Source organism: Gorilla gorilla, chromosome 8 (assembly GCF_029281585.2).
Source record: "Gorilla gorilla gorilla isolate KB3781 chromosome 8, NHGRI_mGorGor1-v2.1_pri, whole genome shotgun sequence".
Classification (NCBI taxonomy): domain Eukaryota; kingdom Metazoa; phylum Chordata; class Mammalia; order Primates; family Hominidae; genus Gorilla; species Gorilla gorilla.
The window spans coordinates 92,065,240-92,209,418 of NC_073232.2; the positions used below are offsets into that span (position 1 = coordinate 92,065,240).

Here is a 144,179-nt window from a genome sequence, read left to right on the forward strand (position 1 = left end):
GTTAATTCATGGGCTAATGAATGTAGGAAATCAGATTCCAGAGACTTCTATTAACCATGAATACATTGCTGGTCTTAATAGCTATTTTTTACATTGTATTTTTGCATCTGTACTTACAGACGGGGTTGGCTGAGAGTTCCTTCCTTTTTTTCTGTCCTTGTGCATTCTGTGTTACATATTTGGCTAATCATTTTAGCTAAGTAGACACAAACCATTTCTAAAGCAGAGAAATTATCTCTTCTCTGAAGATTTGATACAACTCGCCACAAAACCATTTTGTTGATGGAGAAATGGTTGATAATTTTTGACTTCCATTTTAATATTTTATGTGATAAAATAATATATTTATTATTCTAACACTTCTAGGGCCAATGTGAGTAATTATAAACTTTCTTATAATATGTATTTTAACTAGTTTTCTAATGTATTGCTATAATATCTACTGTAGATGGTATAATTTTATAATGTTAGTACTATCTATTTTAGTATAATAATCTCTTTTCTTTCCTGATTTGTTAATTTCTTATACCTTTTCTATTAATCATTGATATTGTATCAGTCAGCTAACACAATAGTAAATCTCTCTCTCAGGGCTTACAACAATAAATGTTTTATTTTCTGCTCTGGATCTTCCAGTTTGTTGAGCTTTGGCTGATTTCAGCTGAGCGAGCCTGGACTCAGCAGCAGTCACCTGGACTCCAGACTTTCAGGTGAATTCATGTCTGTTCCATATCACTTTCCAGGGAAATATACTTCCCATGAGTGGGAAAGAAACACAAAAGCCATATCAAACCTGTAAGCACACGTAAAGCTGTGGCTCCCTTCATCTTAGCTCATGGTCACATGGCCACACCAAACAGCAAAGGGACTGGAGTGTTTACTCCTCACACTCTAGTGGGAGCCTTTGTGAAGTCCTATGGCAAAGGGCCTGAGATGTAATTTTACAACAAGGAGGAAACAACCCAAACTACCATGGCCATATTTGCTAAGTTTATGTCTCTTACAAAGAACCAGTATTCCATTTTATTAGCTCTATAGTATTTTTAATTCTAGTTTATTAACTTAATTATATAATTTTCATTCATTCCTTTATTATACCCTCTTTTGAGGGTATAATTTAATTATAAACATAAATAAATAAATAATTATAAATAAATTATAAATTGTAAATATTAATTTATCTGTCATGTAGGGTCCACACTCCTTGTAGGGCTATTTCTGAGGCTTGTCATTTCTATCAGCTCTCACTCTGCTTGTCCGCTGCTGTATTTGGTAATTGTCCCATGGTGAACTCAAATTGCCTGTCCTCCATCTGAGACACCACTGAGGTGCCTGAGCTATAGGTGTGGTTCTCCACTGTGTTTATGTTTCCACAATGCAGGAGATCATGCTGCTCTGAGACACTGGAAATGCAGTTTTTCATTTTGGCATAAATAGCAAAATTCAGTAATAGTCATAAGAGCAGCATAAATTCACCTCCGAGTCTATGAGAGGACAGACCTATGGGTACACATCCTTGGGGAAGAAACTCGTCCCCTCCAGAATCCAGGTTTCTTTGCTCCTAGGTGTATTTACCTCCTGCCTGCCCTCTGCCCACTCAAAACCACCCTTTCTCTAAGTCTGTGGCACAGTTAGGATCCTGGTTTAATGCAAATCTGTCAGTTTCACATTCCCACCTTCCTGGGAGATCTGCCTATTTGCTGTGTGAACTGAAAGTCCTTTGTCTTCTGGGTCTATGGGCCCTTCAATATTGTGTCAATGGCATCAGGAAACCCAGCCCTGAGAGTGATCTTCTTTACCTCGAGGGCCCCTCTTGGTGCCTGGCAGGCGCCCTGAATGGGAACCAGGAGGACTGCTGGATGGGGCCTGATGACATGAGTACACAGGGTGAGGACACTTGAGAAACCAAAATGTCCATCACAAGGCAGAGTCACAGGGAAGTGACCCACCCCACTCCCCACCTGCGAAAAACAAACCTCTGAAGTTATTTGATGACATGAAGTGTTTCAAAGAATGAGTGTGAGTTTGGAGGAAGGCAAGCATTAAAGGTCACATCCGGGATCTGAACGGCTTGACCAGGCTCTGGTGACAAGAACTGGACACTTCCAGAAATTCAGGCCTGGATGAGCACAGATGGTCTGGTGTCTGCTCGAGGTCTCTGCCTCTCTCTTCATCCTTGTACCCAATCCTCCTCTGTGCCCAGCCCTGGATTGCACCCTGGGAACAGAGATGTGAACTGAGTACAGCTCCTGCCCTAGAAAAGTGAGATCACTGGTAAAGGGGGCACAGATGGTAGCTCCCGTCAGAGAGAAGAGGGCTGATTTGAGGACACGCTGCTGGAGGATTCATTTGTTCCATAAATGTTTATTGAGCATTGACTCTGTTTCCAGGCACTCTTCTCGGTGGAGAAACAAAAGCTAGAGAACAAGACCCCTGTTCTCATGAGCTTCTCGTTCTACAGGGATGGGGGGTGGTTGATGGTCAATCAATATGAAACCAAATAAGCAAAGATACAGGGAGATGTCTGGAGAGAGGGAGCAGCAGGTGCCAACATCCACATTCAGCTTTGGATTGAAGTCAGCTGCAAATACCCCTTCCCCTTGTGCCTGGCCCTGTGAGGTGCCCAAAGAAGGCATTTGACAAACATTCTAAATGAGAAAAGAGGAAGGAGGTGACTCAGTGCTAGGGGTATTTAGTCTCTCCACCCCAGTCCTGCAATAAACAAAACACAAATGGAAGTAGTCCGATCAACTGATACAAAGATGTGTACACATGTGCGTGTTTGTGTGCGTGTGTTTGTATGTGTGTGTGTGTGTGCATGCGTTTGTCTGGCGGAAAATCTATGCATTCTTCTGAAAATAAATATCTGAAGAAAACTACCCTGGGAACCTGTGACTCTGGAAGCTCAGAGGCGCTGAGTCATAGAGATGGATGCCTGAGAGGGGGTAGTAGAGGAGGGGGTTAGGGCACTAATGTAGACAGCCACCCAGTGCTGTGCTGGAGACCCTGCCAGCAGCCCTGGAGAGCTGCCCAGGACACAGTAGTTCTAAGGATGGTTGATTATTAATCTGGGGTTGAAGGCCAATCCAGTGCTGTCCCTGGTCATCACACTGATTGGATTGGACATCGCTGAGGCACCTGCCAGAGGCCTAGGCTGGAGAGCCAGCTTCCCCGTCACTAACTCCAGGCTCTGAAGAAGCCCTAGCAAGTCATTTCTGGAGGAAAGAGGTGGGGGCCTGGGCCAAGAGACTGGCCTCTTGACTGGATCCTGGTGAGGTCCAGGTAGGGGTTTAGGGGGGTCATCAGGTCCACCTGGGGCCTCTCTTTCTTTCTGGCCCAAGCAACTGGGAACTTCCTGTATCTACTTGGCCATCAGCAAACTAAAGTATGGTCTTTGCCAAAGTGAAGAATAGAAGTGGCATGTGCACGCTAGCGACAGGTACAAGCCTTGACTGTGGCATCCAGTGCCAATTCAGCGTCAACAGGAGAGGTTTAAAAGAGACAAAAATGATAGAAAGAGGAAAGTTGGAGAAGGACATGACCATAAAAGTTTCCTTCCAACTGGGCATCTCTCACTGCATCTTGGAGGAAGGGAAGAGTTAAGGGACTGCGGCTGGGATAGCAAGGGCAGACACAGTGTTGGACGGCAAGAGCCGGGACATTAGGATTCGAGGCTGGAGCAGAGCAGAGGGAGAGTCCTGTGGGGTCCCAGCTGCCAAGTGTCCTGGAGGACAGGCCAGCCTGGACAAAAGCTGGAAGGGACTCTGATGGCTGGGTAGGGGCACAGAGCTGGGGGGCATCTGGGCAGCCTCCAGGAGGGGGAGTAGGAGCTGAATCCCTCCAGACTCAGGCAGAGCAGAAATTTCAGAGCCTGGTTGGTGAAACGGCCTCTCAGTGGAAGATCTCAAACCAAGAGAAGTCTCATCTGGACAGGATCAATCACCAAAAAAGGTCCCATTTTGAGGGTCAGAATCCTGCCTCAGGGCACTCTAGGTCCCAATCCTACAGCAAGTGCCTGTCACAAAATAGACATTATGCAAGATGGTCAAGAAGCAGCTGGGGAAACAGGTGCTGCTCTGAGGACAGAGCCCCACCATGTCAATCAGGGAGCTTTATAGGAAATGAGAGAGTGGATATCATCAACCAAAGAGGACATGTGCCATCTACCTGGGCTCAGTGGGGATTTCCCAATGGATTCTTTGTAAATAGGTGTTGCACATATTTGTTTTTTTTTTTTAAGCTTTCCTTTATAACTTCCAGACCTACTTCTGATGGTGGTGAATTTCTTTCAAAACCTAACCCTACATATGGGGTCAGCTTTAGGCAAAATTAAGAGTTGCTAGCTAACAAAAGTAGCTAATATTTTAATGAAATGTCTTATTATTAAGCAAAATGCCCTCACACTGTTAAACTTGTGCTTCTCTCACCTCTTCCTTCTGTCTCTCTTTTTAATACCTTGATGCAGCAGCAACGGATGGTGGGATGCTCTCAAGGCAGTCAGAGTTCCACTTGAGTTCATGTAGCATCTGTTATAACAAGGTTAAAATTACAGAAAGTATACGATTTTATTCCCTTTAGCTAAAGGACAAAAAAGGTGGATTTTCATGTTTCCTTGTAAAATGCTGCTTCAGAGAAAGCACATTTTGGTATCCACTAATCCCAAGTAAAGTGACTTGGTTCCTAATGTTGATTTTGCCATTAGCCTGGTGGTTTTGTTAGGTTATTTATTCTTTAAGCCCATCAACCCTTCAGTTAGTCTTCATTCTGCCTATTTGTTGTTGAAATTTAAAAGGCCTCCTAGTAGCTCCAATAGTTATAGTATAATAGAAGCAAGCAAATACTCCTTTAAAAAAAATTCTATGAGGGTAAAAACACTTGGATTCAAAAGTGAGTTTGAACAATATCTACCAAGCGGTAATTAGATAGACTTTTAAACTAAAAATACACCACAAGACTATTGCACACTTCTACTAAGGTCTCAAGGATTATTGAAAAGTAAAAAGAAAAAAATAGTGGGAACTTCTTTTAGTTAAAATGCACATCTTATCAGGATTACCATAATAATAGTAATTGTGACCTTTAGTTTGAATTTCTTTTCTGGAAATATAAAGTCTTAGGGAATTGTCATATAAATCCCAAGGCTAAAATAGGTGTCCACTTATCATTCTGATTTTTATTTGATAATAGTCTTCCTAAATAGACTATTATAAAATGGAAGGAGCAAGTTGGAAAACTTAACTCTGAAGAGCGGGCATTTCTAATTAGGAAGCTCTAGGAGAAAAGGCTTATGACTATCCAAAGCACTTAGGCATCTGATATATTATATGGAATGTCTTTCTCTTTTCCCTTAGTTATCAAAGAGAGAACAAGTTGAATGATATTAAAACAAGAAAAAATAGTCTTAGTTGGATTAAATAGGACTTCAAGGGGCTCTCTGACAGATACACTCATGAAATTATGACATAACTCTGCAAACTTAATGTGTGAAATAAAAAACATGTAGAAGACACAAGATTCTAAGGGAAACTCAAGGATTTTCTAAGATTGTTTTACATAACTGCCTCTTTTTTCCAAACTTTACCTTCTGTATCAACAAGCCATGATATAACAGCATCAAGGGCTAGACAGTCCAATGGCAAGAATGCTGACAAAGGTAGTTGTATAAGAATGAGTCGCCGGGTGTGGTGGCTCATGCCTGTAATCCCAGCACTTTGGGAGGCCGAGGCGGGTGGATCTCGAGGTCAGGAGATCGAGACCATCCTGGCTAACATGGTGAAACCCCGTCTCTACTAAAAATACAAAAAAAAAAAAAAAAAAAAATTAGCCGGGCATCGTGGAGGACATGTGTAGTCCCAGCTACTTGGGAGGCTGAGGCGGGAGAACGGCATGAACCCGGGAGGTGGAGGTTGCAGTGAGCTGAGATTGTGCACTGCACTCCAGCCTGGGTGACTGAGCAAGACTCCATCTCAAAAAAAAAAAAAAAGAATGAGTCATATTTTGAATGACAAATGGTTAATACCTTCTTTCTTGCTTTTTTATATTGGCAATTTTTTCTATGTTTTAGAGGAATTGAGGATTAGAAGGTTATTTATGAGAGTATGACTTGTAAGAGTATAGGCAAATTTAACTCAATTCATTAAATAGTTATTGAATCTGCAAAACATTTTGGAGGATATAGAAAATTGTTACAGTATGAATCTTATCCTCAAGGAGCATAATCTTCTCCCAATATGAAGTTTAAGAGACTACCAAAAAACAATCTTCTTGTTAGAACAGATTATAATGGATTTTGCTCCTAAATCCAATGTAATAATGACACATTTAGAAACTGAGATAAAAATGTGAAATAAGACTTAGAACTTATTTGATATAAAACTTTACTGGGCAAATCTATTGATAGCAGATATTATATAGAATTTAAATTCCCCTACCTCAACTGGAAAGTAATAAGGTCTCATTATTATCTTATGCTCATGCAATCCAGTGCGTTTTCAGTTAACCCTTGAACAACACAGTGGTTAGGGTGCTGACCTCTATGAAGTCAAAAATCACTGTATCACTTTTGACTTTAACTGCTGGTAATATAATAATAGCCTACCGTTGATCAGAAGCCTTTCCAATAACATAAACAATTAATTAACATATGTCATGCATGTTATATGTATTATACACTGCATTCTCACAATAAAGTGAGAGAAAATGTTATTAAGAGAATTATAGGATCTTCACTATTCACTGAGCGGAAATGGATCATCATAAAGGTCTTCATCCTCATGGTCTTCATGTTGAGTAGGCTGAGGCACAAGAAGAGGAGGGATTGATCTTGCTGTCTCAGGGATGGCAGAGGCAGAAGAAAATCTATGTATCTGTGAACCCATGCAGTTCAAACCTATATGGTTCAAAGGTAAACTGTATATGGAAATTATAGAGGGGGAATACAATTAAATTAACTAACTTAATATTTAAGTAAATAATTTAGAGACACAAAACCAAGAAGAGGGCAATACACAAATCTACACAAATGAATTGTTTAGAGTGTGGGGTGTGTGTGTGTGTATGTGTGTGTCCGTGTGTGACAGAGAGGAAGAAAGAAAGAGATTACATGTAAATGGAAATGTGGATCTTTTCATAGTAATAGAGGGGTGAAAATGTCCAAAAATAAATTTGCTAACTCCTGAGTAAACTGAAATGCACATATGAAAGCTTTGTAATTCATCCATGAACTTATAAGCACACATATACATACACTCCCCCACACACACCACACACACATTTATGCACTTGTAGAGATGTAGATAAATAGGCAGATACATATAGACCACTTCTGTAGTAGTTAAAATCATTACCAATAGTAAAATATGAAAAAATTGTATGGTGAGAATAAGAAGATATTTAATTAAATTAATTATTATTAGAAATATATAGAGAGAAGCAGTAATGAGAGCATGTAACTACCAGAATAAAAGTTGCTTCAGTTTCTAAATTTTCAAATCCCAAACCCTATGTTTCCCAGAAGGCTAACCCTTGAGTGCCAAAAAGTGTCATCTTAGAAATGACATACCATCACTACTGGCATATTCTACTGGTCATATAGATGAACCGTGGTACACTGATGGGGGAAACTACACCAGTGCATGAATACCAGGAGGTAATGTTCATTGGGGTCCTTCTTAGAGGCCAGTTACTGTAGACTGCTCTCTGGCTCCAAGTAATGCACACACCTCACTAATTGTATCCTAAGTCTACCAAAGCTTCATCTCATCACAGCATTAGTTTGAAGTCTAGAATCTTGTCATTTAAATCAGGTCTCACTGCAAATACAACTCCTTGAGTACAGTTTGTCTTGATTTGAAGTCCTCTGAAACTAAAGAAACAACTTACCTATCTTTCACACATCCATCATAAAATGATGAGACAGGCATAGAATAATCATCACAGGCACTCTGACTTAATAGAATAAAAAAGGAGACATACAGAAGTCAGCAGTCAATGAGAGTTCTGAAATCTAGCTGGGAAAATGTTAATTTTTTCTTTTTTTTTTTTGATGAGGATTTAATCCTACTCCTACCCATTAATGGCTATTTCTTGATTCCACTGTCTGGCCTCAGTTCTATCCTTCGAAATAGCCCTCCTTTTTCATAAAAGTTAGAACATATTTAAGTCGAGTAGTTTACTCAGCCTGCTATCTGCTTAAAGAAATTTGGGTGGCCCACTTTAAAATGACTCTGGCTTATTCAGTTTAAATTATCAATATTTTTACATATGTAATTTACCTTCAAATTTTTGTAGATTTGCTGTGAATCTTACTGAGATTCACTAATATACAAAGGTTAACTCAGTAACCTTTTCATAAATATGCTCTTCTCGTTCTTGAACTTTTGTTGAGGAGGCTGTAGAGCAATGCTGCGAGCTTCCTGCAGGTTCTATTGTTCAATTGAGTTATCTGTATATCATATACTTTATATTTTAGAGGACCTTTTGTCTAGCTAAATGGCATTCCAAAGCACAACCTTTGATCTTTCTGCAACATATGGAAAATTTTACAGTTATGTTTTTGGCTACAATTTTGGACCATACTTTCCTGGCAGTGCCCTGGATTCTATCTTTGCTTTAAAGCCATTTATTGATTTCAGCACCATTTGCCATCTGGTGAATCTCAGAATTTTCAAAGCCATTACATCCATTATTTTTAAGTTAATATTATTTATTTATTTATAAAAACAAAGGGAACATATATGCAAAAATAGAACCTTTTGAACTCTACAGAATGTTTTAATCAAAACTATGTTAACAAGTAATTATTGAACATCACTTTTATGTTATGCAATCTATTCTGTGATGTAAAAAGAGATACAAAGTTTTGCTAGATAAAGAATTCTCAGTAAGCAGTTGTTACTGTTTTTGGTCTTTCTTTCAGGACTAAAACATGTTTGTCCACTATCTTCTCACTACCATCATTTATAATGAGAAAATAGCTCTTAATCTTATTGAGAATCCCTTGTACATAATAAATTGATTTTCCCTAGCTACTTGCAAAATCGTCTGTTTGTCTTTAGCTTTCAATAATTTGACAACTGTATATCTCAGTGTGGATCTCTTTATCTTACCTTATGTTTATTCATGTTTCTTGAATTTGTATATTTATATCTTTCATCAAATATGGAAAGTTTTCAGCCATGATTTCTTCAAATATTTGTCCTGCCTTTTCTGTCTGTCGTCTTTTTCTGGGATTCTCCTCCATACGTTGGTCCCCTTGATGGCATCTCACAAACCCCGTAGATGTCATTTACTTTTCTTTATTTTTTTTTTCTACTTCTAAGACTTGATAGATAGAATAGATAATTTCTATCACCCTGTTGTGAATCTCCTGATTTTGCCTTTTGGCTGATAAAATTTGTGTTGAATTTCTCTATTTAATTTTTTTATTTCAGTTTTTATACTTTAAAGCTCCAGAATTTTTGGCTACTTTTATAGTTTTTCTTTATTGATATTTTTATTTTGTTCACTTATTATTTTTCTGATTTTTCTTCTTTGGTTGTTCAGGTTTTCCTTCAATTATTTAAGCATGTTTAAGATAATTTTTAAAAATAATCTTTTTGCCAGTAATTACAATATCTAGGCATTTTTAGGGATGGTAGTTGTTAATTTATTTTATTCTATTAAATAAGTCTTATTTCCTGTTTTTTTGTATGCCTTGTGATATTTTTGTTAAAAAAATGGACACTTGAATATTACAATGTGATTCTGGAAATCTAATGTTCCTGCTTCTCAGGGTTTGCTCTTTTGTAATTATTGAAGGCTGTAGTAAACTCTTGGTATAATGACTCCTCTCTACTGTTTTTCAGCAAATATATTTGTTGCATATATTGTGAATAAAGTTTTTGTTCTTTAGCTTTTGTTCAGCTAGTGTTTGACAGAGTTTTTTTGAACACCAGGAACTAAAAAAAACAACAACAAACCAAACAACCTTTGTCTGTCTTTACTGTTTGGCTCTGTCTGAGTACCTCTTTAAACACTTAGCCAGACTTGCATTAAAGTTAGGGATATGTAGACTAAATAAAGAATATGTGGTACATATATACCATGGAATATTATGTAGCCATAAAAAGGAACAAGATTATGTCATTTGCAGGGACATGGATGGAGTTGGAAGCCATTATTCTCAGCAAACTAATGCAGAAACAGAAAACCAAACACTGCGTGGTCTCACTTATAAGTGGGAGCCGAACCGTGAGAACACATGAACACATGGGGGAAACAACACACACTGAGGCCTGTTAAGCGTGGTAGGGGGTGGCAGGAGTGAAAGCATCAGGAAGAATAGCTAATGGATGCTGGGCTTAATAACTAGATGATGAGTCGATCTGTGCAGCAAACTACCATAGCACACATTTACCTACGTAACAAACCTGCACATCTGCACATGTACCCTGGAACTTAAAATAAAGGTTGAAAAAATAAAAGTTTAGGGAACAGTATCAGACAAAACAAAGCTCCAAAACCCTATAAAACTTAAGGACTTCTTAGGTATTTTTTGAACATGCACTGTATAATTGGCATGTATGAGGCTTTTCAAATCTCTCCTAACTCATGGGTGTTTTATATTACCCTAATTTTCCAAGGAAAATCTCTGTTCTTATTGTGTTTCCAGGCCTTGGATGTTTGTTTATATATCTTAAATGTCTTTTGCCTCAAGCTTAGGTTTCTTAGGAGTCCAACAATATATTTAAGCAACTCCCACCACTTTTACCGCTTGGATATGCTGTGCAATAGACAAAACAGATGAAAGCACCTTACATCATTCCTCCAGGTAGCCCCCATATAGGTTAAAACGGGCCAAAATAATTTGCAAATGAAGTTGTCTCTTCTACCTCTGGAAACAGGGACTATTCTCTCACACTGGGAACGTGGGCTGCTGTCTGCAAGACTGCTCTTCAACTGGGGAGTGGTTATAGAAAGGGAAAGTAAAACTGCCACAATTATTTTTTATTATTTTTACCTTGACTTTTTATTGCTTTAGTGTTCACTGTGTTGCTATAAACCTGTCTGTTTTCCAATGTTCTGACAATGTTGATTCTGATGGCTTCTGCTCATTTTTCAATATTTCTATGGAGGGACAGAAGCTTGGAGTTGCCAAGTGCAACATCTTGCTTATGTCACTCCCTCCTATCTGTTTTAGTAAACTTTTTTTTGTGTGTGTGATAATACAACCATTTAAATTTATTTACATATACTCGTGGCTGCTGTTTTGCTACAGTGAGTTGAGTTCAACCAAGATTATATACCCTACAAAACACTAAAGCACTTATTATCTGGCCAATTGAAAAAAAACATTTTCTGACCTCTGCTCTAGACTGGTAAAGTCCAGATTTCACAAATTTCAAATAGATAACTTCCTTTATAGCCACTTTGTTTTTATATTCTACCTTCACATTTAATAAGTCTACAATTTATTACTTAGTACTTTGTATATACCAAAATTTTTTTATCTCTTTCCTGAAATTTTACATCTATTTTAGAGTTAAAAAATAACTGGAACTCAGAGCATCTCAGAAATATTCAGTCTCGGCAAGCTAGTGAATGTTGGAACAGATTCACATGCTTTACTGATTCCAGAGCCAAAATGCTAATAAGTTTAAACATATATTTTGGATAAAATTGATCTGCCTCCATAACAAAGGCACTGGCCTTACAGTTAACCTGTAAATCAGTTGTGGATGTAAAGCCATTATTGCCAATTCAATTTGGTTGAGATGAGCTTTAGTATTCAATCCTATTATTCTGAGTGTCAATTAGAGCCAAGAGTGAGCCTACAATGTTATCGATTCTCCTCCAGCTGAGAACAAAGTTCTAGAACGGCCAGCTCATTTTTCTGGTCTTTATTATTTTATTATTATTAACCTAGGCAGCCTACACCTGCATTTATATTTAATCATCATAATAAGCTTCTTTTTAAAATAGTATCACAGAGGGGGATCAGAGTGTTTGTTCATTAAATCTCTAATGAAACATTGTATGTAGCATAAATGTATTATTCTGGATTATATTACATCACATCAAAGTACAGAATTTAACAGAATGTATCCCAAAGTCCATATTAGTTTGGCCAGATAGAGAAACAATTTCCTACATCCCTACTAAGAGCAGACTGAGTTGTGGAATTCCCAAACAAAGCTTTCATTGAAATGGATGGGACTTCTAAGATCAGTAGTAGCATTTATATGATGTTATTCTTCAATTGTAAGCCATTAATTTGATTAGTTATCTATTTGAATTTTTACTTGTTATACTGATTTCATTGCAAACTGGAGAAAAAAATAAAGGAAAAACAAGCAAGAAGATTTAACTTTACAAATGTTTCATTTCCACTAATTTCTACTATTTTAAAAAGAAATGTAAATTGAAGCAGCATAACTTATGCAAAAAGCATTGGATTCATATTTGGAGTCCTGGATTCTACTCACAACTCTGATAATAATTAGCTGCTGCTGCTTTTTTTATTTTTATTTTTTATTTTTTTTTTTATTTTTTGAGACGGTATCTCACTCTGTTGCCAGGCTGGAGTAGTACAGTGGCACAATCTCTCCTCACTGCAACTCCGCCTCCCAGGTTTAAGTGATTCTCCTGCCTCAGCCTTGCAAGTAGCTGGGACTACAGGTGCGTGCCACCATGCCCGGCTAATTTTTTTTTTTTTTTTTTTTGTATTTTAGTAGAGATGGGGTTTCGCCATGTTGGCCAGGATGGTCTCGATCTCCTGCCTCGTGATCTGCCCGCCTCAGCCTCCCAAAGTGCTGGGATTACAGGTGTGAGCCACCATGCCCTGCCTGATAATTAGCTTCTTAAGCTTGGGCAAGTAATGACCATTGTGTTTCACTTTAAAATTAATGATAAAATTAATCATTTTATCAGTGATACAATTAATCATTTTATCAGCGATAAAATTAATGTGTAAGAAGGTATTGTCTCTGCTTCAGAAAAATATGTGCAGTATGTTATTGTTTTCATTGGGAAAGAATTGGCAAATTCCATAATTTATATTAAGCTCCTCAAATTTTATGTTCCTTATTGTGGGTTCATTCTATACTTAACCTTGTCTTATAAGACTTGCTATTGTGGATGCCAAGGCCCTTGTCCCACTGTGGTTTTACTAAAAATCTAGTTGCAAAAGGCAGATTAGGAGGAAAAAAAAGACTTAGACATTCATTTAATGAATACACACGGCAGCCTTCCAAATGCAGACCCTAAGATACAGGGGAAATTAACAAAGTACGGACAGCTGTGTAGAAATACTATTGCAAGAAAGGTATATGACCTAATAATGCTAATAGACTGGGTGGGGAAACCCAGCAAGGCCTGTCAGTCCAGATTTTTCTTGACATTTCTAAGCATGTGTTTTTTTCTTCTTCTGGTTATGGGGCAGCAGCATCTTTGGAATGGGGGTCTTAAGATGTTCAGTCAAACGATGTGAGTCAGATAATTTCTTTATGTCCAGTTTTCACACAGATAAGGTGGGGGAAAAATTAGAGTAATATATTTAGGTTTTATGGTTGGCTTTGAAGAAAATGGGTTCTAGGGGTTCTGTCTACTATGACCCTCTGTTGTGGAAGAGAGATTCTAGTTTCCATGGCCAGCCTTATGGGAGAATAGAACTGAGAGACAAGAGGATGGGAGAAGGTCAGAGAAAAACGTTTGTTTCTGAGGCTGCTGCTGAGGCTTTCATTTGGGGGTTTTGTTTTCTGATCCCCAGAACTATCCTACACTGTAATTGCCTATTTACTTGTCTGAGTTCCCTAGTTAGACGCTGTGCTCTTTGAAGGCAGTGAGTAGTTTTTAAATACTATTTTACTCAATTGCAATTGCTTAATATCTGGCACACAGCAGGCCCTCTACAAATATCTATGCATGAAAGAATATAATTTTCATCACTCATTCCATTCTGAAATGCACACACACACATACACACAGTGATGAATCAATCAATGGATAAACAGACAGATAACAGCTAATAGAAAATAATGACTGCAGGTTGTATAACACAATCAAAGTGTTTGTTGTTGTTTATTTTCTTTGAAATTAACTGGCATGCTGGATCTCATTGACACTAGCATCAAAATACCTGATATTATTAGCCGTGACATGTGTTAACTAGTGGTTTCTATGACTGCTTCCCATCACTACTCCCCACCTCAGTGATCCTTAGTGATCCATTTGCTCATCAAATCAAAACTAATTTCCCCAAAGCAAGGCTATTATGAATTTGAAAAAGTTGATTATTTCCCAGCAGATAACTTTAAATGTCATAGGAGCCTATTTAAAGACAGCTTTATATGACAAACCTTATGTTCAAGCCTTAATGTATAACCAAATGGACCAAATGAGGAAAACAGAATCAGGCTTCCAAATATAATCATAATTCTAGATTAGCTCTCAAAATAAGATTGCAGTTCACATATTCTACAAAGTATGTTTTGACATTAAATGTAATATACTGAGGATTATTTTTCTGATTTATACTTGCTTTGGTTTCTACCTTTGGGTAGGTGGCTCTGACTATGAAAAAGTCGCTGTGAGCCTGCCAGGCTACATCTCCCTCCCAGCAGTGAAGTCATGCCCTATCCTCCTCCACATTGCCTTTTCCTTCAGATTCTTATTTACAGATGAATGTTTCACAATTTTTTTTTCTCTTCCTTCTAAAACTAAGCAGAAATATTTCCTCTACCTAGTGTTATTCATTGTGAGGAGAGGCATTTTTTCTTGCAGGTGGGAGAGTATAGATAAGGGTAATAAAGTTCCCATAGTTTTTTGTTTTTGTTTTTGTTTTTCTGGGCATGAACTAATAGTATTTATTTTCTTTTAAATCACAAAGTATGATTGCTGCAGCACTTCTCAGTTCTATTTTCTTTTTTAAAAAACAGCTATAAATTCAATTGTACAGGCAGTTTCAAGTACTCAAAACGTAATAGATTAATCTTGACATCTGTGGTTTGTGGATTCAAGTCCCTACATTCTCTAGCTTGTAGTGTTTATGAGGTAGTGGATGTGAAGAGTTCATAAGTCAAATTCACATGTAATTTGTACTGGTTTCATCATTCATCATAAAATATGCTACTGAACAATAGTGAGTACGCTGTCGATATGTAAATACACAAATACAAATGCACACAACATATAACAAAGCAGTTTTTATGATGTACCTTTTGCATTACAATACTCTTATGTAGCTATAAAACTACTACAAGAGATAAAGTAAATTTAAAAGCTATTTTCTTCAGTTGCATGTACATAGATGTATCCTAGAGAAATGCTATTGTCTCTCAGAAATAGTATTTGTAAACGAATTTTTTTTAGACAAACCCAAAGTACTATACTATGGAATAAGTTTGTCTTATTTTGTTTTTAATCAGTGAATATAGATGACTAGTTCATTCACTTAGTCTTTCAGAAGAGTATTAATATCAAAATTATCATATGGTCTGATTTTTTTTAAAGCCCAGTTTCTACAAAACAATAAATGGTGAGGTTCTGACAATTATGAGGGAAACTTAGTACCAAATACATATGCTATTTCTCCACTTGCGCAAGAGAGCTAATTTGTAGAAAACAGAAGTCTAAAAGTTGGTAAATCAAATGTGTTTTATAATCACATCTGTGAGAGAAGAATCCTCTTATGACTTCTGGAAATATCAAAATTTGAAATGACTAAATAACTGACTTGCCAAGGAATTTGTATTCTCTTGTACTTTTACACACTAGGGGAGAAAATAGTAAAAACTAGCATAATCGTGTGGCAAAATATCCATGAAATAATATTTTGAACGTTAAAATATGGATTTAAAATAAGACAAATGGATGTGTTTTTTAGATGTGTATGCCTAAAAGATGGATACTGTGGATATCTGATGGCTTTCTTGATTAAGCCACAACCAGTGGACTGCACAAATGTCAAATATGTTATTCCAAAATGTCAGTTGTTTAGACTCATTTCTCAGCTTGTTATTGATGAGTTCCCTTTCACATTTGGAGGCATCCTGTTGGGGAAACTGAAGAACAGATGTTAAGTGTGAAGTGTCTCCCTCCTTAGTTCATATTCATATCACATTGTTTGAGCTGCCACATGTAAACAATATAGACACTAAGCCAACTGGTCCTCGGCCTACTGCTGACGTGGCAGAAAATACCTAGGAGGTAGTCAGAGGGGCATATGTATACCTGTTAAGTGGCCTGGTTCTCCAATAGTCATGCAAATATTGCTAAATTTGTTTCACTCCTGGGAATTCAAGCTTCTATTTCAGATTCCTAATCCACGGCAATTAATTATCTTCTTTGAATACCCAAAGCAATTTATGTTGCTTAACATATAATAAAGTTAAGTCCATTATTATTCCCTGTTTTATAATTGAGGAGACTAGAGTCCGGATTATTTAAGCAACCAAAATCACCAATCAGTCATGACAGAGCCCATGATTAAAATTCTGTCTGTCCCCAGATTTGTGCTCTTCAGGTAATGACATTTCTGCACAGTTATTAATCTGAGTAAATAGAGTCCATAGTGAATTATTAGCTGATTCGAGGAGATTCCATGCAAATAAAAGTCTTTCTGTCATTTCAGGCTCTGCTAGTCTACATTAATACAAATCACAACAACAAGGCAGTTTATTTAAAAATATTAAAATAGAAGATTGAATGGAAGGATGAATGGATGGATTGATTAAGACAGATAATAGATAAATTGATGAGAGAGAGAAACACACAGAGAGAAAGATAAAATAAAATTAAACACACTAACAAAAGTATGATTTGATATATAACAGAAAAAGTTCTTTAGTTTGTGTGTGTGTGTGTGTGTGTGTGTGTGTGTGTAGGTATTCTGTCATAAAAACACAACTATCTAAAACATGAAGTCTCAATCTTTTTCTTAAGAAATATTTTTAATTTAGGCTGGTTACAACTGTGAATTAAATTTTATTTTTATTTTTTATTGTATTTTATTTTGATTTTTTTTTTTTTAAGATGGAGCATCGCTCTGTTGCCCAGGCTGGAGTATGGTGGCGCGATCTGGGCTCACTGAAACCTCTGTCTCCCGGGTTCAAGCGACTCTCCTACCTCAGCCTCCCGAGTAGTAATTTTTGTATTTTTAGTAGAGACGGGGTTTCACCATGTTGCCCAGGCTGGTCTTGAACTCCTAACCTCAGGTGATCCGCCTGCCTTGGGCTCCCAAAGTGCTCGGACTATAGGTGTGAGGCACCATGCCCTGCCCAACTGTGAATTAAATTTATATCTAGAAAAGGTGAGAAATATTATTAATGAAAACATTTCTTTCTTTTTATGATACTTAAGTTATACATGTGTAGAAGATGCAGGCTTGTTACATAGGTATTCATGTGCCATGATGGTTTGCTGCCCATCAACCTGTCATCTGCATTACGTATTTCTCTTAATGCTATTCCTCCCCTTGCCCCCCACCCCGCAACAGGCCCCAGTATGTGATGTTTCCCTCCATGTGCCCACATGTCATTGTTCAACTCCCACTTCTGAGTGAGAACATGTGGTGTTTGGTTTTCTGTTCCTGTGTTAGTTTGCTGATAATGATGGTTTCCAGCTTCATCCACATCCCTGCAAAGAACATGAACTCATTCTTTTTTATGGCTGCATAGTATTCCACGGTGTATGTGTGCCACATTTTCTTTATCCAGTCTATCATTAATGGGCATTTGGGTTGGTTCCAAGTCTTTGCTATTGTGAATAGTGCTGCAATAAACATACGTGTGCATATGTCTTTATAGAAGAATGATTTATAATCCTTTGGGTATATACCCAGTAATGGGATTACTGGGTCAAATGGTATTTCTAGTTCAAATCCTTGAGGAATCACCACACTGTCTTCCACAATGGCTGAACTAATTTACACTCCCACCAACAGTGTAAAAGTGTTCCTGTTTCTTCACATCCTCTCCGGCATCTGTTGTTTCCTGACTTTTTAATGATTGCCATTCTAACTGGCCTGAGGTGGTATCTCATTGTGGTTTTGATTTGCATTTCTGTAATGACCACTTCTGTAATGATGAGCTTTTTTTCACATGTTTTTGGCCACATAAATGCCTTCTTTTGAAAAGTGTCTGTTCATTTCCTTCACACACTTTTTGATGGGGTTGTTTTTCTCTTGTGAATTTGTTTAAATTCTTTGTAAACTCTGGATATTAGTCCTTTGTCAGGTGGATAGATTGCAAAATTTTTCTCCCATTCTGTAGGTTGCCTGTTCACTCTGACGATAGTTTCTTTTGCTGTGCAGAAGCTCTTTAGTTTAATTAGATCCCATTTGTCAAGACATTTCTAACCAGCAACAGGTCCAATATCGGAGTGAGTATGTTCTGATGCACAGGGCAGCAGTGTTTAAGGATATATTCTCTTCATGGAGTAACATCCAACTCAAACTTTAATGGTAACGCTTTAAATCTTTCCAAGCTCTGAAAGCAATTTCTTCTGCTTAATTGCTTTTTGGGGACTGTAATACATGTGGGCATTCTTAGTCTAAATAGAATTCTCTGCATTTATGTTCAACATTTCTTTTATGGCCACTTAAGTGACTTTTCTCTGGTTATTTATGCAATATAGGTGACAATCTTATTTGGTTTTCTATTTGAATATTCTGTAAAAGCTGAATAACAACTCCAAAATACGACACAAACATGCAGATACATATACAAACACTTACTGTATTTTATTCAATTAGTAAGTGTGTTCACTTAAATTCAGGTATTTAAATGTTTATTTTGGTTATAAAGGTCCATGAAAATGCTTAAAATTGGCTTATTTGATCTAAAAAGTTAATATGCAATTTTTATTTTTAACGTATCATTTTTCCCATTTATTCTTTTCTAAATAACACTTTCATCCTAAGTAGATGACTGAAGAAACAAAATGCTGTTTTCTTTATGAACTTGTAATACATTTCACTAATAATTAGGATGCTGTTCAAGGTGTTGAAGTGTACAATATAACAAATTGCATTTGCAGTTGAATAGTAGCAGAGTAGAAGCTGAAAAAATAAATCACGTATAAAAGTAGCTTAAAACAGATGATAGCAGAGCAAAGAGTTTCCTGCCAACACCCTCTAAAAATCGGTCCTTTTAGGCTTTTGTGCTGGTATTAGGTTTCAGTTATAGACAAGACATATATATCTGACCTTTTCCTTTCCTTTTCTACACCCTGGGGTCAAAGTCTCCTATAAAAGGACATTTGCAGCAAGTACTTTCAGCTGGAGTAGGAGGAAAGGGCAGGAGTAGGAGAGCAGTATGATCACCTCTTGCCAATGCAATTTCACTTGATTTGCAACTGGTGTTTAGTAAAGAATTTTGCTATGCAAAAATAGTGTCTTAATTGGATTATTGTAAGACAAAGTATGCATTTTTCATGTCGTATTAGTATTTTATTAATAAGGCTAGGGAAACCCACTAAATCCCTATACTAAAGTGAATTTGATTCTCCCATAGAAACTTAAATCCTCAGTGTGACACAACTCAGTCCTTCTACTGCAGCAGCTCTTTTATAAATGCCTCCCAAAGCTCCAAGAAGGAACAAAGAATGTGACCCAGTAAGCTCACACCATAAGTCTATATTGCAGAAACCTTTGTTCAACAAAACTGCAGATGCTCTGTTGAATCCACTGGAGATCGTCCTGATACTAAGGACAAGTATGTAAGTTAATGATTTTATTAATTTTAACATTTTAAAATGTTTTCCTTTGGGGAATTCTAATTTATATATCAATATTCAGGTAATATTTGCTGAAAACACAAACTGAGAGTCAAAATGATCTGCATTCACATTCTCATTTTCTATTATAACATAGAGACAACTACTTTATTTTCTTTTTAGAAACTTTTGCAACTACTTTAGTTTCTTCCTAATTTTATAAATTAATCTATCTCAAAAAACTTTGCCCAAAAGAGTTAGTAATAGCTATCAACTTCAGAAAAACTAAAACTTTAAAGATAACTTTTAGAAGGAAAATGAAATACAGAAATAATATATCTCATTTACACTTAATTAAAAATAATATGAATTGTCACTATTTCCTATGAAAACATCTCATGCCAATTTCTTTTATTAAGCTAGGATTTAAAAGATAATTTAGTTGAAACTGGTAGAATCTTAGTAAAATTATAACAATAAGAAATTTTTATATTATATATATAATATAGAATAATCACATTTAATTCCACTTGTTAGTCTATTCTGATTCTTTAGCAGGTTGATTCATAATTTGCCAGCTTGGGTCAGAAATATTTTCTATTCTTAGCTTTTGCTGTCAGCAGAGATAATAATAATAATATAGAACCTGAACAACAAAGGATTGTGTATTGTTTCAATTTAATTAAAGTTGATTCCCTGCTTTAAGAGAGACTCACATTTTATATATTTTTTTTATTAAAAAGAGAATGTAGATATTTGCTTTTCCAAATTTCCCATAAGATAAGGAAAACATATTTTTTCTTAATTACACCCTTGCTAAGTCACGTTAGCTGCCTGATCTTGGACAAAATTCTTAACCTCTTTGTGTCTCATTTTCAATAACTGTGAATTAAAGATGATTATTGTAGTATATTTCTCAAGGGATTGTTGTGGGAATTAAATAAAATAATCCTCTAAAATGCTTAGTACAGATTCTGGAACATAATAAGCAGAAAAAATTAATAACTTATTTTTATTTACTATATTATATGACATACTTTTTCTTTATGATCTTCAGGGGAATTTCTACTCATCTTAAAAACATATATAGATATTGATCTGCGGAGAAATATATCTCTGTTATTTCAAGGTCTGTGGATTACATAATGGTCAACTCTGATTGATTTACTGATTGATTCAAAAAATTTTAAAGCAAAACTAAAAATATTGCAGCTATGTTGGTTTTAACCATTCTAAACTCTGATGAAATTTGCTTTCTGTTTGGTTTGTGACTAGGAAGCTAAACATTATTTATTAGTAATGAAAATTTCTGGTGTCTAAAAAAATTCAAGAGGAAAACCATTAGATTCTATTACAATTAAATCTGTTAAGATTTAATTGCAAATATGTAGATAGTGCAAATATGTCTTAGGGTACAATTTTTGTTCTCATTAAGTTACCCATTTTACATTTTGAGAACACTAGTAGATGAAATACTTGTCAAAGAGAAGATCTAAGACGGTTTAAAGAAAATATTAAATGAAATCAAACTTACTTGTCAAGCTCCATAGCACAACTTACAAGTCATAAATCACACTCTGTATGACAGCTACAGGAGGGATCTGGGTAGTAAAACAAAATGATGGATTTTATCTTTCCTGTTTTTGAGTTATTAAGAACTAGTTGAACTATAGAATGACATGAAAGACTCACATCAGGGATGGGAGGTTATTTGCAGAAACTCTTGTTTTCTTTATCACATTAATGTCAATATTTGACATTTCCATATGACTGACTGTTGAACTAATTTTTGATTTCTTATGCCAACTGTTAATAATCCTCTTTTCATCTAGAAAACAATCACTTTTTGTCTATCTGTAAATTGACATTTGTTATGTTAATTTGTTTTTGCTTATTACAAGGATTACCTTTTATTTACAACAAAGCATTCACAGATTGCCCTGACAGATTTGTCTTCAATCAAATTTCATAAACATTAATTGAATTATTGAAAGGAATTTGTAAATTATTGTGTTTTTTCTAAAATAGTAACATCAGCGTGTATATTACGTTAATTTTGTTTACAGTTTTTTGCTTCACATTAACTATATTTAACTGATTTTAACAGCCTTAGATAACTCCAAAACATCAATTACTTTACTTGGATTTATTAATTCATTCAAATATATATATATATATAATGAGAATCTATTATTTGCCAGGCACTGGGCTAGGCAAAGGTAAGAGTGAATGGCAAAATCATGTTCTCCCTGTTTTCCTGTAATATATTGTCTGGCTAAAGGCTGTGAAGGAAGAGTAATGTGAAGGAAGAGTATTCGAAGGATATAAGAAAAGGGATCACACAATTAACTGTATGTAGGCTGTTCTTAGGGAAGATTTCTTCTAGAGGTGGTACTTGGCCTTCAGTCAGAAGCATGATTTGATATTTGATGTTAACCAGGTAATTGAGAGGATAAGGTGCTTTCTCAGCAGAAAAGACATAGTAGGCAAAGTCTTTAAGATAAAAGCATAGTGAAAGCTCAAAACTAAAAGGAGGCTTGGGTGTCTGGACTCCAGAGACAGGAAGAGAGTTTAGAGAGTCTAGCAGAGATAGCAGAGAAGACTTTATCTTTTTTTTCTTTTTTTTTTTCTGTAGCAACCATCTTTCCTGTGAAAAATTCCCTCTCCTAGTACTTTAGTTCTGTGGATCCAAAATTTATAGCATTCTTCTACCACCACAGGGGTGAGTATATAATTAAAAATGTCAGTTATTCGAGCATGTAAGAAACTTGGAAGTCATCACTCCCATCCTTACAACAAGAAAAATCCTGTACAGACTATCAACAACTCATTTTAGATCCGTTAGAGGACTGAGGTCACAGAAAAACTGCTGCCCCCACCCTAAATCCCCACTAAATTAGAGAGATGGGAAAATGCAAAGAATTATAGCCTAGTGGAGCAAAAGCCCAGGAGCCCCCACAGGAGTTAGTAATGGAGTAGAAAACTTTAATATGCAGTTGATTAATTTCTGGAAGCACATTGTGGACAAGCTTGAGAGTTAACTTTGAAAAATATATAACATGATAATACTAATTAAAAGAAAGCTGGATTAATATATTAATTTCCAACAAAAAGACTTCAGAGAAAGAACAATTATAGGGGGATACAAAGGGGTATTACATAGTAACAAAGGATTTAATTTTCCAAGAAAACGTAACAATCCTTAATGTGTTTGCATGTAACAGGCTGTCAAAACACATGAGGTGAAAATAGATAGAACTGCAAGAACAGACAGATAAATCCACTATAATAATTGGAGGTGTTAACACCTCTCTATCAATAATGAATAGAACCAGCAGGTGAAAAATCAATAAGGGCATAGTTCAACTGAATAGCACCAAAATCAGTGAGTCCCAGTCTCTCTTCCCGGAAGTTGATTCTTGAGCAGGGATGTCAGGAGTAGAGTGATGTCCAGGCCATATTTAATAACAAATAAATCAGAGTCTGGACATGATATGTAGGCATTCGTTTCTTTAAAAAAAAATTGCCCCAGGTGATTCCATTGTGAATCTAATGTTGAGAAGAAATATGCGCAGTCGTTTTCTTTGAATTCATTCTGCCTGAGATATCTAGAGTTGTTTTGGTTGTTGACATTGTTCTGTTTAGCAATTCATTCATTCAATTTTGTGAATTAGCTTTCAAGAAATGCCTTTTCCTTGTTATAAAATTATTTTGTTTTATGTTATTATAATTTTTAAATTGTGATAAAAGTTGCTATCTCAATGTTGGTCAAAGGAAACAAAATTTCAGTTGACAGGAGAAATAAGTTTCAGAGATCTATTGTACATTATGTAATAGATCTATAGTGATTGTAGTTATAGTGACTGTGGAAATAGTGACTATAGTTAATAACAATAGTATATAATTTAAAATAACTTAAAAATTATTGAGAGTAGATTTTAACTATTCTACATATTATTTTCTTTGTGATATGTGCATCTTCTGTCATCTTCCATGTGAAATTTGACATTGCAACCTCACCTGAGGCCATCACTTTTTCCTTGATGCTACGAACCATCCTGTCATGTGTTTGTACCATATCAGTAGTGAAACTGACAGTGCTCTGATAGGGGTATACTCTTTTATCCCAATCTATATCCCAATACCCAATAGCCCAGTATTCTTAGAATCCAGTTGTATTCATACTCTCCTGGATCATTTCTGTTCCTTTGTAATATAGTCCCTTTCTTCCCTTATAGGCTCATATGACATTAACAGACAAGACACTTTTCAGAAAGACAGGTAAGTCATTTGTTAAAATCTCACTACTGTTGTTTAACAGAAACATATATATGCATGTATATGTGTGTACTGTACGGAAAAACTGGAATTAGAGTTTATCTAGAAAAGAAAAAATTACCTCATCTAAGTGCAGAAATGAATAATACTTAAACCACACCATACAATTGTCTCTATCATATTTCCACAGATAAGTCAAAAATTTTAAAAATCTTATTGTTCATGCATAAATGCAGAAAACAATACCTCTAGTATATGTTTGTGTTCTATTGTACTTTCACAGAAGGTGTTTGATACTTAATACTATGTTTATTAAGAAAAATCTTTGCAATGGGTATGGAATTAAAATTTCATGTAAAAATGATTATGTAGATCAAGAAAAGTTGCAATTTTCTGGATTCCTGATATTTTAAATAAAAGTAGTTTCCAAAGGTGATTTTTTTATTATTTTAATTTTTAATGGAAATTTTCACAATATAACCATCCTATATAATTTTATTTTTCAGCTATTATTTTGTCAACTCATTATTTATTAAGAACCAATGACTTTTAGATACTAATTTATAATTCTTATAATTAAAAATCAGAGTTCATTGAATAAAATATCTGATTTATGACTCCCTAAGTCAACATTAAATTATTTTATTGCTATATCATGTTTTTTGATGGTCATAACTCTAGGTTTATATAGTAATTTCACTCCACTTTCTTTTTTTTTTCTTTTTTTGAGACGGAGTCTCCCTCGGTCGCCCCGGCTGGAGTGCAGTGGTGCGATCTCGGGCTCACTGCAAGCTCCGCCTCCTGGGTTCACGCCATTCTCCTGCCTCAGCCTCCCGAGTACCTGGGACTACAGGCGCCCGCCACCGTGCCCGGCTAATTTTTTGTATTTTTAGTAGAGATGGGGTTTCACCGTGTTAGCCAGTATGGTCTCGATTTCCTGACCTTGTGATCCGCCCGCCTCGGCCTCCCAAAGTGCTGGGATTACAGGCGTGAGCCACCGCACCCGGCCAATTTCACTCCACTTTCACTGGGGGGAGATTTGCAGTTAATTCCAATTTGAATAATATCTTTGTAACTAAATTTATCACGAAGCTCAACATGACAATTTAGTATAGTTAATCTCCATTTCGTTTTACTTTTGCACAACTTTTCCAGTGAAGTGATCCTCTGAGATTAGGACTAGTTGAAATCGTAGGGCAAATATATAAATTGTTTAGAAGGAAGCCTTAAGATGCTTTAACTCATGCAATGAATTTGAACATTGAAATGAGAGGAAAGCTTGGATAATTTTATAATGAAAGGCTAAGCATGTTTTCCCCTCAAGAGGAAAAATTTAAATTTCAAACTGAATATTACTCAAACGTTAATCATTTAACTGTATAGCATGGGACATTTTGGGCATGGGAAATTCTAATGGAGGAGACTGCTAGAAATTCTCAGCCACACAGAAATCTGACTGCTTAATTTTGAAAGCTGCAGAGCTGTTAGAGCTGCAGAGCTGCTTCAGTCTTTAAGGGAACTGTGGAAGTAAACCGGGGTGACATGGATTATCAAATATTGTGGATCAGGTGAGCTCTAGGCTTCTCAATGCAAGGTAATTACCCTGCACTTTCATCTATTTTATAATATTGCCTTTATTTTTTTCCATGAAAGAGTTAGGTTTGGAAAAACAAGAAAAACACAGTTAAAATTATTTCTCTAGTGAATTGGTTGTGTTTACAAATCTTTAGCTTAGCTTGAGTCCCCCTTTGTGAAATGTATAAATCCTTTTGATACATTAACAAACACTTGGAAAATGACTTAACTTATTAAGTTGAATTCTCTAATATAAGGGTTATAAGTGAAGGCTTAATTATTCAGCATTACTGAATTCAATATATCTGCCCTTTCAGTTTGCCTAGGGTGACAAATACATTTCCCATTACAGCTTGCCAATGTAACACAGCCTTATTTCATTCTTGTTGTAAATAGAATCACATTCTAATATGTTTTGGCTGAAAACAGCAAAGTATATATTCAACTACTTCCCAATAGGGAAAATTTAAAAAAAAAAGTTATTTCTTTAGCCCAGAACTTTATTTTCCTTTTACATAACAGAAAAATACTTGGTGTGAAATAAAACCTTCTTACACGTAATGAGCCCCCATAGAATTTTAATGAAAGACAACTGAAGACCCATTTTTAAATAAGCCATTGGGAAGAATTAATATAATTCAGAATGGAAAAAACTAGATAAAAATACAAGAACAACCTAGGAACATTTCTATATTTCTTCCTCATTTTCTGGAGTTTTAAAAGATGTTGAAACATTTTGACAGCTATAGAAAATGATCTAGGGACAAATATACTCTCTGTTCCTGACATAAAATGATATGCTTATTGTGTTTCTCATAAAACTCAGCATAAAACTATATACCTAATAGTTATTTAAAAGGAGTTCCTAAAAATAAATATATTCATTATTAATATGTGACGACTGAGTTACTTTTGAAAAACTACAAATTATTCAACATACTTTAACATAGGATTTAGTATCAATATGGTATCCATTTCTTGATTCTGTTTTTCATAGTGCACTTAAATATATATGTTAATACTTTTGAATAAGTGCATTATGCTATGAAATGTTTTAAAGAGAAAAATGAATCTATACAAAGCAACTTCATTTATATTTTGTTCCTGTCATGTTACATTGCTGAAATTTTGTATTATACTAGACATGACTCATTTTTAAATACATAATTGTATATGAAGTTCTCAATGTTAATGTCTGGAGGATACAGAATCAAAACAGAAGAAAAGTTAAAAAATTAAGAGTAAACTATATTTTGCATATGAATGAGAATATTACAAATACCATATTTATATACTATGTTTATATATCTTTACACTATGCCAAAAGGTATATATGGCAGATATAGAGAAATAATATCTCTGCATAAACATAAAATCAAGATACATAATTTTTAAAATGTTTTTCATTGAAGTGTGATTGACATAAACTGAACATATCCAGTGTATTTTTAAAGTTTTGGCATATTGGTACACGAGAAAACACCATGGCAATCAAGATCATGAACATATTCACTTCCCTAAAGTTATTTTGTGTCTTTAGTAATCGCTTCTTCCCCTCTTCCCTACTCAATCTCCATGCAACTACTAATCTATTTCTGATGCTACAGAATGGTTTACACTTGGTAGAATTTTATGTAAATGGAGACACACAAAATCTATTCTTTTTTGTCTGTCTTTTGCACTCAACATAACTACTCTGACTTTCGCCTATGTTGATACTGGTAACAATAGTTCATTTTTTTTTAATTAATAGATTTTATTTTTAGAACAATTTTAGGTTTATAGTAGAAACTAACAAAGCAGAGAGAATTTCCATACACTTTCTTCTACTCTCCATATTCTTTATGATTAATATCTTGAATTAGTGTGGTACATTCGTTATAATTGATGCATCAATATTGACATATTATTATAAATGAAAGTCCATACATTAGTTTTATATTAGGGTTCACTCTTGACATTATACATTTCATGCGTTTGGACAAATACATATGTCATGTATCCACTACTACAATATTATAAGAATAGTTTTACTTTCTTAAAAATTTCTGTGCTTGATTTATTCATCCCTTCCCTTGGAGACTACTGGAAATTCTGATCTTTTTACAGTTTTTCCCTTTTTAAGAATGTTGTATCATTGGAATTATACAGTATACAGCCTTTTCAGATTAGCTTCTTTCACTAAGTTGTATGCATTTTAGGTTCTTGCATGTTTTATATGGTTTGATAGCTTATTTTTTAATCACTGAATATCCCATTTTATAGGTATGCCAGTTTATTGAACCATTACTCACCTGTTGGGGGCATCTGGTAGCTACCAAGTTTTGTTATGAGAAAAGCTGTTTTAAGGAGTCATGTGACTCATTTGGATAGGAGCGAAGTTTTTTTGACTTATTTGGATAGGAGTGAAATATTTTTGACTCATTTGGATAGGAGTGAAGTTACTGGTCCATGTGGTAAGACTACATTTAACTTTGTAAGAAACTGCAAAGCTATCTTCTAACGTGGCTGTGCCATTTTGCATTCCCACAAGCAATAAATGAGAGTTTCCCTTGCTCTTTATCTTCAACACAATTTAGTGTTTTCAGTGTTCTGGATTTTAGCCATTTTAGTAGGCATGCGGTGGTATCTCGTTCGAATGAGCGATTCTCTAATAATACATGATGTTGAGCATATTTCATTCGCTTATTTGCCATCAATATATTTTCCTCGGTGAAATGTCTGTTCAGATCTCCTGCCCATTTTTTAACTGGATTATTTATCTTTTTTTTTTTCTTTTTGAGTTTTAAGAGTTCTGTGGAGTGCTCATACCAGTTCTTTATTGGATACATGTTTTGTAAATATTGTCTCCCAGTCTTGGCTTGTTTTTTAAATATTAACTATGACTTTCTTAGAGCAGAAGTTTTAATTTTTATTAAATTCAACTTATAACATTCTTCTATAGTCTCACATTTTTATATTTAAATCTATTATCCATTCTTGTACATTGTGTAAACACAGTGTCTAGATTCTTTTTTTTTGGATGTGGATGTCCAATTGTTCCAGCACCGTTTGTTGAAAATATGGTTTTGTGTGTGTGTGTGTGTGTGTGTGTGTGTGTGTGTGTGGTTATATCTCACATTATGAGTATACCGTGTTTGGTTTATTTATTCACCCATTGATAAACTTTGGGTTGTTTACAGTTTAGTGTTATTATAAATAAGTTTGTCATGGCCACTTGCAAACACATTCTTGTATGTATATATGCTATACTGTTTTCTGCTTAAAGAGCAACAGTAGAATAAGTAGATAAAATGATGGGGGTCTATTTAACTTTGTAAGAAACAGTCCATTTTTTTTTCCCAGAGTGGCTGTATCATTTTACTTTCCTACCATCAGTATTTGAGAATTACAGTTGTTCTAAATCATCACCAACACACAAGATGATGAGTATTTTTAATTGTATTTATTCTAGTAGATGTGGAATGGCATCTCATTTAATTTGTATTTCTCTAGTGGCTAAAGATATTGAACATCTTTTGATGTGATTATTTGCTGTCTCTGAATTTCCTCTGGCAAAGTATGTGTTCAAGTATATTCTTTTCCTTATTGTTTATTATTGGTCTGTAATTTTCCTTATAATTGAGTTTACATATTTTGGATACACATTCTTTATCAGATATAATTTGGAAATGTCTATTCCTAGTTTGAGGCATATAGGGTAGAAATATAGAATTTTTTGTTTTTATGAAGTCATATCTATTGTAACTGTTGTTGTAACTGTTTTTTTTTGTTTGTTCTCTAGGTTGTTCTTTTGGGCCACATCTAAGAAATCTTTGTCTAGCCAAAAGCCACAAATAATTTCTCATTTTTTGGCTTCTGGAAGATGTACAGTTAAATGTTATATTTGGGACTGTTATCTAATTTGATTAAATTGCACTCTACAATATGATATTTGAATTGATGAAAAATTAGTAAATGTTAATATTTTTTAAAGTAGCCAAATCTTGCAATTTATATATAATAGAGAAGACTAGAAAATCCCCCATATTTATTTCCTCTTACTTCGTACTACTAAAATTTGTATTTAGGCATTTGGTTTCTCAGATAAACATTACATTCCCAGTATATGGTTCTATCTGGCTTGGTGACGACATGATGAACATTAAGATGTGAGCAGAAGTAATACGTACACACTCTTTTTAATGTCTTTAATTGAATGGGGTATTGGCCCATTTTTTCTTCCAGTTTATTACACTGAATATTGACATGTTATTTTCCAATATTGAGACAATCAATGACAAGACTTGAAGAGTAACAATGTAAAAATTATAGAAGTTGTCTGAGTTTATCAACAATCCCCTGGATTAGAACCCCCTACCAGTTCTAGGTCATCTAATATATAGACATTGTGTTCAGTAGAAATAAATATATATATTTTTTATTATGCTTTAAGTTCTAGGATACATGTGCACAACATGCAGGTTTGTTACATTGGTATACACGTGCCATGTTGGTTTGCTGCACCCATTAACTCATCATTTACATTAGGTATTTCTCCTAATGCTATCCCTCCCCCTGCCCCCCACCCCCCGACAGGCCCTGGGGTGTGATGTTCCCCACCCTGTGTCCAAGTGTTCTCATTGCTCAATTCCCACCTATGGGAATACGTTTTTAAATCATTTTTAAAGGTATTATTACATTCCGATTGAACATTTTCAGAAAGAATAAATAATTTAATACAAGAAGTGGGCCACTTCATGTAACAAAACAAACCACCACTACAGCAACAACAACAAAAAACACTAATGAATGTGACTTTAGCTTTGCAACATCATGACAGACTAGCAAGTTAATGACATTTGTTATGCCATAGAAAATATTTGTTGAATTGCCACTCTAATGACTTTATATCAGCCAACTCATTATCAACACTAGAAAAGATGATTAAAAAATACTTCATTACGTTCACGTGTTGGCTTGTTAACATTTTTAAGAGTCTATAAGAGAAAAATGCATCCAATCTCGACAAAAATATTTTTCAAGTATCTTGTAGGTACGTACAACTAACTACCTTGTGAACAAAAGTCACTATATAATTATATAATTTCTGACACTTAAAAAAGTTTATTGTGCAAAAGAGGATATATGTTCTAATACCAAATCCACATATAAAATAATTGACTTATTTAAATAATTTAAGATGCTCTTTTATATATTTATATTAAAAACTTTACAGAAAATAAAAAAAGCATTATACAGGCTACTTATGGTTTTTGATGTTTGGATATACAATACATGTATCAAAGATTGTGGAAATAAATCAAGCAATATATTCAATTGGACTTAATTGCATTATTACATGCCAAGTGTCGTATACCATCTGTTTGCACATAACACTTTTTAATTTAGGTAAAATTATTATCATAAAGCTATATGAATTTATTTTATTCCATGTTATTATTTATGTATTGTTAGGAACATTTGCTTAAAAATCATATTTGGACATAGTATCTGATACTTTACATCCTTTGAATCAGTTATTTTATAACAGTATATACTAAACATCATTACTCCTTTTCAAACATAAATAACGCAATACAAATTGGACAAAAAATTCAGGAAAGATCTGGGATCAAAAAGGAGGTATTGAAACATCACATGTACTCCATAATTATATACAAATATTTTGTACCCATAATATTTAAAATACAGAAAATTAAAAGGTACATTTTCCTCAAAGTGCATGCTTCTTTTGCTATGCAAAACTGCAGGATATGGAAAGAAGTGTATTAAAACACTAAATCACTTTATGTGGAAGATAAATGGGATGGTACCAAATGTACGACTTCATGTAGTGCACTGATACATTCAATACAAATCATGTATTAACTTCAAGATAACATGAGAAAGTTAAAATTATCTAACTTATTTCAAACTAGGGGATAGTATGTTCTCATTATTAGAAGCCAGAATTCTGCTTATCCATTTCTATTATTAGAAAAAAACATGATTTTTATTCTTGTCTTAAAAATAGACACCATGATATAATTCTCTGTAAATGTAGCATGATAGTCTGTTTACAGAGTTTATATCATCCCAAGACTGCACTTCTAAAGTGAGAAAATATTAAAGGATATAAACTCACTCCTCTCTACAAAATTCCTTATTTTTTATGCAATGGCTTTAAAATGTATGGAAAGGGAGTTATGGAAACAATCCATACCTGGAAAGCATTCTATCCATGCCTTTGAAATGGTTATCTAGTACTGGATTCTTATCAGTGCCTAGCTATGTAATGTGTGTAGCTTAAGATTTTTAAGAAAGAAGGATAAAATGCTCAATATAAATTTAAAAAGCACTTTTATTGGAATATTGAGTCATGTATTTGCTTTCTGTAAGTCCTTTTATCTATAAAATAATAGTTGAGAAAGGCAAATAGAATATGTGGAGGAATTAAAAATTCAATTGTAGGGTGGTAAATGAAAACCAAATTTTTCATTCACCACATTAAATGTAAATGGCTATTATACTCAATTTAAGCAGCAAAGTTGCTTTTTTTTTTTTTTTTTTTTTTCGCCCGGGCTGGAGTACAATGTTGCCATCTCGCTTCACTGCAACCCCCACCTGCTGGGTTCAAGCCATTCTCCTGCTGCAGCCTCCCGTGTAGCTTCTTAAGATGTGAAGATTTTTAAATTAAGATGACTCTTGGGATGAACCATCTTGTGTTGGTTAAAGACTTTTACTGACATATTTTTAATAATTTTTTTAACTTTTATTTTCAGGTCAATGGCACATGCGTAGGTTTGTTATGTAGGTAAACTAGTGTCACAGGGATTTGTTGTGCAGATTATTTCACCACCCAGCTATTAAGCCCAGTACCCATTAATTGTTTTTCCTGATCTTCTGCTTCCTCCCACCATCCACCCTCCCAGAGGCCCCAGTGTCTGTTGTTTCCCTCTATGTGTTCATGTGTTCTCATAATTTAGCTCCCATTTGTAAATGAGAACATGCAGTATTTGGTTTTCTGTTCCTGCATTAGTTTGCTAAGGATAAAGACCTCCGTCCAGCTCCATCCATGTTCCTGCAAAGGACTTGATCTCACTCTCTTTTATGGCTGCCTAACATTCCATGGTGTATACGAACCACAAAATAAAGATGGTTCTTAACTTTTAAATTAAGATTTTTAAATTAAGATGAATCTTGATTTTTAAATTAGTATGGTTTTAAGATAGTTTTACAGATAGATTAGATAATCTATCTAGAGATAGATAGGGAGAGATATCAATACATATCTCTATCTAGATATAGATAGATGGTTTTCTATATAGACCTATCTATATATGTATACATCTATATATGTCTACACATCTCTATACACATATATATATTTATATCTACATCTGTATTTCTACATGTATATAGGTATGTATATATCTACATGTATATATGTATATAGATACATATATACATAGGTATCTGTATATATGCATATACATGCCTATCTTAATCTACATGTATATAGATATATACACACATAGATATATATATATCGGCATGTAGATATTTACGTAGATATACATATATAGATATCTGCATGTATACATTTGTATATAGATATAGACATAGATATAGATATAAATGTTAATATATCTATATATGTATATAAATACATATACATATCTGTATCTGTAGAAGATATCTACTATCTTCTATCTATATATCTTCTATCTATAGAACCATCTTAATTTAAAAACCTTTCATATATGCATATAAAAGGTAATCAAACACAAGCCAAATGAAAATTTGTTTAGCTATGTTAATATCAGACAAAAGAGATTTTAAGGCAGAAATTATTACTTGAAAGGAAGATGTATCCATCATCCATATAAAAGAATCAACTATTGAGGAAGTTGTCAAACTTGTGTATGTATATTCACTCACACACAGGTAACACACATTTACAATTTTTATAGAACTAAAAGGAGCAATAGCCGCATCTTCAATCATAAAGACTTTAATATACCTTTTTCAATAACTGATAGCAAAAAGGATACAAAATATCAATAATAATACAAAAATTTAAAGCAGTAGGATTAAATACTTTGATATAAAAACTGCACCCAAAAATAGCAAAACACACAATTTATTATAATGTATTTGGAACGTGTTTCAAAATTTACCATAGCTATCTATAGATATCTCTGTCTATCTAGGTAGATAGATGATAGACAGATAGATAGGTAGGTAGAGAGATAGATAGGTAGGTAGAGAGATAGATAGATAGATAGATAGATAGATAGATAGATAGATAGATAGGTTAGATAGACAGATATAGGCTGAGGTTAGGCCCAAAACAAGAATCAATAAATACCAAAAATTTGAAATCCTTGACAGTGTTTTTTGTACAACAATGTTATTAAGCTGCAAATCTATAGCAAGACTTTGAAAGTGACCAAATGTTTAGAAATTAAGCATCATATTTCTAAGTTATTCATGGATCGAAAAAGTAATTACAGTGAATATTAAAATATATTTTGAATTTAATAAAAACGAAAGTAAAAATACTGCTTGTTAAAAGATGGGAGGCTTAGGCAAACCTCAGCTTGGAGATAAATGCATATGCTTATATAAATATGTTTAAAAAATTAAAGCTTGAAAATTAATAATCTAATTGTCAATTTCAAAAATTTAAAATGTGATGTCAAATTAAATCTAAAGAATTAGAAAAGAGAAGATACATAAGAAGCATGAGAAAAGGAAACAATCATAAAATAAATGAAATCAGCAAAAGCCAAAGTTACTTTGAAAAGACTGATAAAAATATACCATGATTATGCATGAAATTTAAAAAAAAGAGTATCCACAAATTCTAAATATCATGAATAATAACAAGGAAATCATTATAGATTCTATAGTCATGGGAGAGAAAAAGAGAATGTAATAAGTAACTTTAAGTCAAAAATTTTGAAATAATTTGATGAAATAGATACATTTCTAGAAAATCATTAATAGTGACACAAGAATAGCAAATCCGAATAGCTCTATATCTATTAAAAATAAAATTACAATTAAAGCTTTCCAAATGTAGTGAGTCTAAATCAAATAAAATATTAAAAATCTGAAATGTTTCCAGGAAGAAACATTGAATTCCTAATATAAAATGTAACATATCATATGCAATCCCTTTAGTGAAAATTGTGAAATTTTACTGAGAGAAATTAAAGATATTCAACAGAAATAAAGGTGTACTGTGTTCCTATGTCATTCCTGGTATTAGAAGAAAGATTCAGTATTTTAAATAAATCTACATTTGTAATACACTGAAAATCACAATACTGTGATTAGTAATAGCGTAATTTGTCTGCATTATATTTGGTGGCAACTGAAAAACTGACTATAAAATGCAAATAAAAATGCAGTGTATAGATAACTTTGAAGAAAAAATATAATGTGAAGACTTACACTATTAGATATAAAGTTTTTATAAATGTATATTAATTATGACATTATGGAAAAGGTGCAAGTATAGATATTTCAATGAAACAGAATAGAGAGCTCATAAAGAGAACCACACAATATATTTAGCTGATTTGTGAAAAAAATAGTGCTTCAGTACAATGAGGAAAAGATTCATTTTCAATAAATTGTGCTGTCTTTCGTACATCGGTACAGATAAAAATGAATATTAACATCCAACCTCACAACATACACAAAAATTATTTCATATAGAAGCCAATGTGTAACATAAAACAGTACAGTTTTTAAAAAGTAATACAGAGGACACTTCTATGACCTTAAGATTTAAAAAAGACTCAAAAAGTAACGATTGAAGGCTAATAAATAACATAAATAGGTTAATAAATAGTAATAAAATAATATAAAAAATAAGGATTTGTAATCATAAAATAACTCACTGAGAGTGAAAAGGCAAGCAACAGAATGGGAAATGAAATTTGCAAACATAAATACAATAAGAACTCTTGATCAAAAGATACTTCTTAAACTCTACAAACGAATTTTTTGAAAAAAAAAATATGGCCAGGTACAGTGGCTCACGCCATTAATCCCAGCACTTTGGGAGGAACACTTGAGCCCAAGAATTTGAGACTTGTCTGGGCAACACAACGAGAGACCTCTGCCTCTACAAAAAATTTAAAAGATTAGCCAGGCATGGTGGCCGTGGCCTGTAGTCCTAGCTACTCCTAAGTAGCTAGGCTCTTTTGAGTCTGGGAGGTCAAGGATGCAGTGAGCTCTGAGCAACTGCTGCACTCCAGCCTGGGTGACAGAGTCAGAACCATCTCCAAAAAAAATTGAAGTAGAAGAACTTCTAAGAAGTGAGAGTGGAGACAGAGGCCAAAGATGCTGCTCTAGGTTGCTCCGTGAATTCCAGGACTTCTGAGAAGCACCCTCTGGACAGTGTCTTTACTGCCCTCCAGGACTCAGCTGGTCAGCAATGGCCAGCCAGACTCCATCCCCAGCGTGGAGAGGAGGTAGCTGATCCCAGAGGCGCTCCTAGCAGGCATGTGGAACCCGAGAACAGCTCGCCCTGCCAAGGCAATGGAGAGCAGGCCGGCAAGGCAGGAGCTCGGGCTCTGTGTGGCCAGGCAAGGAGGAGCCCCGCAACCATGCCACCACCCCTTACTACAAGAAGCCTCTGTATGGCATCTCACACGAGGTCGTGGAGAAGAAGAACCCTCCCTCGGGGGACCCGCTAAACACGTATGAGCTCTTCCAGAAGGCAAATTCCAGCAACAGCCCCTCGCTGCTTAAGCTCCTGAATGAGCCATAGAAGTGGGACTGCGGCAGCACTGGGGCAGCCACCAACAGTGACCCTAACATCTACTTCCTGATCCAGGAGATGTTCTACATGCTCAACACCCTCATGTCCAACAGGTCCCAGCTACACAGCAAAGTGGACCTGCTCTCCCTGAAGGTGAACCCCACTGAGATGGTGGCCAAATTCCAGCCGAACCCCACCACCCCACAGCAGCTCACGGGCATGGAGCTTAAGCAGATCTTAGACCAGAGCCTGTCAGGCGGGGTCCTGGCCTGCTGCCCGCTGGTGCAGCTCTTCCCCAAGCTCTTCAGCCACAGTCAACTTCTCCCGAGGCTGCAGTGCCTATAGCTTTGAGGCCAAGCTTAAGCTGGAGTCACTGCACCTGCAGCTCATCCACAACTACATGGAGGTCTACTACCCCTCAGTGAAGGAGAGGGCTGTGTGACAGACCGAGTGCTTGCCCCAGCTGAGTAAGTTCTTCAGCCGCTTCTGGGCCCAGCGGGCGATGGAGAACAGCCAGCCCGGTGGCCAGGCTGCCAGCTTGAGGCTGAGCAGTGGACCCCGGCCACTTCTTGGACCACAAAGACGAGGAGGAGGGCCTGTCTCTGGACCGGAGCAGCACCATCGCCTCAGACCACGTGGTGGACATGTAGGCCCTCACTTAGTTCCTGCATGAAGCCTCTTCACTGGCGAGTTTGCCATCTTCCTCCTCCACTGGCTCTTCCCTGAGCTCTTCCACTACCACAAGCTGGGAGAGCAGGACAGCTGCTACGGGGACGGCGGCAAGCAGGAGCTGGACCCGCAGAGGCTGCAGATCATCCGCAACTTCAAGGAGGTCTACTTCCCCCACATGCAGGAGGAGGAGGCCTGGCTGCAGCGGTGTGCCCAGTGCATCAACGACAAGCTCCAGGGCCTGGGGCTGGACGCGGGCAGCGAAGGCGAGCCCCCCACACGACAACTGCTACAACTCCTCCAGCCTGCCCGATGACATCTCAGTAATCAGGGTGGAGGATAGCTTCAAGGGCGAGTGGTGCCGCTCCAAGAAGATCTGACTGGTACCTATTGACTTGGACAAATTGGAGATCCCCAGCCCAACTTGGAGGTGCCCGGCGCCGACGGCCTGCTCAGCAACGAGCATCTTCGCAGTATCTACGAGAGCAGCCTGTCCGTCGGCAACTTCACCTCGCGCCTGCTGGTGCCCCTGTTCCCCAAGCTCTTCACCCATGATAACCTGCACAAGCAGCACAGCTGCAGCGACTCCCTGGGCAAGAAGCAGCTGGACCCGTCCTGCATCAAGCTCATTCGCCACTAAGTGCACGTGCTCTACCTCCGCACCAAAAACAATCGCGTCTGGACCCTTGAGTTCATGGGCAACCTGCACTGGAACACGAACAGAGGAGCTCCTACCAGCAGCAGTGCAAGGTCCACGTGCTGGCCCCGAGTGTAGAGACATGAGGGGCTATGCAATCAATCCTGAGAGGTTCAGAGAGGAGTTTGAGGGTCCCCCGCTGCCCCCGAGAGGAGCAGCAAGGACTTCTGCAAGATCCCCTTCGATGAGGTGGTGGTCCCTCACCGAGCTTCCCGGTGCGCTCTCCCTACCTGCTGTCCCACAAGGAGGTGCGCGAGATCGTGCAGCAGAGCCTCTCCGTGGGCAACTTTGCCGCGGGGCTCCTCCACCGCCGAGAACCTCCGGCTGCAGTACAACCATTTCCGGGCTTGCAACAAGAAGCAGCTGGACCCTACGCAGCTGCGGCTCATCTGCCACTAGATGGAAGCCGTCTACCCCGTGGAGAAGGTGGAGGAGTTGTGGCACTGCGAATGTATCCCCAGCAACGACAAGCAGTGCCACTGCCCTAACAGGAAAAAATGCGACATCCTCAAGAAAGCCAAGAAAGTGGAGAAGTGAAGGCCCGTGGCCTGCCCAGAGACTCGGGGTCACCAGAGACTGAGCTTAGGAGCATGCCTATGGCATCCACAGACAGGCACGTTATGTCTGTGGGGTGTGGCTTACTACACTTGCACATGTAAACACCCAACCAACCACAAGAAAGAAGACTTGAGTTTGGTCTCTTGTCCTCTAGACTTCTGTCCTGTGTTCCCTGGTGGTGCAGCCTGAGTGTGGGGAGCGCAAGCTGTGAGAGCAGAGACTAGTGGGTAGGGGTCCTCTCTACCTGGTCGTGTCCTCCCCAGCCCCTCACAATTTCAAATGCAAACTCAGCAGCTCTCTTGCTCTACTTCCCATATTTTACAGCTTTCATTTTTATCCAGTTTTTTAAAAATTAAAAATAAACCCTTAAAAAAATCATTGGGCTCTTTGGGGGCCATTTTACTTAGAAAAAAAATCTTTTTAAAAGTGCCATCTTCAGGCCAGGTGCGGTGGCTCATGCCTGTAATCCCAGCACTTTGGGAGGCCAAGGCAGGTGGATTACCTGAGGTCAGGAGTTCAGGACCAGCCTGGCCAACAGTGAAACCCCATCTCTACTTAAAAAAAAAGAAGCAAAAATTAGCCAGGCATGGTGGTGGGTGCCTGTAATCCCAGCTAGTCAGGAGGCCGACAGGAGAATCACTTGAACTCGGAAGGCAGAGGTTTCAGTGAGCCAACACAGCGCCGCTGCGCTCCAGCCTGGGCGACAAGAGCAAAACTCCGTCTCAAAATAAATAATAAATAAATAAGTAAATAAAAGTGCCATGTTCGTGTACAATGCCTAATCATAGCTTCAGGTGGCATGGATACTGATTTTACTGACCTTGTCTTTTACATCTGATTCTGGAAGAGTCAAGAGGCCTCTTGGATGGCAGTAGAGGGGATGGAACAGTGTGAAGTCCTTTGCGACCATGTGCAAGTTTTCCCTTCTGCTCCAGTGCCTCAGAAGGCTTCCATTCAGCTTGGCCTGTCCATCAGGCACGTGGGTAAAATGTTGTGCTCACTGTGTAGAGGAGAACACTCGATGGTGATGAAGAATGTAGAAAGCCATGGAAACATGTCCGCAGTGTCTTCATTTGAGCTGTGTCCTTCCACTGTCCCCATTCCCTCTCCACACATGGTTGCTTGTCACAGATTCTGGGTTCTGGGAGCTGTGTGGTGACTTCCCCAAACCTCAGTGTTAGCTCCTCCAGGCAGCACCACATCCTCGTTCCCCAGGGCGGTCCATGTCTGGGCCCCTCTTGGGGATACCAGGCATTGGAAGGACACAGGTCATCTCAGATGGGGCACCCATGTCCCTTCCCAGGGTCCACTCAGAACTTTCCCCTTGGACCCCCTAGAAAGTCCTGCTGTCCTCCACCTGGCTACCTCTTGGCTTTGGGAGACACATGTCTTCTCTCCCCACTGACTGAGAATGTCAGACTCCTGCCGGCCAGCTGCATGCTTTCCAGGAGCACCAACCAGGAAATTCCCTGACAGGTAAAATCTTTAAAAATGACACTTTTACCTACCTGACTTTGGGGGCCAAATGCCTAAGAGGGAAAGGAAACAGTCTAACCAGAGTCCAGGAAAATTAATTGAATCCCATGGGGTAGACATAAAACCCCTGTGGGAATATTACAGGTTCAATAACCTAATGGCTTAGTATTTTGCTACTTTAAAATGCAGAGATAACAGAAACAATCTGAATATTTTTCACATAGCTGGTAAGGACTTCAGTTCCAGTGGCCATATGACATAATTTTGCCTGTACCCAGAGGCATTTTTAAAAATATAACATCAGATTTTAAGCAATGTAAAGTTGCTAATCTAACTTGTAAATTTGCTCGTGTCATTTACAGATTATTTCTCATATGGACTTAAGAAATAGACTGTGACTTGCATCAGCCAATCAGAAATAAACAAGCTTGTATCCCTCATTTGCAGAGTGAACCAGATCGGGAATCTGAGAACGAATTTCTCTGTAAAAGATAATACCTCTCTTTGTTCTTTCAGAGTGTATCTTTGTTTTGCACTGAAGGCTGGGACTCCTTGATTTGCAAACAGCTCAGTGGAATCAAATTTCTATTTTTTTCTTTTGTTGTTTTTTTAAGAAAATCCTTTTCAGTAGATTTGTTAACAGTACATAATGAAAATCCTATAGGCTCAAAAAAAAAATCACAACGTATACAACACTTGTGTCATGCATCACCCAGAAAAAGAATCACATACAATCCCACAGCTCTAAAATACAGGAATCCATGATTCTTGAATCCAAACACAACCTACACAGCCTCTCTGTTTCCAAATACATGCACTGAGCCTCCCACATCTCCCAGAATACAAAACACGGAAGCCACATAAACTGAAACACACACAGAACCACAAACTATTTTTATCAAATACATATAAGTCCACCTCACGAACTCTGAGAACACACATACAAGTGGCAACACCAAATTCTGCGAGTATTACATTTCACAACAGACACAGAGGACCACTAAGTCTTAATATACCCAAAACCCCTCATATACACACTCACAAACTACCCATGAATACACACCTCACCCTCCCAGATAAAACCCATACAATACAAAAAAAAACCACAAAAACACCAATAATACTCTAATATACGCACACAACTTTCATATACCCATGGGCACATACAAACTCACACAAATATCCCCAATCTCTGAGTGTATAAATCCCCCGAAACACTATCCAATCAATATGCTACATCTCCGGAATACCACCTCCTCACCTCATCCCCTAAACATGCCCAAACACATGTACCAACATCCTAGCATTCTCCAAAGAAATACACTTTAAATACTAACAATCCCGTATTCTATAAACAGACTTAGATAATTCATCTATATGCTGATAAATATACACACAAACCAGTATACACACCCAAGATGCACAGAAATATCTCCAGCATATCATTTATAAATACCCATAAAAACAGTTCCCAATCCCAAATTATCCCAATCTAGTATGAACCAGCTCCCACATTGCCAAGTACTAACCAATAACCATATCACATACCTCTAATACATATAAATTCAACTCTCCCACTCTCCTGTATAAAAAGAGAACCTCATCTCTCTATCAGACACACACATACTAAATTCCCAGAATATATAACCCTAATAACCACTTACTGAAAAACACAAGCACATAGCTCCACAAAACCTTCATCTAAACTGCCACGCCCTTGAACACACCCACAGACTCAATACTCATGTAGTTGTCTACATGCCCTAAATATACCCGTGATTAACTAACACGCCACAAATATGCAAACATGCCACCTCATATCCCCAAATACACATACAGTTCCACAATACCTGCACATATGTAATCACACTTCCAAATGCTCACACAGAAATAACTCCTCCATCTTCCAAGACACAGAATCATATAAACTCCACCTCATAACTGCACACGTTCATCCTACCAGTCTCCCAGTAGACATGGATCTGCCCTCACACATTGAAATAGCCATACACACCCCCTGAAAATCATGAAAAGAAGCACGCATCACCCTGCAACATGCCCTGAATATACAAAAGGTCTTCCTATATTTCCCAAATACGTAAACCAAACAGAGCGTACATCCACAAAATAGACACAAGCACTTTCTCTGTTATTGCCCATGTGCACAAGATAATTCTTCCAAATCTGCCAAACATTAGACAAATACAAATCGCCAACATTCATCTGAGAAAACACATGGAAAATACATCTTCACAACCCAAATCACAAATATATAACCCCAATTCTTCTGGTATACATATCTTACATCTCATATTCTCCAAATATAAACTCTCACTCCTACACACTCTCACAAAAACAGTTATGACCTTCTTTTTTAGGGGGCGGGGAACGGAGTCTCGCTCTGTGGCCCAGGCTGGAGTGCAGTGGCACGATCTGGGCTCATTGCAACCTCCGCCTCTTGGGTTCAAGTGATTCTTCTGCCTCAGCCTCCCGAGTAGCTGGGACTTCAGGCATGCACCACCACACCCAGCTAATTTTTGTATTTTTAGTAGAGACGGGGTTTCACCATGTTGGTCAGGCTGGTCTCAAACTCCTGACCTCAGGTGATCCACCTGCCTCGGCCTCCCAAAGTGCTGGGATTATAGGTGTGAGCCACCGTGCCCGGCCCAGTTATGACATTCTTTAATCTGCAGTCTCCACACAGACACCACCAACCCACACATGTGAATACATATTAGATTCTTACCAATTAAATACACATCAAATTCCAAACTAAGAATTCATATAAACATATTTTCACATACACAAAACCACCCGCACAAATCTCACACCCCCAAAATCCAAAATAAATCTTCCTGACATTCTCAAGTACACACTAACCCAACCACCCAAGATAACACACGTGTGTGCAGTAAACTTTAGATACATGTGTAGCCTACAATTTACAAATAATATACCACTACTTTTTATTTGTAAATCCCACATAAGTAAGCGATTCTCACGGAAGCTTTTCTTGACTTTGGCCACACTCTTACATCCACAACCAACTTGTGCTACCAAGTGAACAAACTATGACTAAAGGCCTGTTCTTCCACTTTGCAGCTGCTCCTATCAGTGACAAATCAGCGTATTAGAACAGGCATGCTGGCTGATCATTCTGATCAAGTCAACAAGCTTCACAACTTACTCAATGAGGTTGTCCGTGAGAACTTCACTGTTTTACGAGGACAGGAGCTACTTCTTTGCTGAACTGCATCACGGTTTCAACTGCTGAGGTTTTCTTCAAGCTTTTGCATTGTTTGGAATGTGAAAGGCATGGCCGAGACAAACTTTGAGGTTCCCACTGCATTGTTACACCTCCCCCCTCACTTCAGGGCCAGGTGAGCAAGGGAAAGGAGCACGGCCTGGGCGTCCCGCAGGGCCCCCGCTAGGAAAGCTATGAACGCTCCCGCCTTGAGCGCAGCCACAGGCCTGCTCTAGTCACAATGTGGGGTCGCCCCGCGGACACTGGTGACCAGTGGGAGCATGACCAGGAGGTGATTACCTTCTGATCACCCTTGGCTTTATTTTTAGGTAACACCAAGAAGGACGCCATGAGAGCGAAGGCCGCTGGGTAACCGCCCTTTGCCCTCGCGCTGCGCGTCTCCCTGCCATGAACCGCCGCAACCAGCGCTGGGAGCGGTTGAGGGCGGCCGGCCTCGCGCTGGAACCTCACCCGCCTCAAGGCTCGTGCGGCGGCGCATGGGGCAGGCCAGGAGCCCGCCCTAGGAGGGCCCTGTTGGAGATGTGGAAATGGAGGGACGTGGCACCTGGGCGCTTCCTGGGGCCAGACAACCCCCCCTCATTGGAACCGCCATGACCGTGCCTCTGAGAAACCAGCGCGTCCGCAACGATCACTCCTAATTTTCGGTAATACAAACCTGCAGTCCATGCACTTAGGTAACACCCTTGCTGAAAGGTTTACCTTTGGAGGGTTTATCCTAAAGCAAAGTATCCTCCAATTGCATGTCTTGCATTCCCTTTGGATGGCATTGATTTCATTCCTGCTCATGCCTTTCAAAAAATAGTATGCCCTGTTTTCCTACTCAGTCTGGAGGTTCCATTAAAGAGTATTTCTGGCAAAGATTTTTAGACCTGAAAACACACTCCAAAATATACTTTCTTCTGACTCCATTCCCAGAGTTTTTCCTACCGCATTCAAATGATTTCTAGAAATGTTTTTGTTGTAGCCTTGATCAATTTCAGTCGATAAAGCAGCAGATAGTAAGGGAACAATTCCACGCTCCCCACCCCTGACTCTGCAACACAGTGCAGAATTCCAGTTGGCAATAAAAAACTAGTAGAGAAGCAACTCACTGACTTGAGTTTGTAATAGCTTCAGAAGAAACTTTAATCGTCACATCCTTTCTGCTCATTTGCAGGATTCCTATCGTCTGTCTCCACGTGATAACACTGAAGAGCCTTCACGTTGATGCAGGCCCAGGGCCTCAAGTGCAGAGACTGAGAGCTCTGCAGGACACAGCATGGAGCCGCCATTCCTCTACTGGGTGGAACAGCATGTGTCCTCTGAACAGGGGATCCAAGCCCTGAGATGTTCTTTCTCAGCTGTCAGTGCGGCCCGGGACTTTCTGTGGGGATGTCTGGATCGGCTGAGACCATCCTGATTTCAAACACCCAGTCCCCTTGCCTTCCTAAGAACCCCTGTGTTTCTCAGACTGAAAATGTGTTTTGAATTTTGTTCACGAAGTGAGGCCGCTCTTGAAATTCGTCAAGACTGGGAAAGAGCCAAAGTGGGAAGGAGCATGGGTTGATTGGCACAAAAGTAGGTCTGTTGATAAAGAATGGAAGTAAAGGGGCCATCAGGTAGAAGCTTTTGCTGTGAGTCAGAAGGACAATTTAAAAGTTGCCTAAAGAGGCACACGCCATCTCTGCTGCTGCCTTCCAGTTGGAAGGGAAACTCAGGTTCTTGCCTAATGGCCGAAGCCCTTCACAGAATGTTCCCCACCCCTACCAGCTGCCCACTGCCCCTCCCCCTCTGCAGAATGTCTGGGGTCCTATGTTCCAGAAACCTGTTGACTTTCAAATTTTAACTGCGTCAGTTGGACTCAGGAGCATCTGCTGAGCCAGGTCACTCTCTGGGTCTTACCCTTGGCTTTTCACATTGTGGAAACTGCCAGACAGCGGTGGTCAGTGCCCAGCCTGAGGGGATGGCTTCAAATGGAGGTAAGCCTGTAGGGATGGGGGCATTATCTGAGTCTGCCATGCCTCAACTCCTTAGGAATTCAAATTTGACAGTTGATAGGGCTGATGTTGAGGAGGGAGGGAAGACTGGATGTCCCCAAGGACATCACACCTGGGGATGGCCATGGCACCCTGAGTCTGTGTTTAGGGAGGACAGCCCCTTAGAGGTGGAACAAGATGCCTGGGGGAATACACCGTGTAGGAGAAAGGACAGAGTGGATGGATTGATCCTTTCTAGAAGGAGACAGGTCACGTCATTGTGTGTTTGTAGGGAGTGGTGGGATCATGTTGTGCTGGTGGCCCCGGGAGGATGATAGGCAAGCCTGAAAGCTGTGCCATATCTTCAGGCACCTGGAAGGTGCCCTTCCATAGTGTTCAGAGAGATTTGGACTGGAGTTTTCTCGATCTTAGGGAGGAGTGGGGAGAAGTGGTCTCAGCCAGAAAACTGTTGGGTGGGTTGGCTGTGACAGAGCATGTAGTGACAGCCCCTGGGTGGGCGAGGCTGGGGGCTACTGTAACTGCCACAGCCCAGAGGCCCTCAGCTCTCTCCCTAGAGATGGCTTCTCCGTCAGTTCAGGTAGCTGTTGGCTTTAACAGGGGTGGGGGCAGATGAGGAAGTTCAGGCAACACAGGGCCTGGGTTTCCTGAGTTGTTCTGAATTGTTTGCCCTTTTGTGGAAGCTCAGGTCTTCAGACCCACTTCCTCTTGTCTGCTACCTCATGGCCTGTCCTCTGCACTGTGTTACTGTGGAGATGAAGAATTTGCTCCTATTCCATTTATACTACCTCATGAACGGGGGGCAGGTGTGGATTCTTCCTGGTTCTCAGTGGAAGGGTCTGGAAAGGCTGGTTTCCTTTTCAGTAGAGGAAGGAGAGTAGCGCACGAATAGGAAGATGGTTCTCTTATTATTATTATTCAAGTTAGGATATGTGTCCTGAATGATGAGGTGCATGTGCTGTATCCCTTATTCCCCTTGACTAGAGACTGCATGAGGTCCTATTGAACAGGGATGAGTTCCAGACAACTTTGCCTCACCCGGCCCATGGCCCGAGAACCCCTGGTTTTCGGTTGGTCACTATGTTCAGTTATTGGGAGCTCAAAGGAGAAGGGCCAGGGATGGGCTCCTTGTCCCACTATCTATTGTAACATGACCAGCAGCTGTGAAAATCCCTAGACACCTCCCCTGATAGCCCTGCTGCTCGCCATTTGCTGGCTGTGTTCTAATCGTGTGTGGCTTTTGCTGGCTATGCAGTGACACTGTCTCAGGGGACTCCACCACTGCCTCTCAGACCTGCTCCCTGGGAACAGAGCTTCCCGAGTGGCAGCCAGGACCATTGTGTACTGCGGAAAGGGTGGCCCGAATCTGACCCCTATTTAGCACTTGCTGTGGGTGGTGCCAGGACAATCACTTGCATGCTGGGCATGACGAGTTATGGATTATCTTCAGGGTTCCTAGGGCGCTGGCTTGGGAAAGATTTCCATCCAGTGGTTTTGTTTTGTTATGTCCGAGCTGGGAAAGAAAGGGGTTTACAAGAGCGTCAGGAAAAGGAAGATTGAAGAGGAGATGGGGCCATAATATTCGGAAGCTTCTGGCTTCCTGTCGGCCTTCTGAGTGCCGAGCACTGCCCTGGGGTAGGCCCCTCACCTGTTGCTGAGCACGCTGAGGACCACCAAGCCGCTGAGAGACTCATCCCTGACCCATGGCTTGGGAGATGCCTGTGAGGCTGACAGGGTCTGCCAGGGACACCCGAGGGAGACCCTCGGGCAGCGAAGGCTTGGCTGTTACTTCTTGGGAGACAGGGGTCAGGGAGTCTTGGTGACCGGGGCCAGGCTCTCTAGTGGAGCGACTCTCCGTGGAGGAACAGAGCATCCGATGCACACTCAGGGACATTTGCAAGCTGCAGTTTCCCTGTCATACGCCCTTAGCTGTTGGGACTCCCCTCTGATTCCCCAGTGACTAGTGTGGACCTGGAGACCCCAGCTCATTCACCTCTTTCCTTTGTCTCCACAGCATACCCAGTGCTGGGACCGGGCGTGACTGTGAACCCTGGCACCTCCCTGTCTGTGTTCACCGCTCTGCCCTTCACCACACCGGCTCCCGGCCCAGCACATGGGCCGCTCCTTGTGACTGCAGGGGTTCCTCCAGGCGGCCCTCTGGTGCTGTCTACCTTCCCCAGCACACCTCTGGTGGCAGAACAGGATGGCTGCGGCCCGAGTGGGGCCGGGGCTTCCAACGTCTTTGTCCAGATGAGGACAGAGGTGGGGCCTGTGAAGGCCGCTCAGGCGCAGACCTTGGTCCTACCTCAGGCCCCCCTCGTCTGGCAGGCTCCAGGCGCCCTCTGTGGAGGTGTTGTGTGTCCACCTCCCCTACTCCTGGCAGCTGCTCCTGTGGTGCCTGTTATGGCTACCCAGGTGGTTGGGGGCACCCAGGCCTGTGAGGGAGGCTGGTCCCAGGGCCTTCCTCTTCCACCACCACCACCACCACCGGCTGCCCAGTTGCCCCCCATTGTGTCCCAAGGGAATGCTGGGCCATGGCCACAAGGGGCTCATGGAGAGGGCAGCCTGGCTTCCTCCCAGGCCAAGGCCCCGCCAGATGACTCCTGTAACCCCAGGAGTGTCTATGAGAACTTCCGACTCTGGCAGCACTACAAGCCCCTGGCCCGGAGGCACCTTCCCCAGAGTCCTGACACCGAAGCGCTTTCGTGCTTCCTCATGTGAGTGTCCTCGGGGCATTGGAGCTGGTCCTGCAGCTCACACGTAAAGAGGCTGCTGGATGGACGGGAGGTCACGCTGTTCAGGGGAGCTTGCAGGGCGGTTGTGAGGGTGATGGGCTGCACTATGGGAAGGTACATTTTCAACAGTATTAATCTGGCTGCGGCTCAGGACAGACTGTCAGGGGCCTCATCTCAACTGCCCGTCACTGTCCCGTGAGTCCAGCCAATCCTTACTTTCAATAATTTTCACAACAATGTTTACAGAAGACCCAGGTCAGAGAGGGTTCCTGGTGTGACGTGAGCTACGGTTTGGGTTTAGGTCTTTGAGTACACACCCCAGTGCCTCCACTTTAACTCAGTATTGATGGCCAGGAGCACCTCACATGGGGCCGGGGGGAGGAGCTGCAGGGCCCAGCAGGAACCTGGCACATACCTGCAGTTCCGCTGAGGTCCAGTTAGCACAGCGGTGGTGGAGCCTGCACAGGGGGATGGTCTTGGGCCCTGCACTGGGGCCGATGCCGGGCAGGTATTTGCATCTTCACCCTCAATCCCGCCTAGAAAAAGGGACAATGATGCTTCATTCAGAGGATGGTGAAGAGATAACTTGAGCTCACATATGACATGCATAGCACAGTGCCTGGCACATGCTATGACACATTACATGACAGCAGTTATGATTACTGTCCCCATTACTATCATTATCAAGACTAGGCCATCTAGGAGAGCACTCCCCAAAGCCACGGGCTCCAGTGACAGCTCTGAGTGCACCATGAGTCCAGCAGCCCAGGGCCGTGGACTGTGGTGACTGTGAGGCAGCAACGTCAGCATCTGGGAGAGTTTGTGGTTTCATTCCCAGTCCCTGCCTCTCTCCACCCTGCGGTGCCTCTGTGACCCTGTGTTTCCCGCTGATGAGCAAACGGGAGCTTGAGCACATCCACCGTGCAACACACTGGCCGTTCCCCTAGGGAAGTTCCCTGCCTGGGGTGTAGGTGGAAGGTGGCCCCATCTTCATCCCCAAAAATCTCGCTGTTCCCGCACCCTGGAACTGGTTGCATTCCTCCTTGGAGCGGAGTCCCGGTGCACTGGGGACCCTGATTCTTCGGGTGGAGCTGCCCCAGGCTCACAGGCCTTTGCCATGGCTCCTGTGGGAATGTGGGATCTGGACCTGCTGCTTGCAGTGGCGTGGACACCGCTCTGCTTTGGTTCTGGACGTGTGCTCCTGCTCCTCATGCTCCAGGGCCCTGAGGCTACGTCCCCAGGGGCTGCCTTGCGCCAGAGTCCCCAGGAAGCGGGTTAAATGCTCAGTCTTGGGGCCCTGGAATCTGCACTTTAACCCTCACCCCCAGGTCATTCTGTGTGCACACTGTCTCAGTCAGCTCAGGCTCTGCCGTAACGAATGCCATAGACTGGATGCTTTATCAAGACACATTCGTGTCTCCCAGTTCCAGAGGCCAGAAGTCCCAGATCAAGGTGACAGCAGATTGGGTGTCTGGTGAGGGCCCTCCTCCTGGCTGGAGAGAGCTGTCTCTGGCTATGTCTCCTCATGGCTGAGAGGAAGAGCCCTGGCGTCTCCTTCTGCTCTTATCAGGGCTTGGATTCCATGATTGGGACCCACGCTCATGACCTGCTTTAACCCTGATTGCCTCCAAATACTGACACACTGGTGCTGAGGGCTTCAGCACAGGAATGTTGGAGACACACATGTTCCACCCATAGTACTGAGTCCACTTCTCAACACTGAGGACTCGAGGGGCAGTCGGAGAGGCCACTTGGTAGCTTGTGTTGATGTTTGATCTTGGGGGTGTGTCCTGGGGCCTGAGGAGCCCACATGGGGGAGAACAGGACAGGGACAGATGGCAGGACAGGTGTGGGGAGGACAGGGGGCAGGTGTTGGGACCAGGTGGGCTTGGGATGAAGGCTGGGCTTATAGACTGAGACTGACTGCACTGGTTTACAGCCCAGTTCTCCGATCCCTGGCCCGGCGGAAGCCCACCATGACCCTGGAGGAGGGACTGTGGCGGGCCATGCGGGAATGGCAGCACACGAGCAACTTTGACCGGATGATCTTCTACGAGATGGCGGAAAAGTGAGTCTGGGGTCCTGGGAGCAGGGCCCGCGTGGCAGGGTGAGAGTGAACGACAGAGGCCCGGTGGCCGCGGTGGCTTCTCAACGTGGAGGATGAGGAGGGTGTGGAGAAACCCAGGACACTCTGGGCCCCTGGCTCCCTCAGGAAGCTGCTCCTGCCACCTAGAGTGTTCTGGGGTCTCTGTCCTGGCCTATTGGGAAGCACCCCATGCCTGGCCTAGGGCCATCCCTGCCTTGACACTGGAGGTCATGGCAGGAGCAGCCAGCATCACAGCCCAAAGTGGGTCACCTCCAGCTGTGGGGATGGGGAGAAGGGGCGCTAGTGACTATGGACAAGAGTAGGGTGCAGGCTCCTCACAGCAGTGGCCAGAAGTCGGTTTTCTCCCATCCCAGCCTGGCCAGGGAGTTGGGTTGGGGAGATCTGCACCTGGGACACCATGGGACCCATCTCTGGCCTGACTGCCTTTGCTCCTGGGCAGTCCCCTCCATGAAGGCAGACAGATAGACAGCAGCCTCAGGGGAAAGGGGCCCTGTCCTCTGAGCTCAGCTTTTGCTCCCTCCTGACCAGGGGTCTCCCAGGCCTCGTGCCCCTGGGTTATCTTTCAGGGGCCTACAGTCCTAGCCTCAGGACTCCTGCATCTGGGCATCATCCCTGATGCCTTCTGCCATAAACCCCACCCCTGGCCAGCTGAAACCTGGAGGAGGGGTCCCCCGAGACCCTCCTGGACCTCGTGGCCCTGAGTTGAGTCAGGAAGCCCCGTTGATGCCATGGGCTCTGCAGGGGCCAGGTGAGGGAGGGTGAGCCCAGAACTCTGGGAGCAGCTTTCTCCTGGGACTGGGGGATGGGACACAGTGAGGGCCTGGACAGCCCACCCGAGGCACTCCGTCCTATCCCTGCCCTCGGCCGCTGCCTGGTCCTGGGGGGAGGGGGCCTGGACCCTCTCAGCACAGCCTGGGCCTCCTTCACCGCCAGGTTCCTGGAGTTTGAGGCTGAGGAGGAGATGCAGATTCAGAAATCGCAATGGATGAAGGGGCCCCAGTGCCTGCCTCCTCCAGCCACACCGAGGCTTGAACCTCGAGGACCCCCGGCCCCTGAGGTGGTCAAGCAGCCAGGTATGGCTTCCCATATTCCCACAGGAGCCATGGCAAAGGCCAAAGGGGCCAAGGGAGGCCACTGTCCCCACACCCCATGCTTCCCTTCGAGAGGGGGATTTGCTCCCTCCAACAGGACAGTTTCCAGGAGCATATGTTCGGTATTGACCTGGTCAAGTTTCCTAGCTACTCTCTCCCCTCGCCTGTCCAAAACTCCACATATGCTCTGCCCAGGAAGCAGGGATGAGTGGGGAGAGTACACGGCATATTGGTGGCTCCAAACTTCCTCCCAAGTGATGCTGTCTCAGATGTGCCCTTCCTGCCTCCTCCAGGGGCGCTGTGCTTCAGGTGGTCCTGACCCAGCTGGGACCCACTTCACATCCCCAAGCCCTGCCCTCCCCTGTGTGGTGCAAGCAGGAGGAGTGGCCCTCACCACGCCCGTCCTCCTCCCTCTCTGCCTCAGTGTACCTTCCCAGCAAGGCCGGCCCCAAGGCCCCGACTGCCTGCCTGCCACCACCCAGGCCCCAGAGGCCAGTGACCGAGGCCCGCCGGCCACCACCCCGGCCCCACCGGCGAGCAGAGACCAAGGCCCGCCTGCCACCACCCAGGCCCCAGAGACCAGCAGAGACCAAGGTCCCTGAGGAGATCCCCCCAGAAGTGGTGCAGGAGTATGTGGACATCATGGAGGAGCTGCTGGGGCCTTCCCTCGGGGCCACGGGGGAGCCTGAGAAACAACGGGAAGAGGGCAAAGTGAAGCAGCCACAGGAAGAGGACTGGACGCCCCCAGACCCGGGCCTCCTGAGCTACATTGACAAGCTGTGTTCCCAGAAAGACTTCGTCACCAAGGTGGGCTGGCCTGGAGTGCTGGGGTCGGCTGGATTCCAGGGGGTGGCACTCCCAGGTCCTTGGAATTAAGCTCTGTTCCTTAGCTACTCAGCAGTGTGTGTATTTCCATGGATTTGAGTGTCTGTGTATGTGATTGTGTGTGTCTGTGTGTTGCTGTGTGTTTGTGTCTGTGGTTTGTTACTGTGTGTCTTTGTGTGTCTGTGTGGGTGTGAGTGTGGAGTGTGTACGTTACCTGTGTCTGTGTCTTTTCCTGTGTCATATGTGGGTCTGTTTGTGTGTCTGTGTGTGGTTTGTGTGTCTCTGTCTGTGTGTGTGTAGCTACCAGGTCTGTGGTCTGTGTCTGTAGCTGGTGGTCACCATGATATGAGACAGCCCCAGGAGGGTGGGGACGGGGCGCTCGCTGCTTTCTGCATCTCCTCCAGGTGTTCTTGGCTCCAGGTTACTCCCTGCCCAGGAAGCTCACGCCTTCTTCCTTCTGTTTCCAGGTGGAGGCCGTCATTCATCCCCAATTCCTGGAAGAATTGCTTTCCCCAGATCCACAGATGGATTTCTTGGCCCTAAGCCAGGAGCTGGAGCAGGAGGAAGGACTTACCCTTGCCCAGGTACCCCAGGGGCAGGAGGGACCTGGCACACAAAGCCCACCTGATTGTCTAATCCCCCCCGCTGGGGATGCTCGGCTTCTTGGGGAGCCACTCTGGAGTGGGAAGATGCAGGTTCAGAGGGAGTAGGATGGACAGGAGCCAGGGAGGGGAGTCAGCATGCAAGCTGTGGTGAGGCCCAACGGGAGGCCCGGCAGAGCCACACCCTCTCTGACATAAAGCCCAGCTGCCTCAGGCTTCCCTACCTGCCGCCTAAGTGCCCTGGTCTCCACCACCCTGGGCCCTGCTCACACCTGGGGCAGTGCCAGTAAGTGCCCCCTTTCCTCCCGCAGCTAGTGGAGAAGCGCCTCCTACCCTTGAAGGAGAAACAGCATGCGAGGGCAGCCCCTAGTCATGGCACAGCCCGGTTGGACTCAAGTTCTTCTAAGTTTGCAGCTGGCCAAGGAGCAGAGAGAGACGTCCCTGACCCCCAACAAGGGGTTGGCATGGAAACCTGCCCACCCCAGACGACTGCCCGGGACTCTCAGGGACGAGGCAGAGCACACACTGGCATGGCCAGGTCCAAAGACTCTGTTGTGCTTTTGGGATGTCAGGATTCCCCTGGGCTGAGGGCTGCCCGGCCAACCTCTCCTCCCCAGGACCACAGACCCGCCTGCCCTGGCGTGGGTACCAAGGATGCCTTGGATCTCCCTGGAGGGTCTCCTGTCAGGGAGTCACATGGGCTGGCTCAGGGGTCAAGTGAGGAGGAGGAACTCCCTAGCCTGGCCTTCCTCTTGGGTTCCCAGCACAAGCTTCTGCCCTGGTGGCTACCCCAGAGCCCTGTCCCTGCCTCGGGCCTTCTCAGCCCAGAAAAGTGGGGACCCCAGGGAACTCATCAGTCCCCATCTGCTAAGAGAAGAGGCCTCAACCTAGCACCTCCTCCTGCCAACAAGGCCAAGAAGCGACCTCTCTTTGGAAGCCTGTCCCCTGCTGAAAAGATACCCCACCCAGGGCCTGGGCTCAGGGTCTCTGGGGAGCAATCCCTGACTTGGGGGCTGGGTGGCCCCTCACAGTCTCAAAAGAGAAAGGGTGACCCCTTGGTCTCCAGGAAGGAGAAGCAGCAGCATTGTAGCCAGTAGGGGCTTCTGAGCAGGCTCTCTGGGGCCAATCCCCAAGGATGGGGCTCTAGCATCCGATGCCCCAAAGCGGTCAAAAGCTTCTTCTCCCCCAGTGCTGATCTTGCTGGGCCTTAGCTTTGGAGGGTAGGGGAGGGAGAGGGTGGCTGAATGGGGAGGGCAGGAAGGGAGGGTCTGGGGGGAAGGGGCTGGGGAGTGGGGGTGGGAAGCAGTGCGTTCGGGGCCTCGTGTGTAAGTGTGAATAAATGTAGTTGTCTTGGAAAATGCTCTTGGGGCTGCTGCCTCTGTCCTCGGTGCTGTGCTGCTCCGTGGAGGGTGTCTGTGAGGGAGGGCAGAGGAACTGGCAGATGCCAGGCTCTGGGAACCCACAGGGGCTGGCCCCACTCTTTCCTCCTGACGTAGGGAGCCCCTTCAGATGCTCCAGGGACTGACAGATGCTGAGGAAGCCCTGATCCCTCCCACCACCCACTCACAAGGCCCTGCCTGCTTTAGGGAGGCTTCTTGGGGCCCCCCATCGTTATCAGCATCCCTGGAAAATCCTGGGATTGGAGAGAGCTGGCTGGCTCTTGTTCTGCTCGGTGGGAGCTGAGGAGAAGGCAGCCGCCTGCAACATGGACATGGGGAGAGGAGGCTGCTCCTGCTTAACCCTCATCAGGAAGAGCGCGGGCACTGGGCTGAGGGGAGACGTTGAGGTCACCATCCACACAGGTGTGTTTGGGATACGATGATGGGTGGGGAGCAGGGGAAGTCCTTCTGCCTGTTTCTGGGCAGGAGAGAGTCTTGTCCAACAGCTAAAGCAGATGCTCCTTGCTGTGGCCACAGGGACTGGCCTCGGGACCCTCAAGGTCCTGCATGGAGCCCCCCACAGCTATGATTCCCTTCCCATATGATGACTGAACTCATGTGGAATTGATGTAGACACAGATTTACACTGATTTCTAAAACAGTTCCCTCCCAACACACCATCACCAATGGGAACAAGCATGTCCAGTCCATCAGGCGCAGGGTGGGTGTTTCTGATGGTTCCAGGGCCCGGAGGAGCTGGGGCCCAGGCTAAGAGGGGCCGAGGGTCAGCCGCCCTTCTGCCAGGCACAGACCCCAAGGGCAGAGCAGGGGCTGCCTGGGATGTGGCATTGGCTGTCTGGGAAGTGCCCTGGGAGTTGGGGGCTAGGTGTTCGCCAAAGGGAGACTTCCAGAGTCTATGAGTGAGATGAGGACTGCATCAGGAGAGGGACCGAGGCTGGGGAGGATGCTCTGCTCTTTCCCAGGTTGTCCTGTCCTCCCAATCTCTGCTGAACTGCCCTCACCCCATGGACCAACTTCTGCCCCCCTTACCCCTAACCCACCTCTTAGAATCTCAGATCCCAGCATGGACAGGACCCGGCACCCACCCTGGTTCCCTCCTGGCCAACACCTTCTCCTCCACGGTCTGAGTTCTGATTCCTCCCCCAGGGCGCTTATTGGCTCAGGACCCCTGTGACTGCCAGGGCACTGGTCCCAGCACTGCCTGCGTGCAGAGCTGTGGTCACGGCGCTGGGGGCTGGCCCAGCAGCAGAGGCTGGTGGGGCAAAGCTGTCTGGTACACGGTGGCCTGGCCCCTCGGCCAAGTGACAAAGGGAGCCATGTTTGGGTCCTCTCTGGCCCCATCTGCCCACAGAACACAGCAGTCAGCCTGACAGATGCCCCTCTGCCCCGTCCCTTCTGCTCGATGTGGGCAGTGTCGGAGGCCTGCTGTCTTCTGTGGCCTTTGGAAAGGAGAGTTTATCTTGGCAGGGCTTCCCCAGCTCAGTGCACATCAGGCCCTCGGGGAAAATGTGGGGAGCCAAGAGTCACTGGTGGGTGATGTGGGCAGCTCCCGTGACTCCTCTACATTCAGGGCCATCCTCAGGAGATAAGGTAGCACTGCCCCTTTGCAGGGTTTAGGAATGTTAAGTGAGCCGTGTTTGAAGGGAACATGGTCCATACTCTGGTGTGTGTGGGTGCCCAGCCAACTTCCTCACCTAAGGGTGAAAGTGACACCTTGGGGCTCCTGCTGGTTACCCCACTGGCTGTTGTCTATCCCACTGTCCCTGTCCTTGTCTTGGCTGAGCCATTCCTAGGAAGCAGAACTTGTGCTTCCTCCACCTCTGTGTCCCACCTGAGCCCTACAATCTGCCCCTAAATGGGCACAGTGGGGCTGACTGGGGGGCTCTGGTAGACTGAACATACGTCCCCCGCCCAGTTCCTGTGCTGAAGCCCTAACCCCCAACGTGATGGCATTTGGAAATGGGGCCTTTGGGAGTTATTCGGGGTTAGAAGAGACCATGAGGGTGGGGCCCTAATGATGGGATTAGGGCCCTGGTAAGAAGCAGAGACCCCAGAGCTCTCTCTCTCCCTGACACGAGGACACAGTGAGAAGGCAGCCATCTGCAAGCCAGAGAGAGAGCCCTCACCAGAACCTTGCCCACTGGGATGCTAACCTCGGACTTCCAGCCTCCAGACTGTGACAAATACATTTCTTTTTTTAATATGTGCCACCACCCCCAAGTCTATGGCACTTTGTCCTAGCAGCCGTATGTGACTAGGACAAAGTCCATAATCTCAAGAACTTCCTTCATGACTGGTATCTGGAAATCGTGCATCAGAGCCACAGGAAAGAAAGGCTCGGCCCTTTACAACTGTCAGCACACCTCCACCCCAAGTGCAGTGTATCACACATGAACCAGGAGAGCCTGGGACGCAGCGAGTTGTGCTTCAGTTAATGTAGAGATCTTCACTGAACCGCACATAACCAGTGAAGTAACCTGCTGTTTACAGTCTCTATCATGCTCTGCCAAGACAGTTATTTTACAGTGACAAAACTTCTCTTCTGGTGCCCTGACACATCCTAGGACTTTGATGTTGGTAATTCTTTCCCCCCAGCAAATGTTGGTTCTAAATCCACAGAACTACTTGAGAAACTAGATGCAAAATTGTAGTAGGTTTAAATTATCAATACTTTTTTTTTTTTTTTTTTTTTTGAGACAGAGTCTCTCGCTCTGTCACCCAGGCTGGAGTGCAGTGGCGCGATCTCGGCTCACTGCAAGCTCCACCTCCCGGATCCATGCCATTTTCCTGCCTCAGCCTCCCGAGTAGCTGGGACTACAAGTGCCCACCACCACGCCCGGCTAATTTTTTGTATTTTTTAGCAGAGACGGGGTTTCACCGTGTTAGCCATGATGGTCTCGATCTCCTGACCTCTTGATCCGCCCGCCTCGGCCTCCCAAAGTGCTGGGATTACAGGTGTGAGCCACCGCACCCGGCCTTTCAATATTCTTTATATGTTTTGCTATTCCCATTTAAAAGAGGGAAACTGTAGCTATACACTTTCTACTCATGTTCTTTGGTGATTTTCCTGCAGAAACCAACATTGTTGTTCAGAAATATAATTTCCCCTAGAATTACCCTCCATCCAAAACATAGTGTTATTCTATCACAGAGATAAATAATGGCTTTCCAAATCCTGGTTAAAAAAACCAAACACTCTCTTCTTCTCTGTATTTTTCCAGAACAGGCATAGATGATGGCAATTGTGTTTTACCATCTTTTTTTTTTTTTCTGAGATGTTAGTTTTCTAGGATATGGAAATCTTAGGATTCATAAAAAATGAAACAACTTTTTGAAATGTTAGTTTTCCAAAATTGGACAATCTTTTTGAGCCATTCTATTTTTGGGACTATTGGTTAGCTGACTTTAGAGCCTTTAATGTTTCCTTATTATTTCAAACAATAGAGAACTTTCTTCCCCCGCACGTTTTGAGACAGGGTCTGGCTCTGTCACGCAGGAGGCTGTCTGTAGTGCAGCAGCACAGTCTCAGCTCACTGCAACCTCCGCCTCTTGGGCTTAAGTGATCCTTCCACCTCAGCCTCCTGAGTAGCTGGGACTGTAGGTGCAGGCCACCACATCTGGCTAATTGTAAACAATAGAGAACTTCCAAAACAAAAGTTCTTTATTAATTCTTCAAGAAATCTGTTTTTTACTTAGTCGATTAATGTCCATTTCATGTTGCCTCAATAGCCCATGTATGAATCACTCTTCTTGCAGATTTTGTTCAGTTTTGTTGTATGTAGACCCATCTTTCTTTGATTGAGTTGGTTTCTTTGATTGAGTTGATCTGTCTGTATTATATATCAGTCAGTATTAAAACCCAAACAATACCTAAGCCAAAAAAGCAATGTAGGCACCTGTGAACTCACACACTTGGTTGCAATTGCTTCAGTAAAAAGGACAGTTTACACTCAAATTGAAGCAACCATTATGTTTCCACAAACAACATTCCTTATTATCCCACCTCACCTTTTCATTCTTCCTATGCTGTCTAATCTGAGTCGGTACAAGAAATAAGGCAGGTACTGCTAAATGATAACTTAGATGCAGGGGCCATCACGAAAATATTCATCCCATATCTTACATTAAGCAAACTACTAGCAACTGTTTGTTGAAAAGTATAAATGAATAAATGAAAATAGGACAGATAGGCAGTGTGGGAAGCTAAAATATGGAAGTGTTATTGCTTTGCTTTATGTGGTATAATGATCTGATTTTATCTTCCCAGCTCTCCCAGGAAGTATGCAGAATAATATTTATCTCATATTGTGGGTGTGGCAATCAAGACAGAGAGGCTAGATGCTTTACCTAAAGTCATCCAACAAATATTTGGTAGAACCAGTGCTAGAATGCAATAAATGGAAACAGAGTTTATTTCGGTGTTTCTTTTCCTGATACTTGCCCTATTCCTGACAAATGAATAATGGCTTCAGAAGGTGTCACTTGTTGCTAGGGCTAAAAAGATAAATTTTACCTGTAATACCGTAGCACTTACTATTAGTTAACGACCCAGTATTTATTCTTTTTTTCTTTGGAATCTTTGGAATGTGTAAATATTTGCCTCCCAGGAAGCTCACTTTATCCTCTCCTCAGGAACAAATCCTGATTTGGTCTGAACCAATCTTGGTAACTATCTTTCTTGCCAGTTTTGTTTTAGGAATGGGCATGCAACTCAGTTCTAGCCAATGAGATATGAGGAGCAGTCTACTGGGGAGTTTCTGGGAAAGTTTGTTTTTCTTGTCCTAATAAACAAACAAATAATGGGGTCACTGGATTGGAGATCCTATTGAGTCAAAGGAATATTGAATTTGACACAGTAAAATAGTCTGGAAGGAAAGGAAATGATATTCAGTAAATGAAATGCTGAAAATTGATATTATGAAGGTGGCGCAGTAGTTGTTATTGATTAAATGAAACAGTTGAGATTAAGAAAGTTTAGTCGGGACAAATTATATAGCACAAATCATTTCAGGTAAGGAAGTTAAAAAAAAACCCTGAGAGGCTAGGAAGTCCTGGCTCCAAACTCCTGCTCCTGCTGGACTTGAGCCCCACTAGCTTCTCATCTTCCACTAATCTATGTACCCCTCCTTTCCCACTCCTCAAAAGCTGAGCTCACTCAACAACTTTAATTTTATTCAAATAAATTATTTACACAGACATTTTGTTTTTAGTAGATGTTATTAGTGATTAGGAAAAATGAAAGAGATTGACATCTTTCAATTGACAGAGATGCCAATAATTTTAAGTATAATTTTTTAAACACTTTGTTCTTAAAATGAGAAAGAAATGCAAGGAAGGGATCACTACCCTGGGCGTTAGCATGTCCGAATATGATAACTAAACCTGCTGCAATTATCTTGCAACCAGGGAGGAGCTAGCTTGAAAATAAAGCCAACACAGATGACAAGCAGAAAGTGGAAAGAACCTAAGTCGTTGATGATGCTATTGAGCTGATGAATTAAACCTGGAGTGAATGTTCCATGGGCTTCTGTAAGGAATTAAAATATTTTTACTGTTTAAACCAGTGTTTCATTGTTTTCTGCAGAAATCCTAATTGGCATAAAGAAACTATTGACCGACTAACCCCACTGCAACCTCACCTGACCCGTTAGGATGTCCTTTCATGATTTTCTTGATTTTGTTGAAGTTACGTATTGAGAATAATGGAAAATCACAGAAGGTGATTTTCTGATCCCAACTCCTTAGCTATGACCTTGTGTCTCTAGCTCATGATCATGGTTTATGAAGCACGGGAAGGACTAGGAAAAGTAGAAAGTAGGTAGGTAAGATGAGATGTCTGATGATGGAGGTTATTGGGGTCAGGACAGGTGGGTAGGCAAGGTGAAGTGTGTAAGCTAAGCAGGAAATGCAAATGAAAATCAGAGAGAAGGTACCCCTTCAGAACAGATTCTTAGAAAGCCATTATTAGGAACATATGGGCCACATCTTTGAGAAGAGTTGTGGAATTCACATTACAGTAATGGCATCACTTAGATTCATGCTCTTCTCTCAGGGAGAGAAATCAATATTTATAGGATATCAAAGGGTCTTCATCATGTGTCTCAGTCTGTTTTTATTGCTATAAACAAATACCTGAGGCTGGGTAATATATAACGAAAAGAGGTTTATTTGGCTCACACAATTCTGCAGGCTGTACAAGAAGCATGGCGCCAGCATCTGCTTCTGTTGAGGGCCTCAGGAAGCCTCCATCGTGGTGGAAGGCAAAGGGGAACCCGTGCGTCACATGATCAGGGAGGAAGAGAGCAAGAGAGGGGAGGAAGGTATCAGATTCTTTGTAACAATAAGATCTCATGGGAAGTAGGAGTGAGAACTTAATCCCATGAAGACAGCACCAAGCCATTCATGAGGGATCTGCCCCCGTAACCAAAACACCTCCCAGTGCGCCCCACCTCCAACATTGGGGATCAAATGTCAGCATGAGATTTGGAGGAGACAAACATTCAAACTTTATCATCGTGCTTGTTTTCTTCAGAAATAGACCGAATTGATGTTTCATGATGACATTATGATCTAAAAATGAGAGTTTATTTCAGTTTGTCCTGTATACACCCAAGAGGTCCAGGATATTATTCTGTCTGTCTACCACAAGGCCTGCAAACTAGAAGATGGCCTTAACAGTCAATCTAGGGTGGTTCTGCCCAATGACCTTTTGTCTTTCCTCAGTGTCTTCCAAAGCACATAGTAATATTCTATCATGAATTATATGAAAGCTGTTTACATGGATTAAACAGTAAATCTGACAAACAGGCTGCTTTTTGATGACTCTAGACATATTTCTTCTTACATTTTAGACATTTGAGAAAAAAGTCAAATTTCTTAATACTTTATGTTCAATTGAGTTTGAAGCCATAAAGAGGAAGGAAATAATGATTAGAGCACAAATAAATGAAATAGAGAATAGAAAAACAATAGAATCAATGAAACAAAAAATTAGTTCTTTGAAGAGATCAACAAAGTTGACAAAGCTTTAACTAGATTAAGGAAAAAGAATACTCAACTACTAAAATCAGAAATGAAAGACACTACTACTGATTTATAGGAATAAAAAGGATTGTAAGAGAATTCGTATAAGAGCTATATGTCAAAAAATTGGATAACCTAGATGAAATAGACAAATTCCTAGAAACATACAAACCAACAAAGTTGACTCAAGAAGAAAGAATAAATCTGAATAGATCTATAAAAAGTAATGATATTCAATTTTGATTGAATCAGCAACCAAAACTCTCCTAACAAAGAAAAGCCCAGGAACTGATGACTTCGCTGGTGAATTCTACCAAACGTTTAGAAACGAATTAACACTAATCCTTCTCGAACTCCTCCAAAAAGTTGAGAAACAGAACCCTTTCTGAGTCATTCTATGAAGCCAACATTACCCTGATACCAAAGCTAGACAGACAATACAAGAAAACTATAGCCAAATGTCCCCTATGAATGCATTATAGATACAAAAATCCCCAACAAAATACTAGGAAATTAAATTCAGCAGCCCTTAAAAGAATTTTACACTATGACCAACTGAGATATATCCCAGAAATTTAAGAGTGGTTTAACGTATGAAAATCAGTCGATGTAATACACCAAGTAATAGAATGAAGGAGTGAAAAACTCATGATCATCTCAATTGATATAGAAGAACATTTGAGAAAATCCATTCCTCCTTTATGATAGAACTGTTCAACAAACCAGGAATAGAAAGGAACTGTCTCAACATGATAAAGACCATGTATTAAAAACTCACGACTAACATCATTCTCAATGGGGAAAAATTTCAAGCTTTTCCACTAAAATCAGAAGCCATGGATGCCTGTGTTTGCCACTTCTATTCAACATAGTATTGGCAGTTCTAGCCAGACCCATCAGGCAAGAAAAAGAAATAAAATAAATCCAAATTAGAAAGGAAGAAGTAAAACTATCTCTATTTGCAAGTGATATAAGTGTAGAAAGCCCTAAAGAATACCAAAAATAGCCTCTTAAAGCTAATAAACAAATTTAGCAAGGCTTCAGAATACAAAATCAACACACAAAAATCAGTCGTGTTTCTACACACTAGCAGTAAAAAATCTGAAAAGGAAATTAAGAATTTTTTATTTACAGTAGTACCCAAAAGAATAAAATATTTAGAAATCAACTTAACCAGGAAGGCAGAAGACTTGTACACTGAAAACTACAAAGCATTCTGGAAAGAAATTAAAGTAGACTTAAATAAATGGAAAGAGATCCTGTGTTCATAAGTTGGAAGACTTAATATTGTTAAAATGACAACGCTACTCAAAATGATATGTAGAGTCAATGTAATCACGCTATTAAAATCCCAACAGCGCTTTTGGCAGAAATAGAAAAACCTATTCTAAAATTCATATAAAATTTCAAGGAACCCAAAATAGCCAAAATAATCTGAAGAGGAACAAAGTTGTAGGACTCACATTTTCTGATATTAAAATTTACTACATAGCTATAGTAATTGAAATAGCATGGACTTGGCACAGAGATAGACAATATAGACCAATGGAATAGAATTGAGAGGCCAGAACTAACACTCACATCTATGGGTAATTAATTTTCAGCAAGGGTTCCAGGATCACTCAATGGGGAAAAGGACAATCTCTTCAACAAATGGTGTTGGGGAAACTAGATATCCACAAGCAAAAGAATGAAGTTGGACCTATACTTTTACACAATGTACAAAAATTAACTCAAAATGGATCAAAGACCAAAATTTAATGCTATAAAACACTTAAATATTAAATGCTATAAAACTCTTAGAGGAAAACATACTGAAAAATCTTCATGACCTTCAGTTTGACAATGGTTTCTTAAATATAACATCAAAAGTACAAGTGATGAAACAACTGATAAATTGGACTTCATCAAAATTGTGTATCAAGTGACACTATAAAGAGAGTGAAAAGATAACACAAAAAATTGGAGAAAATGTTTGCAAATCATATATCTGACAAAAAAACTAATATACTCAGGCATTTCTTTATGGCAATGCAAGAATGGCCTAATAAAATACCCAAAAGAATTGAACGCATAAAGAATCCTACAACTCAACAAATAAAAGATAAATAACTCAATTTTTTAATGGACAAAAGACTTAGACACTTCTCTAAAAAAAAGACATGTAAATGGTCAATAAGCAACTCAAAAGATGCTAAAACCACAATGAGATACCACTTTGTACCTACTAGAATGGCTATAATTAGAAGAAAAAATAACTAGTGTTGTTGAACATGTGGAGAAATTGGAAACCTAGTATACTGCTGGTGGGAATGTAAATGGTTTAACTGCTGAGGAAGATAGTTTGGCAATTCCTCAAAACGTAAAACAGAATTATCACCCAGTAATTCTACTCTTAAGTATATACCGGATATAGTTTGACTGTTTGTTCCTATGCAAATCTCATGTTGAAATGTAATTAATCTCCGGTGTTAGAGTTGGGGCCTGGTGGGAGGTGATTGGATCATGGGAGTGGTTTCTCATGAGTGGCTTCACCATCTCTAGCTGTCATCAAGATTGTGAGTTCTCACAAGATTTGATTGTTTAAAAGTGTGCAGCACCTCCCCACTTCCTCTCTTGCTCTGGCTTTTGCCATGTGACATGCCTGCACCCACTTTGCCTTCCATCATGATTGGAAGCTTCCTGAAGCCTCCCTGGAAGCAGATGCTGCTATGCTTCCTGTACAGACTGCAGAAATGTGAGCCAACTAAACCCTTTTTTCTTTGGCACTTACCCAGTGTCAGGTATTTCTTTATATCAATGCAAGAATGGCCTAATACAATACCCAAAAGAATTGAAAACAACAACTTAAACAGTGACTTGTACACTAATGTTGATAGCAGCATTATTCACAATAGACAAAAGGTAGAAACAACCAAAATGTCTATCAAAAGATAAACGGATAGGCCAGGCACGATGGCTCACGCCTGTAATCCCAGTACTTTGTGAGGCCAAGGTGGGCGGATCACCTGAGTTCAGGAGTTCGAGACTAGCTTGGCCAACATGGTAAAACCCTGTCTTTAAAAAACAAACAAACAAAAAGATAAATGGATAAACAAGATGCAGAATATACATACAATTATTATTCAGCCATAGAAAAGAAGAATGGAATACTGATACATGCTATAAGATGGATGAACCTTGAAAACATTATGCTAAGTGAAATAAGCTAGACACAAAAGGACAGTGTATGATACCATTATGTGAAATATTTACAATAGGCAAATTCATAGAGACAGGAGGTAGATTAGAGGTTACCAGAGGTTACCAGGGGCTGGAAAGAGAGGAAAATGGGAGTTTTTGCTGAATAAACACAGTTTCTATTTGGGGTGATGAAAGGGCTTTGGTAATAGATGGTGGTAACGGTTGCACAACATTGTAAATATAATTAATACCACCAAATTGTACAGTTAAAAATGATTAAAATGGCAAATTGCATATGTCTTTCTCTGTTTGTGTTATTATAAAGGAATACCCAAGGCTGGGTAATTTATAAAGAAAAGAGGTGCATTTAGCTTATGATTCTGCAGATTGTACAAGAAGCATGGCACTGGCATCCACATCTGGTGAGGGCCTCAGGCTGCTTCCGCTCATGTCAGAAAGGGAAGGCAAGCCAATGTGTGTGGAGATCACATGGTGAGAGAGGAAACAAGAAAGAGGGGGGTACTGCTAGGCTCTTTTAACAACTAGCTCTTGGCCAGGTGAGGTGGCTCATGCTTGTAATCTCAACACTTTGGGAGGCTGAGGTGGGAGAATCTCTTCAGCCCAAGAGTTCAAGACCAGCCTAAAAAAAAAAAAAAAATCCCATAAAACCTAGCTCTCACAGGAACTAAGAGACCAAAAACTCACTCACCTGCAACCCAGGGAGAACATTAATCTATTCATGAAGGATCTGCCCCATGACCCAAATACCTTCCATTAGGCCCCACCTCCAACACTGGGTATCCAATTTCAACATCAGATTTGGAGGGTCAAATACCTGGGCTACATACCCTTGTCTCTAGAAAAAATATATAAAATTTAGATGGGTGTGGTGACACATACCTGTAGTCTCAGCTACTTTGGAGGCTGAGGCAGGAGGATCATTTCAGCCCAGAATTTCGAGGCTACAGTGAGCTATAATCAGGCCACTGTACGACAGCCTGCAAGACAGAATGAGACCCTGTCTTTAAAAAAATAAAAATAAAAATAAATTAATTACTTTTAAAAAGACCTTGTATTGCAAGTTGGTAAACATAAGTACATTTGTTGGGACTATGAAATAATTCACCCACAGGATCAATGTTACAAATTGTTATTTGCATCTCAATTTAGTTTGTTCAACCCAGAATTCACATTTGCCATAAAACTGTAGTCAATGATTCAATTAAACTACTGATAACCAAAGGGGAAAGCAACATATTGAATCAGAAATAGTTTTATCAACTGGTGTCACCAAAGAAAAGCAGGTTTCACTAGTGTTGAGAAAATAGAAAGTTTTCTATTGATTATGGAGAAATTTCAGTTCAGTTTCTAGAAGGTTAAATGCCCCAATTTCTTTTTTTTTAATGACTGTGTTAAACTAAATAATGGCCTCCATTATTTCCATATGCAAATCCTCAGAACCTATCACTGTTACGTTATATGGCAAAAGGGAATTTGCAAATGTGATTAAGTTAAGCATCTTGAAATTGGGAGATTATCCTGGGTTATCTGATGTCCCCAATGTACTCACAAGGATCTTTATAAAAAAGGAAATGTGAGACAAAGGGAGAGAAGGTGATGTGATGAAGTAGAGGTCAGAGTGATGTGGGGCCTAGATCCAAGGAATGTGGGCAGCCTCTAGAAGCTGAGACAGACAGGGAAATGGATTCTCCTCCTAGAGCCTCCAGAAGGAAAGCAGCCTTGCCAACCCATTTGAAACTTCTGACCTCCAGATCTATACAATAATACATCTGTGTTGTTTTTTTTATTTTTATTTTTTTAGGGACAGGTCTTGCTCTGTTGCTCAGGCTAGAGTGCAGTGGCATGGTCTGGGCTCACTACAGCCTCAACCTCCCAGGCTCAAACGATCCTCCTGCCTCAGCCTCCTGAGTAGGTGGAGCTACAGACATGTGCCACCACACCTGGCTAATTTTGTTTTTTATTTTTTGTAGAGATGGGGTCTCACTATGTTGCCCACCCTGGTCTCCCAACTCCTGGGCTCAAGCAATCCTCCTGCCTCAGCCTCCCAAAGTGCTGGGCTTATAAGTGTGAGAGTCACAGTTCCTGGCCAATCTGTGTTATTTTAATGTTTAAGTTTGTCATAATCTGTTACAGCAGCAATAAAAAACTAACAAAATGACTAATTTTACTTCCAAACCCATTGTCTCCCTCCCTTAAAATAATTTTATCACAATAACTATTTTTATATTACAGTCACACACCACATAATGACCTTTTGGTCAATGACAAACTTCATATACAGTGGTAGTTCCTTAAGATTACAGTGGAGCTGAAAAATTTTTATTGCCCAGATATGTCAGAGCTGATCATGGTACAACACATTACTTACATATTTGTGATGATGCTGGTGTAAACGAACCTACTGTGCTGCCAGTCCTATAAAAGTATAGTACATACAATATGTACAGTACATGGTACTTGATAATGATAACAGACGACTGCATTATTGGTTTATGTACTTGCTATATTATACTTGTCTTATTATTTTAGAGTGTCTTTTTTATACTTAAAAAAAAGTTAACTGCAAAACAGTCCTTCAGGAGGTATTCCAGATAAGGCATAGTTACCATAGGAGATGCTCCATGCATGTTACTGCTCCTGAAGACCTTCCAATGGGAGAAGATAAGGAGGTGAAAGACAGTGATATTGAAGACCCTGGCCCTGTGTAGGCCTAGTCTCATGTGTAATGTGTGTTTATGTCTTTTTGTTTTTTGTTTTTTTTTTTTGAGACTAGGCCTCACTATGTTGGCCCACGCTGGAGCGCAGTGGCTGTTCACAGGTGCAATCATATTGCACTGCAGCCTCGAACTCCTGGCCTTGGACAATCCTCCCACCTCAGCCTTCTGAGTAGCTGGGATTATAGGCTTGCACCATAGCACCTGGCTATGTCTTCATTTTTAAACAAAAAAGTTTGAAAGTAAAAAATAAATAAATAAAAATTTTTAAATAGAAGAAAGCTTATAGGCTGTGTGCAGTGGCTCATACCTGTAATCCCAGCAATTAGGGAGGCTGAGGCAGGCAGATCACTTGAGGCTAGGAGTTTGAGACCAGTCTGGCCCACATGGTGAAACTGTCTCTATTAAAAATGCAAAAATTAGCCAGGCATGGTGGCACACTCCTGTGTCCTAAGCTGCTCGAGAGGCTGAGGCATGAGAACTGCTTGAACTTGGGAGGCAGAGGTTGCAGTGAGCCAAGATCATGCCACTGCACTCCAGCCTGGACAACAGAGTGAGACTCTGTCTTAAAAAAAAAAAAAAAGAAAGAAAGAAAATGAAAAAGAAAAAACCTCACTGTAGTCTCCACCTCCTGGGCTCAAGCAATCCTTGCACTTCAGCCTCCTAAGTAGCTGGGACCACAGGCACACACCACCACACCCAGCTAATTTTTGTATTTTTTTTTTTTTTTGGTACAGACAGGGTTTCATCATGTTGCCCAGGCTGGTCTTGAACTCCTGGGCTCAAGAGATCCTCCTGCCTCTGCCTCCCAAATTGCTAGGATTACAGGCATGAGCCACTGTGCCTGGCCTAAGTGTACCACTTTATATCTTCTATAGTTTACTTTTACTGTACCTTTTCTACATTTAGGTACACAAATATTGACCATTATGTTACAACTGCTTACAGTATTCAGTACAATAATAGGCTGTCCAGGTTTGCAGCCTAGGAACAATAGACAATATAGCCTAGATGTGTTGCAGACTATACCATCTATGTTTGTGTAAGTGCACTGTATGATGTTTGCACAACGATGGAATCACCTCACGATGAATTTTTCAGACTATATCCTCTGTGCAATTCCTTATGTTGGTTGGTTCAGCAGAGCTTTGCCATTGTTCAGATGGAGTTTAGGCAAGCAAAAGACGACCAGCCATTGCTGGGTATTTGAACATCAGATGTTCATAAGGCTTAGGTATTCTTAAAAGAAAAATTCATTCTCTTAAAAATTCTGAAAAAAAGTTATCTGTATTAAAATTTCATAATGAACATTGCCACATTGTATATTAGGCACAGATATTATTTGTTGGAGTTTTTGGTAATTGTTATTTTTGTAACTGGAATATTTAATATATGTTTTATATATATTTATTTTATTTATTTATTTTTTGAGATGGAGTCTCACTCTGTCACCCAGGCTGCAGTGAAGTGGCGCGATCTTGGCTCACTGCAACCTTTGCCTCCCAGGTTCAAGTGATTCTCCTGCCTCAGCCGCCTGAGTAGCTGGGACTACAGGCATGTGCCACCACGCCCAGCTAATTTTTTGTATTTTTAGTAGAGACGGGGTTTCACTGTGTTAGCCAGGATGGCTTCAACCTCCTGACCTCGTGATCCACCCACCTTGGCCTCCCAAAGTGTTGGGATTACAGGCGTGAGCCACCGCTATATATTTTGCAAACAATAGCAAATCTAGAGGAAATTCTTTGAAGTAAGAAGCAGTGGTACTTAAAACTGGCTACTTGTATTTATCATCTCTGTTTCAGTTTTTTAAGAAATTCAAAATTTTTACAGAGAGTTGATCAAAACATTTGATGATTTGGGGTGCAGATGAAGGATGGCTGGTATTTGAAAAATAAATAAATAAAGGCCTTCCTTGATTCTTAATGTTTAGACTGAAGGCTTCAGTGGAGTTTCTTCCTCAGCCTGAATTCCAGTGATAATGTGTCTGTTCTTGACATGAGCAATAACCGGAGTACTTAGGATTAAACAAAATATTAGATGTGCCGGGCCAGAGGAGGTGAGGAAAGTCTAAAGTGATAAGGTGCTAGTCAGCTCAGAGTGGCTGTTTTAGATAGTGTAATACAGCAGACTAGAAACTTGTCGGAAAGGAAAGGTACCAGGCAGGAGATAAATGTACACCCACCTTAGCTAATGTAAGGAGCTGAAAACTCTATTTTGAATTTTTATCCTAAACATGGAAATAACATCCTTATGAGAAATTGAACACTAAATAGACATATTAAACCAATTTTGCTTATTGAGACATCTGTTCATTCATTTATTCAACAGCTATTTACTGAGTGGATACTTGGTAGTTTTTAGGCCTTAGAATTAACCCAAGACAAACTTGCGAGGGGAAGTTGCATTTCAGTCATCTCACTACTTTGCTCTTTCTTGAGACTTCAGCCTTCCCTTTCCTCCCTCAGGTTTTGGAGCTTAGAAATTAATAATATTAAAGCTTCAATGACAAGACTGTTTAAAATAAAAAATGGTTGGGCTGGGCACGGTGGCTCATGCCTGTAATCCCAGCACTTTGGGAGGCTGAGGCGCACAGATCACGAGGTCAGGAGATCGAGACCATCCTCGCTAACACGGTGAAACTCCATCTCTACTAAAAATACAAAAAACTAGCTGGGCGTGGTGGCAGGCACCTGCAGTCCCAGCTACTTGGGAGGCTGAGGCAGGAGAATGGCATGAACCCGGGAGGTGGAGCTTGCAGTGAGCTGAGATGGCGCCACTGCACTCCAGCCTGGGTAACAAAGCGAGACTCCGTCTCAAAAAAAATAAAATAAAATAAAAAGTAAAATAAAAAAATAAAAAAAATTGTTGTGTTCAGTGGGAGATAATGTGTTAAGGAAAGAAAGATGTTAAGTTCTACTACTTGTAGGTAGGTGGAATTATTGTGTCCTTTGTATTGTTTTTGCTTTCCTGTCATAAGATATTCCTTGGTTTAATACCATAATAAATACATAAAAATACACATAAGAAACTAAACAATAAAAATAATGTGTTAAATAATTTTTTTTGCCATTTCAGGTTTTTTTTCTTTCTAATTCAGTTAATCAGTCCTGCTTTGCTTGTTTGTCAAGGTTCTTCAACTTGCTTAAAAACTTTTTCAAATTGGTCAAAAATTAATCTTTCAAATTACTACAGGCTTACAAAACTTTTACGCACCATGCAAACATCATGAGATGTAGTATGGGAGGTAAGGAATATTTAACCTGCTTCAAACTTTAAGTATTGGACATTTGGATTGTTTTCCACTTTACCCCATTACCGACAAAGTGGAGCAGATATAACTGATTAATATTTTTAACCAAATATTTTGACTTAAGTATCGAATTCCTTTGGGGTCTTGAAGGATATAATATACTACGAAAGAAAAGTAGAAGGTGCTGATGATACAACGAATTAGGAGGACCTATTTTGTCGTGGGAACTTTAGAGAAGACTTTTTGAAGAAGAGTCACATGTCCTACCTCAATCAGTCTACAAGCACAAGGAAACAACTTAGAGTTCAACAAAGTCATATTTATAGATTCATTGCAGTGAGGGAGATCACACACAGAACTGTGAGGCATCTCACTCACCAAACAAGGACAAGATAATCATTATAGGATTTGGGGGAAGAGTAGAGTTCGGGTGAGATTTAAATGAAACCATTTAAGTGGCTTTTGATGAACTCAAAGCAAATCAGGACTCAACATCAGGTCTGGGCAGGATCCAGGGTTCTGCTTCCTTGAAAACTAGAAAGTTAAGACAGATGGATTATTGTGTCCAGAAGCCCTTTTCTTAAGCTCTGTGGCTGGAATGGAAATGGAGGCTGATTCTCTGTGTCAAAGTGTTTTAGAGTCTCCAAGACACTATGATGTTTTATGTTATAATAATATAATTTCAAATGACAAAGTTTCTTTTCTAATAGCATATAATTTTAAAGAACAAAGTTTCTTAGCAAGTAAGAAAACAGTAATCACTCAAAGAATGGGGTTGTTATGAAGCTTTATCACATGTCTTTGGGATAACTAGTTTCCCATAAACTTTGCAGCTAGTTTTATCAGTGTTTATTAATCCAGCTTGATGAGTGATGGAACAGATTTTTACTAAGTCCCAGCAAAAGCTTCCCCTAAAAGAGAGAACCAACCAAGAGACAGGGGAAAATAACTTTCTGGAAAGAACAAAAAAACAAGCATGAAGGTTGTGAGCTGGTTCTGGACACATTTAAGACCCTAAAAACCAATAGGACAATAACACAGGCAACAAATGATTTGAAATGATGGAGAGATAGGGGCAGATCTTTCAGGAAGCTGCTAGCCTTAGTTAGGATTTTGCATTTGATCAAAGAGTAGAGGGAAGTCACTAAAGGATTCTAATCAGGGGAATTACCGAATCTTCATCTTCTAAGATAGAGAATGCATTGTCATAGGCAATAGTGGAAGGTAGATGACCATCTGGAAAGTTGTTGCAAGAGAGGATGATAGTTTATACTAGGGTGGCAGCAGTAAAGAAGGCAGAAATGGAGAGATTCAAGACAAAATTTTAGGTAGAACCAAATGGTCTTAGTGAGAGTTTGAATGTGTAACAGGAGGGAGATGGAGTCAGGGATAATATCCAGGTTCTGGCTTGAATATCCGAGTAGAAGGTGGCATCATTAGGATGTGGAAGACTGGAGGTGAGGCAGGATTGATGGAAAAGAACAAGTACAGCTGTAGACATCTTACATTTGTGCGGCATTTAAGTAAGAATGCCTTGAAAGCATTTGGGTATTTGGATCTGAGGTTGAGAAGAGAGGATTGAGTTGGTGCTAAATATGGAGTCATAAGTATATATTCAAAGCCATGGAAAAAAAAGTAACATGAGAAGAGAAAAAGGATCAGGACCAAGTCTAAAGGAACTACCAAATCCAGAGGTGAACAGGAGGACAGGAGCCAGCAAGGAAGCCCAGGCACCATGAAGATGGCTGAATTCACTTATGAAAAGCTTGGTTTGATGCTTTGATGTTAACTCAGTTGTACCTGTCATCAATTTCTTAGAGAATCGAGAGCTGAAACATATTCTGAACTGCCTTCTATTTTTATTCACTGCTTTGTATTATCTGTAGTCATCTAGTTAGACAATTCCTTTCCTGAAATGCCTGTGATGGAAGCCAGGAAGCATTTATTTCTTTGTGAAGCATTTGGAAAATATAAACATGGCCGGGCGCGGTGGCTCATGCCTGTAATCTCAGAACTTTGGGAGGCCGAGGTGGGCGGATCACGAGTTCAGGGGATGGAGACCATCCTGGCTAACACGGTGAAACCCCGTCTCTACTAAAAAAATACAAAAAAATTAGCTGGGCATGGTGGTGGGCGCCTGTAGTCCCAGCTACTCGGGAGCCTGAGGCAGGAGAATGGCGTGAACCTGGGAGGCGGAGTTTGCAGTGAGCCGAGATCGCGCCACTGCACTCCAGCCTGGGCGACAGAGCGAGACTCTGTCTCAAAAAAAAAAAAAAAAAAAGAAAAATATAAACATGCAAATGACATCTTATCACAGCACTGAACAGATGTTTTAAATTGTATTTATTTATTTATTTATTTAGACGAAGTCTCGCTCTGTTGCCCAGGCTGGAGTGCAGTGGCGCGATCTCGGCTCACCGAAACCTCCACCTCCTAGGTTCAAGCGATTCTTCTGCCTCAGCCTCCCGAGTAGCTGGGACTACAGGCACGTGCCACCATGCCCGGCTAATTTTTGTATTTTTAGTAGAGACAGGGTTTCACCATATTGGCCACCGTGTTGGCCAGGCTGGTCTCGAACTCCTGACCTTGTGATCTGCCCACCTCGGCCTCCCAAAGTTCTGGAGGCGTGAGCCACCGCGCCAGGCCATTTTTAATTTTATTTTAAGCCTGTGTTCTAACCACATCATTTACCTGCAGGTCCTTGGATACAATATGTACTTTTGAGTCTGAGTCTGTGCTCACGTTGTTCCTTCTGCTTAGAATGGTCTCTCTTTCCCCTTCTCTACCTAATCAAGTCCTACTTAACTTTTAAAACCCAGCTCTAGTGGCATGCTCCTCTCTGAGCCTTTTGTTGTTCTAATAAGGCACAACTAATCACTCCTCCTAAATACACTCACAGTATCCAGCTCATTCCATTAGTACAGATCTTTTCATGTTTTACTTCGCTAAGGTATAGACAAATATATCTGTTTCTACCATTGGACTATAAGGTTCTTAAGTGACCATGAGTTATTCAACTTTACGTCCCTTATACAGAGAACAAATCTTGTTGAATTTACTTGCATGTAATTGGAGATGACATGGCAAAGAATAATGTGGATATACCCTGCTCAGCTTCAGATAAACGCTATGACATATGTAAACAAAATATTCAGCTGACTTTTAAACTTTACATCCAATTTTGACTTATATGGGATGTAAACTACATACATGTACATATGCTTCAGACCTTTGAACATGCTGCTTTCTGCTTGGCATATGCCCCTATCTTCTCTCTCCCACAAGTCCATCCATCTCTCAATTTTAGTTTATAGGCTTTTTTTTTTTTTTTTTTTTTGAGACAGATTCTTGCTCTGTTGCCCAGACTAGAGTGCAGTGGTACGATCTCGGCTCACTGCAACAACCACCTCCCAGATTCAAACGATTCTCGTGCCTCAGCCTCCCGAATAGTTGGGATTACAAGTGCGTGCCACCACGCCCATCTAATTTTTTCTATTTTTAGTAGAGATGAAGTTTCACTGTGCTGGTCAGGCTGATCTTGAACTCCTGGGCTCAAGTGATCCACCTGCCTCGGCCTCCCAAAGTAAGCCCGGCCATTTTTTTTTTTAAGAGATAATATCTCAGTCTGTGACAGACTGGAGTACAATGGCGCTATCAATTTTAGTTCTAACTAAACTGTCAACAAAATCTTTGACTACCTTCTCTCTCTACCTCAAGATAGCTTGCTCAATTGCAATGTCACCCTGCACTCTCATTTTACAACACACATCATCTTTTAGTTTCTCAGTAAGTGTTGCTTTCTCTCTGAAACTGAAAGCTCCAGGAGGCAGGGACAAAACCTGTAGTTTTTCTTTTCTTTTTTTCTTTTTTCAGCAAAGGGAGGGCTGATTTTTTAACTTTTTGAAAATAGATGAGAGTAAACAATAAAATAATAAAACCTCACATACCATCGCTCAGCCTCAGTAACCATCAACCCATGGCCAATCCTGTCCCTACTGCAACCCTGCCCATTCCCTACACTCAAACATTATTTTGAAGTAAGTCCCAGACAACATATGATTTTATTTGTAAATATTTCAGTCTGTTTCTGAAATGACTCCTTTTTGTAACATAACCACAATGTCATTATTACACCTAAGAATGAATAATACCTCTTTAATATCATCAACTATCCAGGCAGAATTCAGATTTTTAATTATCTCTTTCAGATAATCTTTTTAATGTCTTTTCTTGAATCAGGATACAAACAAGGTTCACACATTGAGATTGGCTGGTAGTCTATTGTCTCTTTTTACCTACCGATTCACCTTCTATTTTTTCTTTTTGTTTCATCATTTATAAATATAAATACTATTTTTTTAATAGCTATGTCTCCAGTTCCTCACCCAGTCTTGGTCATAGCAGGTTTTAGATAAATATTGTATTTGATGAATAAATGAATGAATACAAGTAATGCATAATTGAGAAATCTCAGGAGATACCAAAAGAAATGTAATTTAATAATAATCTTTGATTTCTCTGATCTCATATTTCTTCAATGTTCTCTAAATTTAAAATTTTATTTGATACATAATAAATGCATACTTTTGAGGCAGAAAGTATTATTCTCTGAAACATTTCTAAGAAATTAATTTACCCTGGAATTGTCATAATTAGTTAATTTTAACTACTTCCCCTATATAAAATTGGTGACTTGGGCAGCAAGACAAAAAAGGTTTCTATTGTTAAGTAAGACTTATTTTTCTTCCTCAAGAAATCATCACTAGTAAGCATTGCAACCTTTACTTTGCTATTGTTAGATGTGGCAACAACTCGTGCTGGACTCGAGAAAATTGTGCAAGCTTGAATCAAATAATTGCTTTTAAATTTGCTTATAAGGAAGTTTATTGTCTTACCAGGGACTAACACTACAAATATGGAAATGGAGTCAAGCAATGACTCAATGTAGATAACATAATTGGAAACTAGGAGAAAGAATGTTCATTCAACAATAGAGAAAAACTAAAATAAAAGTTAAACTTTACTTCATCAATGCTGGGTCCAAATTAATTAATGAAAACAGAAATAAAACTATGCTTCCTAGGATAATATTGACAGTATTTTTAAAAGTTTATTATTTTTTAAAAAGATTATTATATGAAGAGTAAAAGTCTTTCTATCTCTCTAGCCTCCCTTATTCAGATTTTCAGAGGTAAAAGCATTGTTTCTTATATATCCAGGCATTTTCCTATCAGAATGTCCAACATATGTATATTTATATATAGTCATGCACCTCATCATTACATTTAGGTCAATGGCAAGCCACATATATGATAGTGGGTGGTCCCATAAGATTATAATTGAACTGAAAATTTCCTATCATGTAGTGACATGGTAGCTTTCATAACCTGGTAACACAGCGTATTGCTCACAGGATTATAGTGATGCAATGCAGACAAACCTACTGCACTGTCAGCTATGTAAAAGTATAGCACATACAGTTATGTACAGTACATAATAATGATAATAAGTGACTATGTTACTGGTTTATGTATTTACTATACTATACTTTTGATCATTATTCTAGAGTGTACTCCTTCTACTTATTAAAAAAAAGTTAACTGTAAAACAACCCCATGAAGAGTAATATATTCTAGATACACTTCTGTACTTGCCTTTCACACAGTTGATCATGTTGTTCAAATTGTCCAGATTTGGGCATTAGTAGCTCCTTTAAGTTGGCTCCGATGTCTTGTAGACTTGGCCCCCATTATTTTGTGAACATGTCTTTACTTTCTGGCACTTTAAATGGTCTAAGCTCATCTTGCATTCCTCCTGCTCTAGTCTGGACTCAGTCATTTCCCCAAGGAGCTCTGGTTCCTTTCATCGAGAATGGTATTTAGAAACCAAGATCTGGAAACTAGTTGTGCTCATTGCTACTGGGATCTCACTGCATGTATATCCATGAGTTCACACTGATATTCCTGCTCTGATTTCAATCTGGAGTTTGTGCTACTTCACAATTTCTCTATTTTAACTCTTATCTGACAGAAAACTGGCTCTCAATATCCACAGTGTATTTCTTAATTACTCAATCCTAGTATATACATAAAGTAGTTTCAGAAATACTAACCCATACCCTATGAAAAACAAATTTACTGAAGTACAATATTTTTATACAATTCTTTCTGTTTTTAGCCTTCTAGTATATGGTTAAAATAATGTTCTCCAGGTTATGTTAGATAATTCTTTTATTTTTCATCCCATTTAGTATAATTATGTCATTTATTTGTAATACAGTTGGGCTTATTTGTTACTGCTTATATTCCATTTTGGGTCTTCCCTTCCCCAACATCCTGGTTAATTTTAATTATTTATTTTTTGGGGGGGTGAAACATTACCATATTTATAGGAATTAGAGCTATGCATATAGGAATACTCTGAGTGTGTCACATCTCTCTAATCATTTCTACCCATTTTTATTCCCCAATTTTTCCACACTGATCCTACTTAACCTCTGTAGGTGACGAATCTCATTTGTTTCTAGTTTAACTTTCCAGTATGTTTTTCCTCATATATGTGTATATATGTATATTTTCTTATATATACTTCTTTCTTACATGAAGAGTAGTATACTCTAGATATTCTTCTGTACTTTGCTTTCCACATAAAAATATACCTTGGAAATCTCTGAATATGAATCCATAGAGCTCTTCCTCATTTATTTTATAGCCGCATAGTGCTCTCTTGTGTGAATTATTAGTTTATTTAAAAACCACTGTTCTATATATGAGTATTTAATTTGTTTCTTAAATTTAGCAATTATATATAATCTTACAATGAATAAACTTGTACATATGTTTTTCATATTGTTGGATATGTATCTTCAGGGTAGATTTTATAAGTGAGATTATAGGGCTCCTTATGTAGTTATATTAGGTATTGCCAAGTTTCCCTTGAGAAGGGTTGTAGCAGTTTGTATTCCTTAACAGCAATGAAAAGAGTGATTATTTTCCTAAGATCTGGCTAACAAAATGTGTTGTCATATTTTAATTTATTACATTTTATTAGTTAAAATTTTATTTTAATTTTTACCCATCTGATAGGTGAGAAATAATAGCTTAGCATTTTTTTAATCTGCATTTTTCTAGTTATGAATTTGCACTTTACAGGTATATATATGTATTTTTCTTTTTAAAAAATTGTATTTTAAGTTCTGGGGTACATGTGCAGGACATGCAGGTTTATTACATAGGTAAATGTGTGCCACGGTGGTTTGCTGCACCTACTAACCCGTCACCTAGGTATCAAGCCCTGCATGCATTAGCTATTTATCCTGATGCTCTCCCTCTTCCCAACCCGCTGACAGGCCCGAGTGTGTGTTATTTCCCTCCCTGTGTCCATGTGTTCTCAATGTTCAGCTCACAGTTATGAGTGAGAAACATGAGGTGCTTGGTTTTCTGTTCCTGTGTTAGTTTGCTGAGGATGATGGCTTCCAGCTTCATCTGTGTCCCTGCAAAGGACGTGATCTCATTCCTTTTTATGGTTGCATAATATTCCATGGTGTATATGTACCACATTTTCTTTATCCAGTCTACCATTGATGGACATTTGGGTTGATTCCATGTCCTTGCTCCTGTGAACAGTGCTGCAGTAAACATACACATGCATGTATCTTTATAATAGAATGATTTATATTCCTTTTGGTATATACACAGTAATGGGATTGCTGGGTCAAATGGTATTTCTGGTTCTAGATCCTTGGGGAATCACCACACTGTCTTCCACAATGGTTGTACTAATTTACATTCCCACCAACAGTGTAAAAGCATTCCTTTTTCTCCACAGCCTCGCCAGCATCTATTGTTTCTTGACTTTGAAAAGTGATTATATGTATATTTACGGATCACTTTTTCAACAGCCTTGTTAAGGTTGTGGAGACAAAAACCACCCCATCTTGGATGCTAATCCACCATGTTGACTTCTGATTAGACCCAGTCCCATGAATAACTTCTGGTTTCTACTTTATTTACTGTCCCTAGTATAAGATCAAAACAACCCTGATGTTATCACACAAATTATAGGCTAGGACACACATAGCATTTTCGCCTGTTCTGGAGGGTTGCCTTTAATCGTTTTGCTGGAGCATGTGTACCCTTTCCATATGGTACACAAACCTTGGGTCTGGGAAATAACAGTGTGGAGATCTACCTGTCTTGCAGTCATCCAAGATCACACTTCTGTCCATAAGTTCCTCAATAAATCACCCATTACTGACGAACTGGATTTGTTCACTTCCTTCTTTGGTTTCTGGGCTTCTTCAGCATTTGGGAATAGCTTTGTGTGCACAGCCTTTTCACAGAACAAAGATATGACCTACTTTCTGTTTCTATAGAGTTGTTAAAGCCATTTGTGTGTCTCTGTGTGTGTGTGTGTGTGTGTGTGAATTGTCTATTGATGCCCTTTTCCCATTTTTTCTAATGGGTGCTTGGTGCTTGATCTCTTAATTTCTAACAATTATTTACATATTAGGAATATTAGCCCTTTTCCTGTAATATATGTTGAAAGCATATTTTTAACCTGGTTGTCAGTTGTCTTTTGACTTTGTTTATGATATTTATCATGCAGTTTATTTTTATGTTACTAGATTCATCAGTCTTTTATAAATGGCTTTTAGATTTAGATTTGTAACCACTGCCAACTGCTGGCTCCTCCAGAAACCACCAAAATGGTTTACTGATGAACAAAAACCAAGTTTATTGCTCACTGCAGTAAGGAAGATGACTGTCTTCACATAATCTTAGTAGCCTCAGAAAAGGGAGTCAAGGGTGGGATATTTGTAAGGTTTGGGGAGTCTGGTTCTAAGGTATGTCTTTCAATATGAGGTGTGCAGTCCTGACTGGGATAGGGTAAAGTTTGGATTGCTGGATACAGTGAGGCAAGACCTATAAAGCCAGCCTTGAAAGGTAAACAGTCACTTGAAAACCCAGTTGAGTGATCTACTGTTCTGAAAAGAAGGCTGTTTAGCCCGATGAGGCTGTGTGAGTACAGATACATAGATCGGAAAGTTTCCAAGACAAAAAAGTAATTTGCAACTTTACTTTCTTAGGCAAGGATTTCTTGGAATAGTAAAGTCATCTTAGTGCAGACAGTTCCTAATCTTTTTATTTTTTATTTTTAGAGACATAGTCTCTCTCCATCCATTAGGTTGGAATTCAGTGTTGTGATCATAACTCACTGAAATCATAAGCTGGAATGCCTGGGCCCAAGTGATCCTTCCACCTCAGCCTCCCAAGTAGCTAGGGCTACAAGCACATGCCACCATGCCCAGCTAATTTTTAATCTTCTTATATAGAGACAGATTCTTGTTATGTTGGCAAGACTGGTTTTGAACTCCTGGTCTCAAGTAATCTTCCTGCCTTGGCCTCCCAAAGTGCTAGGATTACAGGTATGAGCCACCATGCCCAACCAAACAGTTCCTAATCTTTTTAAGCTGTGTGGCTTCAGGTTGCTTTTGTTCTCAACATATCCTCTATAAGATTCCTACCATTGGCTGCGCGTGGAGGCTCACACCTGTAATCCCAGCTTTTTGGGAGGCCAAAGCGGGTGGATCACCTGAGGTCAGGAGTTCAAGACCAGCCTGGTCAACATGGTGAAACCCCGTCTCTACTAAAAATACAAAAAATTAGCCAGGCATGGTGGCAGATGCCTGTAATCCCAGCTACTTGAGAGGCTGAGGCAGGAGAATTGCTTGAACCCGGGAGGCAGAGGTTGCAGTGAGCCATAAGCCAAGATCCCACCATTGCACTCAAGCCTGGGTGACACAGCGAGACTCTGCCTCAAAAAAAAAAAAAAAAAAAAATCCTATCATCTCTTTTATCTTCAGGTCATCTTTTTCTATTTTTATGTGTAAATTCTAGTTCTATGTTCTTTTAGTTTTCTGCAAAAGAGTACATGGGGATATATTTATAAATGCATGCATATTCAAAAATTTTCTTCTGCCCTTACATGTAAATGATAATGTGAATTTCATTTAGGATTTTTGAATCATATTTTTGTACAATATTTTCATACAGTTCTTTATGTTGAAGGGGTTCCTGTAGCAGCCTGCATTTTCTTCTGCAGTACTTACCACAATCAGAAGTTACGCTCCATCAAGGCAGTGAGTATCAGGTTTATACACTGCTATATTCCCAATGCCTAGAAAAATGCCTGACATATGATAATACCTCAGTAAACATTTGTCAATAAATAAGTGAATGAGGGGCGGGTGCAGTGGCTCACACTTGTAATCGACACTTTGGGAGGCCAAGGTGGGAGGATCGCTTCAACCCAGGAGTTCAAGACCAGCCTGGACAACATAGTGAGATCCCATCTCTACAAAAAATAAAATAATTGGCCATGTGTGGTGGTGCATGACTGTGGTCCCAGCTACTCAGGAGGCTGAAGTGGGAGGACTGTTTGAGCCCAGGAGGTGGAGGCTGCAGTGAGCCATGATTGTACCACTGTACTCCAGCCTGGGTAACAGAGCAAGTCTCTGTCTCAACAAATAGAAAAGAAAAGAAAAGAATAAATGAATGAATTAGAGGTTGTATATGTAATGTATTTCTTCTCCTCTGGACTATAAACTTAACAGAAAGAGGAATCTTCTACGTTGTTTGCCTCTTGTGTTTCATAACACAGTATCTGCCTCATAAAGATGTTGCATACATTTTTGTAAGCTAGTATATGTTTGCATAAGTGAAATTCAGTAAAATGCATTCCAGTAAGACTCAAGTAGAAACTAATTATATCTTCTTCTTCCTTCCTTTCCTTTTCCTTTTCCTTTTCTTCGTCTTACTCTTTCTGTTACCCAGGCTGGAGTGCAGTGGCCTGATCACAGCTCACTGCAGACTTGACCCCACTAGGCTCAGGTAATTTTTCCACCTCAGCTTTCTGAGTAGCTGGGACTACAGGCACACACCACCATACCTGGCTAATTTTTATACTTTTTGTACAAAAATACAAGGTTTTGCCATATTGCCCAGTCTGGTCTTGAACTCCTGAGCTCAAGTGATCCACCTGCCTTGGCCTCCAAAAGTTCTAGGACTACAGATGTGAGCCACTGTGCCCAGCCTAATTACATATTCTTATTTCAAGACCTCTTTGAAGATAAACCTTTAGTGCTAAATAATCATTCAGTATCATATCCTCTCAGCTTCTAGGACCAAATATTTGGCTTATCTCAACAACATGTATTCAGAATGCCCAATTCAATCTTGTCTTTGCAGAAAAAATCATTTTCTCTTATACATGATCCCAAAATATGCAAGAAAATATACATATTTTTCTCTTCTCCCCCTTGTTTCATAAACTGGTGTTGAGTTTTTAATTTTTATTGATGGTTTGGAATTTATAATGAAAATGAAAATGCTGATGAGGTCTTTGGCTGTAGTAACAAGAAGTATTACAGATGACTCAGAGAATAAAGCTGCCTCACATTACATTAAAACTCATCTCTTGGAAAATGGTGTAAATGGTTGACTGGAGATGAAGGTAATTTATCAGTTTGTGTGGTTGAGGCATATTACATGATCTTAACTTTCATAAAATTAAATCTGAATATATAACAATTTGAAATACCTTAATGCTAAGCCTTATCATTTGGCGAAGCCCCTTTTATCAAATTGAAACTCTAAAATTACCTACCATCATTTATCCCAATGGTATAACATGTCAATGGCTTACAATGTATCATTTATTTTCATAATCCATCCTTCATGAAAAATATTACCTAAACTGTTTACCATAAAAGTGAGTGAAACCTAAGGCAAAGAAAAATAACAAAAATAGAATTAAAGAGAAATGACTCAGAGGATGGAAGACATTGATTTAGGAAGAATGAATGAAGGATAGGAGCATCCTATAATGCTAAGTTGTTACATCTTGCTAAAGGCCAAGCTCATTCTGCATATGTGAAGAGTTGATTGCATTATTTATATAGATGTATCCTGGGATTTGAACAAAGTTGTAAGTCAGTATAGAGGAAGTTGGGCATTCCAGGGTGAGCCTATTAGCGTCCTCCAGAGTAGAAATATTGGAATGGTCTCATACAGAAGAGATAGAATATAGGATAATTCGTCATTGATGACTTCCTCTGAATTAGGATATATTTATAATACTGTTTTTAAACCAGATAAAACTAGAGAAAATCTCAAGTAATTAGTCAATTTATTGTATTCCCCATCTTTCTTCTCTGAAACATTCCCTAGGTATACAGTAGTGTAAATATAAATTTCAAAAGAGAGAGGTGCTACAGACCCTCTTTGCAACCTGTATGTGTATCCAATCCTCTTGTCTTCTTCATTCTGTTTCAAGAGGATTACACTTTTAAAATGTCTTTTGAATTCCTGATCGCCTTACCATTCCATTTCCACTGCCTTGTCACCTTTCACAAAGAGTACTGAGGTAGCTTCTTTAAAAAATATGTATAGTTTCAACTTTTATTTTAGAATCAGTGGGTACATGTGCAGGTTTATTACATGGGTATGTTTCATGAAGTTGAGTCCATTACCCAGGTAGTGAGAAAAATACACAATAGTTGGTTTTTCAACCCTTGCCCCCTTCTTCTCTCCTCCCTCTAGTATTTGCCAGGATCTATTTTTCCCATCTTTATGTCCATGTGTACCCAATGTTTAGCTCCCACTTGTAAGTGAGAACATGCAGTATTTGATTTTCCATTTCTGTGTTAATTCACTTAGGATAATGGCCTCCAGTTGCATCCATGTTGCCACAAAGGACATAATGTCATTCTTTTTTATGGCTACATAGTATTCCATGGCGTATATGTACCACATTTTCTTTATCCAATCCACCATTGATGGACACCTAGGTTGATTCCACATTTTTGCTATTGTGAATAGTGCTGTGATTAGCATACAAGTGCATGTCTCTTTTGTGTAAAATTATTTATTTTCCTTTGGGTATATACCCAGTAATGAGATTGCTGGGTCAAATGGTAGTTCTATTTTAAATTATTTGAGAAATCTCCAAATTGCTTTCCACAGTGGCTGAACTAGTTTACATTCCTACAAACAGTATATAAGTATTCCCTTTTCTCTGCAGCCTTGCCAACATCTGTTATTTTTTGACTTTGTAATAATAGCCATTCTGATTGGTGTGAGATGGCATCTTATTGTGGTTTTGATTTGCATTTCTTTGATGTTGATATAATCACCAAAAACGTAAACATTTAAGTTGCTATTGGTTACATGTTACGTTTTTTGTTGTTTTTATTGTTGTGTAGTTCCTCCTGAGCTGGTTCGGCTCTGTGTCCCCACCCAAGTCTCTCACCTTGAATTGTAATAATCCCCTTGTGTTCTTGGAGGAACCCAGTGGGAGGTAATTGAATCATGGGGAGGGGGTTTCTTCCCATGCTGTTCTCATGATAGTGAGTAAGTCTCATGAGATCTGATGGTTTTATAAAGGGGAGTTCTCCTACACATGCCCTCTTGCCTGCTGCCATGTAAGATGTGGTTTTTGCCTTACACCATGACTGCGAGGCCTCCCCAGCCATGTGGAACTGTGAATCAATTAAACCTCTTTTCTTTACACATTACCCAGTCTCGGGTATGTCTTCATTAGCAACATGGGAACAGATTAATACAGTAAACTGGTACTGGGTAGTGGAGTGCTGCTGTAAAGACATCAGAAAATGTGGAAGCTACTTTGGAACTGGGTAACAGGCAGAGGTTGGAACAGCTTCGAGGACTCAGAAGAAGACAGAAAAGTATGGGAAAGTTTGGAACTTGCTAGAGGCTTGTTCATGGCTTTGACCAAAATGCTGAAGTGATATGGACAATAAAGTACAGGCTGAGGTGGTCTCAGATGGAGATGAGGGGTTTGTTAGGAATTGAAGCAAAGGTGACTCTTGTTATACTTTAGCAAGGAGACTGGTGGCATTTTTCCCCTGCCCTAGAGATTTGTGGAACTTTGAACTTGAGAGAGATGATTTAGGGCATCTGGTGGAAGAAAGTTCTAAGCAGCAAAGCATTCAAGAGGTGACTTGGGTGCTGTTAAAAACATTCAGTTTTATTTATTCACAAAGATATGGCTTGAAATTGTAAGTTATGTTTAAAAGGAAAGCAGGGCATAAAAGTTTGGAAAATTTGCAGCTTGATGATGTGATAGAAAAGAAAAACTCATTTTCTGAGGAGAAATTCAAGCCAGCTGCAGAAATGTGCATGTAACAAGGAGCCAAATGTTAATACCCAAGACAATGGGGAAAAGTCTCTAGGGCATGTCAGAGACCTTCCTGGAAGCCTCTCCCATCACAGGACTGGAGACCTAGGAGGAAAAAATGGTTTCCTGGGCCAGGTCCAGGGCCCCACTGCTGTGAGGAACCTAGGGACTTGGTGTCCTACATCCTAGCTGCTCCAGCCATGGCTCTAAAAGGTAGAGCTCGGGTTGTGGTTTCAGAGGGTGCAGCTTGGCAGCTTCCACATGGTGTTGAGCCTGTGGGTGAACAGAAGTCAAGAACGAAGGTTTGGAAACCTCTGTCTCAATTTCATTGGATGTATGGAAATGCCTGAATGTCCAAGAAGAAGTTTGCTGTAGGGGCAGGGCCTTCATGGAAAACCTCTGCTATGGCAGTGCAGAAGGGGAATGTGGAGTTGGAGCCTGCACACTGAGTCCCCAATGGGGTGCTGCCTAGTGGAGCTGTGAGAAGAGGGGCACTGTTCTCCAGACCCCAGAATGGTAGATACACTAACAGCTTGCACTGTACACCTAGAAAAGACACTCAGTGCCAGCCCATGAAAGCAGCCAGGAGAGGGGCTGTACCCTGCAAAGCCAAAGGGGTGGAGCTGCCCAAGGCTATGGGCGCCCAGTTCTTGCATCAGGATGTGAGACATGGAGTCAAAGAAGATCATTTCAGAGCGTTAAGATTTGGCTGCCCCGCTGGATTTTGGACTTGCATAGGCCCTGTAACCTCTTTGTTTTGGCCAATTTCTCCCATGTGGAATGGGTATATTTATGCAATGCCTATACCCCCATTATATCTAGGATGTAACTAATTTGCTTTTGATTTTACAGACTCATAAGTGGAAGGGACTTGCCTTGTTTCAGATGAAATTTTGGGCTTGGACTTTTGGGTTGATGCTGAAATGAGTTCAGTTTTTTGAGGATTGTTGAAAGCACATGATTGTGTTTTTGAAATGTGAGGACATGAGATTTGAGAGGGGCCAGGGGTGGAATGATTGTAGGGAAAAGAAAGAGATCAGACTGTTCCTGTGTCTATGTAGAAAAGGAAGACATAAGAAACTCATTTTGATCTGTACCCTCAACAATTGTTTTGCCTTGAGATGCTGTTAATCTGTAACTTTAGCCCCAAGCCTGTGCTCACAGAAACATGTGTTGTATGGAATCAAGGTTTAAGGGATCTAGGGCTGTGCAGAATGTGCCTTGTTAACAATATGTTTACAGGCAGTATGCTGGTAAAAGTCATTGCCATTCTCCATTCTCGATTAACCAGGGGCACAATGCACTGCGGAAAGCCTCAGGGGCCTCTGCCCAAGAAAGCCTGGGTATTGTCCAAGGTTTCCCCCAACTGAGGCAGCCTGAGATACGGCCTCGTGGGAAGGGAAAGACCTGACTGTCCCCCAGCCTGACACCGGTAAAGGGTCTGTGCTGAGGAAGATTAGTAAAAGAGGAAGGCCTCTTGTGGTTGAGATAAGAGGAAGGCCTCTGTCTCCTGCATGCCCCTGGGGATGGAATGTCTCAGTGTAAAACCCAATCATACATTCATTCTATTCTGAGATAGGAGAAAACCGCCCTGTGGCTGGAGGTGAAATATGCTGGCAGCAATGCTGCTCTGTTACTCTTTACTACACCGAGATGTTTGGGTGGAGAGAAGCATAAATCTGGCCTACATGCACATCCAGGCATAGTACCTTCCCTTGAACTTATTTGTGACACAGTTTCCTTTGCTCACGTTTTCCTGCTGACCTTCTCCCCACTATCACCCCGTTCTCCTGCCACATTCTCCTTGCTGAGATAATGAAAATAGTAATCAATAAATACTAAGGGAACTCAGAGACCGGTGCCGATGCAGGTCCTCTGTATGTGAAGCGCTGGTCTCCTTGGCCCACTGTTCTTTTGCTATACTTTGTCTCTGTGTTTTATTTATTTTCTCAGACTCCCCATCCCACCTGACGAGAAATACCCACAGCTGTGGAGGGGCTGGCCCCCTTCAGATGATATGGTTTGGCTCTGTATGCCCACCCAAGTCTCACCTTGAATTATAATAATCCCCACGTGGGATCAATTGTGGGACCAGGTGGAGGTAATTGAATCATGAGGGTGTGTTCTTTCCATGCTGTTCTTATGATAGTGAATAAGTCTTACAAGTTCTGATGGTTTTATAAAGGGGAGTTCCCCTACACAGGACCTCTTGCCTGCCACCATGTAAGACGTGCCTTTAGCCTTCCACCATGATTGTGAGGCCTCCCCAGCCATGTGGAACTGTGAGTCAATTAAACCTCTTTCCTTTATACATTACCTAGTCTCAGGTATGTCTTCATTAGCAGTGTAAGAACAGACTAATATGCTGCTTCTACAGTTTATTGAATTTAACTTTTAAATCAAGTTGTGATTTTATTGTTGTTGTTGTCTTTGAGTCTTGCCATCCAAATCAAAACTGGGCTAATTTGTTGAAATAATATCTATTGGGTTAAGGAGAGAATTGTTAGATGCAGCCTAAAAGAAAGAATTTTGTGTTCACTGTATCTATCATGAAAGGCTCTTTCTATTTGTTTTGTATTATAAAGTAATATGCTGTATTTCATGGCAAAGGCTTTAAATTGAAAACTCCAAGGCTTAAAATTTAAGCCTTGCATTTGGAAATAGACAACTAGCTCTACAGAAGTAGTTTTGTTTTGTTTTTGTTTTTGTTTTTTTGCAGTGGGGGTCTGGTATTTGGGGGCAGGGAGAGGGGAAAAAGTCCATTTGCTAGTACTGAGTGACTTTGGGCAAGTTACTTGCCCTCTGTAAGCCTCAATTTCCTCATCTATAAAATGGGATAATATTAGCTTTCTTGTAGGATTGTTGGGAGAATTAAATGAGATAAGGAATATTTGTAAAGCAGTTAACATGAAACAGGCCCTCAATAAATGGAAACTACTTTTATTGTTTGTAATAGAAAACAACGTGTCAGCTTCTAGTAATAACTTTAAAATATTCTATGCATACTATATAGCAAAGGCAGTTTTACTTATAATCACAGAACATATAACACTAAGTATAGTTCTAATACTTAAGAAGCAAAATAACACCAGGGCAGTAACAAATGCTGGAGAGGAGGTAGAGAAAAGGAAACCCTCATATGTTGTTGATGAGAATGTAAATTAGTACAACCACTATGGAGAAGAGTTTGGAGGTTTCTCATAAAAGTAAAAATAGAGTTACCATATGACCCAACAATCTACTGGGTATATACTCAAAAGAAAGGAAATCAGTATATAGAAAATATATTTGCACTCCCATGTTTATTGCAGCACTATTCACAACAGCCAAAATTTGGAAGCAACCTAAGTGTCCATTCACAGATGAATGGATAAAGAAAATGTGGCACTTATCTGCAATGGATTACCATTCAGCCATAAAAAAGAACGAGATCTTGTCATTTGCAATAACATGGATGGAACTGGAGGTCATTATGTTAAATGAAATAAGCCAGGCACAGAAAGACAAACATCACATGTTCTCACTTATTTTTGGATCTAGAAATCAAAACAATTGAAAACATGAAAATAGAGAGTAGAAGGATGGCTACCAGAGGCTGGGTAGTGTAATAGGGGTGGGGTGGGTAGGGAGGTGAGGATGGTTAATGGGTACAAAAAAAATAGTTGGAAAGAATGAATAAAGCCGAGTATTTGATAGCACAACAGGGTGACTATAGTCAATAATAATTTAATTGCACTTTCTAAAATAACTAAAAGAGTATAATGGGACTCTTTGTGACACAAAGAATAAATGCTTGAGGTGATGAATACTCCATTCTCCGTAATGTGAGTATTACATATTGAATACCTGTATCAAAATATTACATGTACCCCCTAAATATATACACCTACAATATACCCTCAAAAATTAATTTTTTTTCTTTGAGATGGAGTCTTGCTCTGTCACCCAGGCTGGAGTGCAGTGGCGCGATCGCAACTCACTGTAACCTCCGCCTCCCAAGTTCAAGAGATTCTCCTGCCTCAGCCTTCTGAGTAGCTGAGATTACAGGCACATGCCACCAAACCCAGCTAATTTTTGTATTTTTAGTAGAGATGGGGTTTCATTATGTTAGTCAGGCTGGTCTTGAACTCCTGACCTCGTGACCTGCCCACCTCAGCCTCCCAAAGTGCTGGGATTACAGGCATGAGCCACTGTACCCGGCCAAAAATTTTAAAAAATACCAGGGGACATATCAGCATATCTGAGCCACTCTGACTTTTTATCAGTTTCCGGAAGACACCCATCTCCTTCTTACCTCCAGGCCTGTGTATTTCCATTCCCTTCAGCCTGGAAAGCTCTTATCCAAGCTATTTACATGGCTGGCTTCTTATTCTTTAGTTGTGAGCTTAATGTCAACTCCTTACAGAGACCCTACCTGATTATCTTAGCTCAATTAGGCCGTTCCTTGCTCTAGTCACTATTATAGCATCCTATATATTTCCTTCAGAGAGGTTGTCACAACCTGAATTACCTTATTTTTTTTGTTGTTGTTTACTTGCTTACTATCAGTCTCTCCCATTAAGCTCCAATGACATGGTCAAGGACCACATCTATTTGTGGCCCATTGAAGACCCCTTGCCTAACACAGTGTCTGGTACATGTTGAATTGTCAATAAATATTTGTTGAAACAATTGGTTAAGAAATACTGTTCCTGAAAGCCTCTCTGCCACTGTCTCTGCAGTAGAACTGCCCTTGCTACCCTCAGACTAATGAAGAAGAAAAGACCCTAAGTACCTTATTTATACCTCCAACAAGCTGCAATCAACCCAAGAAGAGGAGGCCAGTCCATCTCCCATGGTTCCCACACCCCCAACCCCCACTCATCACCAGAGAGAACCCCTGGCTTGAGCCCACAGCACAGACCCTTCATCCTGGGGTGATTGCACTGAGGAATTGCTGACCTACATCTCTCTGGTGTGGAGCTCCCAGGATACAAGCAAAAGACCCTTGACCACAACCACTACTAAGGTCCTTTCCTCTGTTGCCGCCAAGTTGAAGAAGGAATGTAAACACTGACATTGCCCCAGAGCTGCAGTGGGCAGCCAGGAGTGTCAAACCACAATCTACAGCCATACAGCTGGCACTCAAGGGGGAGAGGAACCCACACTTTCAGAGCATTGAGAGTGAACACAGCTGTAACTATGAGAAAACATAGAGGAGCCACACAACTGAGCAAGAGTCTACCAGTTGACCAATAAGCCTAAATGCCACCTACTGGATCACACCCCAAAGCTTCAACACCAAGAATACCTCACTAACATACTCACCTCTGAAACTAGAGACAAGAAGTCAGCTTCAAAAAAAGACCCTGCACAAGGCCTCAGCCTAGTGAAAACAGCCAGAAATCTATTGACTGTACTCAATCTATATGGCAGTTAAAGGAACACCCATACATGGAGATGAGAAAGAACTAACGCAAGAACTCCAAAAATTAAAATGGCCAGAGTGTCATATGTGCTCCAAATGACCATACAAATTCTCTAACAAGAGTGCTTATCCAGGCTGAGCTGGCTGAAATGACAGAAATAGAATTTAGGATATGTATAGGAATGAAGATCATTGAGATTCAGGAGGACAGCAAAACCCAATCCAAAGAAACTACACATCACAATAAAGTGATACAGGAGCTGAAAGACAAAATAGCCAGTATAATAAAGAACCTAATGGGTCCGACATAGCTGAATAACACAGTACAAGAATTTCACAATGCAATCACAAGTATTAACAGTAGAATAAACCAAGCTGAGGAAAGAATCTCAGAACTCGAAAACTGGCTTTCTGAAATAAGACAGTCAGACAAAAATAAAGAAAAAAGAATAAAAAGGAATGAACAAAACCTCCAAGAAGTAGGCGATTATGTAAAGAAGCCAAATCTACAAATCACTGGCATCCCTGAAAGGAAGGGGGAGAAAGCAAACAGTTTGGAAAACATATTTCAATATATTGTCCATGAAAACTTCCACAACCTTGCTAGAGAGGACAACAGTCAAATACAGGAAATACAGACAACTCCTGCAAGATTCTACACAGGAAGATCATCCCCAAGACACATAATTGTCAGATTTTCCAAGGTAAAAATGAAAGAAGGAATGTTAAAGGCAGCCAGAAAGAAAACGCAGGTTACCTGCAAAGGAAATCCCATCAGGCTAACAGTGGACCTCTCAGCTGAAACCCTATAAGCCAAAAGAGATTGGGGGCCTATATTCAACATTCTTACAGAAAACAATCTTCAACCAATAATTTTATATGCAGCCAAACTAAGCTTCCCAAGCAAAGGAAAAATAAGATTCTTTTCAGATAAGCAAATGTTGAAGGAATTCTTTACTACCAGACCTGCCTTACAAGAGATCTCAAAAGAAGCACTAAATATAGAAAGAAAAGATCACTACGAGCTAATACAAAAACACACTTAAACACACAGAATAGTGTCACTGTAAAGCAACCACACAAACAAACCAACATAATAATCAGCTAACAACACAATGACAGGATCAAATCCACACATAACAATGGTAACTTTGAATGTAAATGGGCTAAATGCTCAACTTAAAAGGCACAGAATGACAAGATGGATAAAAAAGCAAGTCCCAATGGTATGCTGTCTTTAAGAGACCCATCTCACACATAATGACACCAAAAGGCTCAAAATAAAGGCATGGAGAAAAATCTACCGAGCAAATGGAAAACAGAAAAAAGCTGAGGTTGCAATCTTAATTTCAGACAAAACAAACTTCAAAACAACAAAGATCAAAAAAGACAAGGAAGGGCATTACATAATGGTAAAGGGTACGATTCAACAAGATCCAACTATCCTAAATGTATATGCACCGAACACAGGGGCACCCAGATTCATGAAGCAAGTTCTTAGAGACCTACAAAGAGGCACAGACTCCCACACATTAATAGTGGGAGACTTCAACACTCCACTGACAATATTAGACACATAATTGAAGCAGAAAATTAACAAAGATACTCAGGACCTGAACTCAACATTGGACCAAATGGATCTGATAGACCTCTTCAGAGCTCTCTACTCAAAAACAGCAGAATATACATTCTTCCCATTGCCATATGGCATCTACTCTAAAGGCAACTACATAATTGGACGTAAAACAATCCTCAGCAAATGCAAAATAACTGAAATAATACGAAACACACTCTCTGACCGCAGCGCAATAAAAATAGAAGTCAAAGACCAAGAAAATCATTCAAAATCAGGCAATGACATGAAAACTAAACATGCTCCAGAATGGCTTTTGGGTAAATAATGAAGTTAAGGCAGAAATCAAGAAGTTCTTTGAATCTAATGAGAACAAAAATACAACATACCAGAATCTCTAGGACATAGCTAAGGCAGTGTTAAAAGGGAAATTCACAGCACGAAATGCCCACATCAAAAAGTTAGAAAGATCTCAAATTAACAACTTAATGTAACAGATGAAGGAATTAGAGAGGCAAGAACAAATCAACCACAAAGCTAGCAGAAAACAAGAAATAACCAAAATCAGAGCTGAAATGAAGGAATTTGAGACACGAGAAACCATTCAAAAGATCAACAAATCCAGGAGTTGGTTCTTTTAAAAAATTAATAAGATAGATAGGCTACTAGCTAGACTAATAAAGAAGAAAAGAGAGAAGATCCAAATAAACACAACTGGAAATGACGAAGGGAATGTTACCACTGACCCCACAGAAATAAAAATAACCACTAGAAACCACTATGCACACAAACTAGAAAACCTAGAAGAGATGGATAAATTCCTGGACACATACACCCTCCCAAGACTGAACCAGGAAGAAACTGATCCCCTGAATAGACCAATAATGATCTCCAAAAGTAAGTCAGTAATAAATAGCCTACCAACCAAAATAAAGCTCAGGACCTCATGGATTCACAGCTGAATTTTACTATATGTACAAAGAAGAGCTGGTACCATTTCTATAAAAACTATTCCAAAAAACTGGGGAGGAAGGATTCCTCCCTAGCTCATTCTATGAAGCCACCATCATTCTGATACAAAAACTTGGCAGAGACACAACAAAAAAGAAAACATCAGGCCAATATCCTTGATGAACATCAATGCAAAAATCCTCAGCAAAATAATTTCAAACTGAATCCAGCAGCACATCAAAAAGCTAATCCACCATGATCAAACAGACTTCATTCCTGGGATACAAGATTGGTTCAACATACGCAAATCAATAAATGTGATTCATCACATAAACAGAACTAAAGACAGAAACCACATAATTATCTCAATAGATGCCGAAAACGCTTTAGATAAAATTCAACACCCCTTCATGTTAAAAACTCTCAATAAACTACGTATTGAAGGAACATACCTCAAAATAATAAGAGCCATGTTTGACAAACCCACAGTCAACATCATACTGAATGGGAAAAGCTGGAAGCATTCCCCTTGAAAACTGGCACAAGACAAGGATGCCTTCTCTCACCACTCCTATTCAACATAGTATTGGAAGTCCTAGACAGAACAGTCAGGCAAGAAATAGAAGTAAAGGGCATCCAAATAGGAAGAAAGGAAGTCAAACTATCTCTCTTTGCAGATGACATTATTCTATATCTAGAAAACCTTTTTTTTTTTTTTTTTTTTTGAGACAGAGTGTCACTCTTGCTGCCCATGTTGGAGTGCAGTGGCATGATCTCGGCTCACCACAACCTCCGCCTCCCGGGTTCAAGTGATTCTCCTGCCTCAGCCTCCCAGAGCAGCTGGGATTAGTGGTATACACCACCACGCCTGGCTAATTTTGTATTTTTCAATAGAGACAGGGTTTCTCCATGTTGGTCAGGCTAGTCTCGAACTCCTGACCTCAGGTGATCCACCCACCTCAACCTCCCAAAGTGCTGGGATTACAGGCGTGAGCCACAACACCTGGCCTATATCTAAAAAACCTTATAGTCTTGGCCCAAAATTTCCTTCAGCTGATAAACAACTTCAGCAAAGTTTCAAGATACAAAATCGACGTACAAAAAACACTAGTATTCCTATACACCAACAACAGCCAAGACAAGAGTTAAATCAGAAAGGCAATCCCATTCACAGAAAGAATCAAATATCTAGGAATATAGCTAACTAGGGAGGTGAAAGACCTCTACAATGAGAATTACAAAGCACTGCTCAAAAATATCAGAGAAGACACAAACGGAAAAACATTCCATGCTCATGGATAGGAAAAATCAGTATTATTAAAATTGTCATACTGCCCAAAGAACTTACAGATTCAATGCTATTCCTACTAAAGTGCCAACAACCTTTTTCATTGAACTAGAAAAATCTATTTTAAAATTTATATAGAACCAAAAAGAGCTCAAATAGTCAAGGCAATCCTAAGCAAAAATAACAAAGCTGGAGGCATCATGTTACCTGACTTCAAACTATACTACAGGGCTACAGTAACCAAAACAGCATGGTAATGGTACAAAACCAGGCACATAGACCAATAGAACAGAACAGAGAGCCCAGAAATAAGGCCACACACCTACAATAATCTGATCTTCAACAAAGCTGGCAAAAACAAGCAATGGGGAAAAGACTCCCTGTTCAATAAATGGTGCTGGGGTGACTAAGTAGCCACATGCAAAAGATTGAAGCTGGACCCCTTCTTTATACCATTTACAAAAATAAACTCAAGATGGATTAAAGACTTAAATGTAAAACCCAAAACTATAAAAACTCTGGAAGACAACCTAGGCAATACCATCTTGGACATAGAAACAGACAAAGATTTCATGACAAAGACACCAAAAGCAATTGCAAGAAAAGCAAAAATTGACAAGAGGGATCTAATTACTCTTAAGAGCTTCTGCATAGCAAAAGAAATTATCAACAGAGTAAAGAGACAACCTACAGAATGGAAGACAATTTTCAAACTGTGCATCTGACAAAGGTCTAATATCCAGCATCTATAAGAAACTTAAACAATATTACAAGAGAAAAACAACCCCATAGAAAGTGGGCAAAGGACCCCTTAGAAAGTGGGCAAAGAACATAAACAGACACTTTCCAAAAGAAGGCATACATGTGGCCAAGAAGCACATGAACAAAAGCTCAATATTACTGATCATTAGAGAAATGCAAATCAAAACCACTATGAAGATACCATCTCACACCAGTCAGAATGGCTATTACTAAACAGTCAAAAAAAAAAAAAAAAAAAAAACCCAGATGCTGGTGGTGAGGTTACAGAGAAATGAGAACATTTATATGCTGTTGGTAGGAGTGCAAATTAGTTCAACCATTGTGGAAAGCAGTGTGGTGATTCCTCAAACAGCTAAAAGCAGAACTACCATTTCACCCAGCAATCCCATTACTGGGTATATACCCTGAAGAATATAAATCATTCTACCATAAAGACACATGCATGCAAATGTTCATCTTGGCTTGGTTTCTCATTCTTTTGTTCACTTTTCAGAGTCATTTTCCTACCATTCATTTGTGCATGCAGTGTCTGAATTTCAGATAACAAACTCCTATGTGCTTTCTGGAGGCATTCCATAGCTGCTTGATATTCAACAGCACTATTCACAATAGCAAAGACATAGAATCAACCTAAATGCCCATCAACAACAAATTGGATAAAGAAAATTTGGTACATTTATACCATGGAATACCGTGCAGCCATAAAAAAGAATGAGTTCATGTATTTCATGGGAACATGGATGGTGCTGGAGGCTATTATCGTTAGCAAACTAACACAGAAACAGAAAACCAAATACCACATGTTCTCACTTATAAGTGGAAGCTAAATGATGAGAACTTACAAATGCGAAGAAGGAGACAACAGACACTGGGGTCTACTTGAGGGTGGAGGGTGGGAGGAGGGAAAGGAGAAGAAAAGATAGCTATTGGGTACTGGGCTTAATATCTGGGTGATGAAGTAATCTGTACAACAAACCCCCATGACATGAGTTTACCTATGTAACAAACCTTCACATGTACCCCCGAACCTAAAATAACAGTTTTTTAAAAATAATCAATATTGTCCCAGTCCTCCATTTTACAGATATGGAAGTTGTGATTAAAATGTGATTAATGTCACAGAAATACTAGGAAAGCCAAGCTTCTAACAGTCATTCCAGGGTCATTGCCAGGGTGTCAAATCCTATGTCACTGCACAGTATTACTATAACAACAAAGTGTCCCTTTCCTGACTTCCTATTCCCCATTCTTGATCCAGCATCTTTGGGATCCACTTCCAGGCATTTTCTCTGGGGTCCTGCTGGCTTAAGTCAGCCAGATCCTGCAGCGCCTTTGCCATATGATCCTCCCCTCCCTTAACAGACACTGTACTTACCCAGTTGGATTATACTGAAACTTAGTCCTCATACTGTCTGGTATCGGGGAGAGAAGTGGGGGTAGATTCTGAGCAGGACCAACATTGTTTTCTAAGACACTTGACTTACTCGAAGCTTATAGTTTTCAAGCAAGGAGAAGGTCTTCCATCTTCCAGCAAAGGAGTGGGCCACCTCTGTAGGCCCAGATATTCCGGAGAAGCTGGGAGGCCAAGGTCCTTAAGTGTGTCTTATAAGTTTCCCCATTCCAATTCTCATGTTCCCACTTTTTTCCAATCAGGACCCTGATTCTCTTGAAGGAGACTTACACAGGCTGAGAATTAATCTTCTCTGGCGTTCTGCCACTCATAAGTACAGGCTGCACCTGGGCTTCAGTTCAGTTGGCCTTCTGGCTGCCAGTGATGAGAGACTTTTTAAAGGCTTCCATGGAGGCCCTTTGACTCTCACACTTGGGTTTAAATTGGTGGTTAATAGATTTGATCCTGGCATCTATACTTAGTGCATCAATGGTGCTTAGCAATACCCTCCCAATTCAACAATCTTTCAAGTTACTTTTCCACCTGTACTCTCAAATACTAGATACATCACAGAAGTTAATGCATTCACTTCTACTTATATGCTGTCCTGGTTCACTACAAGTAAAAGTGTTAGCAATTTCACTGCAGGAGCACATCTGAGACTATCTTCAGGGAAGAGATTCTGACGGAACCACTGGTGAGTGAGCAAACTCCAGAATCCCATCCTTAGACTCAGGTGTATATAACTACTACTGCTATCAACTGTCTTAGATTGGGCTCTTGCAGCTGACCCTGAGAATTAGATTCCTGTCCAAGTGATTGCCTGAGGGAGTGCTCTCAGAAGAAATCTGAACAGCGAGGAAGGAAGCAGAATAGGACAGGAAAAGAAGCTGGGAAAGATATGGGTTTAGCTGAAGTCTAGCCTCAGTCTGATCCCACAGGGAGTTCTGGAGCCTCAGTTCTGTACACCCATATCAATCAGTCATTGGCTGTGAGCTACCCACGGGGGAAGGCTGTTACCTTCCAGGCATTTTCTGAAATTGTTGGCTTGAATGGAATCCTCAGGGAAAGAGTGTGAACTATTAGCAGCCAACACTCTCAGCAGCTAAGGGATGAGTACGCCAGCTCATTGAAGAGATTCTGGACAGGACACCAACAGCATCTTCAGTAAAGATGTACTTCAATGGTAAGAACACTGAACCCAGAAAGAAGGAGTCACATGCAAGAAGAAATGGTGGACCAAGAAATGTATAAACATCTGGCTATATCTGAATAAGCACTCTTATACACAACAGTAATGGGGAACAATGGCTAATTTGGAGATGGAGGGTATTTAAAAGGCAGAATTTAAACAATAAACATTAATAAGGAATATGGGGTAATTAGTATTGAAAATTTCTAAAGCCCTTGTATTTTTGAGGTGAAGGGTAAATATATTAATTAAATTTAGATTTTATTATGTCAAGTTATACTTGTAAAAATTTAATGGAGCTCCCAGATGTAGGGAGTAAATTAAACACATGCATCAAATTTGGTCCTCCCCAAATCCAGTTAATTTGTCAGTGAATTTTTTTAAGTCCTGGGCCATGGGAAAATAAACAATAATAACACAATTTTGGAAAATTGGATGAGTGAGAAAAGACTTAGCAGAACTCCCAAATTAAAGTACTAAACCAGCAGCAGGAAAGCCAAGAAGCAACTTGTTTTACACTAAAGAGCCTTCAAGTGTCAGGAATTGGCAGCATCAGATTCTTCTGGAAGTGTGGTGAAGAGGAGAGACTAAAATGAGAATGATGTGTTGAAAGTTTATTTAAGAAGCAGTCAGATCACTAGATCCTTTCCAATCATGAAAAGGTACACTACCGCTTCTATTTCCCTTCTCTTTCCCAGGAAGCATATTCACAGGAGAGAGAGAACAGGTTTCCTGCTTCGGGATCCCAAGCAGAGTTAAGTTGGGAGCACTGTACTGAACAAAGCCAGCTTAAGAAAATGCATGCATATTGAATGCCCACCTCTCTCTACCCCACTATCTCGCTTGACCCAGATCCAAAATAGTAGTAGCAGACTTTGACTCTTCTGACAGGAGATTGGAAGAATCTTACCTGATCAGTCCAGGAGGAAAACCTAAATGCAGTAACATCAGGGTTCCCTAACTAAGCTGTCCAGAACTTACCATCTTCACCAAAACAAGAAATTAAACCAATAAAGTGGAAGATCAGGGCAACACACCCAGGACATACACCCAGGTTGGGAGACACATGTAGGAGAGTAAGACAGTGAGGCCAGAATGATGGTGAGGGAAAGTCCCAAGATGACAGCTTTATGTCTTATGCATCAGGCATAAAGACCAATAGGCCATCAGAAGAATGAAGCATATTTTGTCAGGAAGATGAAAGCAATGCATCTTAGTATCTTAAGAGAAGATTTAGAGAACTGGTAAATAATTTGGGATTAAATTAGTGATAAGTACATAGAAAACTAAGCAAATGGTAAAACAAGATAATTTGCTCCAGGGCAAGCAAAAAGCTGCTCAGGAAAGAAAAATTTATCATAGTTTCCTACATGGCTCAGCTGTGAACAGTTTGTGCATAGTTATATTAATGTAAATATATTGCTTGATATCAAATGCAAACATAATATGACTGTATTGTGAGGGCGTGAAGAGGAAAGAAGGCACATATATGGTGGGAGCAGTCATTTTCTAGAGTGGGAAGTCAATAGATAATACCAAAAACTGGAAAACTGAGAAGTATAAGAAATTGAGAAATGAATGTTTTTTAGAGACATGGAAGTAGATACCAACATGACCAGTAAAAGAAATGTAAATGATTGTTTCAGGGGAAGGAAGGAGGGATATAAGGCTCATGAGGAAGTATTTGATATTTTCAACTATGAGTTTTTAAAACTTTTGGTGAAATAAAATCTAAATATAAAAACAAAGATGGAATGGGAATATAATGAAATATTCAACTAAAAATATTTTAATGGCAACTACTGAAAGAATGCAAAGAAAATATATAATTTCCAAACCAGTATGAGGAGAAAAAAGAAAAAGAGAAAAAAATAAAACACTTCAGTAATCCCTTAGAAAACAGGAAAGAAGAATGGAAGAAGCAAAGCAGAAGCTTAGTAATAAAGAAAAGAAAAAAAAAGTAAAAGAGGCTGAGCACAGTGGCTCATGCCTGTAATCCAACACTTTGGGAAGCTGAGGTGGGCAGATCACTTGAGCCTAGGAGTTCAAGACCAGCCTGGACAAGATGGTGAAACCCCGTCTCTACAACAAATACAAAAATTAGCCAGGTGTGGCAGCTCGCCTCTGTAGTCCCAGCTACTTGGGAGGCTGGGGTGGGAGGATTGCTTGAGCCTAGGAAGTAAAGGCTGCAGTGAGCTGAGATTGTGCCACTGCACTTCAGCCTGGGCAACAGAGCAAGACCCTGTCTCAAAGAAAGGAAGGATGGAAGGAAGGAAGGAAGGAAGGGAGGAAAGGAGGGAGGAAGGAAGAAAAAGGAAGGGAAGAGGGACGGAAGGACAGAAGAGAGAAAGAGAGAGAGAGTGAGATTCAACTAAGGTAACCAGGCAAGCTTTGGAAGGGAAGTGTAAGAAGAAGAAAGGGATTTTAAAGAATGTGTGGATAAGTGTGACAGTCTTCAGCCAAACAAACTGATTCCCAGCAGTCAAAGACAAGTACTCAAGCACTGCAGGGCCATGAGGACCTTGAGAAAAAGGAAAGGTGGTAAGGAAATCACTCAGAGTGGGCCCTGGGTGCTGGCCAATAGGTGGTGCTGTCTGTATGCACAGCAATGTTGTCATCCAGAGCAGCAACACAGTGGAAAGGAAATCCAAAGCTTAATGAGCCATTCACACATAAGAACCTTTGCCAGCTAAGTGTTCATAATTTGAGAATTACATATATTTCAGTATTCATTATATGACTCAAGATTTCAATATTTCAATATTCAATCTATACAACTGATATGGTTTGGCTCTGTGTCCCCACCCAAATCTCATTTCAAATTGTAATCCCCACATGTTAGAGGAAAGGCATGGGGGGAGGTGATTGGATCATGGCGGTGGATTTCTCTCTTGCTGTTCTCATGATAGTGAGTAAGTTCTCAAAAGATCTGATAGTTTTAAGGTGTGGCAATTCCCCCCTTCCTCTTTTACTCTCTCTTGCCACCATGTAAGATGTGTCTTGCTTCTCCTTCACCTTCTGCCATGATTGTAAGTTTCCCCAGCCCTGCAGAACTGTGAGTCAATTAAATCTCTTTTTCTTTATAAATTACCCATTCTCAAGTAGTTCTTTATAGCACTGTGAAAATACAATAACCAACACTTATACAATACAATAACCAACACTTAACTAGTATTAATGATATACCCCTATTAAGCAAAAGGATTTCTTGAGTGAAGTAAACCCAATAACCAGTATTTCTTTCCAAAAACATCTATAAAAATACTAGGTTTCTATAAAATTTTCCAGATACCACTTGATAGTCATTCAATTGAACATTGAATATGCTTTGTCTCAATTTCCAACATACAAGATAAATATTTTTTCTATTTTATTACCTTTTTCATTTTATCATTAAAATTATTATATCATATTTTTTCATTTTTAAAGAGAGAGTATTTCAGTAACTTTATAAATTAAGTAAGTTTTTGCTGGCCAATTTGGAAAACTAAACAACTATTTTAAAAGAGGAAAAAGCACACCGGAATCAACAAGTAAAAATTGAATGTCATTTTTATTACTATTTTTACTTATAAGAATTATAGAAATATTTGGTTATTTCAATTCCCTATGTGTATAACTCATCACAATTTGATAAGGAGATAGGTTTAAGTGTATGTGTATATAAAAAGAGACTGAAAGGAAAAAGATAAGTAGTTATCTCTGATTGGTTGTTGGGATTAGCTATATTTTCCAAATACTCTAGAATGAATATGTATTACTTTTGTATTATTAATTGGGTTAGGGATTAAAAAAAAATTAGACCTGTATGTTAAAGTTGAACCAGCATCGTCAGGAAGGATATAAAAATCACCTGCCAAACAATGTCCATTTCAATTTACTTTATGTCCTTTCTAGGACCACTGTGAGCAGTTGTAGGTACCTGTGAGAGTGCTCAATGTAAAAAAAAATTTCTGTTACCCTAAATTGGGTTAATGATAAGTGTCTAAAGGAGATGTAGATCTAGCATATAACACCTTCTAGAGAAATTTAAAGACATCAGGAATGAAGGCTGCAGAGGAGTACTTTGGAAAAAAAGTTTAGTAATGAAAAGCAATATGAATTGTTTCAGAAATACCATGACTTGAAGACATGGGAAGTGTATCAAACAGAAGTTGAGGACAGACACAAATGAAGTGACTTGCTTTCAATACAACAGATGTCCAAGACAGAAAAATGTCACCCAGGGCAAGAAAATGACTCAGGCTGGAATAAAGAAACTAGCTGCAGAGAGAATAATTTAATCAGGAAATCGAAGCCAGGTACAGTCGCTCACGCCTGTAATCCCAGTGACTCCAGAGCCTGAGGGAGGAGGACTGCTTGAACCCAGGAGTCTGAGGCTGCAGTGAGCTATGATTGCACCACTGCACTCCAGCCTGGGCAACAGAGTAAGACCTCATCTCTACCAAAAACAAACAAACAAACAAACAAACAAAACCCATAGGGAACCAAGTGGAAGACTTAGGATCTATTGTCTTCTTTTATCTCAAGCTGGTGGAAATAGCTCTGCATTTAAAGGTAGAAGTAAGGATGGAGCAGATAGACAACCCAAAACTAAGAGTCATAACTATAAAATACCTAAATACATATTAATTTTCATCAAGCTAAAGTGAAAAATGAAATGTTCAGTATTATCTATGCTGTATTTGTACGTATGGGATATGGTGTGTGGTGGATACTGGGCTGGGCCCTTGAAACTATGAGGCTAATAACACTGAGAAGGGAAGATGGGAGAAAAAGGAGTATGGGAGGTCTTAAAGTCTTGGTAACTTCAGAAATGTGCAAGGATTTGTGGGCAGCAGATATTTCAAAACATTAAGTAAAGAACACTGGAGTTAAAGGCATGGAGCTTCAGAAAGTTATTAGCACTGATAGCCAACCACGGTGGTGGGTGCCTGTAGTCTCAGTTACTTGGGAGGCTGGGGTGGGAGGATTGCTTGAGCCCAGGAGTTCAAGGCTGCAGTGAGCTATGATCATATCACTGCACTCCAGCCTGGGTGACGGAGACCCCATCTTTAAAACAAAACAAAACAAAACAAAGATAAGAAGAAAAGAAAGTTACTGGCACTGAGAGCCAGACAGATGCCCAAAGTAAGAGCCCATTAAGAATTTCCACCATGAGATAACTGGAACAGTAATTTTCACATTAAAAATAGCTTTCTTCCTGCACTTAAAGGGATGGTTCGAGGAAGCAGATTCTAAAGGAGAGGTGAAAAAGAAGACATGCTCTGGATGTTTGGAGATATAGCTATAAGCCAACATCCTCGGCAAGCCCTGTACCACCCCAATGCCACCACTCCCTGTTCCAGTGGGTAGACATGGGTGGGAGCAGCATGAGTGATTCCAGTTAGCGGGCTAATATCACCATCTTTATTTCATCATGTCTCCAACATCCTGAGAAGGACATAGTGGCCACTATCCCTCAACCAAAGAAACTGATGAGTGCAGTAGGAACCTGCTTTGGAGGGTTCACATTGGGACTCATCAATGTGGAAGGTAAAAATCTGAAGATACAATTGAAATCTAGATAGCCTTGAATGGTATGGACAAGGAGACATAAAATCTGCTTACTAAATCAGAATAATAAGATGAAAGGTCAATAATAAGCATAGAAAGGTCAATAATGGAATAATAATAGTAGAGGTCATCCCTAGAAGGTTGAAAACATTTTCAAGTAAATATAAGAAACTCCTTATTGTAAGTAGTAGTGCAGGCTGGAAAAATATACTTATTTAGTTCAAATCATGTGACAGGCACTAGGAATAAAGTTAGTTCCTGCCCTCACAGGGTTCAAGGTCTAAATGGAATAATAGATATGAAATAACTCAACAAGTAAATAGCTCAGCTGTTGGAAATCAAACAGGGAGAAGAAAAGAAAAAGGACATAGTGCTATAAAAGAAAATCTTTATAAAATTCAAAACCATTTAAAATATGTTGCCATTGATTTCCTTATTAATAGGTTTTAATACCTCCATCTTTCTCTAATAGTTTTCAGTTTATTAGAAATAGTATGTGAACTTTTTAGATTAAAAATTTCCAGCACAGATTTATCACTTATTATATCCTTTTATTCCTTGAAATGGGTGATTGTCAGGCAGAAATTTAGGACAAAGGAGCTGGAAAATATTCATAAGACTCAGGAACAAAGCTATTACTCCAACTGTAAGGTTTCATTATAAGCACGTAAATATAGTTCAAAGTTACCACATCTGTAAACTCAAAAATGCTGCTCACTTGGCTGGACCCAATCAATATTTGCTAACCATTATTTTAGTTATTCTTCATATAGACAGGCGCTTTGTTTCTTAGAAGAAATCACTGTCCATAACCAAAAAAAAACTTAATTGTGAAATGGTTTCATTTAAAACAGTCTTTTCTGGTTATTGAACATTTCATATGAATAAATTAATCTTCATGCATATGACAGCTTATCTGAAATAGCTTCCCAATTCTTTAAAATACCAAAGGCATCTTTTCTCAGAATAAGGCATTTTGCCATCACGTGGTTTATTAGCAGAATAGGAAAATTAATCTTATTCTAAGCAAAAGCAGAAATATAATTAGCCAAACCAAGAAAAGTGTGACATCTGCCCATGAACTTTTCATTCAGATAATATATCTATTTTGGGAACTCACGAGACAGAAGCAAGACAAAAATATGAGAAGATATTAGGTTTCTCTAACTGTTGTTCAAAATTAGAAAATGGATGTGGCTTTTATGTTGACTCTTTCAATACCTATATGAAGATAGTTAAAGGATGTATGAAATTAAAAAGCGACATCAGTGATTATTAGTAACTACTTCACAGGAAGCAAACGGGAGTATCATTGTAGTTAGTGGTATGTGAACGACTGATTGTACTGGTTTATCTTCATGCTCTCGCCTCTTCTCTTTAACTCTACGCAGTGCATAGTATGGGACTATCTTTACCACATGCCCCTAGAGATTCTGTTTCACTTCACTCAGAACCTAGAAACCACTTGCTCCAAAACTTGAAAAATATTAAGAGCTGATGTCCCCAGACTGCTCCTCAACCTTGAACTCGAACCACTAAGCTCCAGGATAAATTCGTTTAAAATGATTGTGCTTAAATTTTCATGTGGGTCTAAATTTGCTGGGAGAGAAAGTCTTTTGTTTGTATTTTCTCACATTGAGAATATTTACCATGATTATTACACTGAAGAGCCTAACTATTCATTTACCCCATTTTTAAGATGCAGTAAAGACATTTTCCTCTGTGGAGGAAGCTATTGTGCAAGATTTTATCACGTATTGGCGGAAAATTTGAGTGTCTGAATTTTGTTTCACACATATGTGTTCAGCTTCGCATGTGTATTTCTGTGTGCATATAGAACATAGAAAAGAGTCTAGATTAGAAGATAATGTACTGACCATGTTCAAAGTGATTATTTCATCACGCAGGTAATAAGCATAGTACTCCATAGGAAGTTTTTTGATTCTCTCCCTCCTCCCAGCCTCCACCCTCAAGTAGGCCATGGTGTCTCTTTTTCCGCTTTTTGTGTTCATGTGTTCTCATGGTGTATCTCCCACTTATAAGTGAGAGCATGCAGTATCCGGTTTTCTGTTTCTGCATTAGTTTGCTTAGGATAATGGCCTCTAGCTCCATCCATATTGCTGCCAAGGACATGATCTTTTTCTTTTTTATGGCTGCTTAGTATTCTGTGGTGAATATGTACCATATTTTCTTTATTCAGTCTACTACTGATGGGCATATAGGTTGATTCCATGTCTTTGCTATTGTGAATAGTGCTGCAATGAACATACATGTGCATGTGTTTTTATGGCAGGATGATTTACATTCCACTGGGTATATGTCCAATAATGGGATTGCTGGGTTGAACGGTAATTCTATTTTAAGTTTTTCAAGGAATTGCTACACTACTTTTCACAATGGCTGAACTAATTTACATTCCCACCAGCAGTGTATAAGTGTTACAAAAGATTATTTATGAAGACAGAGATTATATGGGAGTATTCTTTTCTTTAGTATGTTCCTCTTTATTTTCTAGATTTTTTTGCAGTGAGCATACCTTACTTCATGATGAGGAAAAAAATTGTTATTTCTCCAAAATGATTGAGCAGTTTGTATGAACACAATACTGCAATAACTAATTACGGGAATTAAAAAAAAACTTTTTTCTTTTTTGGAGCTTTCAATATTCACAAATAAATTGACGCTATGTGATAATATTTGTATTGCCTGTTATGTATCAGATACTTCTCCCATTTAATTTCACATACTCTATCTCCTTTAATCCAAATACAGAGAATACATGTAAATCCACTCCATGTTATTGTAAATAATGTTGACAATGAACATAGAGATGCATATTTTGTAATAGTAAGTTGCAAACACAAGGTAAAAATAGGCAGACAGAAAGCTATGCATAAAGACTAAAGGGAAAGCAGGCTAGATAGTGATAATTTTTTTCTACCTACTAAATTTACTAGTAGGAGCATGTATCCTTCCCATAATGGGAGAAAAAATGAACTTTTAATGATTTTTAACATATATGACAGCCATGGAACAATTCTGTGCTAACTTTGGGGTACTTATGTGCAGTATATTGGACATTTAGTGAAAAGAGAGACCACTGTGAGATGATGAAGCTGGAGAAGGCTTCAAGAAGCAATGCAGGGCTCCCTGAGTACTTTAAAGGAAGGGAAAGTTTCTTTAAGAATGTGGAAGGAGGACAAGGAGGATGTTATAGAAAGAAAATAACTTGTACAATAGCAACAAGAACTGGTCCATTTATAAAACAGGAGCTTGCTCAGGTGGTGGCTATGAGGATTAAGTAAGTTGGTGCACCTGGCATCATGCCTGGATGAAAGGTGCTCAGGAAATATTAGCCATCATGATGATGGTGCTGGTGAGAATGGAGAAGAGGGATAAATTCAAGACACAGTCCAAAGGACTAAATGGTAAACTTGTTCACAGTCTGGTTCCTTGAATAGAAATAAAAGTGCCAAATAGGCCTTCATTGTTTCTCCCCCAAGAGAGCAGAAGGAGAGTGCCCGTGTCAGAAGGGGAACAGGCTGGGGAGCTGGGCAGCAGGGGTAGGTGATGAGACAAGTTTGGGACACTCAGAGTTAAAAGTCTGGGAGGTAAAGGAAGTGTGGCCAGTGAGGCGGAGAACACAGAGGTGGCATCAGAGAAACAACAGAGGGAAGATTTTTCAGGGATGTCATCAACTCTTCAGCCAGCGGAATGCAGGCGGAGTTGGAGAAGTGGAAAGAGAAGTCCCCCAGTGCTATACTAATTGTGTCACCAATTAAAGCACCCTGCTTTCCCTATTCTTGCATCTAATTGCAGTACGCTACCATGAAACCAGTTCATTCTGTGCTCAATTTGCTGTTCTGCTTAAAGGGACTTAAACTTGATACCTGAAGGCCAATTGCTACGGGCCATTACATTTATTTCCTTCCAGGCATTGTATGTAGATAAGCAATTAAATGAGGGAAAAGAAGTTGAGAGTCATTTATCATGGAGAGAAAGAAAAAAAAAAAACATTGAACAAGGCTGTACAAGCAAACCTATTTAGATTGAAGAAAACATAACATTTAATTCTCAGAAACAAATGCGAGCCTCGGTCCAAGTCTTCCTTCCCAAACCTTTGTCATTTAGGGATTGAGAAGCTGAGCTGGGTGAAAGGTTGAATAGAAAACAAAAAGGAAAGCTAGAAACATGCTGAGCTCATGGAGATGCAGCTTCTTCTGTAGCTCCTAAAGCCCAGCTGAGGTATCATCTAATGAGAATTCTCTCTATGCCAGGCACTGCGCTAAGCATTTCACATCATTAACCAATGTGAGTTTTAGGCAACCCTGAAGCAGGCAGTCTGTTCATCCCAATTGCAGCTGAGGAAACAGGGTGAGTGAGGCCAAGCAGCTGGCCCAAGGTCCCCTGCCTGGTAAGTGGCACAGCCTGCAGCCCTGCCAGGTGGTCCTGCTAACCAAGCCGGCGCTTTTCTGTCACCATGCCGTATCACCTCCTGTACTATCAAAATGTACTATCAAATTTACCTCAAAAGAAAACCCTCTGTCTTCTGAGAAGCTCAGGAAGGTCCAACACGTTGCCTGCCAACAAAAAAACATGAAGAGTTAAAAATTAGCTATCGTATGTAAATTATTAGCCATTTACATTGTATGTAAATTATGTTTCATTAAACTTTAAAAATTAGAAAAAGATTTTCTTCTGGTAGATTTCCTTAAAAAAGTGTTACCTTTAAGTTTTACACTTAAGTGACCCATGTTATCTGTTTTAATGAATAATTTTCCTAATAGAAAATTATTATGTGGAAAACTACGACGGTAGCGGGTGGCAATTTAGGATAAAAAGTGATCAAGTGAACTCAGGACAGCGAACTCTTTCTAACTGCACACAAATATAACTGTCTATTCTCTTCCTGGTGGCATCAACTCAAAATTTCAGTTCATTCATTTATTCAGCAAATATTTATAAACCAAATGAACCATATGAAATCGCCATTCTTGTAGGTCAAAAATGGTCATATGTGGGTAATTCCAAATAGTTCAACCTAATATGAAGAACCCTCTGTGTGGTAGAATAGATAATATCATGGGAGCTGGGAATATAGTGTTGCATAAATGGACCAAGGTCCTGCCTTTATCTTGCTACATTCTGGTGGTCTAAGACATAAACAAGCAAAAAGATACATTAACAAAATGATCCCAAATTGTGATAAGAAATAAACAGGATAAAATAATTAATAACTTACTTGAGGTGAATTGAAAGCTACACTGAATAAAGAGATCAGAAAAAGTAAGGTGGATGGAACATCAGAGGAAGATCATTCCAGACAAGGGGAGAGGCAGGTTGAACGTCCATGAAGCAGATTGAAACTCCTTAGCAGGGCCCTGCTGAGTGAGGGGACTTGTTATTAGGGGAGTTCAGAGAAGTAAATGGAAGTGAGTTTTGTAGGGCTTCAAGGACCCTGACAAAGAGTTTGAATTTTATTCTAAGTTAGAAGAAAGTCACTGAAGGCTTTTTGCCTAAAGAGTTGACATGATTCAGTTAATGTATTAAAATATAACTTATGGTGATGGGTACAGTGGCTCAAACCTGTAATCCCTGCTAGTTGGGAGGTTGAGGCAGGAGGCTTGATCCCAGGAGTTCAAGGGCAACAGAAGGAGACCTTGTATCTTTTATATCTATATCTATATCCATCCATATCTTATGGGTAAAGGAAATATTCTATATTTTTATCATAGTGGTTACATGACTGATTTGTCAAAAGTCACTGGAATGTATACCTAAATATGTGAATTGCTGCATTTTACTCTATGCAAATTGTACCTCAAAAAACCTAACCAAAAACAAACAAATGAAAAGATAACTCTGAGCTGAAGCCATTAAAAATTATTTACCTGGAAGGTATTGGTATGTCTTGTTTGTTTCCTTTTGGTGATATCATTTGTTGAACTCTGCCTGCTTAAACTCTGCACATGTATTTTTTTTGTAAAATTAAAATTATATTTTATGAAAGATAACTCTGGCTACTGAGTGGAGAGGAACTTATAAGACAGCAAGACTAGAGACTGGAAGACCATTTAGGAGACTATGGCAAGAAATGAGACTATGGCAAGAAATAGTTGTGGTGGTGATAGTGGAACTGAGAAATGGGAATAACATTAAAAACATAATTTGGAAGTAGAACTGACAAGACTTACTGATGGGTTGCATGTGGGCAGATGGGGTAAAGAAAAAGAAATCAAGGATGACTTTTGGGGTGGGGGTGTCCACATGGACAAGGCATGGTTGAAAAGAGGGAACAAACAGTTCAATGAAGGGTTTGTTTTGGACTTTAAAATATTTGAGGTGGCTATTTATTATTCATCCAAGTGGAAGAGTCAAGAAGGAAGTTGGACACATAGGCCTGCAGTTGAAGGAAGAGATGAGGACTAAATCTGTATGTCATCAGTATACATACGATCTCTTAGTCACTTTGTGCTGCACAATATTACAGACTGGGTAATTTATAAATTATAGACATTTATTTCTCTCAGTTCTAAGGGCTGGGAAGTCCAAGATCAAGGCACCAGCAAGTTTGGTGTCTGATGAGTACCTGGCATCTTCTCACTGTAGCATCCTTACATGGGAGAAAGGAGAACAAAAAGAGCTTAGCTAGTTCCCTCCACCCCTTTTATAAGGTTCTAATTCATTTATACAGGCAGATCCCTCATGACCTAATCACCTCCTAAAGGCCTTGCCTCTTGACAATGCTGCATTGGGGATTGAGTTTCAATATGAATTTTGAAGGGGACATATACATTCAAACCATTTCACATGGTATTTAAAGCCTTGGGCTGGATTGAGATAGAAGACCAAGGGTAAAGAAGAGGGCCCTATAGCACTACAAATTTGGAAGACTAGTAGGGAAGGAGGATCAGCCAAGCAGGGAGATCCACATTGTCTGTTCCAAGAGGTATATATATTTAACCCTTTGAGTGTTGAATCTGTGAATTAGTCAGTTTGGCTGCCATAACAAAACACCATAGACTGGGTGGCTTAAACAACAGATATTAATTTTTTCACAGCTCTGAAGAGGGAAGAGGAAGATCAGGGTGCCAGCGTGGTTGGCTTCTAGTGAGTGCACTCTGTGCCTTGCAGACAGCTGCCTTCTCACTGCACGCTCATGTGGCCTTTCCTTGGTGCTTGCCATAGAGAGAGCTCTCTCTCTCTCTCCGTCTTTTTATGAGGCTACAGTCCTATAGAATTAGGGTGCCACCCTTATGACTCCTTTAGCCTTAGTTATCTGCCAAGGACCCTATCTTCAGATACAATCACACTGAGGATTAGGGCTTCAACGTATGAGTTTGCCAGGGGAGGACACAATTCAGTTCATAGTAACCTGCAAGGAGACATATCAGGGGCACATTCTTGTCACATGGCCAAACTTCCATTGCAAAATGACTACATTACAATGGATCTTTATATGAGTATATAGCACATTGTTGCAATTATTTGATGAACTATCATTTTGAATTTGTTCAGCTGCACTTGTGGAGGAGGAGGGGTAGGAGATGAAAAAGAAGAAGAAGAAGATCATCGATTATGTACTCACTCTGTATCAAGCACTGTTCTAAGTACTTTTGCATGCATCACTACTTCGTCCAGTTTTTATGATAACCCTTTGAAGTAGATATTTTGTTTTACAGATGAGGAAACAGAGGCCCCAAGAAGTTAAATAACTTGCTTAAGATCACAGAGCTAATGAGTGGCAGAACAATTATTCTAGCTCTGATTTTAAGGGATTTACTTAACTTTTACTTGGAATTCATGGAGTCATTGGGCTTTATTTAATAAGTATCTCATATTCTAGTTATATCATCTCCTATAAGTGTTCAAAATTTGACAAAATTCAGATCAAAAGTGTTTTGGGGGCATTTTGGTGTCAGAAGCCTTAAGGCCATTAAAACTCATGAGGGCTGCTTTAGTTTCCTAGGGCTGCCATAATAAAGTAGCACAAACTAGAAAGCTGTACATCTGAAATCAAGGTGTAAGCAGAGCCGTGTTTCCTCTGAAACCTGTAGGGGAATCCTTCCTCTCTTCTTAGCTTCTGGTGGTTTTATAGCAAGCTTTGACACGTAGTGAAATCTGACACAAATTAAGTACATAAGAAGCTGTTCCTTGGTTTTCAGCTGCATAACTCCAGTCTCTGTCTTCATCATTGCATGGTCTTCTCCTTGTGTGTTTCTGTCTTCACATGGCCATCTTCTAATAAGGCCACCAGTCATATTGGATCAGAGGCCTACCCTACTCCAGTATGACCTCATTTTTATTTAACTAATTATATCTGCAATGATCCTATTTCCAAATAAGGTCACATTCTGAGATACTGGGGGTTAGGAAGATATGTTGAAGAGCATGTCTTTTTTTTTGGTGGGGGTTGGGGAGGATACAATTCAACCCAGAATTCCAGACAGGGGCTTTGTGGATAGAGTTTATAATCTTAAGGAAGCACATCCCTTATTTCATCTCCCCTTTTCCCAATCCTAACATCCACAGAAAATTTCCTGCCAGCAGTTCCTTCCTTGGGTTTAAGGATTCCCCAATGCCAGATGTTAAGTCTGCTAGGAAATCTGTAGACCACAGGGAAGAAAATGCAAAAAGAAAATAAAGTCCTCAAATGCAGCTAAAAATTGCTAGCTTCTATTTTTAAAATAAAGCAACATAATACTTTTTCTTCCAATTTATCTACCTTCAAAAGTCCCAACAAATGTTGTTCGTAGTACTGAAATCTATCATTTCCCTTTATTTTTTCCATTCTTCAAATTGAGCTATTAAGTCAAATGCTAATTACATGAAACATTGTTCTCTGTTAATAAATGTTTTGAGAAGTTCTGCCGCCTCAAATAAACAAATAAAACATTAAGTCAGTGTGGCATTTCAGTTGAATAGGGAAAAACTAGATTACTTAATAAATGGTACAGCAATATTTGGCTAACCATTTGGGAAAAAATAAAATTAGATGCCTACTTCGCAAATTAAATTTCAGATTTGTTAAAGATTTAGATATAATTAAATTAAAGACAGATCCTTAAAATTCAATAAAATTTAAAAAATTGCAAAATAAAATATGTGGCTATTTAGTGTATTCGGGTATTGGGAAGTCTTTTGACTAGTTATAAACACTAAGATATAATCTACAAAGAGATAAATCAACTTACAAAAAACTTAAAACTTCATGTATATATAGAAAGCAGCACTATAACATGGAAAAAGGAAAGATGCATACAGTATATGACAAATAATATGTTTATATTATGCATATAAAAATACTTACAAATAATTTACAAATTAATGTTCCAATAGAAAAATGAGAAATAATTTTAAAAGGCAATTCACAAAAGAAGAAATACAAATAACCATTAAACATATGAAAAGATATTTCTTTTTACTTAAAAAACAAATAGGGTCTTTCAGGCCTCTTTCAGTTCTAACACACTGTGATTCTGAATACAAAGGTTTCAGTTGGAACATTTTTGCATAGATTTGCCCTTGAACTGATCCTCCAGTGCAAAATACTTTAATTGCTAACATAAAGTTTCATAAAAGCACATAAATCTCATTTATTATAGTTCTAATATGAAAATCTGGATCTCTTTAGAACCAGCTTTATTAGGATCTCTTGGCTGCATATGTCAGAATCTCAACTCAAACTCTCTTATGAAAAAAATTCAGCAGATGTCTACCACCTCCACACATTCCTACATTCTTAATCTCCCTGTGTTTTAAAACTCTAAATGAGTTCTCTTACAAATATAAAGGCAAAGACACCTCATTCTTCTCTCTTGCTGAGTGGAGAAGAATTAAATTCTCATACTTATAAGTCGAACAGCTTTAAGTACAATAGACATGGAGGACCAGCTAACCTCTCCAGCGACTTCCTAGTAATTTAACTTTTCAGTTCCAGAAGTTTCTAGAAGAAAACCCCATTCCTGGCTTAACTCAGCCTATAACCTGAGCCTCTAGTTGCATCTCACTGAAGCACCATAAGAATAGCAACCATGTGTTTAGAACAGCAACCATACAACAGCAACCATGTGTCATGGCTTATTCTCATCAAGCTTCCAGGTTGTAGGGAGCTTCGGTGATTATATTTTTGTTTAACAGCCCTCTCACCCACCCTCCTCTTCAGTTCCTTGGGTAATCACTCCCTCTCTTTCCATGTGGTCCAGGCAAACCTGTCAATCACAACATCTTCACCACCTTCCCCTTGCCAAAGGCTTACAACCCAAGCCAGTCAAGGAATGTTCCTAGGGTTGGATTAATTGTTGTTAGGAGAAAGGCACTTTTTGCCATGGAGCAGGCAAACTCAGGATGAGAAGCTGGGCTACTGGTGGCCAAAGAAAGTGATTTCTCACAGGAGAAGTTGAGGAAAGAAACAGGGAGGCAGGGCCAGAGATGATGAGGGAGACAGAGAACTCCGTAAACAGGAGTACCGAAGTTTGTTGTAGCCCCCGACTTCCCAGATGTGTAAGACAATAAATTCTCTTTTTGCTTACTAGCTTGAATTGGGTTTCTGTCATTTAAAACCTAATGGCTCCAACTTGTGGGCACTTCTGACTTACAGGGCAGCTCCCACAGACCTCAGTAGCTTTACCAGTCTTCCTTGTCTTGTGAGCTACCATCTTCTACTCTTTTGGGAGTGTGCGTGCATGCTTAGGATTATCAAATGATTTCAATGACAACAAAGAACTGATTGTGGTTTTGTTCTTCCAAAAATTCATCTTTCACTTCCAAAGAAGTGAGATGTATTTTACACACACACACACACACACACACACACACACACACACACACTGCATTTCTGTTGGGTCCACTGATTCATGAATTTACCCTGACACTAAACATTCCTTTCCATTCTAGTTTTCAATACAGAGCCAGTTTCAGCAAGCTTAGAATAGCAGGTTCTTTGCTGAAAAAAATATTTTGTTTCAGGCAAGTTCTGTCAGTTGATGATTGCTATATTACAAATTACCCCCAAGCTTACCAATTTTTTTTTTTTTGAGACGGAATCTCGCTCTGTCGCCCAGGCTGGAGCACAGTGGTGTGATCTCGGCTCACCGCAAGCTCCGCCTCCCGGGTTCACACCATTCTCCTGCCTCAGCCTCCCGAGTAGCTGGGACTACAGGTGCCCGCCACCACGCCCAGCTAATTTTTTGTATTTTTAGTAGAGATGGGGTTTCACCATGTTATCCAGGATGGTCTCGATCTCCTGACCTCGTGATCCACCCGCCTTGGCCTCCCAAAGTGCTGGGATTACAGGCGTGAGCCACCGCGCCCAGCCAAGCTTACCAATTTTTTTAAAAAACAAACGTCACCTCACAGTTTCTGTGAGTCAGGAGTCCAGGAGCTTCTTAGGTGGGTGGTTCTGCCTCAGAATCTCTTACAAGACTTCAGTCAAGGTGTTTGCCAGGGCTGTAGTCATCTGCAGCCTCAACTGGGGAAGGATTTGCTTCTGCACTCACTGCCATGGCTGCCAGCAGTCCTCAGTTCCTCACTACGTGGGCCTCTCCACAGGCTGCCTCACAGCATCACAGCTGGCTTCTCCGAGTGAGGAGTTTAAGAGTGAAAAAGTGAGCACACACCTCCCAAGACAGAAGCCACAGTCTTTCAATAACCTAATCTCAAAAGTGACATTTCATCCTTTCTGCCAGATCTATCTGAGTCCTTATGTCCAGCCCACACTAAGAAAAGGGGAATGTAGCTCCATCTCTTTGGGAGAGAAGCATCAAATAACTTGTGAATGTATCTTTAAAAATCACCATACAAGTGGTGGCGCTCGCTTCCCCAAAGAGAATCTGAGTTCTTTCTAAAATACCAATCCTTTGTTAAAATGAGATGGAGAGTAGATGAGGGAATGCAGCGGCAATAGGGAAGACAACTATTCCAGGCAGAAGAGAAATGCTGTATCATCCACACACATTCCTCAACATACCTAAAGCTACCTTTAATGGTTTTAAGTAAGAAAATGGCTGAGGGATTTAAAAATCTTTAATGGGAATTAGAAAGCCCCTAGCAATACAACTCAGTAAACTGGCATTAAGATACAGCCATGCGATTATCGTGGATGGGAAAACGGCAAGATTGTAACAATCTGCAAGCATGTTGATTGATCAGAGTTGCAAAGTACTATCAGCTGGCCGATGGCATACACAAAGTGCAGAGGAGCTCTCAACTCTGTAAGAACAATGCCGGAGGAGTAGAATAGCTATCCTTAGCCCAGGTGCTCACTGCCCCTGTCACGTATGCTCATGCCACACCTGAGATACTGGGAGGGCAGTGTCTTGTCCTATGTCCTCCCATTACTTTCATTCCCAAAGTATTTCTGCCTATAGAGCTCTTCCGGCCTCTAAACTCCTTCCAGCTGTGTCCAACCTTTTCAATGCAAGGACTATTTTGCTTATCTGTGGTGGTGGATATCATGAAAACTATGCATGGACCTTTTTTTTTTTTTTTTTAGGTCATCAACTATTGTTAGTGTTAGTGTATTTTATGTGTGGCCCAAGACAATTCTTCTTCCAATGTGGCCCAGTGCAGCCAAAAGGTTGGACACGCCTGCAATACTTAGTAATGTATATCATTCATGTGGTGATAAATATCTTCAGATGAAGAATAATTCTTTTTTTCAAAATTTAAAATCACAATTATTTGATGTTTCTCATTTGTGAATGCCTTTTACACATAGTCCCTACATTTAGGTGCTTTGGATGCATGACTTTTCACTAGACCAGTGGTTCTCAACCTTGGCTGCACATTAGAATCACCTGGAAGTTTCTTTCCATTCCAAGATTCAACACAGAAATTAATAGAATACTGAATCAATTTCAATGAACTAAGAGTGACAATTTTTACTAAAAAATATTTACTTAGCAAGAAGCCAAGATTGATTGTTGTTTTAGAGTCTTTCTACTCGAAGTGTGGCCTATGGACCAACAGCATTCTTATCAGATGATAAGTGAGCTGGGAGCTTGTGAGAAATGCAGAATCCCAGGCCCCACATCCAAATTATAACTTGCATTTTAACAAGATTCCTGGGTGATTCATATGCCCATTAAAATTTGAGAAGCACTCATTTAGACTTTCCCATTACCCTTCTCTTTATCACTTTGAATATTCTCCAACTTCCTATCTAGTGACCACAGAGGGTACTGACAGATTACAGCTTCGAAGCATAACCAGGATCAATAGAATACATTCATTCTTTCATTCCAGAAAAATCTATTTAGATGTAGGGCCAGTGCCTATGCTTGTGCAGACTGTGCACCACATCTAGGAAGTACTATTCACCATGTAGAAATTTTACATTTGTATTTTATTGACATTTGTATTTTATTGCTACACCATTTTCTAGCAGACGGCAGTACAGTGTCTTGCAACAAAATCAATACACATAAGCTTTGGCTGAATGGAAGTTAAGTGCTTGAGGAAGGAATGTCTTTTTTCTATTCAATGGCCTATAGGCTGGATGTCACCTTAATGGGAGCCAGGACCTGGCGACACAGCAGCAAACCAGAAAGGCCAAATTATTAACTATTTCCCATTTAATACAATTTATTAGTTTTTATGCAAAATTATGGTATGGTAGTTTTTAAAAATTCAATGTATGTGGCATATTTTCCTTCCATTGCATAGGATATAGCCGACAATTTTCATGTTTAATATACAAAACACAGCTTGTGTTTTTTTCCCTTCACAAAGTTTATAACAAATCTTGGAGTGCAATCTGTAATTACAATACATCGTATGCAGAAATTCCAGCCACTTTAGAGCTTTATACTTTATGGTGTAGTTTCCAAGTACACGTTATAGCAGAAGTGAAAGAAAAACTCTATTTTTCTGAATATTCTATAATTCCTGTCATCAAGTGCCTTGGATGTGGACATTAGAGATCAGTCAATATTTGTTTTAAAACAGTATTTTCAACTTCTTTTACATACTTTTTTGTCTCTCTCTCTCTCCTTCTTTCTTTTTTTCCCTAATGGAATTCTCTGTCCTGCTTGCAAGTTTTGGTGCAGAGAAGCCAACAAAGATTTATAAATAGGGATGCTCATGACATCATGATTCATGACAGGTAAAAACAGGAAGCATTTTAGATTTCAAACAAAAGGTAGTTGATCAAATATATCACTACACATCCAAGTAACTAAATAGCACATTTATTTAAAACTATGAGTCTAAAGAATAATATCATAGGGAAAACATTTATGTAAAATGTTAAGCAAAAAGTTTTAAGAGGTTAAAAGGAAAAAAAAATCAGGGTGCAAAACCACATATATGGTGTAATCTGAACGTCCCTGGCTCCTTGCTACTTAGCTAGTCTACGGACTAGCATCATAGCATCACCAGGAGCTTGTTGGAAATGCAAGATTTTAGGCTCCACCCTAAAACCCACTGAATCGGAATCTTCAGGTGATTCTTAGGCACTCGAAAGTCTGAGAAGTATCACCCAGGCCGTATCAACTTTGGGGAACAGTGGTCAGTTTACTTCTACAATTTGAACCAAAGTTCATGAGCTCATTAGCACCGACCTACCTAATGCAGGACCACAGTCCCCCTCCAAGACACATCCAGTGTCTTAGGCAGGTATCTATAAGTATAAACTCAGGCACTGGGGTGGTGGCCTTACCTGTCCCTCAAAATCCCCAAGGGGGAAATGCTGTTTGATACAAATGATTATTTGAAAATTATGTCAAAGAAAGGGGGATCTATTTCTTTCGCCCTGGCAATCCCTCATTAAATATGCCTTTTATGTCATCTCTGCCCATTCGTTTTCCTTTCTGCTTCCTCCTATCCCTCACACATGCCTCTCCTCTCTTACCTGAGAATCCTGAGAGAGTCGAGGAGGAAACCTGGTGTTCCAGAGTTAGGAGAAACGACTGTGCCCTCATGTACCATGATGGATACTGTCACAGAAACCAACATGCATGCTCTCCCACCATCCACACTGGGACGTGAGCATCACTATCCCTTTATCATCCCAATGGCCACTTTGCTGCAGCACCAACCTTGCTGATGTGACCCATTCTGGTCCACTGCTGGTTAAAAACTCCCCTCTGACCACTGCCCACATGGTTGGATCAGTCCACCGTGGACCCAAGATGTGACTCTCACTGCTTTACACTGCCATGTGGGACTCTATAAGGTCACTACTCTCTTGATAGGCATGTGGGATCTGCAGTGTGGGATCCCCCATGCCTACCGAGGAGAAATGGGGGAGGATATAGGTTTAAGTAGAAATTAGACAAGGGATTGGGACTAGAGAACATTTCTCCTGAGAGTTTTCAAGGAAAAAGACTTGCCTGGTTATGTTCAAGCATAAAGTATATAATACAATAGAAAACAGAGTAATAGGTGTTAGGAAACGTAGTGTCTTGTCTTGGTTCTTTGTGTGACCTTGGGAAAGTCATTTTCAGATGCTTATTTTTCCCCTTTTGGAATGCTGGGTAAAAATAATTACACAGTCCATCTCCCAATTCTGGTTAAGTTCAAATGAGATGATGTTTGGAAATGAGCTTTGAAATCCCTTAGGTGTAGCATTAGCACCAATAATATGCAGCACCATGGTAAGAAAAAAAAGACAGTCTGTTCTTTAAATTGGCCTCAGAAAATTTCACACCTGGATATCTGGTGGAACCTGCAAATTGGTGTTGTATACTTTAAAGTCAAGAGTAACCTTGGAGACTGGTCTAGATTGAAAATCAACAGTACATTGGAGAGTGATACACAGCTCCTAGCTGGTAGGGGAAATTGAGGTCATCCAGAGTGAATAAAGTGTTTATTGCGGTGGAGTGAGCAGCGGGGAGTAGCATTATGTTCTAAAAACATTCAATAAAAGAATAGCCACCTTCCATTTTCTCAAACATCTATGCAGGTGCTTAGATCCCAAATATGGAAGATTTTGCATTTCACAAGGCATCTTTCATTCTACATAGATTTGTAGCAAAATAAAAATCATTATACATTTTAACGGCTTTGTTGATTTGGTTAAATTAGCTGAAGGCATTGTTGACTGCACATAAAATCCATTTCTCAAAGTTCTTTAGCTTTTTGACCCTTTCATCAATTCTTCTTCAGTTCTGTCATCATTCTTTCCCTCCTCTTTCAATTTCCTATCTAAAATGTTCCAAAATAATTATAAAAGTCAGAGAGGCATGATGAACCTTTTTATTGGAAAGAGATGAACCTTCCAAACTCATCATCACAGAATTTGGAATATGGAGTAAAAATTCATATTTTGCAAGTGCCTTGGTGCTTAAGCATGCAGAACAGATGTTTCATTTCACAAGTTTTCCCAATTTATTACACATAATATCTCTATTTCTGTGAGACAAACACTGCTTTGGGGAATAGGCCTTTCCATTTCCTCCACAAGCTGATGCATGGAAATGGACTGTTGAGTCACCTTCTAGTCACCTCAGGAGAGGAGATTTTCAAATGCTGTTTATTTTCATGCAAGGTCATCAAGGGGAAATAGTCACAGTCCCATACTCCTTACCAAAGGCTGTCACTTCTGCACATGGCATTTCTCTACCTGAAATGCATTCAATTAAATGCACTCATCCTTGCTAGGCCTGGCTTGATTTCACATCTGTAACGGATTCCTTGATGAACTCGACACCGAGTGGTTTCTTCCAATAGCTAAATAATACCTGATGATGACATTATTTTCATCATTACCATTAGCAACTTAGGAGGGAGAAAGGTGGTGTTGGGCAGGGAAGTCACACTAACCTCACCTTTCCCTGTTGCACTGTAAATTCCGAGGGCAGGGGTGGCTTGCACAGTGCCTTTCATATGATTGGTGTTTTAAAAACATTGCTTGGTTGATTACATAGGATAGTATTGCTGCTTTGATAGCCTAACTTTGCTCCTACACTACGGCCAGAAGAGAGGGTGAAGAAGAAATAAGAAAATAAAAATCAATCCTAAAGAAAGTGGTAAGGAGCAAAATTGGAGTTATTGGGGAAGCACAAAAACCTGAAGCAGATAACCCTCAGGCGTGAAGGCCTATTTCTCTCCTGGTTTACACACGCACCCACCTCCGTTTGTCTCCTACTTCTCCGCCACCCCACCTCAACCAGGAGGCAATTCCCCAACCAACCCTGAATATGTCTTCTAATTTCATATACTCAATAATACCCAAACCATTTAATCTCAGTCACTGCTGGTGGGAGGGGCAATTGACACGACCTTGAAGGGAAAGCAATTTGGCAGCAGATATCAAGAGTTCTAAAAAACATTTATACTCATCTTCTCCATAATTCCACTTGAGCTGTATCCTAGTTTTTAAAATCTTAAATATGTACAAAGATTTATGCCCCCAGAGTTTCCAATACAGGTTTATTTATACAGAGATAGGAACAGTGCAGCAGTCTAGCATCAGAAGGAGTGGCTAAATTATGGGATGAGTCTCTCACTGGAATTTTTCTAAAGTTATTTTAAATTATGTCTTAAAGGCATTTAAAGCTTATTTTATTTTTAAATGTTTTTAAATTAGCATGCAATAAAATTGACTTTTGTCTACACAGTTCTATGAATTTCAGCACTCACATAGGGTCAGGACCGAGTTTCCTCTCACAAGACTCCTAGCCCCACCTTGAAATCACCGGACGCGCTTCGTTGTCCAGGAGCCTTCACGAAGCGGCGGGACGTCTCCGGAGGTTGGGTGGCCCGGTCAGTCCGCGGCACACAAAGACCTCTAGGGGGCAGTGTTGTCTCACACCACATGCTCCTCTACCGGGCTTTAACACACACCCTTAAACTCTAACCCAGCCAAAGCACTATTGCGTCTGTATTTTCCAAATACTTTACAATGAGTATGCACTACTATTACAATCAGAAAAAAAAATTAGATTACTAATAAGCTATTGAAAGTGGGGGAGATATCAATATAAAAATACCCACTCATGGAAGACATTGCTTAAAATAGAGAACTAGCCTCTGTTCATAGTCTGGTTTCAAAGCCCAAAGTTACGTTTCCTTTTGTTAGATTGCTGGATGATATGGCTCTGGACTTTAATTCTCCATGTTTAAAATAGCATTTCTGTACTTAAAATAGCATTTCAATAGCACTTTTAAAACTTCTAAAATCATTTCTGTAATACTCTTTTTTCAGTGAGAAATAGAACAATGCTTCTTCCCTCTCTATTGTAGAGATAGCAAAGCGCTAAAGAGATGAATTTTTGTTAGAACATCTATATATTAATTCAGAATATTCTAATAAGCAAAAGGATATTGCTAACAATTTGTATGCAGCAAGGCATAAGTTTTGGAGTCTTTTCAATTTAGCTATTCCACTTATGCTAGTTCACCCACTCCCTTCCTGTGACGGGTTTCCTGTGATGAATGGGGCATGTAGATTATCAGATGAGTGTACAGGAAGGAAGACAGTCTAGAGTGGAAGATAAAGATAACCAACCCATGATGGAACCAACTCAGAAATCAACCCCACCAAGAGAAAACTTTATTCATGCACTGAATATTTATGGAACACCTTTCACTTGCCAAGCACTGTTCCTGGTGCTGGGGATACAGCAGAAAACTGCACGTCAAAATTGCTGCTCTCATGAAGTTCACATTCTGAGACTCTAACCCAGCCAAAGCACTATTGCGTCTGTATTTTCCAAATACTTTACAATGAGTATGCACTACTATTACAATCAGAAAAAAATATTAGATTACTAATAAGCTATTGAAAGTGCTCCCACTGGGTGGGAGACAGCTAGGAAAAAAAAATAAAGAGGAAAAATATCCTCTTGAAAGTTAAAATAGGATACAGACGGATTGGTGGGGGCTACTTTAGACTGCGGAGTCACAGAGGACCTCTTTGAGGAAGCGGTAATTTAAGATGAGATCAGAATAACATATCCAGCCTTGAGAAGACAAGGGGGTGGAGGGAGTGTTCCAGGGAAAGGAAACACCTTATACAAAGGCTGGAACAAATTGAATGGGTTCAGAAAACAAAAGGAAGGCCCAGAGTGACTGGAGCGTAGCATTTAGGGATGAAGGTGAAGTCAGAAAAGTATGTAAGAGTCTGGTCAAGTAACAGTCTCGTAGGCCAAGGTAATGAATTTGGGTTTTATTTTACTGCAGTGAGAGATACAGGAGATTTCACACAGAGGCGTGAAATGGTCTGATATAGGTTTCTAAGAACCATTCTGACGGCCATTAGAAAGTGCAAGTTTGGGAATATGGCGATCACTGAGAAAGCTATGGGACCGTGCATGGTGGATCATGCCTGTAATCTCAGCACTTCGGAAGGCCAAGGCAGGAGGATTGCTTGAGGCCAGGAGTTCAAGACCAGCCTGGGCAACACAGTGAGACCTCATCGCTACAAAAAATAAAAACATAAGCCAAGTGTGGTGGCATGTGCCTGTAGTCCCAGCTACTCAGGAGGTTAAGGCAGGAGGATTGCTTGAGCCCAGGAGTTCAAGACTGCAGTGAGCTATGATTGCACCACTGCACTCCAGCCAGAGCAGCAGAGTGAGACCATGTCTCACATAAAATAATAAAATTCAAATAATAAAATAAAACAGAAAGCTATCACAATAACTGAGGTCAGGTGTGATGAAGTGTGGACCAGGATTATGGCGGTAGAGATGGAAGGTAGCTCACAGAGTCATGACATCTTTTGGAGAAGGAGCTGTTGGAATTAGCTGTATTATTAGATGTACATGGTTGGGGGGAGATGAATCAAAGCACGATTCCTAGCTTTTTAGTTTGAACAACTGAAAGGATGGTAGCTCCATTTCCGGAGATGAGAGGACTGAGATCATGATCCGGGGGGAATATTTGGTCTTTAACATGTGAGCCCATTGGACGAGCATTTGGGTAACTTCAGTCTTACTCCTCAGCAGCTGCTGTTGGCAGGGTGTGGTCAGGTAGGCTGGCACTGTGTCTGAGCAAGCCAGCTCTGGTCTGATAACAGAGTTTTATCTGGAAGGGGAAACCCAGGGCTGGGCTTACGATCTAAGGTCAGCAGCCTGTCACACCAAGAAATAAATGTCTGTTAAGGCAATTGGTACATAAGCACTCAGAAAGTGTAGCTTGTCAAAGTGGCTTAATTCCAACTAGGTTATTACTCAGTTGACACCTCTTGGGAGAGTTTTTTGATATTTTCTTTAACTCTTTAGTGTTATACTTTATGTATATTCACATGAATTGAAAACAGGTTCAGTTAAAAGGGTAATTAAAAATATAAAACATTTTTTAAAAAAGAAAACAGGGCCAGGCACGGTGGCTCATGCCTGTAATCCCAGCACTTTGGGAGGCCGAGGTGGGCACATCATGAGGTCAGGAGATCGAGACCATCCTGGCTAACACGGTGAAACCTCGTCTCTACTAAAAATACAAAAAATTAGCTAGGCGTGGTGGTGGGTGCCTATAGTTGCAGCTACTCGGGAGGCTGAGGCAGGAGAATGGCATGAACCCAGGAGGAGGAAGGAGCTTGCAGTGAGCCGAGATGGCGCCACTGCACTCCAGCCTGGGCGACAGAGTGAGACACTGTCTCAAAAAAAAAAAAAAAAGAAAGAAAAAAAAAGAAAACAGGTACATGATGTAGACTCTACATTTTAATGTAATGTTTCATTAATTGTAATGAAACATTACAATGTTTCAACATCCTTGAAATTTAAATAAGGGAAGCTTTGGGTTTCCATAAAGAGAACACTTATACTTAAACACAAGAAGGCTGGGACAAAGGTTAAAAAATGGTAAAGCTGTAAAGGGCTGTTAAAAGCATAATGCTGTATTTTTCATCCCCCAAATCTTAAAATGTAAAAAAATGGCTTTAGCTTTTGACTCCAAAGCTGGAGATTAATTTTTTAATTTTTAATTTTTGTGAGTACATAGTAGATGTATATATTTATGGGGTACATGTAATATTTTGATACAGGCATGTAATGCATAATAATCACATCAGGGTAAAAGGGGTATCCATCACCTCAAGCATTTATTTTTTGTGTTACAAACAACCCAAGTATACTCTTTTATTTAAAAATGTACAATAAAATTATTTTTGACTATAGTCACTCTGTTGTGCTAGCAAATACTATATCTTATTCATCCTTTCTAACTATTGTTTGTACCCATCAACCACACCCACGTACCCCCCACTCTTCTCCTACTCTTCCTAGCCTCTGGTAACCATCCTTCTAACTCTCTATGAGTTCAATTGTTTTAATTTTTAGCTCCCACAAATAAGTGAGAACATGCGACGTTTGTCTTTCTGTGTTTGGTTTAGTTCACTTAACATAATGATCTCCAGTTCCATCCATGTTGTTGCAAATGATAGGATCTCATTCTTTTTTATGGCTGAATAGTACTCCACTGTGTATTTACAACCTTTTATTTGTCCATTTATCTGTTGATGGACACTTAGGTTGCTTCCAAATCTTGGCTATTGTGAATAGTGCTGCAATAAACATGGCAGTGCAAAACTGGAGAATTTTGAAGTAATACATTTACTCCTACAGAGATCCTGAATAATCATAGTTCTTGATTACACCCACCTCCTCTTCATTATTTTAAGTATTTTTGTTAATTACTAAGTTGATCCTTCTGTAAAAAGGCTGCCACAACTTCGTTTCCTTTGGAGGACTGAGACCTTCCCACCTTAGCAAGAGCTTTCCATGTTGAGGTTTGCAGTGAGAGTCACATTACCCAGAGAACTGACGGGACTGCAGTTATGCCCTTGCAGATACAGGAACACGAGGGCTGAATTAATGAGCCAGAGCCTTAGACAATACTGCCAAAAAGTCCCAAGTTCCCCCGAGCAAATACCCAGGAAGGATTTGTCTGGATATCACCTTCACCTCCTACTTAGAACAGGGTTGCCCTGAAAGTCCCTCCACCCATCGCAGGAGAAGACCTTGGAGAGTGGCTAGCAGAATTCAGGCAAATTCTTTGTTTCTGCATTCTATTTGAGCAGCCTGGGCACAGGCCAAGGAAAACTCTCTTGCAGAATAGACATTACCCGTGGAGAATGATGTGAGAAACTCTGATCCAGGAATATCCAACACTACAGTGGCCTCCTGGGGTCCCTACTAACCGGTCCCCTATTAATCTCCCTGCCCTGATTTCCTACCATCCTCTCCCTCACTCACTCTGCTCCAGCCACTCTGGCATTCCTCAAAAACAGACAGACTTCTACCTTGAGGCTTTTACATTTGCCTAGAACACTCTCTAGCTTGCTCTTTTACCTGCGTCATGTCTTGGCTTTCATGCCACTGTTTGAACAAGGCCCACCCTTATTAACCCCAATCAATACTGCAAACTTCCCCTTCACCACTCACCCTCACCACCCTCATTATTCAGCTCTTTTTTAAAAAAGGTACCTATTATGTTCTAATACGTATCACTGGGGTATGTTTTATATTTATTGTATATTGTCTATCTCCTCCCACTAGAACACAGCTCCACAAAGGGTGAAATGTTTGCCTGTTTCTTGGTTGACTGCTGTTACCCCTGGGCCTGCATCAGCACCTGGCGCATAGTAGACTCTCAAGAACAGCTGTCGATTAAATGACTGAATATAGCACATCTGGGAAAACAAAGGCTTGATTTGGTCCCTGTTTTCAACACTAGCTCTCCCTCCCCCAGGACTGGTCCTCTCCTAGCACTGCCAGCCTCTGCCAGTCCTTAGTGGGACATGACCTGCCCTTGCCCACACACCTACTTGATCCTCACTCAGTAGTCAGCATCCATATCCCACTGTGACTGACCCAGGCACACAGTGCCAGCAGCTCGTCCAAATTGGAAACTCTTCAAGTCTCAAAGTCTTTTCTCAGTCTATTACTTGTCCCTGCATTCTCTCTTCTGTCCCCCTCACTGTAGACCTTCAGACACTCACCAATTTCCTGTTCCCTCTCTCAGTCCCTGGGAAGACTGGCAGTGGGGTAGGACGCCAATCTCCCGAGCTGCTCTTCCAGGCTCCCCTGCCAGAGGAGGCCTTTGGTCTGTGATTTTTCTGCCAATTATTAGAAAGAAATAGGCCTGGGATAATAAAAACAACCAAGGAGGAATTTAAAAGGTTATGAAATCTTTTAAAATTCTGTTTTCTCAATTGCATTTTCTCATTTGTACTTCTCGGCTCTTTTTTGAGATGTTTACATAGAATCATCATCTTTCCTTATATACTCCCTTTTGGAGGAAAAAGTATTTTCAGAGTTTCTCAATTATGTCAAATAACAGAAAACATTTATTGAACAATTACTATGTGCTCAGCACCATAATGCATTTCTATGAAAATGAGCTCATTTAATCCTCACAACCTCTCGGTGAAGTGGATGCTGTCAATCTTCCCATTTTATGGAGGAAAACTGAGGCCCAGAGAAGTTATATGACTCCCGAGTTTACACAGCTACCTAGTGGAGGACTCTAAGTTACAACTTATCTAATTTGAGAGTTCAAATTTTCAACTGCTATAAAATATCTCTGATACATGAGAGAAGCTGGAAAGTGAGATCATAACCACCAGAAAAATACTACTTGTTAGTGCCTCAGAAGAACTACCACTGGTGTGATTAGAATTACAACACTGGCAACCCAAAAGAGATACGCATGTCATGTTGTCTGATTTTGGAGACATTCTTTATTTTCAGTGGCAGGTGCCATACATTTATTCATTGAGCAAATGTTTTATTGAGTACCTTTAATGTGACAAAAAGCCTGGCCACTGCAGAAACAGGTGAGCAAAAGCAAACACAGCCCTTGCATTCATACAACATATATTTCTTCTTGAAATCAAGTTCCTGGCACTAGGTATCAATAGACTTGAAAATATGTATAACCAGCTAGGTGCAGTGGCTCACGCTTATAATCCCAGCACTTTGGGAGGCCAAGGCAGGCAGATCTCTTGAGGTCAGGAGTTTGAGAGACCAGCCTGGCCAACATGGTGAAACTGTGTCTCTACTAAAAATACAAAAATTAGCCAGGCGAGGTGGCGTGTGCGTGTAATTCTAGTTACTTGGGAGGCTGAAACATGAGAATTGCTTGAATCAGAAAGGCAGAGGTTTCAGTGAACCAAGATCATGCCACTGTATTCCAGTCTGGGTGACAGAGAGACTCCATCTCAAACAAACAAATGAACAAAAAAAAAAACCAAGAAAATATATTTAGCCTATAACCAAGAATCTCATTTCTAGAAATAAAAATAATCTGAAACACAAATTAATTATACATAGAGATATTTATCAGAGCATTATTTGTAATAGCGACAAATTAGAAACAACTCATGTCCAACCAGTCCAACTCAATGATTACCAGTAGGTAAATCATTAGGTAAGTTGTGGTACATCCACATATTGAAATAGTCATTCATAATAATGTTTTCAAAAAGTTTTAATATTATGAACAAATGCTTAAATTTTAATGTTAAAAATGAGAAAAGTAAGCTATAAAACAATCTGTTTAGTATGCTTTTTGGTACATAAAATAATATATATGACATTTGGATATGTTTGAGTAAGCTATATGATATTAACATTTTTATAGGTCAAAAGGATCAAATATCAACAATTTCATAATGGAAAAAATCTGAAAACAAAAAAGCCAAAATATTAATGGTGATGATTTCTTGGTGGTGGTATCATCAGCAATTTTCACTCTTTTCCTTCTATTTTTGGCATTTTCCAGTTTTCAACAATGTACATATATTTCTAATAAAAACATTATTGCAAAACAAAAAGAGAACAAATGTTCCTCTTTCAGCTACCTTACTAAATCATAATGCTAAATGCAGTCTGACTGAGTACCTATAATCCATCATGCCAGTAACTGCAGCAAATGTAGCAATGGCCTGTTAATTCCATTTTATACATACTGCAATAGATATTCAGCCCAGAACGATATTTCAAGACAGCAGTTTCTGAAGCAGGGAGTTGGTTCAGATAAAATAGATGCCAGACTATCAGTGCTTCATAGCCTTAGAGATAGGTTGCTAGGACCTAACTCATAACATTTCCAAGAAAGCTGCATAAATTTCTTACTGATGATCTCAATTACTTCTAAAGCATTTTTGAGAAAAAATATTTTTAGGACCAAAATAAAAGTAGGTTATAATGTCCTAGCTCTTGAGGACAATGGGGAGAGAAAGATTTTATATGCTGGAAAGAGGGTATTTTTTTTGATAGATTATCTGAAATAACATATCCTTCATTAGTCAGTGCTAATGAATAGTCACATCTGTTTTCATGGAACAATGGAGAATTACATAATTAATAAAATAGTTTATTCTTTTCAAAATTTAATATAACTGCTCCTTTTACACTTACTTTTAACTCTGTAAGTTATTCTCTTACTCTCTTTATATGTAATATAGTATACACTTGCCCATAATCTCGTAGAATACATGAGAATATACATACACTAAAATGTGTATGTACACATATATATGTATACATACACACACACACTTCACAGTTTAATGAGTGCTTACTATATGCCAAGTACTATGTTGAGACTAGGTATAGACCAGTGAGCAAAACTGACAGGTCTCTTACAGCCCAGTAGCAGAGACAGACAAACATGCAAATATATGCAAAATTATTAATTGTGAGAAATCAAATGAAAGCCAAGAACAGGACGCTGTAAGAAAGAATTCGGCTGAAGGAGAATTAGACTGGAGAGAACTTGGAATCTGAATCAACATAGGATGATGTCTCTAAGGAGAGGACATTTACACAGGAGAATGAGTGGAAGAAAAAGTCTCCTGGGCTTAAGAAAAGAAGGTCCTGACTCAGTGATAAGGAGTTACCAGTATTAAGAGAAGGTCAGTAGGCCCAGTGTTTTCTTGAGCAAGGTAGAGGGTCATCAAATGGTGTTTGGAAGGGAGGCCTGGGCCATGTGACTCAGAAGTCTACAGGTCCTGTGGAGGATTTATCCTAAGTAGAATAGGAATGTGCTAAAGTATTTGAAACAGGGAATGGCATGACTAGAGAAACATTTTTAAAGCATTATTCTACTGAAGTATTCTACTGGGCTCTAATGGTTCTACTATTGTATTGGGTGAAATTCTGTGATGTCTGGTGTTTGCTTTAATAAATATTCCAGATATAAAGAAAGAAAACGTGGGAGTGCCAAGGGAAATGATTAACAGATAAAATAAAACTGTCAAAATATTGAAAGTTGCTAAGACTGGGTGATAAGTACATGGGAATTTGTTATACATCTCCTTGTGTTTTGGGGTATGTTTAAAATTTTTTAAAATAAAAAGTTATTTTTCAAAAAGATAAAGAGTGAGCTTTGGCTCTGACATTACCAGTTCAATTCTGCCACTTACTATTAGGTATGTGATTTCAGAAAAGTGATTTTTCTTCTATAATCTTTAGTTTTCACATGTATGGAATAGTGATAATGACAGTATATACCTCATAGGCCTGTTAAATATATTAATGCAATAATAGCAGAGAGTTTGGCTCATAGTAAAAATCTGGGGAATGTTAACTATTATTTTAGAATTAACTCCAGGCATATTTATTGTGTGTGTGTGTGTATATATATATATGTGTGTGTGTGTGTGTATACGTGTGTGTGTGTGTGTGTGTATATATATATATATTTGTTTTGTTCTGTTTTGAGACAGAGTCTCACTCCATCACCCAGGCTGGAGTGCACTGGTGTGATCTCAGCTCACTGCAGCCTCTGCCTCCTGGGTTCAAGCAATTCTCACGCCTCAGCCTCCCAAGTAGCTGGAATTACAGGTGCATGCCACCATGCCTGGTTAATTTTTGTATTTTTAGTAGAGATGGGGGTTTCACCAGGCTGGCCTTGAACTCCTGACCCCAAGTGATTCTCCCTCCTTGGCCTCCCAAAGTGCTGGGGTTACAGGCATGAGCTATCATGCTCTGCATATATATATGTATATATATTTAAACCATTCTGGTGTCTGTAGGGAAAATGGATGGGAGCAATGAACGGTGATGTAAAAGATCAGTTAAGAGCAATTGGTGAGTTCAGCTGAGTAGCACTGGAGCAATGGGGAAGGAGTGACATCGATTAAGGAGCCACTGGAAAATGGATGGTGCTGAAAGCCCTGCAAAAAACCAAGATCTCCTGAGATAGTTCCCAGGGGTTCTTGACTCCTCCAACTTTTTTTTTTTTTTTTTTTTTTTGCCATGGACTCCTTTGGCAGTGATAAAGCCTATAGTCTCCTTCTCAGAATGATGTTTTAAGATGCATAAAATAAAAGGCATAGGATAACACAGAAAATTATCTTGAAATACAGTTACTAAAATGTTTAAAAAGTAATTTTCAATATAGTAAAAAGTTTTTTAATAATGTATTAAGTAACTAGATCCAGAAGGCTGAAATATTGAGGTGGGGATGAGCATATGTATTTCAAGCTATCTAAGTATAATGTGACATAAAAATATTGATTCTTTGTATTAGTAACTGTCACAGTTCAGTTTCTCCAGAAAGCAGAATCTAAGCTGGAGATTGGCATTTGGGGAGTTTGCTAGGGAACGCTCTTGACATCAACATGAGGGAAGGCAAGGTGGAACTGGTCAGAGAAGGATGACATTGAGCTGTGATGAAGTCTGAGAGGAAGCTTCAGCCAACCTTACAGAAGGTTTGAAGATTATATGACCCTTCAGAAGTGCCCTGAATCAAAGAGGGCCAGGTGTTTATTACCCAGCTGAGGTGGCTCTCTGCAACTGAGGCCATTTCCCTGGGGCTGCCAGCTGAGGGCACTCTGCCAACAGCTTTCATAGTAGCTGGGGTAAGTCCTCATTTCTGAAAGAAGATCTAGGTGTAACATTATAACATCAATCACAGTGACAAATTTATAGGTTCTGCAAGTTCCACTGTGGCTTGCTGCCTACATTCACAGTTGAAGAAAAGACTGAATTTCGGTTAGAGATTAGTGGAAATGAAAATGTAATTTTAAAATCCTATCCAAATTCACAAACCCCACATGGACCCCAGGTTAAGAATACTTGTGAGTGAGAAGGGGGCCCCATATTCAGAGAGGTTGGTCAGGCTCTGTTGTTTGCTGGAACACAGTAAGCTGTCTTCTGCTGTAGGGAAAAATGAGCAGATTGAACCTAAGCATTAAAATAAAAAAATGAGCAGGGAAAGTGTGTTTTCCAGAGCAAGAATGATGCCCAGGAACAAAGCAAGTCAGACAGGATAGAGTCCACAGTACCAGAGAGAAAGACACAGATTGATGTGCAGCTGCCTGAGTCTACTTTTGAATTACAGATTTTAATCCTTCATGAAACCAAACAATACCTCCAGTTCTTGGTGTAGAAACACTCCTATGTCTTTATAATGTTATTTTCTCATGTAAGCTAGTTTAAGTAGGTTTCTGCTGCTTACAAGCTGACGTATGTTGTTGAATACAGAGATACTTTAAAACTCCTCCCTTAACACACACATACACAGAAATTCTTGAAATTTGCAGGAGTTTGGGGTGAGGAGCATCTAGCAAGGAACATGGAGTTGGGAATGGTTGAAGCATTGCTACTGGGATCTATTAAGGCTCTGAGCTCTCCATGAAAGTATTGGCTTTCTCTTTGACGGCCTTTGCTGTATTGGATAACTCACCTATAAAAATGACTTATTTTTAATGTAGAACTGTGATAAACTTCAACATTTTGATGATTATCATGCTTTAAAATGAGAATAAAGATAGCTATTATATTTTTTAATTTGACAGAGTAGTGCAGGCAATAATGAAATGGTATTCATCTGAATAGCAATCTTTATTTTTAAAATCCAAAGGCACTCAATAATGTGATCTGTGCACTTTGCTATTATGATGATATATAGCATATAAAATGTTAAGCACGTCTAACATTTAATTCACTTCAATCATACCAGTCTGTCAAGATATAATAAATCAACAAAACCAACAACTCCCTCCCAAACATTACCTAGTGAACTACTCTTAGCTTTTTTATTTAGTCATGAAATTTGAAAATTACCTCTGAATTAGCATAGCTATTCACACATTATTTTCCCCAACAACAAAAGAAATGCCACTGTAACAGTTGCTTAGTACTTTTTAACATGAAATTGATGTTAGTGACAGATTTTCAAGCATGTAATTTGTCTCAATATGTGTGTCCTTTTATTTGTAAAAACTCCCAGGACTGAAGAATGAAGTTTCAAAAAGTTATTTATTGTGTCTCCTGGCAGGGTAGAATCCATGGAAAACAATCAACTAACAGAACTGTGTGATGGTCTATAAGATTTGGAATTATACCATTGTTATAGAGGGGAAATAAAAGATATTTCTCCTGTACCAGCTTCTCCTCCCCCACCACCCCTAGTAAGAAGTGGAAAATGAATATATCAAATGAACATACTTGGATTTGATTTTATGATTTGATTTTTATGATGGAACGTCTTGTAAATGGGAGCAGATTCCTAAAAAAATTACAGTGCCAGCCCAGTTCTAAGCACTGCATCCCCAATTACTTTGAAAAGAGGCTCTTGTAAGCCAACTGTGCAGTCACCTCTGATTATAAGGTTTGGAAGGAGTATCTTCCAGGACCTACCCTTAGCCTGATTCAGCAGATGACAATCCATTTCCTTTGAAACTTTTTTTTTTTGCATCAGAAGATGCAGTAAGTTGTAAGTATTACACAGAATACTTAGGCACAGAAAACACAATAAGTAGTAAGATGTGTCTCTTAAGGGGCTCACAAGTATGAAAAGAGATTATTAGAGAAACAAAGAGTTAAATCTTCTAATAGAGGTGGTGGTAGAAAGGTGTGTTGTAACCAGTCTCTGGTCAAAATGAAACCAATTTTGGCTAGAGGAATCAGGGATCTGGTTATACAGAACCCAAAGGACTTATAGTTGGTGAAAAAAGGAAGCAGCAAGTAGAGCAAAGATGGGTTGTCCAACTCCCCTTGATTGCACTCTCTCCAGGGGAGGGAACAATAACCCCTTACTCCTTGAGACCAGTCAACATGTGTTTGCCCTTGAGATAGCTTTCCCTAGTGTCTCTGGGGAGCTAGGCAACAACAGGTTAGGGTCTTTGTAATTCTTGCCTCTGCCAGGGCCTTGGCCAGAGATCTGGGAGGACAACAGACTCTTCCCCTATGTGCTGCTAGAAAACTGGTTGTAATACTGTTTTCTTTTCTTTCTTTCTTAATTTTTTTAAGAGACAGGATCTCACTTTGTTGTTCAGGCTGTAGTGCAGTGGGGCAGTTGTGGCCCACTGCAGCCTCGACCCCCTGGGCTCAAGTAATCTTCCTGCCTCAGGCTCCTGAGAACCTAGGACAACAGGTGCTCGCTGCCATGCCTGGCTTTTTTTTTTTTTTTTTTTTTTTTTTTTTAATTTTTGGTAGAGACAGGGTCTCTTTATGTTGCCCAGGCTGGTCTTGAATTCCTGGCCTCAAGTGATCCTTCTACTTCAGCCTTTTAAAGTGCTGGGATTATAGGCACGAGCCACCAAGCCCAGCTGCTTGTAACATTCTTGAAATGTTGACTCCATTGGAGTGACCAGCAGAGCTTGCCATGCCTCCCGATCTGTACTCTTTGCTGTAGTTTAGATATTTGTCCGCTTCAAATCTCATGTTGAAATCTGATCCCCAGTGTTGGAAGTCGGGTTTAGTGGGAGGTGTTTGGATCATAAGGATGGATCCCTCATAAATAGATTAATGCCCTGCCATGGTGAGAGTAGTGAGTGAGTTCTCTATTAGTTTTCCCAAGAGCTGGTTTTTTAAAAGAGCCCGGTGCTTCCCTCTCTCTCTTGCTTCCTCTCTCACCCTGTGATCTCTGCACACACTGGCTCCCCTTCCCCTTTTGCCATGAGTGGAAGCAACCTCCAGCCTTTACCTGATGTAGATACTGGTGCTGATTTTTGTACAGCCTATAGAATTGTGACCTAAACAAACCTCCTTTTCTTTATAAATCACCCAGACTCAGATACTCCTTTATAGTAACACAAACAGATTAAGACACTTCCCACCCAGTTGTCTCTCAGACCTCATTACGGTTATTCTTCTTACATGTGTTCCACTTTAGCTGCTTGGGTCCCCATGCTTTTCTCAACACACAGGCTGGTGCTCCTTCTTGCCTTTGCATTGTCGTCCCCTCTCCTGGGAACATGCCTCGTTTAGTGACCTGAATGGCTCACCACTTCACCTCCTGTAGGTCTTTGCTTTGGTGTCACCTTCTCAGTGTGGCCTCCCCTGGCCATCCTGTTTGACACTGGCCCTACTTCTTTCCAGAGTTCTATCTTTCCTGCTTGATTTTCCTCTGTTGTACTCATCCCTACCCACATACTTTGTATTCCTCTTTTTAATTTGTTTATTGCCTTTTTTCCTCCTTTAGACCACAAGCTCCATGAGGACAGAAATTTTGGTCTGCTTTATCCCCTGATCTCTCCCGAGCACCTAGCACATTGTACCTGGTGCATAATACAATTTTTTTTTTTTTTTAAGAGACAGGGTCTTGTTCTATCACCCAGGCTAGAGTGCAGTGGCATGATCATAGCTCACTGCAGCCTCAAACTCCTGGGCTCAAGCAATTCTCCTGCCCCAACCTCCTAAGTAGACGGGACCACAAGTGTGTGCCACCATACCTGGCTAATTTTTTTTTTTTTTTTTTTTTGAGATGGAGTCTCCGCTCTGTTGCCCAGGCTGGAGTGCAGTGGCATGATCTTGGCTCACTGCAAGCTCCGCCTCCCGGGTTCATGCCATTCGCCTGCCTCAGCCTCCCGAGTAGCTGGGACTACAGGCGCCCACGACCATGCCCGGCTAATTTTTATATTTTTAGTAGAGACGGGGTTTCATCGTGTTATACCTGGCTAATTTTTTAAAACCATCTGTAGATATGGGGTCTTGCCATGTTGCCCAGGCTGGTCTCCTGGCCTCAAGCGATCCTCCTGCCCTGGCCTCCCAAAGTTCTGAAATTATAGGTGTGAGCCACTGGGCTTGCCTACAAATATTTTAAAGAGTTAAATTAAATATATATACATTTCAAAACTTTTCCTTTTTGTAGAATATGTGCCCCAAACGGCCAATATTTGAACTGTTTTCTCACTATTTTTTTGTAGGGTGAGCTTGCTGATAGCCATATGTGCTAGCCAATACTGGATTTTCTGATTTCTTTATTCATTTAAAAACTATCCTTTATGGTGACTTTATTACTGAGCTCTCCTCTTCTGCTTGTGTACTGTGCAGTCTACTATGGGAGGAGTGAGTCCAGTTAAGGTGCCCTTCTTTAAGGGGAGGCCTGCTAAGTGGATCTTCTCTAGATAGTGAGGAGAACTGGTGAGTAAGCAATCTAGACCAGAACACGTATAATGCTGGAGGGGTCTTTAGCCCAGAGATTTACAAAGAAGACCAAAGGATTTATCAGTAATTACCCTATCTATGTAATACATGTAGATAAAGATAGATAGGCATGTATATGCATATATACAGATACCTATGTATATATCTACATACATATATACATGTAGATATATACATACCTATATACATGTAGAAATATAGATGTAGATATAAATATATATATGTGTATAGAGATATGTGTAGACATATATAGATGTATACATATATAGATAGGTCTATATAGAAAACCATCTATCTATATCTAGATAGAGATATGTATTGATAGATACCTCTCCCTATCTATCTCTAGATAGATTATCTAATCTATCTGTAAAACTATCTTAAAACCATACTAATTTAAAAATCAAGATTCATCTTAATTTAAAAATCTTAATTTAAAAGTTAAGAACCATCTTTATTTTGTGGTTCATATACACCATGGAATGTTAGGCAGCCATAAAAGAGAGTGAGATCAAGTCCTTTGCAGGAACATGGATGGAGCTGGATGGAGGTCTTTATCCTTAACAAACTAATGCAGGAACAGAAAACCAAATACTGCATGTTCTCATTTACAAATGGGAGCTAAATTATGAGAACACATGAACACATAGAGGGAAACAACAGACACTGGGGCCTCTGGGAGGGTGGATGGTGGGAGGAAGCAGAAGATCAGGAAAAACAATGGGTACTAGGCTTAATAGCTGGGTGGTGAAATAATCTGCACAACAAATCCCTGTGACACTAGTTTACCTACATAACAAACCTACGCATGTGCCATTGACCTGAAAATAAAAGTTAAAAAAATTATTAAAAATATGTCAGTAAAAGTCTTTAACCAACACAGGATGGTTCATCCCAAGAGTCATCTTAATTTAAAAATCTTCACATCTTAAGAAGCTACACGGGAGGCTGCGGCAGGAGAATGGCTTGAACCCAGCAGGCAGGGGTTGCAGTGAAGCGAGATGGTAACATTGTACTCCAGACCGGGCGACAGTGTGAGTCTCTGTCTCAAAAAAAAAAAAAAAAAAAAAAAAAAAGCAACTTTGCTGCTTAAATTGAGTATAATACCCATTTACATTTAATGTGGTGAATGAAAAATTTGGTTTTCATTTACCACCCTACAATTGAATTTTTAATTCCTCCACATATTCTATTTGCCTTTCTCAACTATTATTTTATAGATAAAAGGACTTACAGAAAGCAAATACATGACTCAATATTCCAATAAAAGTGCTTTTTAAATTTATATTGAGCATTTTATCCTTCTTTCTTAAAAATCTTAAGCTACACACATTACATAGCTAGGCACTGATAAGAATCCAGTACTAGATAACCATTTCAAAGGCATGGATAGAATGCTTTCCAGGTATGGATTGTTTCCATAACTCCCTTTCCATACATTTTAAAGCCATTGCATAAAAAATAAGGAATTTTGTAGAGAAGAGTGAGTTTATATCCTTTAATATTTTCTCACTTTAGAAGTGCAGTCTTGGAATGATATAAACTCTGTAAACAGACTATCATGCTACATTTACAGAGAATTATATCAAGGTGTCTATTTTTAAGACAAGAATAAAAATTATGTTTTTTTCTAATAATAGAAATGGATAAGCAGAATTCTAGCTTCTAATAATGAGAACATACTATCCCTTAGTTTGAAATAAGTTAGATAATTTAACTTTCGCATGTTATCTTGAAGTTAATACATCATTTGTATTGAATGTATCAGTGCACTACATGAAGTCGTACATTGGGTACCATCCCTTTTATCTTCCACATAAAGTGATTTAGTGTTTTAATACACTTCTTTCCATATCCTGCAGTTTTGCATAGCAAAAGAAGCATGCACTTTGAGGAAAATGTACCTTTTAATTTTCTGTATTTTAAATATTATGGGTACAAAATATTTGTATATAATTATGGAGTACATGTGATGTTTCAATACCTCCTTTTTGATCCCAGATCTTTCCTGAATTTTTTGTCCAATTTGTATTGCGTTATTTATGTTTGAAAAGGAGTAATGATGTTTAGTATATACTGTTATAAAATAACAGATTCAAAGGATGTAAAGTATCTGATACTATGTCCAAATATGATTTTTAAGCAAATGTTCCTAACAATACATAAATAATAACATGGAATAATAAAATAACATGGAATAAAATAAATTCATATAGCTTTATGATTAATAATTTTACCTAAATTAAAAAGTGTTATGTGCAAATAGATGGTATACGACACTTGGCATGTAATAATGCAATTAAGTCCAATTGAATATATTGCTTGATTTATTTCCACAATCTTTGATACATGTATTGTATATCCAAACATCAAAAACCATAAGTAGCCTGTATAATGCCTTTTTTATTCTCTGTAAAGTTTTTAATATAAATATATAAAAGAGCATCTTAAATTATTTAAATAAGTCAATTATTTTATATGTGGATTTGGTATTAGAACATATATCTTCTTTTGCACAATAAATTTTTTTAAGTGTCAGAAATTATATAATTATATAGTGACTTTTGTTCACAAGGTAGTTAGTTGTACGTACCTACAAGATACTTGAAAAATATTTTTGTCGAGATTGGATGCATTTTTCTCTTATAGACTCTTAAAAATGTTAACAAGCCAACACGTGAACGTAATGAAGTATTTTTTAATCATCTTTTCTAGTGTTGATAATGAGTTGGCTGATATAAAGTCATTAGAGTGGCAATTCAACAAATATTTTCTATGGCATAACAAATGTCATTAACTTGCTAGTCTGTCATGATGTTGCAAAGCTAAAGTCACATTCATTAGTGTTTTTTGTTGTTGTTGCTGTAGTGGTGGTTTGTTTTGTTACATGAAGTGGCCCACTTCTTGTATTAAATTATTTATTCTTTCTGAAAATGTTCAATCAGAATGTAATAACACCTTTAAAAATGATTTAAAAATGTATTCCCATAGGTGGGAATTGAGCAATGAGAACACTTGGACACAGGGTGGGGAACATCACACCCCAGGGCCTGTCGGGGGGTGGGGGGCAGGGGGAGGGATAGCATTAGGAGAAATACCTAATGTAAATGATGAGTTAATGGGTGCAGCAAACCAACATGGCACGTGTATACCAATGTAACAAACCTGCATGCTGTGCACATGTATCCTAGAACTTAAAGCATAATAAAAAATATATATATTTCTACTGAACACAATGTCTATATATTAGATGACCTAGAACTGGTAGGGGGTTCTAATCCAGGGGATTGTTGATAAACTCAGACAACTTCTGTAATTTTTACATTGTTACTCTTCAAGTCTTGTCATTGATTGTCTCAATATTGGAAAATAACATGTCAATATTCAGTGTAATAAACTGGAAGAAAAAATGGGCCAATATCCCATTCAATTAAAGACATTAAAAAGAGTGTGTATGTATTACTTCTGCTCACATCTTAATGTTCAACATGTCATCACCAAGCCAGATAGAACCATATACTGGGGAATGTAATGTTTATCTGAGAAACCAAATGCCTAAATACAAATTTTAGTAGTACGAAGTAAGAGGAAATAAATATGGGGGATTTTCTAGTCTTCTCTATTATACATAAATTGCAAGATTTGGCTACTTTAAAAAATATTAACATTTACTAATTTTTCATCAATTCAAATATCATATTGTAGAGTGCAATTTAATCAAATTAGATAACAGTCCCAAATATAACATTTAACTGTACATCTTCCAGAAGCCAAAAAATGAGAAATTATTTGTGGCTTTTGGCTAGACAAAGATTTCTTAGAATGTGGCCCAAAAGAACAACCTAGAGAACAAACAAAAAAACCAGTTACAACAACAATAGATATGACTTCATAAAAACAAAAAATTCTATATTTCTACCCTATATGCCTCAAACTAGGAATAGACATTTCCAAATTATATCTGATAAAGAATGTGTATCCAAAATATGTAAACTCAATTATAAGGAAAATTACAGACCAACAATAAACAATAAGGAAAAGAATATACTTGAACACACACTTTGCCAAAGGAAATTCAGAGACAGCAAATAATCACATCAAAAGATGTTCAATATCTTTAGCCATTAGAGAAATACAAATTAAATGAGATGCCATTCCACACCTACACATACTTTGCCAGAGGAAATTCAGAGACAGCAAATAATCACATCAAAAGATGTTCAATATCTTTAGCCATTAGAGAAATACAAATTAAATGAGATGCCATTCCACACCTACTAGAATAAATACAATTAAAAATACTCATCATCTTGTGTGTTGGTGATGATTTAGAACAACTGTAATTCTCAAATACTGATGGTAGGATAGTAAAATGATACAGCCACTCTGGGAAAAAAAAATGGACTGTTTCTTACAAAGTTAAATAGACCCCCATCATTTTACCTACTTATTCTACTGTTGCTCTTTAAGCAGAAAACAGTATAGCATATATACACACAAGAATGTGTTTGCAAGTGGCCATGACAAACTTATTTATAATAACACTAAACTGTAAACAACCCAAAGTTTATCAATGGGTGAATAAATAAACCAAACACGGTATACTCATAACGTGAGATATAACCACACACACACACACACACACACACACACACACACACACAAACCATATTTTCAACAAACGGTACTGGAACAATTGGACATCCACAACCAAAAAAAAGAATCTAGACACTGTGTTTACACAATGTACAAGAATGGATAATAGATTTAAATATAAAAATGTGAGACTATAGAAGAACGTTATAAGTTGAATTTAATAAAAATTAAAACTTCTGCTCTAAGAAAGTCATAGTTAATATTTAAAAAACAAGCCAAGACTGGGAGACAATACTTACAAAACATGTATCCAATAAAGAACTGGTATGAGCACTCCACAGAACTCTTAAAACTCAAAAAGAAAAAAAAAAGATAAATAATCCAGTTAAAAAATGGGCAGGAGATCTGAACAGACATTTCACCGAGGAAAATATATTGATGGCAAATAAGCGAATGAAATATGCTCAACATCATGTATTATTAGAGAATCGCTCATTCGAACGAGATACCACCGCATGCCTACTAAAATGGCTAAAATCCAGAACACTGAAAACACTAAATTGTGTTGAAGATAAAGAGCAAGGGAAACTCTCATTTATTGCTTGTGGGAATGCAAAATGGCACAGCCACGTTAGAAGATAGCTTTGCAGTTTCTTACAAAGTTAAATGTAGTCTTACCACATGGACCAGTAACTTCACTCCTATCCAAATGAGTCAAAAATATTTCACTCCTATCCAAATAAGTCAAAAAAACTTCGCTCCTATCCAAATGAGTCACATGACTCCTTAAAACAGCTTTTCTCATAACAAAACTTGGTAGCTACCAGATGCCCCCAACAGGTGAGTAATGGTTCAATAAACTGGCATACCTATAAAATGGGATATTCAGTGATTAAAAAATAAGCTATCAAACCATATAAAACATGCAAGAACCTAAAATGCATACAACTTAGTGAAAGAAGCTAATCTGAAAAGGCTGTATACTGTATAATTCCAATGATACAACATTCTTAAAAAGGGAAAAACTGTAAATTAAAGATCAGAATTTCCAGTAGTCTCCAAGGGAAGGGATGAATAAATCAAGCACAGAAATTTTTAAGAAAGTAAAACTATTCTTATAATATTGTAGTAGTGGTTACATGACATATGCATTTGTCCAAACGCATGAAATGTATAATGTCAAGAGTGAACCCTAATATAAAACTAGTGTATGGACTTTCATTTATAATAATATGTCAATATTGATGCATCAATTATAACGAATGTACCACACTAATTCAAGATATTAATCATAAAGAATATGGAGAGTAGAAGAAAGTGTATGGAAATTCTCTCTGCTTTGTTAGTTTCTACTACAAACCTAAAATTGTTCTAAAAATAAAATCTATTAATTAAAAAAAAGAATGAACTATTGCTACCAGTATCAACATAGGCGAAAGTCAGAGTAGTTATGTTGAGTGCAAAAGACAGACAAAAAAGAATAGATTTTTGTGTGACTCCATTTACATAAAATTCTACCAAGTGTAAACCATTCTGTAGCATCAGAAATAGATTAGTAGTTGCATGGAGATTGAGTAGGGAAGAGGGGAAGAAGCGATTACTAAAGACACAAAATAACTTTAGGGAAGTGAATATGTTCATGATCTTGATTGCCATGGTGTTTTCTCGTGTACCAATATGCCAAAACTTAAAAAATACACTGGATATGTTCAGTTTATGTCAATTACACTTCAATGAAAAACATTTTAAAATATTATGTATCTTGATTTTATGCTTATGCAGAGATATTATTTCTCTGCATAAAAAAGGTATATATGCATATATGCCATATATACCTTTTGGCATAGTGTAAAGATATATAAACATAGTATATAAATATGGTATTTGTAATATTCTTATTCATATGCAAAATATAGTTTACTTTTAATTTTTTAACTTTTCTTCTGTTTTGATTCTGTATCCTCCAGACACTAACATTGAGAACTTCATATACAATTACGTATTTAAAAATGAGTCATGTCTAGTATAATACAAGATTTCAGCAATGTAACATGACAGGAACAAAATATAAATGAAGTTGCTTTGTATAAATTCATTTTTCTCATTAAAACATTTCATAGCATAATGCACTTATTCAAAAGTATTAACATATATATTTAAGTGCACTATGAAAAACAGAATCAAGAAATGGATACCATATTGATCCTAAATCCTATGTTAAAGTATGTTGAATAATTTGTAGTTTTTCAAAAGTAATTCAGTCATGTCACATATTAATAATGAATATATTTATTTTTAGGAACTCCTTTTAAATAACTATTAGGTATATAGTTTTTGCTGAGTTTTATGAGAAACACAATAAGCATATCATTTTATGTCAGGAACAGAGAGTATATTTGTCCCTAGGTCATTTTCTATAGCTGTCAAAATGTTTCAACATCTTTTAAAACTCCAGAAAATGAGGAAGAAATATAGAAATGTTCCTAGGTTGTTCTTGTAACTTTATCTAGTTTTTTTCTATTCTTAATTATATTAATTCTTCCCAATGGCTTAAAAATGGGTCTTCAATTGTCTTTCATTAAAATTCTATGGGGGCTCATTACGTGTAAGAAGGTTTTATTTCACACCAAGTATTTTTCTGTTATGTAAAAGGAAAATAAAGTTCTGGGCTAAAGAAATAACTTTTTTTTTTAATTTTCCCTATTGGGAAGTAGTTGAATATATACTTTGCTGTTTTCAGCTAAAACATATTAGAATGTGATTCTATTTACAACAAAAATGAAATAAGGCTGTGTTACATTGGCAAGCTGTAATGGGAAATGTATTTGTCACCCTAGGCAAACTGAAAGGGCAGATATATTGAATTCAGTAATGCTGAATAATTAAGCCTTCACTTATAACCCTTATATTAGAGAATTCAACTTAATAAGTTAAGTCATTTTCCAAGTGTTTGTTAATGTATCAAAAGGATTTATACATTTCACAAAGGGGGACTCAAGCTAAGCTAAAGATTTATAAACACCACCAATTCACTAGAGAAATAATTTTAACCGTGTTTTTCTTGTTTTTCCAAACCTTACTCTTTCATGGAAAAAAATAAAGGCAATATTATAAAACAGATGAAAGTGCAGGGTAATTACCTCGCATTGAGAAGCCTAGAGCTCACCTGATCCACAATATTTGATAATCCATGTCACCCCTGGTTTACTTCCAAAGTTCCCTTGAAGACTGAAGAGCTGTCTGAATACCACAGTCTTAGTATACTGTGTTTTGTAAGGAAACCTGCCCACTCAAGAATACCTTCTATGAGAGCCAACCCATTCAGCATGTTAGGAAGTTTGCTTCCATGTATGATTCAAGCCCACCTGGTCCAGTGGATTGGACAATGAATGAACGCTTGATTTAGGTGGAAGTCATCCATTTATTGGTTGGAAATCAATAAGCCTCTTTCACTTGAGAATTCTAATTGAGATGAAGGATATAATAATGATGCATACTGGATGCACAAAGCCATATAGCCTCCATAATGTTATAAAGAATAATATTATTGATCCACAGGCAAGCAATGGAGATACAAAGAGTACGAGAGTAAGAAAATAAATGTTGCCCTGGAGTGAGAGAAATTGATAAAAAGCCACTGCCTTGATGTTGCACAGGTTCTTAGTTCTATGTTCAGCCTTTATTTTCTGCCCTTGGATTCTACACTGTACATTTCAAGTTTTTTTACAAAATGGTTTTGACTACAGAAAAAGCAAGTGTGCCATTATGCCATTTTTGACATATTTTGGGAGAAATAAAGTAAAAACTATTTGTTTTTTTATTTTTATTTATTTATTTATTTATTTATTAATTTTTTGAGATGGAATTTCGCCCTTGTTGCCCAGGCTGGAGTGCAATGGCACAATATTGGCTCACTGCAACCTCCGTCTCCCAAGTTCAAGCGATTCTCCTGCCTCAACCTCTCAAGTAGGTGGGAGTACAGGTGTGTGCCACCACACCCAGCTAATTTTTGTATTTTTAATAGAGGTGGGGTTTCACCTTGTTGGCCAGGCTGGTCTCGAACTCCAGATCTCAGGTGATCCACCCACCTCGGCCTCCCAAAGTGCTTGGATTACAGGCTCCAGCCACCGCACCCGGCCGTAAAAAGCATTAAGAGAGTTTTTCAGAGTAGTTTCTGAGTTACATGTAAAAACAAGATAAAAAAATTTACTAAAAGCTCTGCAGCTTTCAAAATTAAGCAGTCAGATTTCTGTGTGGCTGAGAATTTCTAGCAGTCTCCTCCATTAGAATTTGCCATGCCCAAAATGTCCCATGCTATACAGTTAAATGATTAATGTTTGAGTAATATTGTTTGAAATTTAAATTTTTCCTCTTGAGGGGAAAACATGCTTAGCCTTTCATTATAAAATTATCCAAGCTTTCCTCTCATTTCTATGTTCAAATTCATTGCATGAGTTAAAGCATCTTAAGGCTTCCTTCTAAACAATTTATATATTTGCCCTACGATTTCAACTAGTCCTAATCTCAGAGGATCACTTCACTGGAAAAGTTGTGCAAAAGTAAAACGAAATGGAGATTAACTATACTAAATTGTCATGTTGAGCTTCGTGATAAATTTAGTTACAAAGATATTATTCAAATTGGAATTAACTGCAAATCTCCCCCCAATGAAAGTGGAGTGAAATTGGCCGGGTGCGGTGGCTCACGCCTGTAATCCCAGCACTTTGGGAGGCCGAGGCGGGCGGATCACAAGGTCAGGAGATCGAGACCATACTGGCTAACACGGTGAAACTCCATCTCTACTAAAAATACAAAAAATTAGCCGGGCACGGTGGCGGGTGCCTGTAGTCCCAGGTACTCGGGAGGCTGAGGCAGGAGAATGGCGTGAACCCAGGAGGCGGAGCTTGCAGTGAGCCCGCGATCGCGCCACTGCACTCCAGCCTGGGCCACAGAGGGAGACTCCGTCTCAAAAAAAAAAAAAAAAAAGAAAGAAAGTGGAGTGAAATTACTATATAAACCTAGAGTTATGAACATCAAAAAACATGATATAGCAATAAAATAATTTAATGTTGACTTAGGGAGTC

At 39.6% G+C, this 144,179-nt stretch overlaps 2 long non-coding RNA genes and 2 pseudogenes across 2 annotated transcripts; 3 read left to right on the plus strand and 1 right to left on the minus strand.

The window, feature by feature from the left end:
- Positions 1-2,348: 2,348 nt before the first annotated feature.
- LOC109028670 (uncharacterized) lies at positions 2,349-25,002 on the minus strand. Its single transcript, XR_004071607.3, has 4 exons — positions 24,913-25,002; positions 5,582-5,786; positions 4,428-4,526; positions 2,349-2,648 (listed from the first exon to the last, which is right to left on the minus strand). It is a non-coding gene; the product is annotated as an uncharacterized lncRNA (long non-coding RNA).
- On the plus strand, positions 21,771-28,436 carry LOC115936024 (uncharacterized). The gene is made up of 3 exons (XR_004071606.3): positions 21,771-22,414; positions 23,931-23,973; positions 28,329-28,436. It is a non-coding gene; the product is annotated as an uncharacterized lncRNA (long non-coding RNA).
- Positions 28,437-34,020: 5,584 nt separating this feature from the next.
- On the plus strand, positions 34,021-38,210 carry LOC115935983 (BEN domain-containing protein 3-like; annotated as a pseudogene).
- Positions 38,211-40,301: 2,091 nt separating this feature from the next.
- Positions 40,302-53,562, plus strand: LOC129524932 (NUT family member 2D-like; annotated as a pseudogene).
- The last annotated feature ends 90,617 nt before the right edge of the window (positions 53,563-144,179 follow it).